Here is a 144,179-nt window from a genome sequence, read left to right as displayed (position 1 = left end):
AATCATGGACCCATTTTGATCTTATCTTGGTATACGGTGATAAGTGTGGGTCCATGCCTAATTTCTGCCATACTAATTTCCAGTTATCACAGCAGTTTTGGTCAAATAATGAATTCTTATCCCAAAAGTTAGGATCTTTGGGTTTGTCAAACACTAAATTGCTATAGTTGACTATTCTGTCTTGTAAACCTAACCTGTTCCACTGACCAACTAATCTATTTCTTAGCCAATGCCAAATGGTTTTGGTGACTGCTGCTTTATTTTGATATAGTTTTAGATCAGGTACAGCTAGGCCACCTTCATTTGATTTTTTTTCATCAATTCTTTTGAGATTCTTGACCTTTTATTATTCCATGTGAATTTTGTTGTTATTTTTTCTAGATCATTAAAATATTTTCTTGGAAGTCTGATTGGTATAGCACTAAATAAATAGATTAGTTTAGGAAGTAAAATGCAGATTAAGAATAGAGGATAAGCAATGTGACATTACAGTTCCATGAGTGAGGAGAGATCACATCTGCTTGGGACATTAGGAAAAGTAATATAATTAAATTTGATTTAGAATATTAAAAATGTATACAGGTTTAACACAAGATAAAGAAGTCAGGGGTGGACCTTTCAGACATTAGAAAGATAGATCAGAGGATTTTGGGACTTTGGAGGAGCAGGTCAGTAAATTCCAAGCTCTCCTAAGTTTCCCCTCAAGAAAGACAAAATTGAATCTCAGGGCAAACATAGAATGGTATGTGGTAGTTGGTGCAGAACAGTGGCCCTCCTCCCGGGGCAATTGGAGAAGATCTGAAGAAAGAACCGGGGAATGAGATTTGGCCCCTGTGAAAGTGTAAACACACAGCTAGTTCCATGGATGGTGAGCCCTAGGGCTAAGTGGGTTAAGAGGTTCCCCTAGTCCCTAGGCACAGGAACTTTCATCTCCCAGACAGTGTGGGGGGTGGTCTGAGTCAGAAAAGATTGAGGGGAGTTCTTGTGAAAAGACTTCCCAGCTGTGCTAGCAAGACATGGCACTAGGTGAGAAGGAACGACAGCGCTGCTGACACTGATAAGAAGGAGGAGTTCTTGGTTGAGGGTTCCAGGTCAAGAGAACTAAAGGAGGACATGAGGCTCCAGACACTATCAGCCATACCCCAGATATAGATTACACTAACAATCTGCTACAAAACGAATAGGCAAAAGAGAAGAAACCCAATCATAGAAAGTTACTATGGGAATAACAAAGACTGAAGATCATCTTCAGAGGACACTGAAATAAAAAAAAAAAATTAAAAAAAAAAAAACCTCTCTTATACCAAAGAGTAATGTCAAATGATCCCCTACCCAAAAAGAATTCATAGTACTCAAAAAAACATTTTAAAAATTAAATGAGAAAAATTGAGGAAAAACTTTTTTTAAAAGCCTAAAAAAATAAAAAGAACAATACAAGAAATTCTAGTTCTAAAGAAAGATTGGGGGAGAGCTGATGGGATTCTAAAAAGCAAAACCATGTGAGGATAAGATAAAAAGACTAGGCTATATAAATGAGGTGCAAGAGCAAGAAATGACATGGAAGAATTATTTGGGAGAAGAGGGCTGGTACTTCTGGAATCCTACTCACATTGGGAATGGGTTAAAGAAGAAACAATACATATATATATATATATATATATATATATATATATATATATAGAAGGATGTAGAAGTCTCCTATATTTTTAAGAAATAAGAGGAGGAATAGGATAAATGGAGAGAGTATAGAAGGTATGTAGATTATTGGGAATTAGATTAAGAAGAAGAGAAAGGATGAAGGGGAAGGAGAGGGGAGGGATTCTTGGGTGAGGGAGGGCAAAGTTAAGTAATAGCAAGGTAAGGTAGCATGAAGAAGTAAAGGAAAGGAATCAGCAGGGATATAAAACAAGAAATACACACAAGCATAACAATGATTTGGAGTAAAATTTATTAGAAAAATCATTATTCTCAAAGTCAAAGTTAAAACAATCATAAAAGAAAAAAGTGAGAAAATGTCAGTCATATTAATATTGCTTTAAACTATTTAAAAAAGCAAGATAGTATACAATGGGAATATTTCTATGGTGTAGGAAATGATTAATTGGTAGATTTAGAAAAAATATGAAAAGACTTGGATCTAAAAATGATGATGTTATTCACCTCTAAAAAAAGACAAAAATGTATATGATTATAAATATCTATATGTAAGTATATGCATGTGAATATATATAGATATGTGTGTATATCTATGTAGATGTGTGTGTGTGTGTGTAACTAAAACAGTGTTTAATTGTAGACTGCTTGGGGGAGGTATCAGAGGAGGAAAGGGAAAAAAGAAAGAATAAAGCAAGAAGTACACTGCAGAGTACAAAAGAAAACCTACAGGGAGACAAAGAAAACCTGGACATTCTAAATAAAATGTGTAGTGTTTATTATACACTTCCTTTTATTTATTTATTTTCATTTATTTAATATTTTCCACAATTGCATTTAAAATATTTTTTATATTTTTAAAAACTTTTAAGTTGCAGAATGTTTCCCTGAACACCATCCTCAGTCCCCATCAATATATAAATACATATATATAATATATACTTTCTTGAAATGAAAATTGATTAAATTTGAATCATCTTATGTTCTGCTGTACACATGACCATTTTTTATTTTTCTATTTTTTTCTCTTTTGTTTTAAAAAAATAAACACATTAAAATGAAGAAAGGTGTGGGGAAAATGTGGGGCATGTTAAGGTATAAAAACGGATATAGTTTAACTATAGTACAGAATAAATAAAGGAGAGTAGTATAAGCATGAATTTGTAAGTTACATGCTATTTTGCTTTCACAGTTAGAGTAAATCTGTTTTTTTATTTTAATTTTGTAAATACTTGAAAACACTTATGGTAGCAGGAAACTATTGACTGATATAATTTATGACATTTCTGAGCAAGAAAGTCATCAGACAAGCACAGTTCTTTTAGGGATTATAGTTTTTAATTGAATATAGTTCATTGAGGAAGTTGGAGTGATAAGAGCAAAAGTAAAAGTATATATGTTGAGCCCAGGGGTTAACCTGTCAGAAGCAAGGAGGAGGTAGAAGAGACAGGAAGAGTTTCTGGAGAGTCTGGAATGCTACTCTCAAAGGAGTCATGTGAACAAGTTTAGATTAAGCACCACAAACAGATACAAGGGAGATAGATTCTCTTATACTAGACATATGGCAAGGTTCATGGACCTGATTGAAGACACTTAGTATAAAGTAAACAAAAGTCATAATTTTGACAATAGGGTTTTCTTTGCTTGATCATGATTCATTACTCAGGTAGTCTTGGTGTGTTGTTTTTTGTTTGTTTTATTTGTTTATTTGTTTTTGTTTTGTTATGTTTTGTTTTGGCCACTTTTATTGGAGGTCAGATATCAGGGGAACAATGTATCTAGGTGGGACTAGGAAGGAGGCCTGAAAAACAACTCTCTAAGGGTTTCTTCTACCTTAAAGCAATAACTTTCTCCAATAAGGTACTAGTCTTATTGGTGAGTTGGTCCTGAATTTTGAAAAGACTGAGCCAAATGAACAGAGTTCTGCTAAAATAAAGAGTTATGGGATATAGTAATCAAGAAGTGAAGGTAAGAAGTACCTGAGTTTGAATTCTATCTTAAACAATTACTGTGTGTAATCTCTATGCAAGTCATTTGATCTTTATATATCTTGTAGAGGAGCTGAAACTCCAAATAGGTGTGCTTGAATCAGACAGACAACCAAGCACCTAAGGCTAATTGCATAATCAATATGAGACAATGACTCCATTAGCATATATTTGGATAAATGGATCTTCTCACCTTTGATGCTTGCTGAATGTTTGCTGTTAAGATAATCACAGACAAGCATTGGAGGGTGGAGGGAGAGAGGCCAGAGGCAGTTGGCCACTGGACTACTAGGAGAGAGGCTGGTGACTTTGGACTCCAGAATCCAGGATTTTGCTTGTCTGAGACCTAACTTTTCCCCTTAAAATGTCATATAATGGTTGCAATTGATAGGTAGTCAAGCCTAACACTGGACACATCCATTGGATATTTCCTATCATTTTCTGAAAGTCATTTAAGGTGTTTAGTTTCTTTGTTTTTAAGGAAAGTTTTTGTACTGTAAGTACCTTAGGGTAAACTTCATATCCTAAATATTGAAAAGGAGCATGTCTTTGCATTTTTTCTTGAGCTATGTGCAATTTGTAGTTCCTTAGTGTTTCTATGGTCTTTTGTAGACATGCTTCCAGCATTTGTTCCTCAGGTGCACACCCCAATATATTATCCATATAATGTAACAACATAGCTTTTGGAAATGCTTTTCTTACTGGAGTAAGAGCAGCAGCCACATACATTTGACACATAGTAAGGCTGTTTTTCATTCCTTGTGGCAAAATTGTCCATTCATATCTTTTATAAGGCTCAGCTAAATTAACGCTGGGTACTGAAAAGGCATTTGCCTCACTTTCTTCATTTTACAAATGTAAATGAGTTGAAGAAGTAAATGGCAAACTACTCTGTATCTTTGCCAAGAAAACTCTTTATGAGGTCACAAAGAGTCAGAAATAACTCAAGGAACAACTAAATATGCCCTCTGCTATGTACATTTAAAATTCAAAGTCAATTTCATACTATGATTAGGATTTTATTGAAAAATATTAGTTATACATTATAGAATTACTTTTCAAAATTAATTGTATAATATAATTTAATTTTATAAAACTTACATTACATTCAGTTATTTAATACCTACTCTGATAAAGCAGTCACTTTTATATTAAATGCCAGATTTCTGACCATGAAATTAATTTAAATTAATGAAGTAATAATTGTCAACCTTTGTTACACATATTTGCTGATTAAAGAATGAAGAAAATGTCATGTCAATGACAGTGACATTTATTAACAAGGAAAACATTAACGATTGGGCTGTTAATATTGACCTAAGGAAAGGTTATTCTGCTAAACATCTTGTGAAATCTGGAAAATTTGTCAGTTCTTTTTAGCCCCCATGCTTTCTGAAAAAAGTCACACTTCACACTCTGTTCTTCATGAGAAACTTAACTTTTTTCACTGTAAAAATAATTCTTGGTTATAAAGCAATTGGAAGATGTAAAGCCTGAAAAATATTGTATCTATTTCTACTCTACTTAAATATTAAGTGGTTAGTGTAAGTGGGTTTGTTTGTTTGTTTTTTTAGTTTTAATTATGCATTTTTTCATGTTTGTAAATGCATATGTGTATGTATGCAAATTCACATAGCATATTTTCTTTCAATTCTTTCTTCTGGTATAGACATGTGAATAAAAAATCATGGTGCCCATGAGTTTTCAAAAGCATAACCACCTGAATGTTACCTCTGGTAGTTTTGACTAATTTGAAAAAGCTACAAATATGAGTCTTCTGGCAAATTACTTTACAATGAAAAGCCTTTATAATTTGAGGAAGCTCATCACCAAAATGTTGGCCATTCAGACCATGGAAACTCTTGAAGAATCTTTACTAAGTTTAAAGGGAGAGAAAAGTTGCAAGACTGAAATTACACATCATTGAATGTCAATTCTATAACATACAGTATTTTGCTTTCATCATCCCGTTGGTCATTAAATATTGGAAATATTAACAGTTTCATTTTTTTCAAGTTTTATTAGGGCTATTCTTTTATTTGTGGTTCAAATAAGTAGTAGGAATAGATCTTAAATTCTATCAATTGCCTGATTGACATATTCCACAGAACTAGTTTTTCACAATCCCAAGGTAAGTGAAAAATTGAGAAGCACTCTAGAGATACAGCTTCCAATAAGATCAAAGATCTAATGGTTTTGATTTATGGATTAAATGTGTCAAATCAATATCTAAGTTTTGTGGTGAATTTACAAGAACTCTCTAGCTCTAGACCATTGATTCCATGCAACTCTAAGTCAGATAATAATGTTTACTATTTACAAAGCAATTGATATACATCTCCTGATTTTTATCTTCATCTGATGTATGGACTACAGGTATTATTATCCTTAATTGACAAATGTGAAAATTAGAATGTAGAGATATTATTTGTCTTGCCCATGATCATAGAACTAATAAGCACACAATATTAGCATTAAAAGCAGGTCTCTCTTTTCAAACCCAGAAATTTTCGACTGAATCTCAAAAATTTAAAAAGCATATTAACAAATTGAAAATGATGGAACTCAAGCTAGTCCAGATTGAAAATGATCTGTACATTTTAGTGGATCAAGAGCTACATATGAACCAACTATGAATTAAAAGATGCCATGCTATCCTGTATAAAGAATGTCAAGGACGAGGAAAATACAAGCTTCATTATATTCTACACTGATTAGGGCACCTCCAGAATACTTTTTCCAGTTCTGATCACCATATTTAAATAAAGACATTGACTAGATTGATCATATTCAGAGGACCAACAGGACGGGTTGAGAATATACAAGAGAACAAGAGGAGTACATTTCATATGAAAATTGACTTATGAAACTAGGAATGTTTAGGTAGTAGGAAAGACTAATTGAGGATAACAATCTTCAAGTAATTTAGTAATTATCATATGGAAGAGAGAGTAGATAATTTAGGTTTACTATCTGTGTCTACATTTTACATTTAGCCTTGTGCACAACACAAATAATTCAAATCTTAAAGAAGTTACTTTAAATTTCATGTCAGTAAAAACTTAATGTTGGAAGCTATTCCAAAAGTAGATTAAGTTGCCTTTAAGGGTAAGGTGGACCTTCATTCACTGGAAGTATTAAGATAAAAACTGGAACATCTTTTGTCAATTTTTTTTTTCCAGTTAAGCATTAGATTGGAAAAATGTTGACTCCTTCCACATCTAGGTTCTTTTTGAGCTCATGATAATTAGCCTGATGAAGAAATCAAGAACTAAGGAAGGAAGGCAGGTTGGAAAGAAGGAAGGAAAGAAGGAAAGAAAGAAGGAAGGAGGGGAAAAGAAAAGAAAAAAACATACACACAAGGAAGGGAAATAATAGCTGTCTTTAAGAATTTGAAAGTTTGCCATGTTGAAGAAATTTACAAGGTATTCTATTGAACCAGGGGGTAGAAAAACAATCAATAAAGAAAATTGTTAGTATGTACTAAATTTGTTAGTTTAGATGTGTTTTGAGGTGGATCAGATTCAAGCCAATCCTCTAGTAATTGCTGTTAAATATTATAACAAAACAAGACACTCATAGATCAATGGATAATTTTTAAAAGATTTATTTAGCCATATGAGGAGAAGGCTATTCAACAAGAATAGTCAATGAGAGCATCCTGACTCAGGTAAACAGTTTCCTTTCTTTTATTTTCCATGATGAGCCACCAGCAAAATTTCTTTTATATTAAAAAGTGCTTTGGTACTTCGGTGAAAGGGAAGTGATGTCAATAGTTTGACGCTTTAGTTCCCTGAGTAAACTCAATTTTGACCAAAGCTTTAATACCTTTTAAGGAAAAAAAATAACTAACAATGTGCATGAGGGGAAGGTAGATTAAGATATAATAAAATTGTGCAAATTTCCTAATAAACTCAGCTATCCAAAAGCAGAATGAATTTGTCTTCAGATGTGGTAGATTTCACTGTTGGGGTCAGGTAGGTATAAGAAATCATTAAGTACCTGACAGGTACCTGGTGCTGTATCAAGAGCTTTACAAATATCTCATTTGGACCTTAAAACAACTTAGCAGGAGGTCTTTAAGTAGAGGGTGTGTGACCACCTATTGGAGATGTTTTAGAGGGGATTATTGGCAAGAATAAATTGGAATAAATGACCTTTGAAGTCTTTCATCAAGTAGATTCTGTAATTAGGGGATTCATAAACATGGTATAGCACATTCCAACATCCATCCCATGTGCCAACCTTCCTCAGGGAGTAAATCATTTGGCAGCTGCCCCTTTGGCATACTTCTAAAAGTTATGCAGAAACATTGCCTTCTCTGTGCATAATGGCAACTCCATCAATAGAATATATTTACAAGACATCTGTTCAGTATTTGGATTACAACCTGTCAGATGAGAGCAAAGTGAATGATCATACATTTTAGAGCACTGCACAATTCCAAAATACTCTTCACTGTATTAGTTCAATTAGTCACTACAACAAATGTGGGATAGAGCAGACATTACTTAAAATGTGGACTATTATCTCTTTTTCTTTTGTTCTTCCTTGACTGCTCTGAAACTGTTGTCTTTTTTATTCTCTTTCTACTTGAATTATTTTTTTTCAAATTTTATTGGTTTATTTTTTTTAATACTACTGTTATTTCCAATACAGGACCATTGCCATCTTAACAGACTCTTCTAGTTTAAAAAAAAAAATAGTCTACTTAACCAAAATAAATAAACACATTGATGATGTTTGAAAGCACACAGCTCCCACATCATAGTAGTCTATCACCATTCTACCTAGAGGAGAAAATGCGATTTCAATATTAGACTTCAGTAGGCAGGAATGTCTGACTCATATTCTAAGTCTTTTTTGATAGCTCATCTTTTTTCTAAGCCTCAGTCCCCAAGCCTTCTCCCAGCCAGACTCTCTACTTTGACAATCCAACAAACTCTCATAGTTTTAATAATCACTTTTATGTGAAAAATCTTCAAATTTATATATATATATATATATATATATATATATATATATATATCCTCCTAACTTCTCCCTTAAGCTCAGTGTCTCCTACCATTTTCGACTTATTGGATATATTTTTACAAGGATATCCCACTGGCATGTCAAACAATGAACTCACAGCTAAAATCAACGTTGTCTCTTTAAGATCTATTAATCCTCTACATTTCCTCATTTCTATAAAAGGCTTCATACTTCTTCAATAAGCTCGATTCAAAATATTTATAGATATAGAGAGACAGAGATGGATAGATAGATGTATCTCTGATAATCCACTTTTCCTCAATTTCACCCCCATTATAACAATGAATTAATAGCTAAGCTTTGTCATTTGATCAATTCTATTTTCAGAAGATCTTTCAGTTTTCTCTTCCTTTTTCCTTTGCTTCCTTTTATTTCTGTAGTTCAAACTCTCATTATTTCTTTTCTGGATCATTGAAATGATCTCAAAATCAACCCATTTAATGTAGTCTCTGCATTTTCTAATCTTTCCTATACATTAATTCTAAAGTAATCATCCTAATGCAGAGGTGTGAACACCTCATTCCACTTTTGAAAATTTTAAATAGCTCATCTATAAATTCCTTAGTCAGACTTATTTTATATGTCTCTCCATTGCATGCATTACATTCTAGGTAAATTGGGATAAATATTCTCCAATCTTGTTTTGCCCTCTTGTTCCATACTCTATTATGCCTTGTCCTAAATTTAGAATAGGTTCCCTGGCATTATTGGACTTAAAATCCAGTTGAACTTAACATAACATTTCTGAAGCCTTCCTTCAAGACCTCATCTAGGAGATAATTGAATAATTTGTATTATAATTAATTATTTTAAAGATATTGTAGTTGTTCTATATGTATGATTATTATTATTAGAGAGAACAATGAATCTAATGAAATGAATATATTACTAGGATTTGCAGGGCACATTTTCATGCACCATGCATTATTTGAGTTGACTAGATTTCTAATTTTTCAAATAAAATAAAACTAGATCAGAAAAATGGAATCATTTATACAAGGTGAAATGGCATGAAGAACTAGGACTAGAACCCAGACTCTTTGGATTACAGTCACACTATTCTATCCTCAGTGGCACCGTATTCCAATGATATGGAATACTGAAAGGGCAATCTTAAATTATCTGGCCTGATTTCTTTTTTAATATATCATTTTAGTTATGTTAGTTGAGTTTTAAAATTGTCTTTAAATTGATTATTGATGGCAGAATATAGATTGATACACATATACTGATATACTGAAATACATAGCTACATATATACATGTAAATGTCAAGAGAGGGTGTTGGAGATAGGAATATCAAACCATCTTTGTAAGTTCTCTATATAAATGAATATGTACTTGGGAACTCTCGACAGACCTTATATATCATAAAGGCAGTTGCCTAGCAACCAGGGACCTTAAGAATGGTGAGTCAATACTCTCCCCCTTATTAGCTTTAGAATTAAATTTCTCTCTAAACACTTATAAAGAAAATTCAATCCAAAGTTAAAAGAAAAATTTTATTCCCTTGAAACAAGCACAATGGGACAAAATTTAAGGATTGTGAAAGAATAGTAGAACTATGGAATTTTTCATAGGGATGGTTGCTTAATTAAGCATGACAACAATGTTTGATTTACTTTTTTTTATAGAATGTGCCTTCTGTTCTGCACTCTAATTATTGGATAGTTTGTAAGTGAATAGTAGGGCTAGCTCCTGTTCTTCTGATTTCTTTAAAGGAAATATTTGTTTTGTTTTGTTTTTTTGCTAAGTAATTGTTCTAAGCTCTCAATATATGTAATGTCCAGACTAACCCTCTTGAGGATCACTGGACAGGTCTTGGTCTTAGCAGGAAAGTCACTATGAGGATGGTCAGGGATAAAGTCTGGAGTCTGGAGTCTCAGCTCCAGCACACTCTCACTGGAGCTTCCTTATTTCAAGTCCTCTCAGCCCATAAATACGTTAGTACATATAGCATACTGAGCATGTGCCAACTGTAGAACCATTACATCACTATATCACACTAAGTACTAGCTGTATAACCCTCTGTGAATCAAGTCATTTACCCTCTCTGTGCCTCAGTTTTCGCAATTGTAAAATTTAATAACAGCATCTATCTTTGAGATTTGCTGTGATAATCAGATGATATAACAGAATCTATTGCAAACTTTAAAGTTGGTCAAAGGGTATGCACAGTTTTATAACCCTTTGGGCATAGTCAGTTTGCTCTTCAGTTGTATCATTTAACAATTCCACCAACAATGCATTACTGTCTCAGTTTTTCCACATTCCCTCCAACACTTATTATGACTTTTTCCTGGCATTATAGCCAATCTGAGAGGTATGAAGTAATATATCAGAGTTGTTTTAATTTGCATTTCTCTAATCAATAGCGATTTAGAGCATTTTTTTTTTCCATAAACTATAAATTACTTTAATTTCATCATCTAAAAATTGTACATATTCTTTGATCATTTACCAATAGGAAATGACTTGTATTCTTATAAATTTGACACAGTTCTTTGTATATTTTAGAAATAAGATTTTTATCAGAAACATTGGGTGTAAACATTTTTCCAAGCTTTGTAGTTCCCTTTAATCTTGATTCTGTTGGTTTTGTTTGTGTAAAAACTTTTTAATTTAATGTAATTAAAGTTGTCCATTTTTGTCTTTCAAAATGTTTTCTAGTCATAAATTTGGTCATAAATTCTTCCCTTCTCCACACATCTAATAGGCAAATTATCCCTTGTTCTTTTAAATTGTTTATTGTATCCTGATTTATGCTCAAACCATATTATCCATTTTGACCTTATTTTGGTATGGTATGTGAGATATAAATATATGCCAATTTTCTGGCATATTATTTTCCAGCTTTCCAGCAATTTTGGTCAAATAATGAGTTCTTATTCCAGAAGCTAGAGTTTGGAGGTTTACCAAATTACTAGATTGGTAGAAGCCTTGATTATTTCGTTGTATGTATCTAATCTATTCCACTGATCCACCACTCTATTTTTAGCCATACCAAATAGTTTTAATTGCTGCGGTTTTATAATATAGTTTTAGGTTTAGTATTGCTAAGTTATCATCTTTGTATTTTTTCCATTAATTTCCTTGATATCTTGACTTTTTGTTCTTCCAGATGATTTTTGTTATTATTGTTTTCTAATTCTATAAAATAATATATTGGCAGGTTAAATGGTATGGAACTGAACAAGTAGACAAATTTAGGCAGAATTGTCATTTTTATTATATTACTTTGGCTTAGCCATGAACAATTGATATTTTTCCAAGTATTTAGATCTAATTTTATTATGTGAGAAGCGTTTTATAATTGTATTCATATAGTTCTTAGGTTTGTCTTGACAGGTAAAACCCCAAGTATTTTATTTTGTCTACAGTAATTTTAAGGGTATTTCTCTATCTCTTGCTGATGTGTTTTGTGAGTAATATATAGAAATGCCTATGATTTGGGTGGGTTTAGTTTATATTTTTGAAGCTTTGGTAAAGTTGTGAATTGTTTCCAATATATTTTTGGAAGACTTATTAGGATTCTCTAACATATTATCTTATCATCTGCAAAGAGTGATAGTTTTATTTCGTCTTTACCCATTCAAATTTCTTTAATTTCATTTTTTTTATTGATAAGCCAACATTTTTAGTACAATGTTAAATAATAGTGATGATAATGTGCATTCTTGTTTCATTGATAATCTTATTGTGCATGCATCCCAGATTATCTCCATTACAAATAATGCTTGCTGTAGGTTTTACATAGATTCTGCTTATTTACTTAAGGAAAGCTCCCTTTATCCTTATACTCTGTAGTATTTTTAATAGGAATAGGTACTGTATTTTGTCTAAATCTTTTTTCTGCATCAAGATTATCATATAATTTCTGTTGGTTTTGTTATTCAATATAATCAATTATGGCAATAGTTTTCCTGATACTGAACCAGCCTTGCATTCCTGGTGTAAATCCCACTTGGTTGTAGTGAATTACTTTGTTGATAGTTGCTATATCCTCTTTTCTAATTGTTTATTTAAAATTTTTGCGTAAATGTTCATTAGGGAGATTGGTCAGTGATTTTCTTTCTCTGTTTTGAACTTTTCTGGTTTAGGTATCAGTGCCATACTTGTCTCATAGAAGAATTTATCAGGACTCTTTCTTTATCTATTTTTACAAATAATTGACATAGTATTGGAATTAATTGATCTTTAAATATTTGGTAGAATTCACTGATGTATCCATCTGGTCCTGGAAATTTTTTCTTAAGGAGTTCATAAATGACTTGTTCAAATTCTTTTTTTCTAAAATGGGATATTTAAGTATTTTATTTCCTCTTCTGTTAACCTGGGCAATTTATTCGTCATTTCTCTAGATTGTCAGATTTGCTGCCATACAGTTGGGCAAAATATCTCCTAATTATTGCTTTACTTTCTTTTTCATTGGTGACAAGTTCACCCCTTTCATTTTTTATGATGGCTATTTGGTTTTATCTTTCCTTTTTCTGATCAAATTAATCAAAAAGTTTATCTATTTTGTTAATTTTTGCATAAAACCAACTCTTAGTTTTATTTATTAGTTTAATAGTTTTCTTAGTTTCTTTTTCATTAATCTCTCCCTTGAGTTTCAAAATTTCTAATTTGGTATTTAGTTTTTTTAGTTTGTACTTTTCTAGCATTGCATGCCTAATTCATTTCTTTTCTTTATTTTATTTATATAGATATATATATATAATTTCCCCTAAGAACTGCTTTGACTGCATCCCATAGATTTTGGTATGTTGTCATTTTTTTGGATGAAATTATGGATTGTCTTTGTATTTTTTGTTTGATGCACTCATAATTTAGAATTAGATTATTTAATTTCCAACTGGTTTTTAGTCTATCTTTCCCTGACCCTTTATTGAATATAATTTTATTGCATTGTTGTCGGAAAAGGAAGCATTTACTATTTCTGCCTTTTTGTGTTAGATTGTGGGGTATTTATGCTCTAATTCATGGTCACTTTTTATGTAGGTGCCAGGTACTTACAAGAAAACAGTATTTCTTTCTGTCTATTCAAATTCTCTAGAGGTCTATCATGCTTAGGTTTTCTAGGATTCTATTAACCTCTCTAGTTTCTTTCTTGTTTATGTTGTGGTTAGAGTTGTCTGATTCTGAGAGAAGGTTGAGGTTCCCACCAATATATTTTTGCTGTCTATTTCTTCTTGTAATTACCTTAAAATTTTCTGTAGAAATTTGGCTAATCTACCACTTGGTGCATGCACATTCAGTATTGTTACTATTTCATTATTTACAGTATTCTTTATCAAGATGTACTTTTCCTCCTTATCTCTTTTAATAAGACCTATTTTTGCTTTTGCTTTATCTAAGAATAGAACTGCTACCCCTCTTTTTTTTTTTACTTCAGTAGAAGCATAATAAATTCTGTTCCAGTCATTTACCTTTACTCTGTATAATATATACATATCTATGTGAAATATGTTTCTTGTAAACAATATATTGTAGAATTCTATTTTTTACTCCACTCTGCTTTTTGCTTCTTTTTTATGGGAGAGTTCATCCATTCACATTCACAGATATGATTACCAGATCCTATTTTTCCTCCATCCTATTTTTCCCTTGTATATACCTTTGGGGTTAAGCAACTTGCCCAGGGTCAAACAGCTAGGAAGTGTCCACCCTATTCTTAGTCCTGTTTTTTTTTAACCTACTTCATGCAGTATTTTATCTTCTATCAACACTTCCTCCCTTCTCTTAGCTTTTTCCTTAGTGTTTCTGCAGTCCCTTGTATCCTGTCCCTAACTTTGCTTTTTCTCTTTCTCCTACTTCTTTGTAGGTTTAGCTAAATTTCTATTCCAACTGAAAGATTAATCATTGCCTCTTAAAAGCCAAAACTGATTAGATCAAGTTTCAGACAATGCTCGTCCCCCTCCTTCTTTCCTTCCATTGTAACTTTCTAAGCTCTTCTCTTACCCTCTTTATCAATATTATATCGAGCCTCAAAAATAGTTTTGACTGCTACAATTTGTAAAGATAAGAAGTAGAACAACTCACCGGCCGAAGAAAATCTGCAGTCTCGCCAAAAAAAGGTTGGTTCCGGGGCCAGGGGGGAGATCAGCGCAGACGGGGAGAGAAATTAGGTTCTGAGGAGAGTCTCAAACCGAAAGTGAAAGCACAGATCTCAGCACAAGCCCGCAGCCCCAACCCGCAGTACGGGCTTTTCCTTGGGGCAGTTGGGATCCTGCACTGCAGGAAGACTCAGCCCGGGTTAGCCTCCAATCTGCGCAGTGGGGAGCTCGGCTTGGGGCCATAGAGCTTTTCCAGGGCCGATTTGCATCAGGCAGAGACGCTGGGCAGAGTTTGCAGCGGTCTGCGGTCTGCGGTCAGCTGCTAATACTCACAGTCCCACAAGAGGCTCCGGCCTGGGGCAGTGACACTTTCACCCCTTAGTCTCTAGCCGAGGGCAATCGCTAACCCACACAGCCCAACTGGGCACTTCGATAGCTCGGCCAGTGCTGAATCCACTTCCTGTTGGGGGAAGGGAAAACTCTCACTCAGAGCACTCCCATACCTCGGAGCCGGAAATCGGTTTACATCTCTCCCTGCTCTGCAGAGGAAGCTGGTAACCCCCTTGCCTAGGAGACATACCCTAAAGGCTTTAAAACATGAATAAAAAGATGAAAAGAACGATCGACAGCTTCTATGCAGAAAAAGAGCAGGTCAGCAAACCTGAAGAGACCTCAAACAGCAAAAATGCATCAGACTGTCCTCCTTTACATGATGCTCTCATAGAAGAGACCATTAAAAGTCTCAAAAGAGAGTTAGAAGATAAATGGGGAAAGGAAAGAGAAGCCTTACAAGAGAGCAACAACTTCCTGAAATACGAATTGGAAAAGTTAAAAAATTCCCAGGAAGTGCAGGGAAACAAAATTGGTGAATTGGAAAAAATAAAGAACTGGCAAGAAAGTAGGATTTGCGAATTGGAAAAGACAAAGAACTCGCAAGAAAGTAGGATCTGTGAATTGGAAAAAGAAAATAATTCACTAAAAAAAAAATTAGTGAAATGGAAAAAAATTCCACAGACCAAAACAATACATTTAAAAACTCAATTGGACATATACAGAAAGAAGTAAAAAAAGCTAATGAAGAAAATAATTCTTTAAAAATTAGAACTGAACAAATAGAAACTAATGATTCATTGAGACAGCAAGAATCAGTCAAGCAAAAACAAAAAAATGACAAACTGGAAAAAACCATGAATTATCTACTTGCAAAAACGACAGACTTGGAAAATAGATCTAGGAGAGATAATCTGAGGATTATTGGACTTTCCGAAAACTATGATGAAAAAAAGAGCCTAGATACTATTTTACAAGAAATCATCAAAGAGAATTGCCCAGATGTAATAGAATCAGAAGGTAAAATAGGCATTGAAAGAATTCATCGAACACCTTCTGAAAGAAACCCTAAAATAAAAACCCCAAGGAATATTGTGGCCAAATTTCAGAACTATTAGATTAAGGAAAAAATTTTACAAGCAGCAAAAAAAAAAAAAAAAATATTTAAATACTGAGGTGCCACAATAAGGATCACCCAAGATCTGGCTGCCTCTACATTAAAGGAAAGAAGGGCCTGGAATATGATATTCTGAAAGGCACAAGAACCTGGGATGCAGCCAAGAATAAACTACCCAGCTAAGCTGAGCATTTTCTTCCAGGGAAGAAGATGGACATTTAATGAAACAAATGAATTCCATTTGTTTCTGAAGAAAAAACCAGAACTAAACAAAAAATTTGATCTCCAACCATAGAACTCAAGAGATGCAGAAAAGGTAAAAATAACTCTTGAGAATTGTATTTCTGTTGTGGATATACAAAAACAATACATGTGTAATTTGATTGTATTGATATAACATAAAAAAGGGAAGTAGATATGGAAAAGGGATGATGGCAGAATAAGGTGGGAAGGTGCCTGGGAAACCACATCCCACAAAGAGGCAAAGGAAACTTATCATATCTGAGGGAATTTAGAGAGGGGGAGGAACATTGTGTGAATCTTACTCTCATCAGAGTTGGCTCAAAGAAAAAATAATTGACATTTATTTTAGAGAAAATTCTCTCTCGCCTCATTAAAAACGGGGAGAGGAAAAGGAAAAGAATAATAAGGAAGGAAGGGAAAAGACTCAAAGAGGGGGACGGAGGGATTATAAAGAGGGTAAGCATCGTGATACAAAAGGGGTACATAAGTTTAAAAGGGGGAAAGAGGGTTGGGGGAGGCAAGAATAAGTAAAGCATCATCTGGGTTATGGATGGCAGGAAATACAGATTTAGTAATTCTAACCGTAAATGTGAATGGGATGAACTCCCCATAAAGAGGAGGCAGATAGCAGACTGGATCAAAAGTCAGAACCCTACAATATGTTGTTTACAAGAAACACATGTAAAGCAGGGAGATACATATAGAGTAAAGGTAAAAGGCTGGAGCAAAATTTATTATGCTTCAGGTGAAGTCAAAAAAGCAGGGGTAGCCATCCTTATCTCAGATCAAGCAAAAGTAAAAATTGATCTAATTAAAAGAGATAAGGAAGGAAACTACATCCTGCTAAAAGGTAGCATAAACAACGAAGCAATATCAATATTAAACATATATGCACCAAGTGGTATGGCATCCAACTTCCTAAAGGAGAAGTTAAGAGAGTTGCAAGAAGATATAGACAACAAAACTGTAATAGTAGGAAATCTCAACCTTGCACTCTCAGAATTAGACAAATCAAACCTCAAAACAATAAGAAAGAAATTAAAGAAGTAAATAGAATATTAGAAAAATTAGGTATGTTGGATCTTTGGAGAAAACTGAATGGAGATAGAAAGGAATATACTTTCTTCTCAGCAGTTCATGGAACCTATTCAAAAATTGACCATATATTAGGACATAAAGACCTCAAAATTAAATGCAAGAAAGCAGAAATAGTAAATGCTTTCTTTTCAGATCATGATGCAATAAAAACTACATTCAACAAAAAGTTAGGGGGAAATAAACCAAAAAGTAATTGGAAACTAAACAATCTCATCTTAAAGAATGATTGGGTGAAGCAGCAAATTATAGATACAATTAATAATTTCACCCAAGATAATGACAATGATGAGACATCATACCAAAATTTGTGGGATGCAGCCAAAGCGGTAATAAGAGGGAATTTTATATCCTTAGAGGCTGACTTGAATGAGACAGAGAAAGAAAAGATTAATGAATTGGGCTTGCAACTAAAAAAAACTAAAAAAAGACCAAATTAAAAACCCCCAATCAAATACTAAATTGAAATTTAAAATTAAAAGGAGAAATTAAAAATATTGAAAGTAAAAAAACTATTGAACTAATTAATAAAACTAAGAGTTGGTTCTATGAAAAAGCCAATAAAATAGATAAGCCTTTGAGTAAATCTGATTAGAAAAGGAGAGAGGAAAATGAAATTAGTAGTCTTAAAAATGAAAAGGGAGAACTTTCCACCAATGAAGAGGAAATTAGAGAAATAATAAGGAGTTATTTTGCTCAACTTTATGCCAATAAATTTGATAACCTAAGTGAAATGGATGACTACCTCCAAAAATATAGACTTCCCAGACTAACAGAGGAGGAAATAAATTGCTTGAATAGTCCCATTTCAGAAAAAGAAATAGAACAGGCAATTAAACAACTCCCTAAGAAAAAATCCCCAGGACCAGATGGGTTTACATGTGAATTCTACCAAACATTTAAAGAACAATTGGCCCCAATGCTATATAAATTATTTGATAAAATAAGGGAATGAAGGAGTCCTACCAAATTCCTTCTATGACACAGACATGGTACTGATACCTAAACCAGGTAGGTTGAAACAGAAAGAAAATTATAGACCAATCTCCCTAATGAATATTGATGCTAAAATCTTAAATAAGATATTAGCAAAAAGACTACAGAAAATCATCTCCAAGATAATACACTATGAACAAGTAGGATTTATACCAGGAATGCAGGGCTGGTTCAATATTAGGAAAACTATCAATATAATTGACCATGTTAATAACCAAATTAACAAAAACCATATGATCATCTCAATAGATGCAGAAAAAGCATTTGATAAAATCCAACATCCATTCCTATAAAAAACACTTGAGAGTATAGGAATAAATGGACTTTTCCTTAAAATAATCAGCAGCATCTATTTAAAAACATCAGTAAGCATCATATGTAATGGAGACAAACTGCAACCATTCCCAATAAGATCTGGAGTGGAACAAGGTTGCCCACTATCACCGTTACTATTTAATATTGTATTAGAAATGCTAGCTTTAGCAATAAGAGCTGAGAAAGAGATTAAAGGAATAAGAATAGGCAATGAGGAAACCAAATTATCACTCTTTGCCGATGACATGATGGTATACTTAGAGAACCCCAGAGATTCTGCTAAAAAGTTATTAGAAATAATCCACAACTTTAGCAAAGTTGCTGGTTATAAAATAAACCCACATAAGTCATCAGCATTCTTATATATCACTAAAAAATCCAACAGTCAGAGTTACAAAGAGAAATTCCATTTAAAGTAACTACTGATAATATAAAATATTTAGGAATCTATCTGCCAAGGGAAAATCAGAAACTTTATGAGCAAAATTACAGACCACTTTTCACACAAATTAAGTTGGATCTAACCAATTGGAAAAATATTAAATCCTCTTGGATAGGGCAAGCAAATATAATAAAGATGACAATATTAACTAAACTAATCTATTTATTTAGCGCTATACCAATCAGAGTCCCAAAAAACTATTTTAATGACCTAGAAAAAATAACAACAAAGTTCATATGGAAAAACAAAAGGTCAAGAATTTCAAGGAATTAATGAAAAAAAAATCAAATGAAGGTGGCTTAGCTGTACCAGATCTAAAATTATATTATAGAGCAGCAATTACCAAAACTATTTGGTACTGGCTAAGGAATAGATTAGTTGATCAGTGGAATAGATTAGGTTCAAGGGATAAAACTGTCAACAAATATAGCAACCTAGTCTTTGACAAACCCAAAGATCCCAGCTTTTGGGATAAGAACTTACTGTTTGATAAAAATTGCTGGGAAAATTGGAAACTAATATGGCAGAAACTAGGCATTGATCCATACTTAACGCCGTACACCAAGATAAGGTCAAAATGGGTTCATGACCTAGGCATAAAGAATGAAATTATTAATAAATTAGAGGAACACAGGATAGTTTACCTCTCAGACCTGTGGAAGGGAAGGTCTTTATGACCAAAGCAGAACTAGGGATCATTACTGATCACAAAATAGAAAATTTCGATTATACCAAACTGAAAAGTTTTTGTACAAACAAAACTAATGCAGACAAGATTAGAAGGAAGCAATAAACTGGGAAAAATATTTTTACAGTCAAAGGTTCTGATAAAGGCCTCATTTCCAAAATATATAGAGAATTAACTCTAATTTATAAAAAATCAAGCCATTCTCCAATTGAAAAATGGTCAAGGATATGAACAGACAATTCTCAGATGAAGAAATTGAAACTATTTCTAGTCATATGAAAAGATGCTCCAAGTCATTATTAATCAGAGAAATGCAAATTAAGACAACTCTAAGATACCACTACACACCTGTCAGATTGGCTAAGATGACGGGAAAAAATAATAATGATTGTTGGAGGGGATGCGGGAAATCTGGGACATTGATGCATTGTTGGTGGGGTTGTGAAGGAATCCAACCATTTTGGAGAGTAGTTTGGAACTATGCTCAAAAAGTTATCAAACTGTGCATACCCTTTGATCCAGCAGTGTTACTACTGGGCTTATATCCCAAAGAGATTATAAAGAAGGGAAAGGGACCTGTATGTGCACGAATGTTTGTGGCAGCCCTTTTTGTAGTCGCTAAAAACTGGAAAATGAATGGATGTCCATCAGTTGGAGAATGGCTGAATAAATTGTGGTATATGAATATTATGGAATATTACTGTTCTGTAAGAAATGACCAACAGGGTGATTTCAGAAAGGCCTGGAGAGACTTACACGATCTGATGCTGAGTGAAATGAGCAGGACCAGGAGATCATTATATACTTCAACAACAATACTATATGATGACCAGCTCTCATGGACCAGGCTATCATCAGCAACGAGATCAACCAAATCATTTCCAATGGAGCAGTAATGAACTGAACCAGCTATGCCCAGAAAAAGAACTCTGGGAGATGACTAAAAACCATTACATTGAATTCCCAATCCCTATATTTATGCACACCTGCATTTTTGATTTCCTTCACAAGCTAATTGTACAATATTTCAGAGTCTGATTCTTTTTGTACAGCAAAATAACGTTTGGTCATGTATACTTATTGTGTATCTAATTTATATTTTAATATATTTAACATCTACTGGTCATCCTGCCATCTAGGGGAGGAGGTGGGGGGGGTAAGAGGTGAAAAATTGGAACAAGAGGTTTGGCAATTGTTAATGCTGTAAAGTTACCCATGCATATATCCTGTAAATAAAAGGCTATTAAATTTAAAAAAAAAATTGTAACAGGGTCTTGTCCCATTATATCTCCTCTTTCCTCTTTTTCCAGTACAGACCTTTTCCCACTCCTTAATGTCTTTTTCTTTGATGTCATCACATCAAGGATATTCACAGCCAAACCCTTAGTCCATGTAATACCCCCTCTGTCTACTTCAGTGATATACAGTTCTCAAGAGTTGCAGATATAGATTTAATTTTCTATTTGTTTCTTTTTTTTCAATAGAAATGATTGAAAGTTTTCATTGAAGATCCATTGCCTCCCCTGAAAAAAGATGCTGAGTCTTGCTAACTAGTTAATTCTTGGGTAATCCTGGCTGTTGCTTTTTAATACTTGAATTGTTTTTGTCTGTCAACTTGTAATATTTTCTTTTCCCTGGAGATTATAACTTTGGAATTTCACAACAATGTTCCTTTCCTTGTCGGATCTCTTTCCAGAAGGATCAATGGATTCTTTCAATGATTACTTCCCCCTCTGTTTCTAGAATATCAGAGCATTTTTCCTTAATGATCTCTTGACAATGTCAGGCTGTTTTTTTGGTTTTTTGTTTGTTTTCTGTCATGGCCTTCAGGTAGGACAATAATTTTTAAATTGTCTCTTCTGGACCTATTTTTAAATTCCATTTAAAATGACTGTAGACAAAACAAAATACCTGAGGCTTTATCTGTCAAGACAAACCCAAGAATTATATGTACACAATTACAAACACTTAAAAAAAAAAAAAACAAAGTATAGTAGCTTAGCACTATCAAACCTAAAACTATATTATAAAGCAACGCCAAGTCATCAATGCTATTTGGTACTGGCTAAGAAATAGAGTAGTGGATGGATTAGTGGAATAGATTAGATAGCCTCAATACAATAATCAGGGCCTATAGTAATCTTGTATTTGATAAATCCCCAAACTTCAGCTTCTGGAGTAAGAACTCACTATTTGAAAAAAAAATTACTGGAAAATAATATATTAGGAAATCAGTATAGATTTACATCTCACACCCCATACCAACATAAGGTGAAAATGGGCACATGATTTGGACATAAAGGAGGTTACCATAAACTAATTAGGAAACAAAAAGGTAATTTACCTTCCAGATCTCTGGAGAAGGGAGGAATTTATGACCAAAGAAGAACTAGAGAACCTTATGAAAGACAAAATGGCCACACACACACATACATACATACATATATATATATGTATATATATATATATTCATATATATATATGCATATACATTTTTATACATACTCACATATGTTCACATATAAGTATATATACATATATATACACCACTTATATTTTGTGTATACCTTTGTGTATAAACAAAAATGTGAAGATACATGTATATGCATGAAAATATGCACTTATGAACAATAAAATTATTATTAATCTTATTAAATGTATTATTCTATTAAGCCCTATTTTCCCTATTTCACTCTCTTCTAGGAATTATAAAAGACTTCAGTGTTTTTCTTTTATTCCCTCTTCTCTTTCTCTTCTACTTTCTACTTTTCTTTCTTTGTTTCTTTGTTTCTTCTTCTTCTTCTTCTTCTTCTTCTTCTTCTTCTTCTTCTTCTTCTTCTTCCCTCTTCTCTTTCTTCATCTTTTTCACAGTACTCTCTTTAGTTCTCCTCTCCATCCCCTTTAGCTTCCCCTTGGGAAAAAAAAGAAGAAAAACATAATTCTTGGAACAAATAAGTTTAGTCATGTAAAAAAAATTCCCATATTAAAAAAACTATAGTTGATTTGTCACTTTTAATTTATCATCCTTCTTTCAGAAGGTAAGGATTTGTTTTATCTTTGTTCTAGGTTTGTAGCTGGTCATTGTCACAAAGTTGTTTTTCTTTAGTATTATTATTGTTATTGTTGCTGCTGCTGCTGCTGAATAAATTGTCCAGATTTTTGTATGGTTCATTTTCATTTATTAATCCAAGTCTTCCTAAGGCTCTCTGAATTTACATATATATATATATATATATATATATATATATATATTATTTCATGGCACAAAATATTTCATTTCATTTGTATACCATAATTTTTTCAGCCATTCTCCAATTGATATTTACCCCTTTATTTGCAAGTATTTGTCATAAGAACTGCTATCTGTCTATCTCTCATTCATTCATTCATTCTTTCTTTCTATTTCTTTCTCTCTCTTTCTCTTCTTTCCCTTTCTCATTCTCCTTTCTTTTTTCTACCTTTCTCTTTTTTCTTTCCTTCTTTCTTTCTTTTTTCTTTCTTTCTTCCTACCTTCCTTCCTTCCTTCCTCTCTCCCTCCCCTCTCTCTCTCTTTCTTTCTTTCTTTCTTTCTTTCTTTCTTTCTTTCTTTCTTGTCTTCCTTCCTTCCTTCCTTTAAGGTAATCATTTAATATTGATTGATCAATCTATATGATTGATCTTTTGGGGCTCAACTTTTGTCTCTGGTCTACCATTTTAATGCCCACAAGTTTCAAGTTGTGCAGACCTGAACAGGAAAAAGACATATGCTCTAATTTCTCTTTTGATTTTTTTTATAATTACTACAATCAAAACTCTTTTGTTATTATTATGCTCCCTCTCATTCTGTCACCCTGAGGAGAGTCTTCCCCAATATACTTTTTAGGGCAATCTTGGCTACACAAATTCTTTTTTTTTCTACCTTTCTTTCTTTTTCTCTTTTCTTTCTTTCTCTTTTTTTTTCCTTCTTTCTCTTTTTTCTTCCTTCCTTCCTTCTTTTTTCCTTCCTTCCTTCCTTTCTTCCTTTCTTCCTTCCTTCCTTCTTTCCTTCCTTCCTTCCTTTCTTTTTATCTTTCTTTCTTTCTTGTCTTCTTTTCTTCCTTTAAGCTAATAATTTAATATTAATTGATCAATCAATATGATTGATTTTTTTGGGACTCAACTTTTGTCTCTGGTCTACCTTTTTAATGCCCACAAGTTTCAAGTTGTGCAGAGCTGAACAGGAAAAAGACATGTGCTCTAATTTCTCTTTTGATTTCTTTATAATTACTACAATCAAAACTCTTTTGTTGTTATTATGCTTCCTGTCATTCTGTCACCCTGAGGAGAGTCTTCCCCAATATACTTTTTAGAGTAATCTTGACTACACAAAATCTCTGACTCAGGCTCATATAAGTACATGTATTCTTACCTTATAAAATTTCTTAAGGTTAGATTTTTCAGTAACCAGAACTTTTATTTGTTTCTTTTCTATCAAAGAAGATTTAAGATGCTTTTCTTGTTATGCTTTTTTGTTTTAATCTAATGCTGAGGAAATTACTTGGAAACCAATTAGATCGCTTAAGACAATTAAGTTTTGCTTAAATCTACCCCCACCATAAGAGAAGCAATTGTGAGGGCTATGGAAAAAGAAATCATAAAGGTTGGCTTTCTTTAAGATATACTAATTTAACAAATGAATAAACATGTTTATGAAATAACAGAAGGGTATTTTTCTATCACTGAGTCAGGGGATGGACATAGGGGAGAGGGTTAAAAAAAGAGCCATTCTCATAAATTTTACAAGGGAACTTCTGAGTTATCTTTTATTTATTTGTTTTCTACAATACTGTTAAAAGACTCAAGCTAATCTTTGCTTCTTCCAATAATGGAATGAAATAAATTACAAGATATTTCTATCAAAGCTTTCTGGGCTCTGGATTTGATATGAGTTCTTTTTGTTTTGTTTTGTTTTTTTTTGAGTGTCTGACTATCCTGAAAACTTTAGACAGTACAGATGTTGATCTAGAAATGAAATCTTCACTCAGTAACTACATAAAGAGTGATTCAATTGCCAAGTGATGAAATGAAAAATGGTGATATATTGCTGTCACAGGAGACTTTTTCCCATTTATCTGAGAGTACTAAATTTAGATACTGAAATTACAAAAAGAGCAGTGAGAAAGAGGGGGAAAGCTTCTCTGTAACATTATTCCAGTGTGTTAAAAAAGACCATTCTAATTTCTTGGAAGAGATTTTTCAGTTCTAGACTACTAATAAAGATTTACCTAATTTACAACACATATTTCTTTCAGAAAATTCATATTGAGACTGGACAGTTAGTTGTCTGAAAATTGTGACTCTTCTAATACAGAAGTATATAAAAATAAAAAGTCAAATGAAAATTTACAATATTCAATAAAAGAGGAATCAACCTCTTCTGGAGCAACATATCCATGCATTCCTATTTTAATGTTTTTTCAATTATTTTTCAGTCATGTTTGACTTTGTGACCCCCATCTTCAGTTTTCCTGGCAAAGCTATTGGAAGGGTTTGCCATTTTATTCTCCAGCTTACTTTGTAAATAAGGAAAGTGAGGTACAAGGTTAAGTGACCTAATTAGTGTCACAGCTTTGAGGCTATATTTGAACTCAGGAAGACATATCTTCCTAACTATAAATACTGTACTCTATTCATTGTACTATCTAGATGTTCCCTTATTTTAATATCTGTTTCTTATTACCATGTAATATCTAACACTAATAAATTATTCCTGTTGGCTATTGGGGTTAGGGTAACATATCCAGCTTTCGGACTCATATAGGTGATCTAGATCAGGTTCATTTCTGGGGTTGTCTGACTTCTAATGAGAAAGGTACTAATATATATTTTTTTTCCTTTCATATCCAGAATAGCTAGGAACAGAATATTCAGAGTTGATGTTAAACTCCTATTTAAGTTTTCCCCAAAAGGGGTAATAGAAAAATATTGAATTTTGAATATATGAATTTTGCATAGCTAACCTACATATATATATATATATATATATATATATATATATATAATGATGACATAAAATTTTATAATTTTATACATATATAATTTATCATAATTTTATAATGGTAATACTAGTAATATGAGATCAATTATTGTCTTAGAAAAGAGATACTTGTGTTTCTACTGGACTTCTATCCCCAAGAGATCTTAAAGGAGGGAAAGGGACCCACATGTGCAAAAATGTTTGTGGCAGCTAGAAATTGGAAACTGAATGGATGCTCATAAATTGGAAAATGGATGAATAAATTATGGTATATGAATGTTATGGAATATTATTGTTCTATAAGAAATGACCAACAGGATGATTTCAGAGAGACACAGTGAGATGATCCAGGACAATTCCAATGATCTTGTGATGAAGAGAGCCATCTAGAGAGAAAGGACTGTGGGAACTGAGTGTGGATCATAAGATAGCATTTTCACACTTTTTCTTGTTGGCTTACATTTTATTTTATTTCTCAGTTTTTCTTTTTGAGTTGATTTTTTTGTGCAGCAAAGTAATTGTACAAATATGTATGCATATATTGGATTTAACATATATTTTACCATGTTTGACATATATTGGATTACTTGCCATCTAGGGGAGGAGCTGGGAGGAAGGGGGGAAATTGGAACACAGGTTTTACAAGATTTAACGTTGAAAAATTATCTATGCATATGTTTTGAAAATTAAAAAGCTTTAATAAAAATGTAAAGATAAAAAAGAGATGCTTACAAGCCCCATCTTAAATAAAGTAACTAAGTAAACATTTTAAATTTTATATTAACTCTGCCTTATCCAAACAATTTCCAAGACATGTATGATGTTAAATAGACAGACCTGGACTTTTGCTGAGGATCCTCTATAATGCATCTATAATGCCTTCAGTTAGGTCTACTGAATATAATACCTTCAGATATCAGACTCATGCTGTGGTCTATAAGATGAAATATGTTTAGTTTCGAAAAGGGGTTTGGCTATTTAATTAAAAAGAAACAAAGAGGAAAAAAACAGCCATAAGTTCTGGTATTAGTCCTCTAATAAAATTCCCACCTACTCTACTATGGCCACAGTGATGCTAAAATGGGGAAGATGAAGCCATTAGGAAGCTGTCTCTCTTTTTAATTAAAAACTAATATCCCCCTCTAACCTCCTCTTCCTCCCACCCCCACACAATTTTTATAAGACAGAGAAGAAAGAAAGCACTGCAGTTTTTTTTTTTTGTTTTTTGTTTTTTTTTTTTGTTGTTGTTGTTGTTGTTGTTTAAACATGTTCAATTCTTTATACCTGCACTTTGGAAATTTTTTTAGCAAAGATACTGGAATAGTTTGACTTTTCCTTCTCCAACTCATTTTATAGATAAAGAAAACTTAGGCAAACTGAGTGAAGTAACTTGCCAGGGTCAGACAGCTAATAAGAAATTATGGACAGATTTGAACTCATAAAGATGAATCTTGGTGATTTGAAATTCAGTATTCTATTCACTGGGTTACCTTATTGTCCTTTTTTATGTGATATCAAATAGGTGCTTTTAGCCCTGATTGACCAATTGGCTGGAAGCAGCCTGTAATTTCATTGTCAATACACTTGAATGCTGAGTTCTTATGTCTAGAGTTCCTGAAAATTTCCCAAGTTGATTTGGGCATATTATCCTGGAAAGCTCTTACAAAGCAAATCAAGCTCTACTACAAATGTACCAGGACATTTAAAGGAATCCTGTTTTTTTTTTTTTTCTTTTTTAGATATGTTTAATATTTGCATATATATCTATATCTATATATTTGTTATAGAACACTTAATGAGGGAACACTTACTACTCTATATCTTAATAAAACTGAAAAAGAAAGACTTTCATTTATACTAATATCCATGTTGATATTTAAATTCACTTCTTTAACTGTATATGCATATATACATGGTAATTGTTTTCAATCTTGATAAATCATTTTTCAGTCAGAGTTTAATTTACTTCAAATCACAATATTATCATCTAAGCCTATTATGTAAATTATTAACTACAAGATAAGATAGTTTATAAGTAATTATGCTTCTCATATTTTATTAAATATTAAATTTTAAATTCTTCTAAATATTATTATCACTCATAATAATAATTTGTGTACTTTTAGAAATGTAAATTGCATAAAACTCAAAATAAGTATTAAAATTGAATCTAAACACTTTGGAGCCAGTAGATATAAAAAGAAACAGAATGTTGTCAGCAGACAGAAGAATCTTCATATTCTTTAGGATGATCTTCTGTAAGGGCTACCTTTTAATTGATGTAAGTCACTGGAAATTAAACAACTCTAAAATAAAATTTAATTAGATGACATTAGGATTTCACAATTTTAAAAGTCCAAAGATGCTGAAAATATGCAAATTTGCATCCAGAAATTTAGTACGTATTGTATATGTTTTTATGAATGAACAGCTAGAGTGGTTTTTTTTTTCATTTTAGAGTATTTTTTCCAACTAAAAAAATAATAGCTTATTTAAATATTGTTCTTGTTTGCAAAAACAAACAAACAAACAAAAAAAAAAACACCAGATTTCCTCCACCAACAGAATGAATTTTTGTCTCAGGGGATATGGACAGGTTAAAAAAGAAAGAAGATATGGGGCAGAACAGGTGACCACCTGCTCAAGAAAATATGACTAAAGATCCCAAGCGAGGACTGACTAGTGTGTGGTGCAAACAGCTCCAGGCTAGCTCCACAAAGACATGAAGTGGGAACTCTGAGGCTAACTGGGTTTGGCTGGAGCCTCAGCAGGAACCACAGGAACTTTCACCTCCCAGACTGTGCAGTTAGGGGGTTTGAGTCTGGGAACACTGAGTAAATCTTGGTTGATTAGGAATGCCTGATTAGGAATCCAGCTATGCTGAAGAAATGTGGTCCTGGGTAAGAAAGAATCAGTACACCCATGAATGCAGAAGCAATGAGGCAGGGAAATTGCTGGCTGTGGGCAAATATAGGAAGGTGGAGCTCTTGGTTCAGGCTTCCAGGTCAGAGAGAAGAGCTAAAGTGAATTTACAGGCACCATCTCTCCATTCTACAATTTGAGGAGCTTATATTAATATTTCATTAAAAAAATGAATTGGCAAAGAAGAAAAAACTGAACCATAGAAAATCATTATGGGGATAAGGAAGATTGAGGTTCATCTTCAGAGAAGGAAACTGAAGTTTAAAAAGCTTCTTCTACCCCAAAGAGTAACATTAAGTGACTCCCTGCCCATAGAGAATTTATAGAACTCAAATAGTAATCTAAAAATTAAATAAAAAAATTGAACGAAAGCAAAAATAAATAAATGAATACCACCCAAGAAAAACAAGAAAACTGGGGGAGGGGTGAAAGGAGAGGGAAGAGAGATTCAACCAGAAAAGGTCATACAAAGCTTTAAAAAAGAAAATAACTCTTTCAAAATTAGAATTGGACAAGGAGAAGTTGGTGAAAATCAATACAACATGTAAAGAAAGAAAAAATAGAATAGAGTGTGAAACTTTTTAAAGAAAAACAACTGATCTGAAGAACAAATGAAGAAGAGAAAGCTGTGACAAAACAAAAACACAAAAATGCAAGAAATAATAGAAAAAACAAATTGTCCAAAAGTAATAGAACAGGAGGGGAAAGCAGAAATTGAAAAAATACACTGAGCACCATCTCAAAGACATCCTTTGTGCAAACCCATAGAAATATCATTGCCAAATTTTTGAAACCCCCAGATCAAAGAGAAAATTTGGCAAGAAACAGTCAAAAAAATTCGAATATACTGGAGTTACAATTGGAATTATACAGGAATTATCAACAATCACAATAAAAGATGGGAGTTCCTGGAATCATTTATACCATCAATCAAAAAAATTAGGCCTGCCACCAAAACTATCATATCTAGCAAAATGATCTATAACATTGAATGAGGGGAAATGGGCATTCAACAAACTTGATGTTTTCCAGGACTTTCAACCAAAGCTAAAGTCAGTATCATAGGAGAACCAATATCAAAGGTCAATTTCCAGGCATTCAACATGGACAAATTGTTTATATTTTTAATGGAAATATATAGCATATGTTTAAGATTAACAGCAGCAATGTTAGCTCAAAGGAAAATTGTGGTAGAGTTAAAGTAAAAATAGACATTATGTTACACAAATGAGATGCAGAGGAAGAATACACACAACGGCATTAGAGGGGGGACTTGTGGTTTTAAAAACCTATTTACATGGGAAATTGGTTAAATAGGAACTACTACATAAATACCATGAAGGGTATATCACTTTCCAAAATCTATAAAGAAATATGGGAGGGGGATCCATGGGTGGGAGGAAGTTATCAAGGCAAGTTAAGGAGTAGAATTAAAGCAAAGAGCTAGCAAGAATAGGAAAGATGTGTATGTATATCTTTATATGTACACTTAAATATATCCTTCCTTAACTATAGCCTGCTTGGAGGAGGTAGAGGAGAAAAAAGGGAAAAAAGACTAAAAAATTCATCAGAGAATAAAAAAAAAAACAACTTACAAGAAAATAAAGAATAGATGGACACTCTTGAATATAATTTCTTCTACTATTACATATCATTTCTTAAACTGATAATTTATTGTTATATATTTTGAATTTTTCTTGATGTTCTGCTGGGCACGTGATAGTGTTCCGTTCTGTTCTATTTTGTTTTCTTTTTCCATTTTCCTTTTGTTAATAAAATACATTTTAAAAATTTTTGAAAAAATATTCCTCTTTACAGAAGCTCTTTGTTTCTAAACTATGATATGGGTTAATATAAACAATACTTAGAACTTGAAGAGTTCTTGTGGCTATTACAGATATTTTATTGAAGGTTAGCTTATCATATTGTTTAAAGTACCATAATGTATAAAAGGAAATTTCATTAGAAACTTCTGCAGTTGGGATAGCTAAGTGGCACAGTGGATAGAGCACTAGCCCTGAAGTCAAGAGGACCTGAGTTCAAATCTGGCCTCAGACACTTAGTCACTTCCTATCTGTGTGATCCTGGGCAAGTCACTTAATCCCAGTTGTCCCAGGTAAAAAAAAAGAGAGAGAGAGAGAGAGAGAAGAAGAAAGAAAGAAAAGAAAGAAATTTCTGAAGTAAAATTAAAATGTTAAGTTCAAGGAAATCAAATAAATAAAAATTATAAACAACAAAAATGAACATCAAAAACAAAAAAATTACTTTATATATCATACAATCTTATATTGAAACCAAAAGTTATGTTTTTTATTTTAAATAACTGAAATACTTCTTAATATAGAACTTTTAAAATATATGATTTTTATGAACTCAACATTTGATGGAAAAACATTCAAATAAATAAAGAGCAAACTTATTGTTTACTACTTGTTACATGTATTTTTAAAGAGTGCATATCAAATTGAAGAAGTTAGTAATAAAATTGTTCAACTTTTTCCATATTATTTTCTAAAATTCTGTCTTTTGAAGATATTACATATAAATTAATTTTCTTTTTTTTAAATTTTTTTCCTTATATTTGATTTTTTTGGCTATCTCTTCCCTTTAGCTTCTCCTCCACACTTCTGCAAGAAGTCAAGAAAAATAGGTGAATACATTATCATCTCTGAAGAAATATTTCCTTCCATTCCTCTAGACCATTTTTAGATTTTTTTATCTTCCATATCTTTCTTCCAAGATTGAACAGAGTTTTTTTTTTTTATACTTCTGCCAAATTCAATAATTCCCCATCCAAACAGACTTGATTATAAGTCAAAGATTAAGATTATGAAGAGTACCAGTGAAGGATACAATGTCCTGTTACCCCCCTTTTTTTTTTTTTCAAAAATACCATTCCAAAAGAGAGAAATATTATTCAGGACGCTTCACTAGTTGTTAGTGAGTTATTTTGCCCCTGAAAAATTTGGTTAGTGACCCAGTCCTGTAAGTTTTACAAAACAAATTGATCCACAGAAATAATATTTGGGCAATATTTTTTACATACAGGTACCTTTATACAAGCTGCAGTGAATTAAACCAATTTTATCATTTTTGATCATATTGAATTTTACAGGAAACTATAAAAATAATCTAATAACTCTTCCCAACCCACAAAAACTTCAACAAGGGGCATTTGCTTTAATGTTTTTTAAAGGCTGGATAAATAAAAACTACAAATAAATCTAGAAAACTTAAAGACTCATAATTCTATAGGAGATCCTAAATTTCTCTTGTCAATCATAACATGGTGAGAAGATATTTAAAACTGAAACAATTTTGCATTTCTTTGATCATAACTTTACTCCCTTAATAAATTTTTGAAATATAATATATTTTATGTATAGTTTTCCCCCTTGACTTCACTACCAAACAAAGAATGTGATCTTGAAAAATTATGACAGATAAAACATGCTACTGTGGTTGGAATGGCTTTTGCATTGTAATATTTTCCTAAGAAATGGGTCCATGATGCAACCATCCATCAACTAAATCTTTTCTTTTGGCAGCAAATTGATTTGAGTCTGAATAAGTTTTCTATACAATGTTACCTCATAAAGCTGTCAACATGAATAAATAGGAAAGTTAACTACACACTACAACATGTTCAAATCAGAAATTTCTGCAATGTTTGCATGTTATATTTTAAATGAAACCTTAATGATATAACTTCTAAAATTCTCATTTAAGCTGCTTCAAAGAATCATATATTTAGAGCTCAAATCACCAGGCCAGTCAACAATTATTTACTACTATATGATAAGCATTGTGCTAACTGATGATAATGCAAAGAAGGAATTGAAAAAATACTTTATTTTTCTATCTACCTTGGAGTTCATCTACTTAAATCTCTCCTCATTTTATAAAGAGATCTATATAGCTTAAAAATACCTGTACAAGGTCACATAAGTGTTGGAACCCAAGTCCTTTGATTCCATGTTTAGTGACTTTTCTACATAAAAAATAAATAAAAATTATCAAAGATTTAATCATTGGTACATTTTTTTCAAAAAAATAAAAAATAAAACCAAGCTCAATCTGTCTCAAGAAAAAAAAAATCCAATATGAAAAAGAAATTACACTTATATGTTCAATTATTTGAGTGTTGTCATGGACAAAGAAGAATATGAAATACTTTGATTAAAAATGAAACAAGCTAGGTTTTTAGATCGTATATGAAAAATGATAATGGTACAACCAATAATTTGTTCCTCTAAGTTGAGACAGAATGAATGATGAAAGGAAAAGAAGTTAAATTTTTATATCATGGCATCGATTATTTCAAAATAATAGTATTAATAAATTAGTGAGAAGTAACAGAATGGTTACAATTTTAAAATTGCAAAATAACTCTGAAATGTTTTATTTCTTCTAATCAGAAGTTTGCTGTTCTCAGCCCATTCTATCTCCATGAAAAAGACCAATAATATGGTTAACTGCGTATGATCTTGCCCTTCAGCTTTGTTTTGTCCTATGGACCTTCCCTTTTCCCCATCCACATGAGACAGTAGAGGTTTGACAATTAAAAATGGGCTACACCTAAAATCAGATATTGTTGTTATATTTATATATATATATATATATATATATATATATGTTATATATAACATATATATATTCAAATTTGAATAGATTAACAAAATAAAGATTCTAGACTTCAGAAAGGAAAAGAAAGTGGCACAGAAAAGGACCAATTTAAGCTAAGATAAAGGAACCTAAGACTTAGGATCAGAGTATTTAGATGCTTTTTGTTCTAAGGAACTTGGTACTTAAAGTCAAGAAAATGTCAATGAAGATGAAAAATGTAGCAGTCAACATTGACTTATGAAAGGATTAAGATAGTCCATTTATAAAAGAAAATCAATCTGAGAAAGGATTTTGTTGTTGCTTCTATTACTATAATTTTGTTATATTTTATTCTCCCAAGATTAGATTGTTGCTGATCTATGTTTGGGGTAGCTGTTTTCTAAAAGAACAATTTCTTTTTTAAAAGCCTGTTTTTTTTTGTTGTTATTGTTGTTTTGTTTTGTTTTGTTTTGTTTTTTTAATTAAAGGAGCATGGAAGAGTCCACCTTTATCATGAGGATGAGACTGTCAAGAACTTGAGCTTCAAGTTGGAAACAGAAAACAGCTCCACAACTTTATTCCCAATAGGGCAATGCCTTGAAACATCCCATCTAAAAGGATAATGTCCTGTCCAGATTAAGTGTTTAACACAGCAAATTATTTTCCAGGATCAAGAAAAATATTTTCCAGAAGAATAACATCTACTACAATAATGTCCTGTGAAAACCAATAAGGAATTGATTGGTTCCAGGGGAAGAGTCAAATTATATCACAAGAATATTACCATAGGCTACAAAAATCAATAGTATTTCTGGATAATAATAAAAGAATATAAGAGGCAATAGTAGAAAAGCAAGTTCCATTCAAATAGCTACAAAGAATAAAATATTTCAATCTGTCAAAACATATTTAAGCCCTATGTAAATTTCATTATAAAATGCAATTAAAGAAATAATTTGAATAGGCAGTTTTCCAGAGAAGAAAAAGTAGGTTTTCTAAAACCATATTTTTTTTTTCAAAATACTCCAATTTTTAGGAGAGAAATGCAAATTAAAGTAATTCTGAGCTCTTGAGATTCTACTTCATACATATCACATTGGCAAAGATAAAATAATGGAAAATGATAAAAGTTAAGGGGATATGGGAAATCAGGCATATAGATGCACTGTTGCTAGATCTGTGACAACTATTCTGGAGAGAAATAACAGTTAAATATCGCATGCTCTTTGAATCAACCATGTCAAATCAAAGAACAAAGAAAATAATCTTTATGTACAAAAAAATCAGCTTTTGTGATGAAAAAAATAGTGGAAAACTAAAAGAACACCAATCAACTGAAAAATGATTCTAAATAAATTCTGGTATATGAATATAATGTTTACACTATAAGAAATGAGAAAATAAATGGTTAAATGAAATCAAATTTCAGTTGATATTTCACATCATGCCTCTTAATTGCAGATATGCTTAAGGCAAAGATCTGATTTTTTTTTCTTCTATCACTTGGTGACCTCATCAGGTACTAGAGGTTTAATTGTCATTTAGTTTACCTTATAATTATCAGTTGGAGTTACAGTTGCAGAATAACTCCAATTAATGCACAAATTGAAATAAGCAGAATTTACATAACAATGTACACAATATTCATAATACTAATCATTCTTCAAATGACAAATGGTTGAAGGTTAAAAACAGAGAATTTTCAAAAGAAGAAATTAAAACTATCAGTTCTCAAGGGAAAAGTGATCTAAATCACCAATAATTGGAGAAATGAAAATTAAACAACTCAGGTACCACATCTTATCCATCAGTGTAGCTAACATGACAGAAATCAGACAAGCAGGTTTGCATCCAAACCAGTTCTCTTAGCCATCAGCCAGGGAAGTAACTTCTGTGGAAGAGCCAGCCACCTTCCCAAACTACAAAGGACTGGTATCATTTCATCAGTGAAAATGACATTAATGAAGAGCATTAACACCTGTTTTGCTATTCACCTTAAGCATCATGCATATTTTCTATTTGAGCTGCAACTGAACCTTTCGTATGTATTATCTTCTCCATTAGAATGTGAGTTCCTTGAGAATGAGTACTGTCATATACTTTTATCTCCATCCTCAGTGTTCAGATTAGCACATAGCAAGTATTTAATGCTTACATTATTCTTTCCTTCATTCTTCATTCAAAAAGACTTAGAAAGACTCACATTAATTGATACAGAGTTAACTAGAAATTATTATATAACAAAACATTATATAATAAACAATTTGGAAGTCCATTAAAATTGATGAATAATGAAATAAGCAGAATCTACATAACAATGTATACAATATTCATAATAATAAAAGCAAACAACTTTCTAAATTGTATGAAATAAGTTCAACAAAAATGACAATTATAAGAAATAGAGATCCTGGGAAGTAAAATGGGTAATTTTGATTTCATGAAATTTTAAAAATTGGTTTTGCACAAATTAAATCAATGCAATCAAAATCAGAGGGAAATATAGATTTGAAAAAGTTATAACAATTTCTTTGATGAAGTCCTTCATCAAATTTTTCAAATATATACCGGAAAAGAGCTAAATTTATAATAAATAAGATTCATTCCTCAAATGACAAATGGTCAAAGGGTAAGAACAAAGAATTTTCAAGAGAAGAAATCAAAACTATCAGTTCTCAAGGGAAAAATCATCAAAATAATCAATAAATAGAGAAACTAAAATTAAACAACTCTCAGGTACCACCTTTTATTCATCAGTCTAGCTAACATGACAGAAAATAAAAAGGACAACTGATAGAAGGATTATAAAATATTATAAATTGATGCATTGTTGATACAGTTATGAAGGCCCAACTATTCTGAAGAATAACTTGTGACTATACCCAAAGGGTTATAAAACTGTATTGTAGGAAATGATAGGGTTGAGGGGGGGAAGACAGGTATATAGGGAGAATAGTATTTGCAGAACTTCAGTTATATTAAAACAATTTAATATTGGTTATTTTTAAGGTAGATCATTAGAATTGCACAGAAATGGTAGAATCAGAGGTAGGGAGGAAGGAATTTAATTTCCCAATGTTTGATATATCTAAAACAGAAATGATCTAGTAAAAATTTCCCTAGTGAGAAATAATGCTATAAAAACTAAGATAGCACTCTGGTCGTGATTACAGCATTATGTTATAACATATTCTGCAGTAAGTTAAAAGTATATGTGACCTGAATATTACAGATAATTATATGAAGAGACAATCATAACCCTCTCCCAGATATGGGTTGATTAATTGCTCATTTAAAAAGGAATGTAGTAAATTACAAAATATGAAATAAATTATTTTGAGTAACCAAATTGAAAACTGTTTCATGAATATAATTAATACACCTAGGAAAAAGAAGGAAAGTAGTTAATATGATTGAAAAAATTGAATTAACTATCTCTCATTGCTATTCCCAAGATAGATAGGAAAACAATTGAAAGAAGACTAAAATCCTTTCCCAAATAAGATCTCAAAAGCTATGAACAAATATTTATCAAAAGAATTGTCAACTGGTTTAAAAGGACATGTTTTATTTTGATTTTTATTATAATGTAATTTCCTTAAATATATATGCTTAAAACTTTATTTGCTACCTGACAATTAAACATAAATGTACAAGTGAGAAATCATGAATTATCCTTTTACTGGCTATACATTTAGAGTTCCATGAAACTGACACAATTTTTTGTGGAAGATCTTCCATATAAATCCAGTACTGACCCCCATCAAGATCTTGATCTTTCTAAAATTGTCAAATATATCTTTAATCTATTAAAGTACAGTTCTGTTGGGGGAGGGTAAATATTGTTATAATTTAGAAATATTAATAAATTAAATTTTTATTCAGTGACATGATCTACTACCTTTTTTTCCTCTTTAGAACTAGAAGCATTCTAAAACCATGTTAATTGAAGAGTCAATCAATTAGAAAAGATCATAGAAACCTATAGTAATAAAGGAGCTTGAGAATTTAAAAGACATTTAAATTGTTCTGAATGTGAGTTCTGAAGATGTCTTTCATTTTGCTCTTCTAATGTAGGAAGTAAATATAGGAATAAAAATGTATGCAGGAAGCAAATTTGGGTCAGCAAATCTATAGCCATCAGAGGAGGAATATGTAAAGAAGTATAAATGGTGCCATTATAGAAACTGATTATTTTTTATTATTAAACAATTCATAAATAAATGTCAAAAACAAACTTTAAATATCATAATACAATAAAATTACTTATACTAAACAATTTTTAAATGAAAAAATGGAGACTCAGCAATGCTATCCTACAAAATGAAAACACAATGAAAAGAACAAATAATATATCATTAAAACATAAAGCAAAGAAAATTAGAAGGAAACAGAACCTCCAAATTTTGGGAATAAAATATGTTGAGTAATTAAAAAATAAATTATAGATCTGGAAATGTACTTTATCTCCTTCTTCCCTCCTCATCTTGCCAACATGTCAAATTCAAAATACTTAACTTAAGAATCATCATTTTCCCACTGCACTCACCCTTTCTTATTGTCTTATTTCTGTTAGAGGCACACTATCCTCCAATTTTGATTCATTATCCTCCTCAAATAAATCTTATCTTTTCTAACTCAAGAGCATCTTAGCATCTGTTCTATCTCTCTATTCTCATGACCACCATCTTAAGGGAGTAACTCATTACTCTCCCTTAGACTCTAGCAATAACCTTTTAATTGGGTTTATTGATTCTATGTTGGAATTTCAATTTAATCTACCATATAATTATCAAAATACATACACATGTATCTGCATTTACATGTATGTATACATTTCCTATATAGCATTTTCTTCTACAATAAGCTACTGTGATGGCTTTCTATTTCCTGTAATATAAAATTCAGTCTTCTGTATCTTATTTAATGCCCTTAATACTATTTCTGTAACTTAATTTTCTAGATTCAGGTGATATAGTCTATGCCCTTTCCCCAATTTCCTTATTTACATACTTCTCCACAAGTACGTCATGTTGCAGCCAAACTGGTCTCCTGGTTAGTTCACATTTTCAATAGAAAAAAAGGAAGGGCCTCTATAAATTTTCTTGACATGAATGACTGTACTTCTTCTAGGCTGGGCTTCTCTCAGGCCAGTGGTCTTATAGTTTAGATTTAATACTTTGAAAAGGGACAATTAGAAATCACTTAACTATTAATAAAAAAGCAACATAATTCACTGTAACAGGAAAAGAATATTGAGCAAAAATAGGCATTTTTTTGATTCAGCTCAGCAAATCTCCCATTGCAATCATTACCCAAGCAAAGGAGATTGATCAATATTTTACCTGCTCCTCTACTCCACACAAACACACCAACACATACAAAGTTGAAAATGAAAAGGGAGGAAAACAAATACACTTAAAAATAAAAGATTAATTAGCTGACAAAACAATGAAATTTTTCTAACAGAATAAGTGAATCATTAATGCATTTTAAAAGAAATCAGAAAAAATGACAAAATGAACATTATAATAGTAAATTCATAGTAAATTCAAAATTAATGCATAGGATATAATGGGGGGGAAGGAAATTGTATAAGAAGAATCTGAAATTAAATGTCAGCAAAACATAAAATTAAATGAAAATGTATGAGTATCTGCAAAATATAAAAATACATCAATATACAAAACAGAATATGGAAATCTTCCTAAACATTTTTTTAAAGTGCATACGAATGATCAAAGTAAAATAAGAAAGCCATTTCTTTCTGAAATACAATTGAAGTATATTACACATGTAAAGATGATATAGAATATATATGATATAATACAGTCTCAAATATACAGAGAGAAGACACTATATAAACATTAGCCAGCAAGCTAAATGAAATCCTGATTAGAGGAAAAGAAAAATAAGAAAACAAGAACAAACCAACTAGAACAATGATGTAAAAATTTTAAGGAAAGGTGTTCTAAGAATTTTACAGTGATATATCCAAAAAAACATGGATCAAGTTGTATGTAAATCATATTGTAAGGATGTCAAAATTATATGAAACCCATTAATAAAATAAGTAACAGAAAAGAAAATACAATATTATTCAATAGATGAAGAGAGGGAGAAAAGCATTCTATAAAAATATAGCATTCTGTAAAGTTCAAAATTTCATAAAGTTATTACATAGAACAATCTTTCCTTAACATCACCAAAAATAAGTCAAGTTATTGAAAAATATTAGAACATATTTCAAATTATTTGAGATGAAGGAGGAATTCAGATAATAAGTTGAGTCCGGTAATTCACACTCTATACCGTAAATGATACCGTACATGATATAAAAAATTGCACACCATTATTAAAAATTAGAGAGTAATATAAAATTATATCTTTGATTACTCTGATATAATTCCCTTTTTATAAATAATCCACTTGAAAACATAAAATAACTTAAACTGTCAGTAATAATCATTCTATCAGGTAGTTTTTATTCAACTTTGTTTTATTTTAAAACAGGAAATACTATCAGGAGATATGTGTTACTTTTTTTTTTTTTAACGACTGATGGAGCAACATAAAATGAATCAATAAAAGAAAAATCATAAATATGTATATGAAGTAAGCCAGACTAGCAAATGTAAAAAAGTGTGATTTAGAGAGTTCCAACTGCCACAGCACTGACATTAAGAAAATATTTGAATAATTTATTATGCCAACTGCTATAATCAATAATATTTAATTATTTTAGACCTCATTTTTCTCTTATCTTGCATTCTGCTCTGTAAGATAAAAAGCAGTTATTTTCCAGACCACTGATCCTTTATTTATCACATTTGTTTTTGCTACCCTTAAATAACATAGCATAGCGCAAATACCTTCCATTATTAAAGTATTAAAAAATATTTGTCATAAAATTGTTGTTACCATTTGGTGATGGTATTTTAAAAATTGTATTAATGCTAATGAATTACTTGGGTGGTAAAGGTCATCAAAATCAAGTAACATTACTTTCACTTTGTTAATAAGATATTGGCCATAAAATTTTAAGGTACCAAGTTCTTTTCATATCAAGAGAATCCAGGAAGTTATCTAATTTAAAACTCCCCCCAATTTTGACTTTAAAAATATTTCATGGCCCTTTCCCAAAAGTCATATTCTTAAGAATGATTTTCTATTTAATAAAAATAACAACATTTTTGTCTATACAGGGGTTATCATGCATTGCCTGCCTGAAGCCTGTTTTTGTACAAGTCAATATTTTTCTTCATAATTTTAAATACAATTTAAACTAAAGTTTTATTACATTGAAAATTAAAAACCACAAAAAAATGTAAACTTCTGGTAAGGTCATATAGAAAAGGTGTAAAACTAGATTTGGATGTAGTTTATTGAACATTGCCTATATATATATGTTTTAATTATTTTAATTATTTTTATTTTTGCTCTGTAGAGCATATGCATGGGTAATTTTTCCAACACTGACCCTTGCAAAACCTTTTGTTCCAAATTTTCCCCTCGTTCCCCCCATCCTCTCCCCTAGCTGGCAGGTAGTCCAATACAGGTTAAATATGTTGAAATACATGTGAAATCCAATATATGTATACTTATTTATACAGTTATCTTGTTGCACAAGAAAAATCAGATCAAGAAAGAAGAAAAAGAAAAACTGAGAAAGAAAACAAAAATTGCAAGCAGACAACAACAGAGAGAGTGAGAATGCTATGTTGTGTTCAACACTCTGTTCCCATGGTTCTCTCTCTGGGTGTAGATAGCTCTCTTCATCACTGAACAAGTGGGACTGATTTGATTCTTCTCATTGTTGAAGAGAGCTATATCCATCACAATTGATCATCATATATTCTAGCTATTGCTATGTATAATGATCTCCTGATTCTGCTCATTTCACTTAGCATCAGTTCATGTAGGTCTTTCCAAGCTTCTCGGTATTCATTCTGCTGCTCATTTCTTACAGAACAATAGCATTCTATAGTATTCCTATACCATAATTTATTAAGCCACTCCCTAACTGATGGGCATCCATTCAGTTTCCAGTTTATTGCCACTACAAAAAAGGGGTACCACAAACATCTTTGCTAATGTGGGTCCCTTTTCCTCCTTTAAGATCTCTTTGGGATATAATCCCAGTAGAACACTGCTGGGTCAAAGTGTATGCACAGTTTGATAACTTTTTGAGCATAGTTCCAAATTGCTCTCCAGAATGGTTGAATTCATTCCCAGTTCCACCAACAATGTATCAGTGTCCCAGTTTTTCAACATTCCTTTCCAATATTCATCATTATCATTTCCTGTCATTTTAGCCGATCTGACAGGTGTGTAGTGATATCTCAGAGTTGTTTTAATTTGCATTTCTCTAATCAAAGGAGCCCCTTTTCATGTGACTACACATAGTTTCAATTTCTTCATCTGAAAATTGTTCATATTCTTTGACCATTTATCAATTGGAGAATGGCTTGAACTATTATAAATTTGAGTCAATTCTCTATACATATTAGAAATGAGGCCTTTATCAGATTCTTTGAATGCAAAAGTGTTTTCCCAATTTATTGCTTCCCTTCTAATCTTGTCTGCATTAGTTTTGTTTGTACAAAAACTTTTAAACTTAATATAATCAAAATTATCTATTTTATGATCATTAATGTTCTCTAGTTCTTTTTTGTTCACAAATCTTCCTCCACAAATCTGAGAGGTAAAATATCCTATGTTCTTCTAGTTTGTTTATAATACCATTCTTTATGTCTAAATAATGAATCCATTTCAACCTTATCTTGGTATATGATGTTAGGTATGGGTCTATGCCTACTTTCTGCCATATTTGTTTCCAATTTTCCCAGCAGTTTTTGTCAAATAGTGAATTTTTAATCCAAAAGGTGCGACCTTTGGGTTTGTCAAACATTAGATTACTATAATCATTGACTATTTTTTTTTTGTGAACCTAACCTATTCCACTGATCAACTTCTCTATTTCTTAACCAGTACCAAATGGTTTTGAGGACCGCTGCTTTATAATATAGTTTTAGATTTGATACAGATAGGGCACCTTCATTTGCTTTTCTCTTCATTAATTCCTTTGAAATTCTTGCCCTTGTTCTTCCAGATGAATTTTGTTGTTATTTTTTTCTAGATCAGTAAAATATTTACTTGGGTGTTTGATTGGTATAGTACTAAATAAATAGATTCATTTAGGTAGTATTGTCATCTTTATTATATTTGCTCGACCTATCTAAGAACACAATATTTTTCCAATTGCTTAGATATGACTTTATTTGTGTGGAAAGTGTTTTTTAGTTTTACTCATATACTTCCTGACTTTCCCTTAGCAGATATATTCCCAAATATTTTATACTATCAACAATTTTTTTAAATTGAATTTCTCTTTGTATCGCTTGCTGTTGGATTTTGTTAGTGATATATAAAAATGCTGATGATTTATGTGGATTTACTTTAAATCCTGCAACTTTGCTAAAGATGTAGATTGTTTCTAATAGATTTTTAGTTGATTCTCTAAGGTTCTCTAAATATACCATCATACCCTCTGCAAAAACCAAAGATAATTTGGTTTCCTCATTACCTACTCTAATTCCTTTAATCTCTTTTTCTTCTCTTATTGCCAAATCTAGCATTTCTAATACAATATTGAATAGTAATGGTAATAGTGAGCAACCTTGTCTCAAACCTGTTCTTATTGGGAATGGTTCCAGTTTATCCACATTACATATGATACTTCCTGATACTTTTAAATAGATGCAACTGACTGTTTTAAGGAAAAGTCCATTTATTTCTATATTCCCTAATGTTTTTATTAGGAATTTGTGTTGGATTTTATCAAATACTTTTTCTGCATCTATTGGGATAATCATATTATTTTTGTTAATTTGGCTATTGATATAGTCAATTATGCTAATAGTTTTCCTAATATTGAACCAACCCTGCATTCCTAGTAAATATCCTATTTGGTCATGATGTTTTATCCTGGGGATGATTTTCTGTAATTTCTTTGCTAATATCTTATTTAAGATTTTTTTCATCAATATACATTAGGGAGATTGGTCTATAATTTTCTTTCTGTTTTTGTCCTACCTGGATTAAGTATCAGTACCATGCCTGTGTCATAAAAGGAACTTTGTGGGAGTCCTTCATTCCCTAATTTTTTCAAATAGTTTATATAATATTGAAGTTAATTATTCTTTAAATGCTTGGTAGAATTCACATGTAAATCCATCTAGTGCTGGGAATTTTTTTTAGGGATTTGATTAATAGCTTGTTCTATTTTTTTTTTCTAAAATGGGACTATTTGAGTAATTTATTTCCTCTTCTGGGCAATCTATATTTTTGTAGGTATTTTTCCATTTCACTTAGGTTGTCATATTTATTGGCATAAAGTTTGGCAAAGGAACTCCTAATTATTGCTCTAATTTCCTCTTTATTGATGGGTAGTTCTCTCTTTTCATTTTTGAGACTAACAATTTGATTTTCCTCTATCCTTTTTCTAAACAAATTAACTAAAGGTTTATCTATTTTGTTGATTTTTTCAGAAACCAACTCTTACTTTAATTTACTAATTCAATAGTGTTTTTAGTTTCAATTTGATTAATCTCTTCTTTTATTTTTAGAATTTCAAATTTGGTATTTGATTGGAGGGTTTTAATTTGTTCTTTTTCTAGCCTTTTAGTTGCAAGCCCATTTCATTGATCTTCTCTTAATTTTATACAAGTACACATCTATAGATATAAAATTTCCCTGTATCACCACTTTAGGTGCATCTCACAAATTTTGGTATGTTGTTTCATTATTGTCATTCTCTTGGGTGAATTATTAATTTGGCCTATATTATGCATTTTACCCATTCATTTTTTAGGATAAAATTATTTAGTTTCCAATTACTTTTTGATCTATTTTCCCCTGGTCTTTAATTGAATGTAATTTTTATTGCATTATGATCTGAAAAAAAATGCATTTACTATTTCTGTCTTTTTACATTTGATTTTGAGGTCTTTAAGTCCTAAGATATAGTCAATTTTTGTATAAGTTCCATAAACTGTTGAGAAGAAAGTATATTCCTTTCTCTCTCCATTAAATCTTCTCCAAAAATCTATCATATCTAGCTTTTCTAGTATTCTATTTTCATCTTTAACTTCTTATTTATTTTGTGGTTTGATTTATCTAGTTCTGAGAGAGCAAGATTGAGATTTCCCACTATTTTAGTTTTGCTATCTATTTCTTCTTGCAACTCTCTTAACCTCTCCTTGAGGAATTTAGATACTATACCACTTGGTGCTTTTATGTTTAATATTGATATCGATTCATTATCTATGGTATCCTTTAGGAAGATATAATTTCCTTCCTTATCTCTTTTAATTAGATCAATTTTTGCTTTTGCTTCATCTGAGATCAGAATGGCTATCCTTGCTTTTTTTACTTTACCTGAAGCATAATAGATTGTGCTCCAACCTTTTACTTTACTTGGCATGTATTGTTCTGCTTTAACTGTTTTGTTGTAAGCAACATATTGTAAGATTCGGGCTTTTAATCCAGTCTACTATCTATTTATGTTTTATGGGAAAGAATTCATCCCATTCACATTTATAATTAAAACTACTAATTCTGTATTTCCTGACATCTTATTAACCCTAAATTATACTTTTCTCTTTCCTTTTCCCCTTTCTCTTCTTTTCTAGTATTTCACTTATGAGTACTACTTACCTCAAACAGTCCTCCCCCTTTAGAAAACCTCCCCTTTTCTTATACCTGTCCCCTACTATTTCTGTTTTCCCTTTTATTAGCCCATTCCTTTCCTTTTTGCCTTTCCCCTCCCACTTTTCTACGTGAGAGAAGTTTCTCTGTGAAACCAAATATATCTAATATTCTTTTTTTGAGTCAAATCTGATGAGAGTAAGATTCATACAATATTCATCACCTTCCCTCCTTTCCCTCAATTATAATAGGTTTTCTTTGCCTCTTTCTACAGTGTAATTCCCTTCATTTTACCTCCACTTTCCCCTTTTTTTCTATTACAATCCCCTTTCCACCTCTAATTTCTTTTTTATATTATAAAAGTAAAACCAGATTATACATGTATTCTCTATGTATACCTATAACAGAAAGTTTTTTTTTTCTTTTTACCTTTTTATGCTTCTCTTGAGTTCTACATTTGGAGGTCAAACTTTTTGTTTAGTTCTGGTCTTTTCATCAAAAATAAATGTAATTCACCAGTTTCATTGAATGACCATCTTCTTCCCTGAAAGAAAATGCTCAGTTTAATAGGATAATTTATTCCGGCTGCATTCCAAATTCCTTTGCTTTCAGAATATCAGATTCTAGACCCTGGGATTCTTTCAAGTGAAAGCTGCTAGGTCCTGAATAATGCTTATTGTGGTTCTTGGGTATTTGAATTGTTTCTTTCTGGCTGCTTGTAATATTTTTTCCTTGGTGTGATAGTTCTGAAATTTAGCCATAATATTCCTTGGGGGTTTTATTTTGAGGTCTTTTTCAGGAGATATTCAGTGAATTCTTTCAATGGTTATTTTATCTTCAGATCTGAATCTGGCCAGTTCTCTTTGATGATTTCCTGAAAAATAGGGTTTAGGCTCTTTTTTTTACCATGGATTTCAGGGAGTCCAATAATCCTTAGATTGTTTCTCCTAGGTCTATTTGCCAGGTTAGTTGTTTTCCCAATTAGGTATTTTACATTTTTTTAATTTCTTCACTTTTTTGGTTTTGCTTGACTGATTCTTGTTGTCTCATTGAATCATTCATTTCCATTTGTTTAGTTCTTAATTTTAGTGAATTATGTTATTTGTGTACTTTTTAAACTTTTTTTTTGTATTTGTCCAGTTGAATTTGTAAATGAGTTTTTTGTTCTATGGAATTTTTTTCCATTTCACAAATTCTGTTTTTAAGAAGTTATTTTCTTTTTCTGTTTCACAAATTCTGTTTTTCTGGAAGTATTTTTTTTTTCATTTTATCAGATCTATCTTTTAATATGCCTTTTCCAAACCCTCTTGCAAAGTTTTCATTTCCTTTCCCCATTTTTCTTCTAGCTCTCTTTTAAGTTCCTTTTTAATTTCTTTTAGGAGAGCCTTGTGTGATAGGGACCAGGTATATCACCTTTTGAGCCTTCATCTGGAGACAATGTGCCTTTAGTCTCTTTGGAGTCTGATATCTGTTCTGCTCTTTCACCATAGAAGCTATCTATTGTCAGAATTCTCTTTACATTTTTACTCATTTAAAAAAAAAGTGAAGGTCTACTTTTAGGGGAGGGGAGGTTTTCCAAGCTTCCTCTACAAGCAGCAGTTTCCTCTGTAAGGGACTGTTCTGAGTCAGTTCGGACTCACTCCCAGTGCTTTCAGGGTTCACTATTGACCTTTTGTGTTTATGTTGGATGTTTTCTAACTTCTCTGCTGATCTACTGACTTTCAGCCAGGGCAGAGTAGCCAACACTGGTGTAGATTCCTCCATGAAGATTCTTCACTATGTGGAGTTTGTACTTTCCCAGGATTCTGCACTATCTGTGCTGGCATTTGTGCATAGCTGCCTCCCTCTCATTTTTAATTGAAACAGACTTTTCTGGTGATTTTCAAAATTATCTTTTGCTGGTAATTTGTTGCACTGCTAATATTTATGGGTTCTGCAAGTCCAGAGCTAATTCGGAGGCTGGATTTGCTAATTAGTCTGAGGGTTGTAGGAGGTCAGAAAAAAATGTGTGTCATCTGCTCCATTTTGGCTCCACCCACAAAAGTCCACCTTGCCCATATATTAAATTATGTTTATATTATTTATATTATATGATATTTATATATCATATGTGATAACCACCTCTTGCTATTCTTTCTAGATTGACTGCCATATCAAAGGTTTAATATGATCTTTTTTGTGCACATCATTTCTAGAATAAGACAAGGCCCACATGAAAACAAGGGGAGAAACAGTGGCACGCTTGACAATTTTCTGCCCAAACTCAATAAAATGAGTTATAGAAAGTGAACCTGGAAGCAAGGGGAAAAGAACAACAGATTACTCTAGGTAAGAAATAGCATCATGAACTTCACAATATTAAAATGGCTTGATTATCATAGGCTAGCACTTATTATAGCACAAACCTATCATAGATCTCAACTTAGCAATAAACAAAGTCCTTAAAATTCATTTCCAAAGAATTTCTTTGAAGTGTAGCCCCAGATATGCTTCTTTATCTCTTTCACATCCTGTCTGTCAATTTCCAGTTACTATGATACATTGTTTCATTGTTTTATTGACTATAACTGCAAAGAAAAAAATTACAGTTAATACGAAATCATTAAATCAGACATAAATTGAGCAATCAAATATTGTTAAAATAACAAATAAAATGATCACATAAAAATGTATTCAGTAAAGTTTTTAGTACTATTCAATCAACCTAAACTTACTTCTGTCAGACTTTTTCTACAGATTTTCTTTAAATATCTAAAGATAGGATATTGTTTTGTAACCCTTGGGTCAACCAAAATAAGAGCTGATTCAGTAGAGAGAGAAAGCAATCTAATCCAAAGAATAGCAGGAAAGTTGGTTAATGGCTAATCAATTCAGTTATAATAAAATAACACATAATGACTTACAGACACAAATGGTCCAAATGCAATGAATTCATGATGCTATGATGCAGATGGTCTTAGTTATCTTCATAGTCTTTTCTATAAGGTTTCCACTAGATTAAAATGTTCGCACTATCAAAAAAAGAAGCATAAAATACCATTATTTAGATTTTTTTTTAAAGAAAAATATTGCTATGGGAAAATTTAAAGTGGTTTTGCTAAGGGTATAAAGTAGAAAAAATTAAATCTTGCAAATAATTACATGGTTTTCATTTTATATACATTTTGAATTCATCTGTTGCTATTCAGTTATTTGTCAGTCATAACATAACTATCCATGATTTCATTTGGGGATTACTTGGCAAAGATACCAAAGTGGTTTGCTATTTGCTTTTCCAGCTCAGTTTATAGTACAGGAAATTGAGACAAATTGAGTTAGATGATTTGCCCAAGGTCACACAGCTAATTTGAACTCAGAAAAATGAGATTTCCCAACTCCAGGCCCAGCATTCTATCTACTTTAACATCTAGCCCTTAAATTCATATAAATATAATCTGACAATTCTTACTCTGAAATAATGTATTTTTTTATCCTATTATGTTTTTATTTCACCATAAATGAAAAAGAGTTCACCCACCCCATTAGAAGAGGTATTGTTCCTCATGAGCCTTAGAAATTGCCCATTTTATTGCTTTCTCCTTCCTTCTTTTTCATAAACATCTTCAGCACAGTGAAGGTACGTTTTAGTTTTATTATATCATAAAACTTGCTTCAAAACATTTCATCCTTTTACAAATTGTCTTGAGAACATTTTAATTGCATTTTGTTGTGCCTCAGTGTCAAATATGTTCTTTTATGACCTACTCCTCAAACTTCATTCATTACGTTTCTCAGAGTTTCTGTACTAATGAGCCATATTGTGTTTCTTAAAATCTTTTGTCATTTCCTAAGTTATAAACTTGGTAATTTTTTTCCTTCCTACTTCAATATGTCTTTTCTTACTCTATTTTCCCAAGTAATTCTCTCAGCATTTTGATAGTTTTTTAAAATCCTTTTGCTAATATGGTATTTCTTGGGCAATTCATTTATATTTATAGTAGAGGTAACTGCAACAAAGTCAACCACTGTGAAAAATCTGGGCTTTCATGGAAAATACACATTTAATGTGGTGTGAATCACTTGGGACAAACAATAAGATTTTTTGTTTCAATTTTTGCTCAACATTATTTTGTTTGTGACAACAATACTCATATAAGTGTGCTCCTACTGACACTAGACTCATTCAGAGCATCTAACTTTGACCAGATGAAAGAAAATTGATTTGATTTCTCCACCTCTGGTTAGCTTTCTGTCAACTGAGTGCAGGATTTCTTATCATATAAACATTTCACTCTCTTTTGTATGTTTTCAATGATCCTTTTTAGAAATGGATATCTCTCCAAGGAAACATGCAGAAATTGTACTTTTTAAAGAGCACAATTAATAACAATTATAGATATTTCAGTGACTACTGGTTTGAAGAAGTTAATCATTTTAAGAATCAGACAAATAAACAATGACAGGCTCACTAAAGTACAAAAGGAAATTTGGCTGAAAATGAAAAAAAATATTGTTGAGAAATTGCAAATTGTTGCTATAAAACCACCTAATTATGATTAACAAACAAAAACCTTTAGAGCCTTCTAGTGGCATAAGGGTTTCTTATTAATAACTCTGCAGTATGGCATGAGTTGCAAGAAATGAGTAGAGGAGTGAAAAGACCAATAAATAAAAAAATTCACAATTGTAGTTATGAAGATATGAAGAAAAAGAAAAACTCCTGAAATGAGCAAGACAATATAAATATAGGACAACCTAGAATGGGAAGGAAGTAATTTTTACTGATGAAATTCATTTGTTTATTCAGGCAAAACTTTTATCAGAGGAAGGAAGTGAGTCTTTAAAATTTGGGCATTTCTAACAGACTATAGAACATCCACCTCAATAAAATAAAATAAAAAGGCTTTAAAGATTTTCTCTCTCCAGGAATCCTGAAAACCTTGTTTAGTTTGGTAGAAAATTATATGTTCTATGGAAAATTGAGAAGCAGTGAAAAAGGAAGTGAACAAGCATTTATTAAGAGCCTATTCTCATTTCTAAAATATGTAGGAAATTGACTCAAATTTATAAGAATACAAACAATTATCTAACTGATAAATGGTCAAAAGATATATACAGACAATTTACAGATGAATAAGTTAAAGTTATTTCTAGTCATATGAAAAAATGCTTTAATCACTATTGATCAGAGAAATGCAAATTAAAACAATCCTGAGGCACACTACACACCTCTCAGATTGGTTGTGACAGGAAAAGATAATGATAAATGGGGAAATTGGGGCACTAATACATTGTTGGTGGAGTTGTGAAATGAAGCAACTACTCTGAAGAACAATTTGGAACTATACCCAAAGCACTATGAAACTGTGCTTACTCTTTGCTCCAGCGGTGCCTCTATTGGGTCTTTATCCCAAAGAAATCAAAAAAAAGGGAAAAGGACCCTCATGTGCAAAACTGTTTGTAGCAGCCCTTTTGGTAGTGGCAAAGAACTGGAAACTGAGTGGGTGCCCATCAGTTGAGGAATGGCCGAATAAGTTATGGTATATGAAGACAGAAAATTATTGTTTTTGAAAAAAAAATTATCAGCAGGGTGATTTCATAAAGACCTAGAAAGATTTACATGAATTGATGCTAAGTGAAGTGGGTAGAACCAAGAGGACACTGTACACAGCAATAACAAGATTATACGATGAGTAACTCTGATGAACTTGGCGAGGTGATACAAGCCAATTCTCATAGACTTGTGATGGAGAGCCATCTGCATCCAGAGAGAAGACTGGGTACTGAATGTGGATTTGCAACATAGAATTTTCATCTCTTTTGTTGTGTTTGCTTGCTTTTTGCTTTCTTTCTGATTTTTTTCCCTTTTTGATCTGATTTTTTGTCTTCATCAAGATAAATGTGAAAAGATGTGCAAAAGAATTGCACATGTTTAACTTATATTGGAATTCTTGCTGTCTAGGGAAAGGGGTGGGGGGAAAAAGGGAGAAAAAAATTTGAAACACAAGATTTTGCAAGGATGAATGTTGAAAACTATCTTTGCATATATTTTGAAAATAAAAAGCTATTATTTTTAAAATTATAAAATAAAACACATCAGATATTTGCATTTTTAAAAGGCTATATGTGCCAGGTACTATACTAACCACTTTATAAAATTATCTCATTTGATCCTCATAACAACTTTAGAAAGTAGGTTTTATTATTATTCCCATTTTACAGTTTAGACAACTAAGACTCTGTCAAATAGTTATTAAGTGGCTGAGAGTAGATTTAAACTGAAATCTTTCTGATTCAAGTCCCAGAGCTCTATTCACTTTATCATCTAGATTCTTATAAATCCTCAGTGATTTTGTAATTACATGAATTCCCAAAAGGAGATAAGAAATGTACTGCTGCACCATATTGCTATATACCAAACAACAATAGTTAAGAAATGTATTCAAGAAATATAGTTAAATGGATGAACAACATGTCTAATTTGAAGCTAAAAGAAAGACCAGTGGATTAAACTTAGAAAAATGTATTGTTTATCAAAGGAACATTCAACATAATATATGGTTTCATAATGACAAATTTTAAAATATCATTCAAAATCCTGTAAATTTAGTGACTAAGCAGCTAACTAATGAACTCCATAAGATGCTGTTACATATTAAACTTTTAAAAGATATAGGAATGTATGTTGTTTAAGTAAAATTTTATTTTTACTTTTTTTCTAATTTTAACCCCATTAATTCTCATTCTACTATGTAAGTTCACTCAAATGATGATTCATTAAATTATTTTTATATTTTAGTTATTTACAGTAGCATGATTTTGTTTGCATGAGTAGTTGCACAACATAAGGAAATGATTAAGCTTTTTTCAGAAATGCTAACAAGACAGTCCCAGGAAACTGACCTTTATATATTTTATATACTATGATGGTTAATGATGGGAACAGGAAGGACTTTTTTCGGCATTTACATTATTCATGATAATGAAAACAGAATCACACACACACACACACACACAAATATAATAATAAATGCTGGGAGAAATAAATATTTCTGTCTTGTATTTAATGACTAATTTTATTTGGACAAAGTTTGTTCCTCCTTTCCACTTCCTCAACCAGAAACTAACCCGTGTAGGAAATCTCAAAGATTTACCTAGGACAAATCTATTTTTTTTTATTTTTATTTAATAGCCTTTTATTTACAGGATATATACATGGGTAACTTTACAGCATTAACAATTGCCAAACCTCTTGTTCCAATTTTTCACCTCTTATCCCCCCACTCCCTCCCCTAGATGGCAGGATGACCAGTAGATGTTAAATATATTAAAATATAAATTAGATACACAATAAGTATACATGACCAAAACGTTATTTTGCTGTACAAAAAGAATCAGACTCTGAAATATTGTACAATTAGCTTGTGAAGGAAATCAAAAATGCAGGTGTGCATAAATATAGGGATTGGGAATTCAATGTAATGGTTTTTAGTCATCTCCCAGAGTTCCTTTTTCTGGGCATAGCTAGTTCAGTTCATTACTGCTCCATTAGAAATGATTTGGTTGATCTCGTTGCTGAGGATGGCCTGATCCATCAGAACTGGTCATCATCTAGTATTGTTGTTGAAGTATATAATGATCTCCTGGTCCTGCTCATTTCACTCAGCATCAGTTCGTGTAAGTCTCTCCAGGCCTTTCTGAAATCATCCTGTTGGTCATTTCTTACAGAACAGTAATATTCCATAATTTTCATATACCACAATTTATTCAGCCATTCTCCAACTGATGGACATCCATTCAGTTTCCAGTTTCTAGCCACTACAAAAAGGGCTGCCACAAACATTCGTGCACATACAGGTCCCTTTCCCTTCTTTATAATCTCTTTGGGATATAATCCCAGTAGTAACACTGCTGGATCAAAGGGTATGCACAGTTTGATAACTTTTTGAGCATAGTTCCAAACTACTCTCCAAAATTTGGATTCGTTCACAACTCCACCAACAATGCATCAATGTCCCAGTTTTCCCGCATCCCCTCCAACAATCATCATTATTTTTCCCTGTCATCTTAGCCAATCTGACAGGTGTTTAGTGGTATCTTAGAGTTTTCTTAATTTGCATTTTTCTGATTAATAATGACTTGGAGCATCTATTCATATGACTAGAAATAGTTTCAATTTCTTCATCTGAGAATTGTCTGTTCATATCCTTTGACCATTTTTCAATTGGAGAATGGCTTGATTTTTTATAAATTAGAGTTAATTCTCTATATATTTTGGAAATGAGGCCTTTATCAGAACCTTTGACTGTAAAAATCTTTTCCCAGTTTATTGCTTCCCTTCTAATCTTGTCTGCATTAGTTTTGTTTGTACAAAAACTTTTCAGTTTGGTATAATCGAAATTTTCTATTTTGTGATCAGTAATGATCTCTAGTTCTGCTTTGGTCATAAAGACCTTCCCCTTCCACAGGTCTGAGATGTAAACTATCCTGTGTTCCTCTAATTTATTAATAATTTCATTCTTTATGCCTAGGTCATGAACCCATTTTGACCTTATCTTGGTGTACGGTGTTAAGTATGGATCAATGCCTTACCTAGGACAAATCTAATCAGATTGTAAAAGAAATTCTTAATTTAGACTAATGAGTGTATTCCTGCCTATTGTGTTTACTCAAAAGGGTCTGGGGAAATGTTTATTTCTCCCATTTGTGGAAACAAGTAATTTGATTAAGATTTATGTTAGCCATTCATATTTGATTGATAATACTCCAGAGCACCTAATCCTAAAAAGGCCTATAAACTGAGTGTATAGTTAGGCCTCCATTTGTCCCCTTTGGTACAAGAGATACAGTTAAGTAACTATCCTTTTATTAACAACATCTGGATTTATAAAATAAAATGTTTAAATTACCTATTATGCCTGTCAGGATTTTTTAATCATCACAATGCATATAGCTAGATTGTACCTTTCTACTTTGTATTATAGAATCACATAGCTAAAATGAATGTGTATGAGTATATATATATACATGTGTGTACCTGTACATATAGCACACACAGCTTTATCATGCAGTATGTAAAAGTCTGGACCTGAAGTCAGGAAGACCTTAATTCAAATCCAAACTGAAATACTTACTAGTTATGTGATCCTGGGCTCATCACATGTCTTTGTTTGACCCATTTTCTTCATCTCTATAAAAGGAATAAGGGCACGTACCATTCAGATTTGTCATGAAGATCAAATGAAATAATTGTAAAGTACTTGTCACAATTCCTGTCATATAATAAGTGTTAAATTTTAATATTATTGTTCTAACATATATGTATTTCACACATGTTATCTGTGTGACAACATCTCCTTGCCCACGGGCAACTATAATACTAACAGACAAAATACTAAAATGTCTAGTGATCAGTGTATCTACATATAGAGTTCTCAACCTCCTTGAAAGCTTGGGACCAGACTAACAATCAACATTGAAGGGAAAACAAAGAGAAGACACTGTGCCTTTAAGTTTTGTCTTAATTGGGAAATGAAATTTATACATAGAAAGTTCAAGACAATGTAGTGAGTATAAATGAAATAAGAAAGGCACACAATTTTATATGAATTCAGAGAAAAATAAAATAATCTATGATTATTAGCTATATAATCAGTAAAGAACGCAAAGGAACAAGAAGTAGAATGGAGTAGAGGTGACAGACATGGATAGTTAGATGATTAAGATGTACAAGTAAGGAAGAAGTGGTTCTGGGAAGGGTGAAATATAATTAGAGATTGAAGGTTAGGATGTTTTATTCTGAAAAAGGAATTTCACTATCTTCCCTATATTCTCCACCTGTACTAGTTTAACAATTTTGTCAGAAGTGAAATAGAGACCTTTGCCATTTTCCAAATCTTTTATTTCTCCCTTTTCCAATGATTTTTCTTATATCACTGACAATAAATAAGCTTAACAATCACATCAATATCTTCCTCAATATCTGAGAATGTGATTCATCTAGGCCGAGAGACTTAAATCCTTTGAAGGCAAGTAGTTGCTCTCATATTACCTCTTTATTTATTTTGGATATCAACTCGGTGTTACCTGTTTTTGTTCTATGATTTCCTGTGCAAAGGTCATTTTCCTTGGCAGAAATACAAGAAAAAGAAATTAGATTTCAGCAGCCCTGTCTTCTCTCTGTTGTCAGTGACACCATGCAAAGATCTTACTATTTTCTTAGTTTTCTTTTTTCTCTAAATTTAACTAAAATAGCCTCATATACATCAACTATATAAAAATATGAACAATTAGCTTTCCTTACCAAACTTAGTTTATTTTGACTTTAGCCACTTTGGCATTATTTTTACAGAATAATACCATACACATACATTATTATTCTATTAGCTGATCATATCTTCATTTCCTTCCTTGTGCTTTTAAAATTTAAAATTCCACTAAGGAATTAGTGAATTCCTTATTATTCAAACACATCTTTTCAAAAATACCACACTTTCTTCTTTGGAATTGTTTCTCCCTGTGTTTTTAGAATTTTATAATAAACTTCTCCTACCCCTCGTAGACTGACATTTTTCTGTAGCATTTTAGTTCATGGGGACCTAATATTTTCTCTGAAGCCATTGATTTCAGCTTTTTCTACATCTAGTGTTTATGATTTTCTCTCCATTTTCACAGATTCTAGACAGGCCTGGCTATCTGTTTCCAGAACTCTCATCATTTTCACCCTAGCAAAGTGAGAAGTAAGTACAGAATGGAGTTTTTCCTTACTTATCATTTTTACACAAGGTGGCAGGTTTATTTTCTTTAACATTCATGTATTAGTTTATGTGTTTGTAAAGTGAACACTTTTTGAAAGATTAAATCATTTTTAGACAAATCAGGAAATCATTAGATACTTTGATTTGATAGAAAACCTCCAACATGAGGCTAGATAATTAATATCCTTCATTGTGAATATAAAAGAATTATTTGTCAGGTTTGTGATGCATTTCCTAAACATCTTATGTTTTTTTTCCTATTCAGGTAATTTGTAGTATACTCTAATGGAGAAATTATTTCTGCTCTATTGATACCCTTTATTGATCTTTGCCCAAATTCTTTGTTATTTTTTCCATCTTCTAGATCCTAGATTTCTTTCAGTTAACTTTCTTAAATATAAAATTACCCTTACTCTACTCCTTCATAAATTTTTCCCCTATCCTATTTCTTTTGAATACATTATGTGAATCACATCAAAGTCCAGTTGTAGTTTTTAGGTCATCAAATTTCATTCATCAAATGTCATCAAATTACTTCCTTGAATTAGAACCTCTGGTTCTTTTTGCTATTGTCCAAATTCTAACCTGCTGAACATAGAAATGTTTTTCTATTGACTCCTTTTATTATACACAAACTGAAATTCATTTCTGAAGCCAAAACTTTTTGTCCTCTTACTACCTTAGACCCAGATCTCTTAAACCTATTCTTTAACTCATCTTCTGCCTCTCTAGAGCTCCTGGTGCTCTCATTATCTTAACATCCTGTGATTTCTTTTCCATCTCTTTGCATTCTTAATCCAACATTGACAAGTGAACATATGCCTTATCCTCTACCAGTGAATCCCTTGCTCCAAGTATCTTATTATGGATTTCATCTTGCCAAATTCTAAATCTGGTTTACCTTCTTCACATATTGTTTGTTTTTGTTTTTCATTCCTAGTCATATGCTGTTAAATATTCCTAGATAAAGTCACACAATATTTGCTAATTGAGTTCCATGAAATTTATATTATCTAAATAACTAGACTTTCCCTGTTACATGACAATATTTTATTCTTCCCCGAATGAAAACCATATTTTTTAAACAAAAAGATGCTATTGATATGTTTTTTTATTATATCTCAGGTTTCCCCTTAAATTTGAAATTTTAATGAATCTGTCATTATTACACAAAGTAGCATGTTTATCTTCTCTTACATTCATATATTAGTTTATGTGTTTGTACAGTGAACCCCTTAATTGATTTTTCCTCATACTTTCTACAAGATTTATTGAAAACTCTTCTTCAGATATATCAGCAACTCTTCATTTTCCTTCCAGTCTTGTAGGAAACCATTTCATACTTTACAAGGAAATAGAAGCTATCCATTCTGAGCTAATTCTTCTCCTTGACTTTATACTTTCATATTCTGTTTCATCATTCTCCATGATCTCTTTTTTTGTTATTCCAAATTTTAATAAATATGAAGGCATTTTTCTTGCTCTGACTAATTCTTCCACTTTGGCTCTTTGTTCTATATTCTTCTGTTTCTTGCCTCAAGAATAATTTTTCTCTTTCACCCCTTTCCACAGGCTCCTTTCTTGATATCTGCAAACACATTTTACTAATACTCTCTCAAGCTATTACCTGTACTTATTTTCCCTCTCGTGACCAAATTTTAGTAAAATTATTGTTCAGTCACTGTCTTCATTTCGTCAACTTATACTTCTCAATTTCTTACAACCTACTTTTCAAGAGCATTGCTTATCTCTTCAAAGTTGACATTAGTCACTTCTCAATCCAAGAGCCTTTTCTTAGCTGTAATACTTTTTGACCTCTTCAGCATTCATCATTATCAATCATGACCTCTTGCTAGATACTCTTTCTTTCTTGGGTTTCATAATACTGATCTTGTTTCTCTGCAGTCTTATTTTGCTGGATCATTATTCTCCATCCGTGTATTAAGCATAGATATTTGCCAAGATAAATAGCCCCAAGTCCCTCATTTGCCAAATTTTTATTTAGTAATCTCACCAGTTTTTATGAGGTCAATTGCCACTTCCATGCAAGTCTGTAATGCAACCTTAATTTCTTTTTAATTCCAATTCATATTATCAACTCCAAAAATTCCATAACAATTTTAAAATGTAATGTTTCATTTATTAGATTAAATCTTTTCCAACTATATAGAAATAGTCTTCACTCTATAAAATATATATATATATATTTTTTAATTTTTGGTTATATATCACCTCTTACCCTACCTCTTACCCTTCCTACTTCTCTTAAAAATAATTTATTTATTATGTATTTGAAGTCATGCAATACATATTTCCATATTAATCAGGTTGCAAAAGAAACCACCCTCATAAAACTAGAAAAATAAAATTTTAAAAAAGTATATTTCAAAATACACTTAGAATTTATCATTCTTTCTCTAGAGACGTATACCATCCTTCATCATGGGTTCTTGAAAATTGTTTTGAATCATTATCTTTTACATAGATCTTTTACATTTGACCATCCTTTAAAAATTGCTATTACTATATACAATAATCTGCTTGGTTTCTTTACTTTACTTTGCATCAGTTCATGCAAGACTTTCCAGATTTTTAGAACACTCTGCTCATCATTTCTTATAGCACAATAGTATTCAATCACAATCATATTTAACTCTTTGTTCAACTATTCCTGTTTGTTGGACATTGTCTCAGATTCTAATTTTGCCATCACAAAAAGAGCTATAATAAAAAGTTATAATAAAAAGTTTTATATAAATAAGTCCTTATTTCTTTTCTTTAATCTCTTTGCATTATAGAATTAGTTGTACTATTATTTGGTTTAATTGTATACACAGTTTCATAGTCCTTTGAACATAATTCTTACCTATTCTCCAGAATGATTACACTAGTTCATAATTACAGCAACAGTGCCTAAGTGCCCCAATTTTTCAACATGGTCTCCAGAAGTTGCCATTTTCTTTTTACATCATATTAGCCAATCTGATAAGTGTGAGGTGGTATCTCCCAATTGTTTTAATTTTCATTTTTCTACTTGACAGTGATTAATTTTTTTCATGTGAGTACTGCTATTTTGATCTCTTCTGAAAACTGTCTATTTATATCTTTTGCCCATTTAACTTAGGAATAATTCATATTTTTAAAAAATGAATTTGGCTCAGTTCCCTATGAATATGAGAAACGTGGCCTTTAGTCATTTGAAACTTGCTATAATCATCCAAGGTTCGTTGCATTAGTTTTATTTGTGCAAAATTTTTTTGATTTTGTGTAATCATAATTATCCATTTTGCTTCTAGTTAATCCTCTTTATCTTTTATTTAGTCACAATTTCTTCCCAGATTCAAAGATCTGACAAATATATTTTTATATGCTTCTCTAATTTATTTATAATATGACCCATTATAAATAAATCATTTATAGTTCTAACCACAATTTGGTGGAAAAGTTGGTCTATGCAGTTTCTTCCAAAATGTCTTCCATTTTCCCCAGAAATTTTTGTCAAGTTGTGAGTGCTTATTCTAGCAGCCTGGATCTTTAGATTTATCTAACACTAAATGACTACAATCATTTACTACTGCATATTGCATACCTAATCTATTCCACTGATCCACTACTCTATTTCATTGCCAGAGTATTTTGATTATCACTCTTTAATATAGTTTGAGATGTGATTCTGCTAAATAAATTCCTTATAATTTATAATTTTTTTGATCTATTCACTCTTTAGGTTTAGGTTATTTAACTTCCAATGAATTTTTAATGTATGTTTCCCATAGCCTTTTATTGTATTTAATTTGCATTACTTTATGGGCTGAAAAAGATACATTTAACATTTCTGGATTTTTATGCATTTGGTTGTAAAGTTTTTATTTTCTGATACAAAGACAATTGTTGTGGAAGTGCCATGTACAGTGAGAAAAAGATATCCTTATAAACTATTTGAAAAAATAGCGAATGAAGGACTCCTACTAAATTCCTTTTATGACACAAACATGGTACTGATACCTAATCCAGGTAGGACAAAAACAGAGAAAAAAAATTATAGACAAATCTCCCTAATGAATATTGATGCAAAAATCTTAAATGAAATATTAGCAAAAAGATTACAGAAAATCACCCCCAAGATAATACACCATGACCAAGTAGGATTTATCCCAGGAATGCAAGGCTGGTTGGATATCAGGAAAACTATTAGCAAAATTGACTATATCAATAACCAAATTAACAAAAACCATATGATTATCTCAATAGATACAAAAAAGGTATTTGATAAAATCCAATATCCGTTCCCATTAAAAACACTGGAGATTATAGGAGTAAATGGACTTTTCCTTACCATAGTCAGTAGCACCTATTTAAAACCATCAACAAGCACCATATGTAGTGGGGATAAACTAGAACCAATCCCAATGAGATCAGAAGTGAAACAAGGTTGCCCACTATCACCATTACTATTGAATATTTTATTAGAAATGCTAGCTTTGGCAATTAGAGAAGAAAAAGCAATTAAAGGAATTAGATTAGGTAATGAGGAAACCAAACTCTTTGCAGATGATATGATGGTATACTTAAAGAACTCCAGAGAATCAACTAAAAAATTATTAGAATTAACCTACAACTTTAGCAGATTTGCAGAATAGACAATAAATCCACATAAATTATCAGCATTTTTATACATCATTAATGAAATTCAATAGCAAGAGATACAAAGAGAAATTTCACTTAAAATAACTGTTGATAGTGTAAAATATTTGGTTTCCTTGTCTAAATCACTAAATGTGCATCACTATTGATCATAGAAATGCAAATTAAGACAACTCTGAGATACCATTACACACCTCTCAGATTGACTAAGATGAGAGAAAAAGATAATGCTGAATGTTGTAGGGGATGTGGAAAAACTGGGACACGGATACATTGTTGGTGGAACTATGAATGGATCCAACCATTCTGGAGAGCAGTTTGGAAATATGCTCAAAAAGGTATCAAACTGTGCATACCTTTTGCTCCAGCAATATTTCTACTGGAATTATATCCCAAAGATATCTTAAAGGAGGGAAAGGGACCCACATGTGCAAAAATGTTTGTGGCAGCCCTTTTTGTTGTGGCAAGAAACTGAAAACTGAATTGATGCCCATCAATTGGAGAATGGCTGATAAATTATAGTATATGAATATTATGGAATATTATTGGTCTGTAAGAAATGACCAACAGGATGATTTCAAAGAGGCCTGGAGAGACTTACATGAAGTGATGCTAAGTGAAATGAGCACAGCAAAACTATACGATAATCAAATCTGATGGATATGTCTCTCTTCAACAATGAGATGATTCAAACCAGTTCCAATTGTTCAGTGATGAAGAAAGTAATATTCTCCCTGAGAGAGGATTGTGGGAACTGAGTGTGGACCACAACATAGAATTTTGACTCTTTTGTTGAAATTTGCTTTCATTTTATTTTCTTTTTCAGTTTTTTTTCCTTCTTGATCCGATTTTTCTTGTCCAGCAAGAAAACTGTATAAATATGTATACATATATTGGATTTAATATATATTTTAACATATTTAACATGTATTAGACTACCTGCCATCTAGGGGAGGGGTGAGAGGAAGGAAGGGAAAATTTGGAACATAAAGTTTTGCAAGAATCAATGTTGAAAAATTATTCATGTATATGTTTTGTTAAAAAGCTTTAATAAAAAAAAAAGAAAATTCTTTTTTCCCATTCAATTTTCTCTAAATGTCTATCATATCTACTTTTCTAAGAAAGATTCTATTTGTCTCTTTAACTTCTTTATTATTTATATTTTAGTTAGGTTTATTTAATTCTGATAAAGGAAAGTTGAGGTATTTTACTCTCTACTTCTTGTCATTTAACTTTTCCTTTAGGATGCTGTGCCACTTGATGCATGCATCTTTAGTACTGATATTTCTTCATTATCTACAATGTCTTTTAGTAAGATAGTTTCCCTGATTACCTCTTTTACTAAATTCTCTTTTTGTTTTTGCTTTGTCTGATATCATGATTGCTATGCTAACTTTTTTTTTTTAACTTCAGTTGAAACATAATAGATTCTTCCTTTAGGTCCATTCTGTGTATGTCTGTTTCAAGTCTGTCTCTCATAAACAATATATTGAATTCTGGCTTCAATTCTGTTTTGCTATCCACTTCCATTTCTGGGGTGAGTTCTTCCCATTCATATTCACAGTTATGATTACTAATTGTGCATTCTTCCTGTTTTCTTATTTTTAGCCAATAGTTATTGCTAACTCAATATGTCTGGAATAGGATTAATAATTTTGCTCCACAACCCATCAATTAATCTTTTTGTATTGACAAGACCATCATCTCTTTAATGCAAGGTTCACTACCTTGGTGTAAGCCTTGATTTTTTTCCTCTTCTTCATTCTCTCTATATAATTTGTTTCAATATATAGTTGATTATACCTCCTTTTCCACTTTCTGCCCAGTTTCAAAGTTCATCACCTCTCACCTGAACTATTTCAATAATCACAAAAATAGCAAATGGATAATGTTAAAATATGGATATTATGTGTAAATCTACAATTCAAAAAGTTTTGGAGGTTTTCTTTGGCCTCTATGGGAAAAAGAGAAAATAAGAAAAATTTCATCATCTGGTTGACATTTGCTTATTCTCTATGTCAGTCATATAAAATGTTAGATGATCCCTATACTTTATTTTACCTTTGGGTGATGCTAGCTCTCTATGTCTGATAAAGAGTGTGAGAGAAATTGTGAAGGAAAAAAAGAACAGAGACAAAAAAAAAGAAAAACTAATGAATATCAGGGGATGAAATAAGAACAACAACAACAACAACAAAACCCAAGAAAAGAGACAAAAATAAACAGAAAGACAAAAGAAACTCTCCCTTATCTGTACAGATAGTACATTGAACTTTGCATATTAATTCATTCTAATATACATTATTATTTATATAGATCATCATTCTACTATAATAAAAGTTTTTGAGGACAAGAATCATATCATTGTCTTTCTAGCTCCTTTAATACATGTGATAATGAACTGAATGTAATACATGCTGAATTTTAATGAATGAAAAAAAATGACTTTCTATATATCAAATATTATATGTTCCAGTAATACAAGTAAAAAAACAAAAAAATCCTTGTTCTCAAGGAACTTAATTCTAATAGGAAGAATGTGAAACCTGTTCTATTCATAGGCCTTAGGTAACAGAAGTTTTTTTTCCTAGGGTTTATCACAGATTCATTCATATAGAAAGCCAAAAAATTACTTTGGCTAAACTTAAGGCATAAAGTTAGTCAATTCTTCATTTATTTCAGTTATATTAATTTTGACAAACATAACTAATTATAATGTCCTTGCAATTTAAAACAGGATGGCTCTATTAAAGTCCAGACTACTAGCTGATCAGTTATTCTTAAAACCCCCTCTCACTGAGTTGCTATGAATCTTCACAGCAACAACTATTAGATATAAAAACAGGGACCCAGGGAATCTATGCTCTTAAATTGGATTTTGAAAACTGGATACAAAACCTGTTGTAATCCAAGTCAGTATCATTATAATGTGTTGGTGGAATTGTTGGGAAAGGGAACCACATACATGCTGCATTCTCTTGAGTAATAAGTTGTTTAATTTCAAATCCTTTGAATGCTTAAGTTCTTTCTCAGTATTATACACAAATGAGAATAGTGGCCAACCAGGAAAATTTTAGTGTGCAAACTTGTAGGAATTATAAATGGAGCCATGTGGAAATTGTTTGATCACTTTTTCCAAGTGGTTATCAGAGTTGATTTGATTCTGGTTTCCAGAATTCAAAAGTAGAGAAGAGACAGAAAGAAAAAGAGACAGACAGATATACACACAGATATACACACACAGAAAGAGGAACAGAAAGACAGATGTCTAAAATTATAGATTTCTCTTTTACTTAATTGTCCTGTCTATCTAGCTAGCTAGCTAGCTAGCTAGCTGTCTGTCTGTCTGTCTGTCTATATATCTATCTCTTTCTCTTTCTGTATTTGTGTCTGTCTAAGTGTGAGATGTTATATTTTTTGTTCCTTAATTTTCATTTCTCTAAATAATAGAGTTTGCCAGCAGAGGGACTGACACATAATAGTTGCTTAATAAAAGCTCGATTGAGTGTATGATTGTGGAGAATTCCTGGTATGGAAACTTATTTTTGTTAATGCAGAATGATAATCTCTCTATAATTTATAAATTTAGAGGTCCTTTGAAGTTAATCACTTTATCCATGTGTAGCCAGTGAAAGGCAGGGGTTGAGCGTGGATTTTATTGTCTCTAAGGTCACCTCATGTTATTATTATTTTTTTAATCCTTTAGTTTTAGCTCTAAATAACCAAAATGTCATTCATGGCTTGTTTGGCATTCCCGCTTACCCCCCCCCACACACACACATTAAATAGTTCTATAACTACATAAGCTTTATAAGCATACAAGTAAATTTGTAGGAATAGTTTATTTAGCCTTTCATTCTGGTTATATAAATTTTCCTGAGATATCTTATAATTATTCTCATGAACTTTATTTTTTCCTAGATGAAGAGAAAGTTATCAGCCTCTTCAAAAGAATAACTAATTCTTTCTATACTTCTTTTGGAATCTGCCAGTTATAGAAATTAAATCACTCAATCATTATATGCATCCCTTAGATAAGAGACAACACATGATTATGTTTATAGAATGATACATCTGGTCTGATTCGAATTAACTACCCATCAGCGACTATAAATTGTTATGTAATTTTATGTGATTGGCAAAAGCATTTACAGCAGCTTAAGCAATATTGCTGCGAATGTGCCTAGATTCACAAAACATTTTTTATTGCAACATAAGTGAAAGGAATCTGAAGTCTTATTATTCTAATCACATTGGCATGTCCTTTGAAGAGTCAGATTATGAATTTTTACCACAATTTAAAATAATAGTTTTCTAAATCTGACATTTAGAAAATTTGATAAGTTTGAAAGACAGTTTGATATATGTCAACCTTTGATGGAAAAGGGCATGGGAACCATGCTCTAATTGTCTCTACTATAAATTCATGCTTTTTAATTTCAAGTGGGACCTTAATACTGTTTGTCAGCACCTTTCTTTAACTCTAGCTGATTCTTAATCACATTCCCCAGAATAGCTATTCTCTGCTTTTCATGCTCTCACCAAGGCTAGAATCTTATCTATACCACTCAAACTCTTAGTTGATTAACTTTTTTCTCTATTTATCTGAAATAATAATAACTGACAGTTATATATATATATATATATATATATATATATATATATATATATCACTTGCACCACATTCAGGTACTGTGCTAAGTGCTTTACCATTGTCATCTGAATAGATTCTCACAAAAAACCCAATTGTCCCTATTTTACAGAACAGAAAACAAGACAAACAGAGATAAAATGACTTACTCAGGATCACACAACTACACCATATGGGATTAGATTCTAACTCAGATCTTTCTGACACAGTGGGTACAGTGCTGGGCCTGAAGACAGGAAGACTCTTCTTATGTGGTATCAATCCAGTCTAAGAACTTTTCTATGTGACCCTGGGCAGTTCACAAATCCTTTTGCCCCCATCTATGAAAGGGGCTGGAGAAGAAAATGACAAACCACCCTACTATCTTACCCAAGAAAATCCCAGATGGGTTCAGTGCTCTACCCTCTGTATTACCTAGCTGTCTTAAAAATGTCTCTATACCTTATCACCTTATCTCTCCATACTTCATCAGGCCCCTGCACTGACTGTATCCCCAACCTAAAATGACCTTCCTCCCCACCTCTGACTTCTGGAATCCCTGCCTTCCTTCACTTCTCAGCTCAAGTGTCTTTTGCAGGAGGCCTTTTCAGGTAAGCTAAGCTGCCTACTACATGATTACCCTCTCTGCTCTCTATACATTTTGCATACCTCTGTTATGTTCATGCCTTCTCTGTTAAAATCCTCAAGGACAAGGATCATTTGTTTCTCTTTCGCCTTTGTATCCCAGTAAAGTACCAAACACGCAGCAAATACTTAATAAATGCTCTCATGCAAATTTGGATATGGATAATTAACAGCTCACATGAAAAAAAAAGACATTAGATTCCTCATCTGTAAAAAGAGGGGATGCCCCTTTCCTTCTATAAATTTTTATTGAGAGGTTTTAGTGGACCATTAGCTCAACATGAGTTAACTCCTGTGACATGGCAACTAAAGAAACATATTTTAGAGAAGGAAGAAATTATAATATTGTTCTGCTCCGACTTTGGAGGTAGATAGAATTTGGGGGGAAATTGTTTGCAAAATAAGAAAGTGGAAATATACAAATTTGACAATAAGATTTGTAAGGTGAATGAGTAAAAATAGACTTTTTTATAGAAAATCTTAAAGTGATTAAATTCCACCTGGGAAATGTCAAGAAACTTCATGAGAAGATTTAGAGTCCTGTTGATTTACTCCCCCTTATAAATTACTTATTTCTTTTTGGATGAGTTTGGTGATGGTTGGAAGCTTTCTAATTCCAGCATAACATAATTAAATCCTTAGGCTCTGGAGTTTCCATATCGGAGATGAGATATTCTTGACAGCATGAAGTTCAAACTGTGTTGCAAAGGGGAGATAAGAGAAACTAAGCTTTACTAGAAGGATCATCATGGGAACTTAGAAAGTACAATTATTTTCATAAATGTAAATGATGACTCCTTGGAGAAGAAGTTGTCATTTACCTTCACATTTCGTTTTGCAAGAACTAATTTGATGATAAATCTTAATTACCCTTTAACATTGCACAGAACCATCTGTTATCAAATGTACCAGTTTTAAAATACTTCTTAGTTCAAAACAATTGATAAAATAATCATCATAAAGCTTATATTACTTATAGAATTAGGAGTTCAAGCATTGAATCGACACATATACAACGGAAAAGAGGAAAACTAATAAAGAGATCTGGGGAAATGACACCAATTTTCTCTATTTCTTTAAAATAACTGCTATATTTGTAGCAATGCTACATATACAAGGACATTGGAATGATGATAGATATAAAGAGGAATAAGTAGTATTGCAGGAGGGAAATGTTGTAGATTAGGGGAAAGGTAAGTATAATAATAGATAGTAGGAGTGAAGAATTTAATAAATAATTAATTACTTTTATTTGGAATTGCACCAAAATTTTTGGTTCCTTAGACCAATGGATGACTATTATCCTTTAAAAGTGAGAAAGTCATGAGTTTTAAGCATGGGGTCAAGAATTAGCAGTTCTTATAACTTTCTCAGGCATACAAGGAGATTTAAACTCCTAAATTTAGATTCACAATCTAAGATTTTTGTTAAACTATATTTGCAGTATGTAGGGCCAAGAATGAATTTGGGGCTGATGGAAATAATTAGTAGGGGGAGGAGGTGTAATGCTATTAGCATGTTTTCTCAGGTAAATGTTGGTTTGATAGGGTATATATGGTGGGTAAATTTACCTCATTGGGAAGTAATTAGTATGTGGTGTGAGTAGAGGGCATTAATCACTGTGTTGATACCTAAGAGGATGAATGATAAATTAGATCAGGAAAATGACTGAATAATTAATAATGTAATCAGATAACTGAAACTTTGAAAATTAGTAAACTATAAATTTTAACTTCCTCTTTAACATTTCCAGTTTATTTACTATTTACTTTTCTAATAAGAAAGTCATTAGAAATATCCTAGAAACATATAGTGAGAATATTGGAAAAGATCTATTATCATGATTGGCTAAATTACTTCCTGACTTCTGAAATTTCCTTATTATTACTATGAAAGATAAATTACTCAAAAACTGCATCCAGTAAGTTTAAACATTGATTTACTTATTGAGTTACAAATTCTTAATATTTACTATCACCAATACTTTTTTCTCATATTAGGGTATTTCTTCCTTCTTATACTTTAAACACATTATTATGTCTTCAATTGCAAATTTTCCTATTTCATGGCAACACCATTCAATTGGCTCTATTTTTCATTGCCCCTTTCTATCCTCAAGTTTCATGTGCTCCCTTTTGTTACCCTTTTCCCAGATTTTTTATTTCTACATATTAGATCATTTTTTTTGCTTGCTTTTATCTAATTATTTAAGTGCCTCTTTAGGTGAAATTCACCTGTTCTCCTCCCTTTCAACTTGTCATCTTGATTAGTTTTTTTTTTTTTTCATGTCTTATTTTTCTAAAAAGTTTATCTTGTTCCCATTCTCCTCATTACTTGGTTTCTTTTTCTGTAGGCTCTAGACTTTTATTTTTTAATTCATAGAACTTATGATTACTAAGTACTTGTATTCCTTGTGGAAATAACACTTCTATGATACTGATTTTGCATTCCCAATTAATCTCTCTCTCTCTCTCTCTCTCTCTCTCTCTCTCTCTCTCTCCTTGCTGTTGTTTATTCAAGGTTTTTCCATTCTGACATATTTCTTTGAATGCATGAACATTTACTTTCACAATGTTTGTTTCTCTTTTAAACCACTCAGGAATATTCTTTTATGATTTCATGCCCTTTTGGGGATTCCATGGTTTTCTTCCTCATCAGGCATTGGTTCAGTTTCCTCTGCCATGTAATACTTATTCATAGATACCTGGACTCATTTAGTTGGCCTGGAGGCCATATACACACCTTGCCATTTATAATTATCTGTTTTTGCTCAAGACCTTTAACTGAGTTTTCATCTTGAATCATTGGTAATTTCAGTCTCTGCCCCCCTTATTTTTTCCTTAGTTAATCACTTTCTGACTCCCTCTATTTTGATAGTAGTTTCTGAAGGTTGGGTCTGAAAGACTTCTTTCCTTTCTTCCATCATTATCCTTTATCTCAGCCCCAAATGACATTTTTGTGGAGAGAATTGGGAGCAGATAAATGCTGGGATCCTTTCCTCAGACACAGGGGAGTCCCTCACAGCCATACATAGCCCTGTGCCAATTCTCTCTCTTCTCAGTTCTTCAGTGGATTTTATTGTGGTACAGAATGCCAAAATTCTATTCCCTCAGTCTGAACAAGCTTTTACTTCAAGAGAAGAGGAATGTAGCACTGAATTATGTGGCAAGCCTGTGTATGAGCATGTATAACCCTGCTAGTTGAACCCAATGAGAGTTGGGGAAGAGGGTAAGGAATGAACAGGTTACTGGTAGGGCATTCTTAGGTTTCTCTTTAATTAGTTCAACTGGTTTTCACCTTGTTTGGTTCTTTGGCTTACTAAACAATGGAAATACTGAATTTCTTTATCCCTTGCAAATATTGTTTTTGCTTAATTTCCTTTTTTATTTATTCTGAGTTGGATCAGACTTGCAAAATACATGCCATATTTTGTTGTAATGTTCCGGTTAGCTTTCTGGAGGATCTTCGCATCAGCCTTGGTCTCAGCAGTATAATCACCAGGAATAGTCAGGGATAAAGTCCAAAGTCTTTATTATCTCCTTCACACTCTGTCTCATTCACTTGAGGGTAGGCTTGAGGCTAGGCTAGCTTTCTGGAGGCCCTCCAGAATGGGTCTTGGTTTCAGTGGAATAATTGTTGTAGGACTTCAAAATCTGCAGTAATTATTGGATTCCCTAATACATGAAGTAATGGACAATAGATTGGTTTTTGGACTATATCTTGGCTGCTATGTGTGTGTTTGTTTATTTATGTGTGATTGTTATTTATGTACTCTCCTTCTAGGATTTATGGACATGTATAATCCTTGTTGTTTGTTGTTTGTTGATGTTGTTTGTTATATCACTACTAGCCTGTGCTATATTATTATGTGCTTGTATAATACCTCCCATGCTGATGGATTTATGTATACCTTTTTCAATTTGAGCCCAGAAGAAACCCACTAGCAAAATCTGGTTTAACTCCCCATTTCCCTTTTGTGCTTTCACCCCCCTTTTCTGAAAAGTCAGGGAGGTCATGACCACGTATGTTCTAAAACAAAAGAAAGCAGGAGATGTAATGGGCCAGAACTCTGGAGAAAGGTGGTGACTCAGTGGAATTGATAACATAATGGTTATCTAGTTTAGCATAGTGATTAATAGTTCTCTAGTTCATTATGATTGATTTAATCTTAGAACAAATAATGGTTCCCTAGTGATATAATGATTGGTTTATACTCAGTATACTGTAATGATGTAATTGTAATAGAGTATATAAACTGGGGACAAACTCAGCCTGAGGGAGAGAAGACTTGACCATCATCCTGGTGGCTCTCCTGCCTCCTGCATTCCTCCACTGAAATCAGAGCCCATTCAGAGGATCTCCAGAGAACAAACCAGAACATTACATTTTGTCTACTTGAAGGTAATATATTTTTTCTTTAAAATAAAATTTCAATATAGCTTCATTTTTCTTTTTTGTAATAATAGCTTTTTCTTTTTCAAAATACAAGCAAAGGCAGTTTTCAACATTTACTTCTGCAAACCTTACAATATTTTTCCCACTCCTCTTCCTTAAACAGCAGTCAATCCAATATAGGTGAAACACATCTTGCACATAATTTTTGAAGTATGAATGATGATAAGAATCAGAAAAAATTTTTTTTTCTTTCTTGTTGGTCACCTGACCCAGAAGTTAATTCAAAAAAAATTTTCAAATGTTTAGATAATACTTATCTTTATACTGTTGCTGTGATGAAAAGGGTGTTGTCCTGGTGCTATTCACTTTACTCTTCATTCTTTTTTTTAACTTGTAAAAAAAAATTAATATAGAATCGTCCATGATAAGTAAAAACCTAAGAGAAATACAAATCAGCTTCTGTTCAAGAACATTAAATGCATTTTACTCTTCATTCACAAGCCATCTGAAAGTGTCTTCTTCATCATTTCTTATATTACAATTGCATTTCATATCCATGTACAACGATTTCATCATTCTCCAAAAACTTTATATATCTTTACTTCTCAATTTTATGTCATCAAAACAAAAGCTGTTATAAGAAATTTCATCCCTGAGTCCATTTTATCTATATTTGATCTTATAAGCCTACTACTATTATTAAACGATATGTCGAGTTTAATAATTTTGGAGGCACAGTTCTAGACTGCTTTTCAAAACACAAAAATACTTTGCCTTCCACTGTGGATGATTATTTCATAAAACAAATCAATTTTTTCAATTTCTTTAGAATTTCTTCCCTTAATACAATACAATGTGTGTGACATGTGCTAAAGAAATAATAGGCTAATTAATTCAACAAGTATATGCACATATACATGTGTACACATACATACACACACAACTAAATTACAAATTGCTCTAAACTGACAATATATTGTAATTATCTCATTCTTTTTTTGAAAAAATTTCTCAAGTAATCATGGCTTTTTTGTAAATTTTACCAAAATGCATTCATCTAAAAATAATCTTAGTTTGGAATAATCTTAGTTAGTAAGGATAATCCATATCCTTAGTTCAGAACACTGAAAGAATATTACTTTTATTTTTAATAAAATCATATTTATTCAGTTACATTATAGGTTCCATGGTCTCAACAATTGTAAGTTTCATCTATTCAAATTCAACGTGGGCTGGTGCCAAAGAAAATACTTCAGCTGGATAGATCTGTATAGTAGGAACTTACTGCATATGTTGGATTATAAATTGAATGCTGGTGGGCTGATGATAAAATATCTCTGCTGTCATGTGTTCTTGAGACAAAATTCTTAGGATAAAAATCTATGTCTCCTATCATCAGTAAGAATGAATACAAAGGATACTACATTTATTTTCCAGAAGCTTCCACATAACACCATAATTGTCATTTTCTTTTATTCCCATGGAGATTTCAACATATAAGCAAGAAATGTGAATCTTTAGACTAAAATAAAAAACCTTTCCACAGCTAAGAATTCCTATAATTTCATTCATATTGTTTAAGCCATAACTGCCTTCTAAAATTACCCAGGTAGCACCAAAAAACACAAGTACACTTGCACATACATTTATATACATATATTAGTTGATATACTTCACTCTTTTATTTTTGAATTTAATTCTCTTTAAAAAAAGAGAAATCAAAAGCAAATGGCATGTGTATTAATTATTGAAATTTTATCCACATAATTATATGTAAAGGACTAAGAAAAGATAGCATATTAATACTATGTGTAATAATACTAATTGGATGATCGATTTTAGAAACCAGTTCAAAGACATGATTAGGGAGGAATCTGAGGAGGTATATATTGGTGGTGAGGAAAGGAGGAAGTAAAGAGAGGCAAGTTTTTTTTTATTTAACAATGTTAAAATGAAACAAGTTAAAAGATTAATTCTCCTAAGACCTTTCAATCCAATCCAACCAATATTTGTTTTAGTATCATGAGCAAAGACCTGAGATTTGGGAACAGAGCAGATGCACAGTAAAAAGCCTTTATTATACTGAATAAACTAATGTTACATAGAATAGAGGATGATATGTTGGTTCTACAATCAAGGAGAACTGAGTTCAAATCTGATATGGACATTTACTGTGTGAAACTTCACAAGTCACTTTAACTCTATCTGCTTCAGTTTCCTCAAATGTAAAATAAAAATCACAATAGCACCTTTTCTACAATGTTGTCATGAGAATAGAATCAAATAAATGCTCAGCAGAGGTCCTGAAACAAAGTAGGAGCTTAATAATTGCTCATTCTCCTCCTGTTCATTGTGCTTTTTATATGGATATTTCTGGTTGAGAAAGTCATATGGAATTATGGGGGGGGGGGTGGAGGTGAAATTAGAGAGGCAAGAAAAATATATTGTTTGAATGTTTATATTTCCCATATGACTGTTGGAAGTCAGATAAATCTGCACACAGACTTAACAGTATTTTTCAGTTATAATAGAGAAAAAGGAGACTAGAGTGTCTGAATTTTTAAAATCTTTCTCCTTTCCTCTTTCCTTTCCTTTCTTTTCCTTCTCTTCCCTTCCCTTCCCTTTCCTTTCCTTCCCTTTCCTTTCCTTCCTTTCCTTCCTTTCCTTCCTTCCTTCCTTCCTTCCTTCCTTTCTTCCTTCCTTCCTTCCTTCCTTCCTTCCTTCCTTCCTTCCTTCCTTCCTTCCTTCTTCTTTCCTTCCTTTTCCTTCCTTCTTTCCTTCCTTCCTTTCCTTCCTTTCCTTCCTTCCTTCCTTCATTCCTTCTTTCCTTCCTTCCTTCCTTCCTTCCTTCCTTCCTTCCTTCCTTCCTTCCTTCCTTCCTTCTTTTCCTTCCTTTCCTTCCTTCCTTCCTTCCTTCTTTCTGTCTTTCCTTTTTTTTCCATTCTTTCCTTCTTTCTTTCAGGCTAATCCTTCAAATATCTTTATGATCTCTTAATTTTCTCACTGAAAATAAACAAATCTAAGAAGTAGCACAATTAAACACAAATTGTACTGGATTGTGTAAAGAAATTATAATTATATTTAGAGACAGAACTCTGGCTTTGCGCCCAACCACAGTTACTTCTCAGCAATAACTCCCACTACCTTTGTGTGCTTCAGTTTCCTTATATATAAAAATGATAGGTTGGAAACAGCTTGGCACAGTAGAATAACCTCTGCTGCTGGAGTCAAATGAAATGGTTCCATATCCTTTTTCAGACATACTATGTCTGGCATACTGGCAGGTGCACAGTAAATGTCATTGGCTTTTAACAAATAGTAGCAAAGGTTCAAAATTAGAAAGCAAAAGTGGTTGTAATAATTTGGAGAGAATCATTAAAGAATTTTTATAAATGTGACTCTTAGGATTTTTTGTTGTTGAGAATTTTACATTCCAACCATTGCTGTAACTAATGAACTTAACTGTTCTCTTTTGGATCTTATTTCCCTATTCCCATTTCTAAATCATGCAAACACAGCTAGCCAAAAAATTATTGTTCTCAGGAAAAGGACATTATTTTGGAGACATATATTATATGAATACATAAATATACACACATAATAGTTTTTACCTGAATTATCTCTATTTGTGCCTACTTGAACCTAGATCAGAAAAAAAGATAAAAATGTATTTATTTAGCAATTATACAAAAATGGGGGATCTGTGCTTGGATAAGTAGAGCCTTTTTATGGGCAGGATAGATAGTAATATAAATAAACATCCTGAGGAGGAAATACCTAAATAATTATTTGGATTTTTTTTTCCCTTAGTATAGACAAGACAATGATGAATATCTTTTAAATTACTCTTTGAAATGTAAAATACATTTTAATATTAATTTTATGAGTAAAATATGCTACTGAAAGCTCCTATTTATTTAATTATGAAATATATAGTCTACTCCATTGTGGTGATTGTTGTTTTTAGAGAGTGTATGACTGTAATTGATATCCATATCTGAAGTACCTTCTGAATCCTCAAAGTAAGATTATATTATGTTTTGTTATTGTTTGTTGTATTTATTGTTGTTTAGTCCAGCTCTTTGTGATCCCATGAACCATCATGGAATGGTCATCACAAAGACCCTGGAGTAGTTTGCCATTTTCTTCTCCAAAACTTTAAGGAAAACCAGAGTTGAAATGATTTGCCCAGAATCTCATTGCTAGTAAGTATCTAAGGCAGGATTTGAACTCAGGTCTTTCTTTGACTCCAGGCCTAGTACTCTATCCACTGAACTTCGATTGATTATATATATAGTTAAATATAAATGATGCTTTTTCATAAGAGGACATATTTTACCAAGGAAAGGATAGTAAAGGGACATCCCCAACATACATATACATATATATATATATATATATATATGTGTGTGTGTGTGTGTATGTATATGTATGATATACACACACATCTATATATGAAGACACTAATATAGGAAGTTAAATTGCTTACCCTGTAGCATAGATAGTAGATGGCAGAAACAGGTTTCAAATCTAGGTCCTTGGACTCCAAATTTGATAATGTTCACTTCACTAAACTGACTCTGATATGCTAATCTAATGAAAATCATTAACCCTTGTCTGGGAGCCAGGAAGTTCTGGATCTGGTCCTCATCTATCTTTAATAAATATTTTCTGTGTGAGTCCAGAAAACCTGTTTAATCCCTCAGTGACCTAAGCAACAATTTAAAATGCAGAACAGCTGATGATCTGCATTTGTATACTTCTTCAATAATTTCTTATGCCGAGAAGTTGCAGATGCACTCTTCCTCCAAACAACAACTGCCACAAAAGGATATCATGTGCAGTAATTCCCATTCAACCAGAATATTCAGGCAAATGGCATACATTACTGTCATACTATTCTGGGTTTACAAGAAATCACTAAGTAATAACTAGTAGTAAATGAGTCTTGGATTTGAATTTAGAATAACTAAATTTAAGGGACTTTGAAAACTATAAAATGCATTATCCATATAAAGTGTTTTGCTATATTGTATGCTATTTATAATACCTACTAATATATCTTTTCATAGCAAAGGACACTTAAGTAAAGTAGTAAATGTTCTTCTCCAAGTGAAAAAATAAAAGAGCCACTCAGTTCATATCCCTCTGTGCACTCAAATGAAAAATTGCCTTTTTAGGATAAATTTGCATAATCTTATTCAAGGTCACATTGATTTTTTTTTCAAAATCTTTTTAATCTATATATCTTCAATAGTCTTCTTTTGGAAATAGGCATATGGGAGCTTAATGTGCGGGCACAGTAGTACTTGCCCTGAATTAGATCTCCTGTACTCCCCCTTCCATCATAGTGATAGGTTATAGATAGCTTGGTGTCCTTGAAGCTTATACAAGCTTATACAAGAGCAAATCACAAAAAAGAAAAACTTTACACGACACGTCAAGTCCTAAAAAGTAAGTCCCAAACCTTCCTGCAAGGGATGACCTTTGCTATTTTATCCTTAACTTTATGTTTGATTTGTTGGGGGAGGGGGAAGAAGAGCATGAGAATAATTATTCATTCTCACCCTTTAGTTCATTATGTGTCTACATTTTCAAGGAATAACAATGATTTAGGGTCATGGGAGAACAACAATTATTTTAAATACAAGGTACCATGTCTTAGTTTCAGAATCATACCCTGTAGTTTTCCCATTAAATCTGCCAGTGAATTTTTAGTGGTAATGAGCCCTCAGGAGTTGGAGGTCAGAATAATATTAGACTGTGGTGCTGACTAAGCTATATAGAATTACTGAACTATAAAGAGTCCCTATTTTATTAAAAAAAAGAGTCCCTACTTTATTAAAAACAAGTGATAATGATAATGATAAAGATGATTTTGTTCATAGAGATATGATTAGAAAGGCCCTCATATGTGATCCTCTTCACCCTTTACATATGAGGAAACTGAGGTATAGTGACCTGTTCAAGGTAAGGGTAACACCACCAGTCTTCCAGGGCAGGTATCTGTCCACTTTAGTTGTGTAGATACTTAAGTAGTGTTCTCCAAATGCAGAGATGTTACCCTGGCTAAATCATTTAAACTCTGAGTACTATAGGCAATTTGCCTAAGATTGCTAATTGAAGAAGTGCCAATCCATTACAGAAGAAAGAATTTACTGTTCTGGGAATTATCAATAAAAATCATTAGTAGTACCTATATATCTCTCCTAAATATCTGTATTTTAATCTAAAATATGAAGAAGTCAGTTAATATTTCAGAGTGCATAATACATTATATACACACACATAAATTCGTGTGTATGTGGGTAGATGTCAGTGTTTAAAAAACACAACCTGTATTTCTCCTACCCTAGGCATCAACATTGGAACATATGGTCAGGAAAATAATATTTGGGAAATTTTTTTTTCTATTTGTTTCCCAGACGATCAAAATAAATGAGCTGTTAGAATGGAATCCCTAAAACATATTAGCCTCTATAGGCTATAGAAAAAAATTAGCATTTTAAAATTACTATCAGTTGTTTCTTGTATTTAGTAAAAACCATCAACATCAGTACAAAGCTGTTGAAAGCAACTGATGTGTATCTGTATTGACAAAACCTCCTCTTTCCCCTCTGGCTTTCCTTTTCATTGTTTTCCTGGCATTCCTGCTGGTTTTGCATGAGAGATTCCTGAAATATTGACTCAATTTATGTCAATCTGCATTTTCACACCTCCTTAAACAGCATGTACATTTTCCCCCCAGTCCATTGTACAAGTTGTCATATTCATCTATTCTATGTGCTGAGAGCATGGCCTACATATAGTAAACTTCACATGACACATGTCAAGTCCTAAAAAGTAAGTCCCAATCCTTCCTGCAAGGGATGACCTTTGCCATTTTATCCTTAACTTTATGGGATGGGGGTGGGAGGAAACATATAGTAAACTTCACACCTTAATAATAAAGAAATATACTTTACATGTTTGTGAGAATCACCCTCCCTGTCCCCAAAAAATGATTTTGGTATAATCCTGACTAGTTAATTTTGTAAGCAATTATGGGGGATGATTTTTTTTAATATCTAAATAATCAAGGATAGATATTCCATACCTCAAGACAAATTACAATAATTCAAGTAGAAATATATATTCCTTTATTACCTTCAAAAGTCTCACATATCTGTTCAGATACTGACCCGTGCTTATGCAAAGTTATTTATATTCTATAAAATTGAGATATACATTTATTTTATTAAAATGTAATAAAATACGAATGGTAACTCAGCATGGGTACTATAGAAAGAACTGGCCTTGCATTCAGGAAAACCTGAGATCAAGTAATGCCTCCAATGAAATGTAAAAATCATTGAGGCCAAAGACTCTTTCTTCATAAACACACACACACACACACACACACACACACACACACACACACACACATATAATTTATTTAAAATTTTGTTTTCTTTTTAAATTTTGTATTACATATTCTTTTCCTCCTTTCCAGTCCTTCCCAATCCATTGAGAAGGGATATCAATTATATATATGAAATCTTGCAAAAACACATTTTCACAATAGTCCTATCACAATAAAGGCAACAAATATTGAAGGAGAAAATTTCACTCAATTTGCACTCAGAGTTTATTAATTATATCTTTGGAGATGAACAGTATATTTTCAACATGAATCCTTTGGAATTATATTGGATCATTTTATCAATCAGAGTAGCCAAAGTCTTTTAAATAGTTGATTATCATTACAGCATTGCTATTACTGTACACAGTGATCTCCCAGGTCTTACTTAATTTTCCATTTCATTTCACCACTCCTCCCCTTGTCATTTCTTAGAGCAAATTGTATTCTAATCACAATCATATGTCACATTTTGTTAAGCCATTTCCCAATTGACAGGCTACTCTCTCAATTTCCATTTCTTTGACATCATAAAAAGAGCTGCTACAAATATTTTTGTACATATAGGTCCTTTTCCTTTTCTTCCTATCTCTTTGGAATACAGATAGTACTAATAGCAGTATTGCTAGAAAAAAGTATATACAGAGTTTTATATTCTGTTGAGCATCATTCCACATTATTTTCTATCAACAGTTAATTAATATGTTTATTTTTTCTCATCCTTTCCAGAATTTGTGATTTCTGGTAGTTATGAAATAATACTCAGAGTTATTCAAATTTGTGTTTTTCTAATAAATAATTATTTAAAACATTTTTCAAAGTATGATTACAAACAACTCTGGTTTCTTCATCTAAAAATTCCTTGTTTATATCCCCTGAACATTTATCAAGTGGAGAACAGCTTTCATATTTTATATAAATTCTGCTCACTTCCCTACATATTTGAGAAATAACACTTTTTATCAGAGAAATGTCATAAAAATGTTACATTAGTCATTGTCTAGAGTACTTTTTAGCAAAATGTAATTTCCTTTAGTCTACATGTAAGTAATTCTATTTTTCTTTTTTGCTTTGTCTGAGATCATGACGGCTACTCCTGTCTTTTTTCTTCTAAGACAATTGGGATTAAGTGACTTGCTCAGGGTCACACAGCTAGAAAATGTTAAGCATCTGAAACCAGATTTGAACTCAGGTCATCCTGACTTCAGGGCTGGTGTTCTATCCACCTAGATGCCCCTACTCCTGCTTTTTTTTTTAATTTAGCTGAAGTGAAATACATTCTGTTCCAGACCTTGATTTTAATGCTATGCATGTCATTTGGTTTAATTTGTGTTTCTTGTACACAACATATTTTTGAATCACAGTTTCTAATCCATTCCGCTATCCACTTCCATTTTATGGATGGCCTCATTACATTCATAGTTATGATTACTAAAAATATATTTCCTTCCATCCTATTTTCTTTTATTTATTCTTCTCTTTCTTTCTATCCTGTACTTCCTCAATAAAGTGTTTTGCTTCTGACCACTTTCTCCTCTAAATTTCCTTCCCTTTAATTTTCCCTCTGGCATAACTTCTAAACCCTTGCTCTCCTCTTCCCCTTTTTGGTAAGATAGATTTCTATGCACACCTGAATACACACACACACACACACACACACACACACACACATATATATACACATTCTTTTTTCTCTGAACTAATTCCAACAAAAGTGAGATTGAAGATAATCTAACACTACTCCCATGTTATCCTACATTATGAAAGCTCTTCCTTGCATGCCTCTATTATGTGAGAATTTTTTTCCCCATTTTGGCTCTCCTTTTCCTTGTCTCCCTGTGTGTCCTTCTTTCTCGTCCTTACACCTTTTTGTGGGGAGGTGCGTGGGGAATGATCCCAACATAATTGATTCACAACCACACTATCTTTTTGCAAAATTCTTCTAGTTGCCTAAAAATGATAAAGCTCTTAGGAGTTACATGTGTCATTTTTATATATGAAATTTACAGAGTTTAGCTTTATTGTATTCTTTCATATTTACCTTTAAAAGCTTCTCTTGAGTCTTATACTTGAAAGTCAAATTTTCTACTCAGTTCTGGTCTTTTCATTACAAATTCTTGGAAGTCCTCTATTTCCCCACCTCCCAAGAGGGGGATTTTGGCTAATTCCTTTTGCTTCTGGAATATCATATTCCAAGCCCATCATTCTTTTAATGTGGAAGCTATTAAATTTATAAAATCCTGTCTGAGTCTCTACAATATGAGAATTATTTCTGGCTGCTTTCAATATTTTATCCTTGATGTAGGTGCTCTAGAATTTGTCTACAGTATTTCAAGGAGTTTTCATTTTGGGAACTCTTTCAGAAGGTGATTGGTGGAATCTTACAATTTTTATTTTATTATCTAGATCTAAGATATTAGGAGAAGTTTCTAAATAACTTCTTGCAATGTGGTGTCTGGTTCTTTTTTTAAAAAGTGCAATAGTATTTTATTTTCCAAATGCATGTAGAAATAGTTTTCAACATTCATTTTTGTAAGATTTTGTGTTCCAAATTTTTCTTCCTCCTTTCCCTATCTCACCCTCCCCTCAAGACAATGAGTAATCTGATGCAGGTTAAATATGCACAATTATTTTAAACATTTTCATATTTTTCATGTTGTGCAAGAATAAAATTAGACCAAAAGGAGAAAGTGAGTTCTTTTTGATCATGACAATCAGGTAGTTTAATAATTCTTTAATTATCTCTCCTTAACCTATTCTTCATATCAGTTGTTTTCTCAATAAAATTTCACATTTTCTACTTTTTTTCATTTTTTGATTTTGTTTTATTTTTTTCTTGAAATCTCATGGAGTCATTAACTTCCACTTGCCCAATTCTAATGCTGAAGAAATTACTTTCTTTAATGAGGTTTTATACCTCCTCTCCCATTTGGCTTATTTCGCTTTTAAAGTTTTTTTTTTTTCCCCAGTAAATATTTTGCCTTTTATTTTATTTTGTTTTTAAAATGTTATTTTTTTCATTTTTTGAAATTTGTGTCTTTTACCCCAAGCTTAATTCTCTTTTCTTAATTTTCTTGCACCATTCTCATTTCTTTTCTCTTTTTTTCCTTTATCACTCTTATGCCCTTTCTTAATTCTTCTAGAAATTCTTGTTGGATTTAAGTTCAATTAGCATTTTCCCTTGCAGCCCTGCTTGCAGCTACTTTAACATTCTTGTTTTCTAAATTTGTGTCTTGATTTTCCTTGCCATCATAGTAGCTTATATAAGCTATGGTCAATTTGTTTTATTGTTTTTGTTTTCCCATTTTCCACACTATTTCTTTATTTTAACATTCATATTAAACTTGGGGTATCCTAACATAAAGATGTGGGTTTACTGTACCAGACTTCAGGGTTTCTCATGCCACTGTTTTCAAATCTAGTCTGTGAATCTACAATTTTGCCATGCTTCCAAAGTATTGTTATCTTGGGTTCACTGCTCTCCTGCTCAGTGCTTTGGTCTTTATCCTGAAATTGCTCATGACTCTCCTGGAACTGAAAGTAATTGTGCTCCTCTTGGCCCTGAAGTTGTAATCAGAGCCCTGGTTCCCTTGTGATTGATCCCAAGTGATCTCTAGCATAGAACTGTGAACCAAAACTGCTAATGAGCAACAGAATTGCAACTCAGTGCCAGCTGCAACCAGTTCCACAAAGGGTTCCCTTTAATCTTTTTCTGACCAGTTGTCTGACTCCCTTACAATCTCTGGGTTGAAAGCTCTCAGCTATTGCTGCTGCTATCTCAAGAGCCTCCAAGGTTCACCACTGATGGTCTTGTCCCCCACCCCAGTGTCACAGACCTCTCATTTGAACCTCCTAAATTGTATTAGACTGGAAAAAAAATGTCTTTTCACTTTTTATTGTCTTTGCTATATTAAAATTGGATTTGAGGCATTATTTTAAAGTTGTTTGGAGGGAAATTTTAGGAGATTTTCAGATTTGGACTTCTCTATCTTAGCTCTCCCCTTCACACTTTCCCCATGTATACTCCAAGGCTGTTTTATATTCTTTGTATTCCTAGCAGCTGGAGTATTACTTACCAAATAGTATTTTTATCATAAATTTTGTTGCTTAATGCCTCTGACACATATGAATAAAACCATAGGCAAGTCATTCAAACTATCAGTGGTCCTAAAAAAACTCTAGGATTTCAGTTATGAGTGATTTGCTGATCTAAATTAGTCAAAAAAATTTCTACCTTGCAATCTCTCCACAACAATTATAGGGTTGGGAGACAAAGAAGGAGATGATTTTTTTTTTAAATTCTAACAAAGGTAAAAAAAAATGTAACCTCTCCAAGTCTAGATATTTATCAAAGCTTTTTTCTGATGCCTGAACTCCATTTTGTCTTTTCCATTATATGTCAGGTGGAAATGAGGGTCCAAGGAATAGAATTTAAATATTATTTATCTGATCTCTGAGTTACTGCTTATTATCATGTTTTCCTTTTTTGCCAAATCAGGTATAGGCAACATCTTCCCACTTAATAATTGCTCCTTCTATACAATCTGTAGCACTCCACTTGGAAAACAGCAAGAATTCTACTGCCTGTATTCTAGTAAATTAATAACAGCATGGGTATGCTTACTCAGATTTTCACTTTAAATTGTATACCTTGTATTCACATTTAATGTTTTGTTTTGTTTTTTACTGCAAAAAGAAGAGAATTTGTATAAAAATCTATAGAATTGAAGAGATTCATTATTTTCTCATGTAGTTTAAGACTTTTTATCTCTTTTTTGGAGGGCAGAGGTTAACAGCAGTTTTTCTCTTTTAATGGTCTTTGTCCTAGTTTTTCCATTCCCCCAATTTTTAACATACTATAAGAACTGTGAAATATTTGACAGGATTTTTTTAAGGAAAAGTTCAAAATTAATCACAATTTAAAACTTTAAAACCCTTTAGTTAATTCTGGTTTTTAAAAGTTTCCAATATATTTTAATTGATTTAATTTAAAAGGGCATTTTTTACATATATTTAAACAAATTAATGCAGTTTTTCTCTATTGTGTTTGCAAGAAAAATCCCAGGTTAGTTAATAATTGAACAAGAATTCAAGAATAGAAAGGGAAAAGAAAACATGTTGCTTTTTAAGATAGTACTTTTTGAGACACTACTTGCCTCCAAATCCTTTTATGAAAATCATTCTATCAACCTGTGCTACTCTCTGGCCTACATTTTCTAACAATCAAGGAAAATGTATTCTTTCTGATTGTTCATCTGTTGCAGAATATCTCTTATCTCCTTTCTGTAGACAAATAAACTAGTTTTGATACATTTTGTCATCTTAAAAAATTATTTATAAGTTTCAATAAATTGTGGTGATTTTATGTTTGAAAAATTTTACATGTTTAAAAAGTGAGTATTTACATGTATGAGCAAGAAGCTCACAGTTTAACAGCTAAGTGCTATCCTGTTTCTTCAATTGTAATGTAGTGCTATTATCTTATTAACTTATGGATTTGCTGAAGCACAATCTGCAACTCATATATATCTTTTTACCTAGTGTGACTTTTTTTTTCCCATATCATTTTAGAAATTCTTCTAAGCATTCAGCCAAGATACTTGGATTTTTTTCCTTAGGTTTCTTAACATTAATTGATACAAACTATAGTTATGTAACTGAATTCATATCTGCTCCAGACATCACTGGCTGTGTGAGTTTGGCCAAGTAATTTAGCCTCTTTGTATTTCAGTTTTATCATCTATAAAAATTAAGGGAATTCATTTCAGTGACCTCTAAGGTTCTCTTCACTTTCATATCTCTGATGTTAAGATCTCTTTTTTACTATTCTACACTCATTAGTTTTCCAATTCTTTTTTTTCAGGCTTGCATTATTTTCATTTAAAATTTTTTTTCTTGTAGTCAGTCAGCCAACAGGTACCTACTAGGTGCCAGGCACTATGTTAGGTTGAGTGCTAAGGATTAAAAAAAAAAATAAAGATGGTTCCTGCCCTCAAGGACTTCATAATCTAATGAGGTAGAGAATAGGAAAAAATGTACAAATAAATTTCATACAAGAAAAATAAGAAATAATTAACAGAAGGAATGCATTAGAATTAAGTGGAGATAGGGAAATCTTGTACAAGATGAAATTTTAGTTGGAATTTACAGTAACTCAGGGAAGGACATAGGTAGCACTGAGGAGCAAGAACATTTCAGACGTGATGAACAACTACACAAATTCCCTGGAGTCCAAAAATGGAGATGCATGAAACACATTTTTTTCAATTCTATTCAGCACTTATTTAAAAATATTGGGAATCTATCAAGAAATATTGTATTTTTACTTTCCATTATGCTTTGAATGATCTACAATTTTAAATTTTAGAATATAATTATTCATAATTTTGTAGAATCACTCAAAGAATTTTGGTGTTTAAAAAACATCAGGTTTTTTTTTTGAGGGAGAGAGGATAAAATGATTGTTGGAATTTTGGTGGGAAGTTTATAGAAAAAGAAATGTTCAGAAATGTGCAATCATGTCTGAATTTTCATGACCCCATTTGAAATTTTCTTGACAAAGATTCTGAAGTGGCTTGTCATGTCTTTCTTCAGCTTACTTAACAGATAGGGAAACTGAGGCTAAGTGACTTGCCCAGCATCACACAGTTATGAAGTATCTGAGAGCAGAGTTGGATTTAGGAAAGCATTACTTCAGGGCCAGCATTCTATTCACTGAGTCATGTAGCTGCCCAAAAATAAACTACTATACCATGAAACAAGAAGATATAGATGAAAATTAGGGAGCACAGTTTGTTTCAACTTTTTCTTCTTATCTCCATGGTCTAGCACAAGGCCTGGCACATAACAGTTGCTAGAAATGTCTATTGGTTTTTGAATGACTGTTATTTTCAACAGAAGGATGATTCACTTCTGAGATGATAGAATAAGCAAAGTAATAAAGAAAGACAAAAGAATAGAAAAAGATTTACCTGAAGATTAAATGTCTAGTTAATTGCCAATTTTAAATGGCTTTCTAAGAGTTTAGAGAAACAAACAAACAAAAAAATGAAATGTAATTCTATTGGGGTAGATCAGCTAAATGAATGGGAAGCATTTAAGAAGTAAATTGGGATACATTAGTCACATAAGGAAGCATATTTGTTATTGTAACATCTGTGACACTGCAAACAGTCCAGATCAGCTCAGACACGGCTTTATTGAAGCCTATAGATATATAGTATATCATTGAACAATATCAATTATGCAGGGACACAATGGCATATTTTACTTGTCTACAGGGGGAGTTTTACTTGTACCTACATTATAATAAATTATCAGTCTCTTTTGTGAATGAGTTGCAAAGCTTTCCAAAATACTGTTGAGGTATCTCCACTAACCTTCAGTAGATGCTTAGTCAGTAAATGCATAGACTGTTCCCCTTATATAGCCTTATTCCGATGTCCATGATTTTAAATGGTGATTTTGGCATGTTGCAGAATTAAGCTAGAGAGTGAAATGTAGTATTTCTTGAAATATTAAAACAAAAAGTCTGTTCTCTATAAGAGACTCTGGAACATTCACCTCACATTGAGAATTTCCTTTCTCTGGTGACAATTCTCACACCCAGTTTCCAGGATTCAAATACTTAACATACTGTAATCATATAGGTTAATGAATGCTGCAAAAACAGAATAAAATAGGTTATGTGCCCTTATATAGATCCTTCCATGTCCAGTCACCTCTTAAGCCTATTGTTCTATGGTTTTCCAGGTCTTAAGGGAGCATAAGAAAAATATCTTTACCATCTACATCCATAGCTTATGGACAGGAGTAAGGAATGATGTGTGTGTGTGTGTGTGTGTGTGTGTGTGTGTGTGTTTAGAATAAAGGAAAATCAGTGTTGTGATTCCTAATCTTCTAGTCTTTGTTCCTGTCTTGTACCTGAAACATGATCAGAATTTCTTCCATAATATTTGTCTCTGATAGTCATAGTCATTGGATACATACACAAATGTGTGTATACACATGTGTATATAGATAGATAGATATAGATATAATATATAATATCCATCATATACTCTCATATGTTCACATATACAAAGGTGATAGGAAAATAGATTTAAGGATAATATTAAGAAGAATATTTTATCAAATTTAGCCTTCCAAAAATGGAATTCAGTGCCTCATTAGATAATGAGTACCCTATTGCTTCCATGTGCTAATATTTTTCTAATTGGTATTCCTTGTAATTAACAGCTAAACTCTTAATTTTTTTCATTTATTCATTCAAGCAGAGTGTAACTGATCACTTGCACAGGATACTGTTCAGGAATGAACTGGTGTTGGTAATTTATTAGTTTGCTTATTATTGAATTTCTAAGAATAAGGAGATGCAAGAATTTAACCAGTTATAATTGACCTTTAAGAACATTTCGGCATTACCTAAGGAAATAAGTTATTATGTTTAAAATACCACTAAATTATCTTTATACACTTTCTACCCTAATATTTCATTTTAAGGTACAAATCATCAATTTATAAAAATAAGGTTAACTCTCCCTGATAATCATTTCTTATAATTATATCTTTAGAACTAATCAAAACAACACAACTTTGATAAATGTTTCCAGGTAAGTATTGCTTTTAATTGATTTTAATTATTTATTTCCTTCACTAATATATGAAGAGAATTCACTAGGCATAACAATATTATGTGCTAAAAAGGTTTTCAAAAATTTAACATACTTAAGATTGAGACCTAATTGAATTTTAGAAGATAAAAACATATGGTTTCTTTGTTTTTTGTTTTTTTTTAACATTTCATGCTGGGATTTAGAGGTTACCTGATTTATACAAAGGATGATTCTATTTTCCTTATTTTATTTTGGCATTTCAAAATCTTCCTCTAACTATACTCACCATAGATACAGATCATGTCTTTTTAAAACCTTGACCTGAACCAATTGTATATTCTATTAATGTAAATACAATCCTTTTGCAACTTATAGTCATAGAGTGTTTCTTTAAGAAATGAGATTTTGGATGAATTCTGTAGTCATTTATATGATAGGCATAAAAATAGTACTTAAATCCAGACTTTTCTGACTCAGACTCTAGCTATTTATGTACTACAACATGCTGACCTGTACAACTTTACCCAAACCGTATGGTTATCTCAATAGATGCAGAAAAAGGATTTGGTAAAATCCAACATCAATTTGTATTTTTAAAAATAGAATATAGGAATAAGTGGACTTTTCTTTAAAATAGTCAGTAACATCTATTTAAAACCATCAGTAAGTGTCATATGTAATGGGGATAAAGTGGAAACATTCCCAGTAGGATCAGGGGTGAAACAAAGTTGCCCACTCTCAACATTACTATTCAATATTGTATTAGAAATGCTAGCTTTGGCAATAAGCAAAAAAAAGAGAGATTAAAGGAATTAGAGTAGATAATGAGGAAACCAAATTATCACTCTTTGCAAATGATATGATGGTATACCTAGAGAAAGCTAGAAAATTAACTAAAAACTATTAGAAATAATCCACAACTTTAGCAAAATTGCAGGATACAAAATAATTCCACATCACTAACAACATCCAACAGCAAGAGCTACAAAGAAAATTCCGTTAAAAATAACTATTGAAAGGATAAAATATTTAGAAATCTGTCTGCCAAGGGAGGGTCAAGAACTATATGAGCAAAACTACAAAACACTTTCCACACAGATAAAGTCAGATATAAGCAACTGGAAAAATATCAAGTGCTCTTGCATAGGTTGAGCAAATATAATAAAGATGACAATACTACCTAAACTAATCTATTTATTTAGTACTATACCAATCAAACTCCCAAAAAACTATTTTACTGACCTAGAAAAAATAACAATAAAATTCATCTGGAAGAACAAAAGGTCAAGAATTTCAAAGGAATTAATGAAGAGTAAATCAAATGAAGGTGGACTAGCTGTACCAGATCTAAAACTATATTATAAGCAATGGTCATCAAACCATTTGCTACTGGCTAAAAAATAGAGCAATAATCAGTGAAATAGGTTAGATTCACAGAACAAAATAGTCAATGACTATAGCAATCTATTATTTGACAAACCCAAAGACCCCAGCTTTTGGGATAAGAATTCACTATTAGACAAAAATTTCTGGGAAAATAGGAAACTAGTACAGCAGAAATTAGGCATGTGGGTCTATGCCATATACTAAGATAAGGTTGAAATGGACTCATGATCTAGACATAAAGAATGGTATTAGAAAATTATTACCCATTAGAAAAAAGTATATGATAGTTTACCTCTCAGATCTATGGAGGAGGAAGGAATTTGTGACCAAAGAAGAACAAGAGATCATTATTGATCACAAAATACATAATTTTGATTATATTAAGTTAAAAAGATTTTGTGCAAACAAAAGTAATGCAGACAAGATTAGAAGGGAAGCAATAAAATGGGAAAACATTTTTACAGTCAAAGATTCTGATAAAGACCTCATTTCTAAAATATATATAGAATTAAGTCAAATTTATAATAAATCAAGCCATTCTCCAATTGATAAATGGTTAAAGGATATGAACAGATAATTTTCAGTTGAAGAAATTGAAACTATTTGTAGTCACATGAAAAGGCCTCCAAATTACTATTGATCAGAGAAATGCAAATTAAGACAACGCTAAGATATCACAACACACCAGTCAGATTGGCTAATATAACAGGAAATTATAATGACCAATGCTGGAGGAGATGTGGGAAAACTGGGACACTGATACATTGTTGGTGGAATTATGAATGGATCCAACAATTTCGGAGAACAAATTGGAACTCTGCTCAAAAAGGTATCAAACTGTGCATACCTTTTGCTCCAGCCATATTTCTACTGGAATTATATCCCAAAGAGATCTTAAAGGAGGGAAAGGGACCCGTATGTGCAAAAATGTTTTTGGCAGCCCTCTTTGTTGTGACAAGAAACTGGAAACTAAGTAGATGCTTATATATTAGAAAATGTTTGAATAAATTATAGTATATGAATGTTATGGAATATTATTGTTCTGTAAGGAACAACCAGCCAGATGATTTCAGAGAGGTTTGGAGAGGCCTACATGAACTGATGCTAAGTGAAATGGGCAGGAGATCATTACATATGGCAACAAGATTATACAATGATCAATTCTGATGGATGTGAAATTCTTCAACAATGAGATGACTCAAACCAGTTCCACTTGTTCAGTGATGAAGAGTGTCATTACCCCCAGAGAGAGAATTGTGGGAACAGAGTGTAGACCACAACATAGCATTCTCACTCTCTGTTGTTATTTGCTTGCATTTTGTTTTCTTTCTTAGTTTTTCTTTTTCTTACTTCTTGATCTGATTTTTCTTGTGCAGCAAGATAAATGTATAAATATAGATACATATATTAAATTTAACATGTATTTTAACATATTTAACATATATTGAACTACATGCCAGCTAGGAGAAGGGGTGGTAGAAAGGAGGGAGAATTTGTTTTTATTATAGCTTTTTATTTACAAGACATATGCATGGGCAATTTTTCAGCATTGACTCTTGCAAAACCTTCTGTTCCAACTTTTCCCCTCCTTCCCTTCGCCCCTTCCCCCTAGATGGCAAGTAGATAAATGCATGTTAAATATGTTAAAGTTTATATTAAATATAATATATGTATACATATTTATACAGTTATCTTGCTGTACAAGAAAAATCACATTTAGAAATAAGGTAAAAACAAACTGAGAAGGAAAACAAAAATGCAAAAGGACAATAATAGAAGAAGTAGAAATGCTATGTTATGGCCCACTCTCATTTCCCGTAGTTCTTTCACTGAGTGTAGCTGGTTCTCTTCATTACTGAACAGTTGGAACTGATTTGGTTCATCTCATTGTTGAAGAGAGCCACATCCATCAGAATTGATCATCATGTAGTATTGTTGGTGAATCTCCTAGTTCTGCCCATTTCACTTGGCATCAGTTCATGTAAGTCTCTCTAGGCCTTTCTGATATCATCCTGCTGGTCATTTCTTACAGAACAATAATATTTCATAGCATTCATATACCACAATTTATTCAGCCATTCTCCAATTGATGGGTATCCACTCAGTTTCCAGTTTCTTGTCACAACAAAGAGGGCTGCCACAAACATTTTTGCACATACAGATCCCTTTTCCTTCTTTAAGATCTCTTTGGGATATAAGCCCAGTAGTAACACTGATGAATCAAAGGGTATGAACAGTTTGATAACATTTTGAGCATAGTTCCAAATTTCTCTTCAGAATGGTTGTATGCATTCACAATTCCATCAACAATGTATCAGTATCCAAGTTTTCCCACATCCCCTCCAACATTCATCATTATCTTTTCCTGTCACCTAGCCAAACTGAGAGGTGTGTAGTGGCATCTCAGAGTTGTCTTAATTAGCATTTCTCTGATCAATAATGATTTGGAGCATCTTTTCATATGGCTAAAAATAATTTTTGTTTCTTCATACAAAAATTGTCTCTTCATATCCTTTGACCATTTTTCAATTGGAGAATGGCTTGATTTCTTATAAATTAGAGTGAATTCTCTATATATCTTGGAATTGAGGCCTTTATCAGAACCTTTGACTATAAAAAGGTTTTCCCAGCTTATTGCTTCCCTTCTAACCTTGTCTGTGTTAGTTTCATTTGTATAAAAACTTTTTAACTTAATATAATCAAAATTTCCTATTTTGTAATCAGTAATGATCTCTAGCTCTTCTTTGGTCACAAATTCCTTCCTCCTCCACAGGTCTGAGAGGTAAATTATCCTATGTTCTTCTAATTTATTTATAATCTCATTCTTTATGCCTAGATCATGAACCCATTTTGACCTCATCTTGGTGTATGGTATTAAGTGTGGTTCAGTCATACTAATTTCCAATTTTTCCAGCAGTTTTTGTGAAACAATGAATTCTTATCCCAAAATCTAGGGTCTTTGGGTTTGTCAAACACTAAATTATTATAGTTACTGACTATTTTGTCCTGTGAACCTAACTTATTCCACTGATCAACTAATCTATTTCTTAGCCAAATACTAACTATTTTTGATGACCATTCCTTTATAATATAGTTTTAGATCTAGTATAGCTAGGTCACCTTCATTTGATTTTTTTTCATTAGTTCCCATGAAAGTCTTGACCTTTTGTTTTTCCACATGAACTTTGTTGTTATTTTTTCTAGGTCATTAAAATAGTTTTTTGGAAGTCTGATTGTTATAGCGCTAAATAAATAGATTATTTTAGGTAGTATTGTCATTTTTTATATTTGCTTGACCTATCCAAGAGCACTTAATATTTTTTTCCAATTGGTTATTTCTGTCTTTATTTGTGTGGAAAGTGTTTTGTAGTTTTGCTCATATAGCTCCTGACTTTCACTTGGCAAATAGATTTTATTTTATTCTATTTACAGTTATTTTAAATAGAATTTCTCTTTGCTCTAGCTGTTGGATTTTGTTAGTGTTATATATTAATGTTGATGATTTATGTGGAATTATTATATATCCTGTAACTTTGCTAAAGTTGCGGATTATTTCTAATAGCTTTTTAGTAGAATCTCTGGGGTTCTCTAAATATACCATCATATCATCTGCAAAGAGTGATAATGTGATTTCTTCATTACCTACTCTAATTTCTTTAATCTCTTTCTCATATCTTATTGCCAAAGCTAGCATTTCTAATACAATATTGAATAGAAATGATGATAGTCAGTAACCTTGTTTCACTCCTGATATAATTAGGAATGGTTCCAGTTTATCCACATTACATATGATACTTACTGATAGTTTTAAATAGATGCTACTGACTATTTTAAGGAAAAGTTCATTTATTCCTATACTCTCTAGTGTTTTTAATAGGAATGGATGTTGGATTTTATCAAATGCTTTTTCTGCATCTGTTGAGATGATCATATACTTTTTGTTAATTTAGTTAGTGATATAGTCAATTATACTAATAGTTTTCCTAATATTGAACAAGCCCTGCATTCCTAGTTTAAATACTACTTGGTCATGTTGTCTTATCCTGGGGATGATTTTCTGTAATATTTTTGCTAATATTTTATTTAAGATTTTTGCAACAATGTTCATTACGGATATTAGCCTATAATTTTCTTTCTCTGTTTTCATCCTGTCTGGTTTAAGTATTAGTACCATGTCTGTGTCATAAAAGGAATTTGGTAGAACTCCTTCATTCCTTATTTTTTCAAGTAATTTGTATAATATTAGAGTTAATTGTTCTTTAAATATTTGGTAGAATTCACATAAATCCATCTGGTCCTGGAGATTTTTCTTAGGGAGATGATTAATAGCTTGTTCTATTTCTTTTTCTAAAAATGGGACTATTTAATCAATTTACTTCCACTTCTGTTATTCTGGGCAGCCTATATTTTTGGAGATAGTCATTCATTTCACTTATATTATCAAATTTATTACATAAAGTTGGGCAAAGTAACTCCTAATTATGACTCTAATTTCCTCTTCATTAGTGGAGAGTTCTCTTTTTCATTTTAAAGACTAACAATTTGATTTTCCTCTTTTATTTTTCTAATCAAATTTACCAAAGCATTATTATCTATTTTGTTGGTTTTTTTCATAAAACCAACTCTTAGTTTTACTTATTAATTTAAAAGTTTTTTTACTTTTAATTTTATTAATTTCTCCTTTTAATTTTAGAATTTCAAGTTTAGTATTTGATTGGGGGGTTTACTTATTCTTTTCTATTTTTTTAAGTTGCAAGCCCAATTTATTGATCTTCTCTTTCTCTATTTTATTCAAGTAAGCTTCTAGAGATATACAATTTCCCCTTATTAACATTTGTCTGCATCCCAGAAATTTTGGTGTGTTGTCTCATTGTTGTCATTCTCTTGGGTGAAATTATTCATTGTGCCTATGATTTGCTGTGTCACCTATTCATTCTTTAAAATGAGATTATTTGGTTTCCAATTACTTTTTGGTCTATTTTCCCCTAGCTTTTTGTTCAATATAGTGATCTGAAAAGAATGCATTTACAATTTCTGCTTTCTGCATTTAATTTTGAGGTATTTATGTCCTAATAAATGGTCAATTTTTTTTAAGTTCCATGAACTAGCTGAGAAGAAAGTGTACTCCTTTCTGTCTCCATTCAGTTTTCTCCAAAGATTTATCATTCCTCATTTTTCTAATATTCTATTTATCTCTTTAACTTTTTTCTTATTTGTTTTGTAGTTTGATTTATTTAATTCTGAGGGTGCAAGGTTAAGATCTCCCATTATTATAGTTTTGCTGTCTATTTTTTCTTGCAACTTCTCCTTTAGGTATTTAGATGCTATACTACTTGGTGCATATATATTTTGTTTTGATATTGTTTCATTACCTATGCTACTCTTTAGCAAGATATAATTTCCTTCCTTACCTCTTTTAATTAGATCAATTTTTGCTTTTGCTTGATCTGAGTTCAGGATGGCTGCCCCTGTTTCTTTGACATCACCTGAGGCATAATAGATTCTGCTCTAGCCTTTTACCTTTACTCTGTATGGATCACCCTGTTTTAAATGTGTTTCCTGTAAACAACATATTGTAGGATTCTGGCTTTTGATCGAGTCTGCTATCCATGGGAGAGTTCATTTCATTCACATTTATGGTTAAAACTACTAATACTGTATTTCCTGCCATCTTATTACACCCAGCTTATGCTTTTCTCTTTCCTTTCTCCCTTACCTCCCTCCCCAGTGTTAAACTTATGAGCACCCCTTGACTCATGCAGCTCTCCCTCTTTAGAATTCCTCCCTCCCCCTAAGAGTTCCTCCCCCTTTCTTATAACTTTCCCTCACTATTTCTGTATTCCCTTCTATTTAAATTACTTCTTTCCTTTTCCCTTTTCCTCTTCCAGTTTTCAATGAGTTGAGAGAAGTTTCTCTGTAAGCCAAATATATCTAATATTTTCTCTTTGAGCTATATCTGATGTGTGCAGACCGCGTATTTTAAAATCAGCCAGAGTCAGGAATTCAGGTTAGGGGAAAATTGTTAATCTTTATTCTTAGCAGAGATGAAGAAAGATCAGAGGTAGAAGGGAATCAGCAATAGCAATGTCAGCAGCTTAGTCAAGAAGCTAGCCAGACCAGAAGCCATGAGACCAGCAGCCACCAGAACTGAACCCAGCCCCAAATCTCTCTCCAGCTCTCTTCCTGTCTCTCTGCCTCCACCCACTAAAATTATTTCCTATACAATATATCAGGACTTCCATAGAGAGTGGGTGGGAGCCATTCTTTATCCAAGCATGTATATTAATAGAGTATAGTCCAATTACTATTTAGCCTCATGTGCTTGGGACCTCAGTGGATCAACTTAAGCCTCAGCCCATTATACTGATGAGTAAGATTCACACAATATTGCTACCCTTCCCTTAATTCCCTCAGATATGATAGGTTTCCTTTGCCTCTTCATGAGATGTAATTTCCTCTTTTTACCTCCACTTTTCCCTTTCTTTGATGCAATCCCCTTTCCACTTCTAATTCCCTTTTTTATATTATAATAGTAAAATTAAATTATATACATGCTCTTTATGCATGTATATACAAAGAGTTCTTTTTATCTTTTTATGCTTCTCTTGAGTCTTATATTGGAGGTCAACTTTTTTGTTTAGCTCTGGTTTTTTCATTAGAAATAAATGGAATTCACCTGTTTCATTGAATGTCCATCTTCTTCCCTGGAAGAAAATACTCAGCTTAGCTAAGTAATTTATTCTTGACACTATTCCAAGTTCCTTTTCCTTTTGGAATGTCAGATTCTAGGCCTTTTGATCCTTTAATGTAGAAGCTGCTAGATTCTGAATCATCGTTATTGTGGCTCCTTGGCATTTGAATTGATTTTTTTCTGGCTGCTTTTAATATTTTTTCCTTAGTCTGATAGTTCTGAAATTTAGCCACAACATTCCTTGGAGGTTTTGAGGGGAAGGTCTCTTTCAGAAGGTATTTGATGAATTCTTTCAAAGACTATTTTACCTTCTGATTCTATGATATCTAGGCAGTTTGCTCTGATGATTTCCTGAAAAATAGTGTCGAGGCTCTTTTTTTTTTAATCATGATTTTCAGGAAGCCCAATAATCCTTAGATTATCTCTCCTAGATGTATTTTCCAGGTCTGTTGGTTTTCCATGTAGATATTTTACTTTTTTTTTCTTTTTTTTTTTTGGTTTTGCTTAACTGATTCTTGATGTCTCATTGAATCATTCATTTCCATTTGTTCAGTTCTGATTTTTAATGAGTTATTTTCTTTATTTACATTTTTACTTCTTTTTGCATATGTCCAGTTGAATTTTAAATGAGTTGTTTGGCTCTATGGAATTTTTTTCCATTTCACATTTTTTAATGAGTTATTTTCTTTTTCTAATTCACAAATCCTACTTTCCTGGGAGTTTTTATCTTTTCCAATTCACAAATTCTGTTTCCCTGGGAGTTCTTTACCTTTTTCATTTCACATTTCAGGCAATTGTTTTCTTTTAAAATCTTTTTAAATGAGTTATATGCCTTTTCCTCTGCTCTCTTACAGAGCTTCCCTTTCCTTTCCCTATTTTTCTTCTAGCTCTCTTTTACAATCTTTTATAATTTCTTCTAGGAGAGCCTTATATGGTGGGGATCAGGTTATATCCCCCTTTGGGGTTTTTGTCTGGAGACTGTCTGCTATTAGTCTCCTCAGGGTTGGAGATCTATTCTCTTTCAGTATAGAACCTATAGTTAGAGCTCGCTTTGCTTTTTTGCTCATTTTTTTTTAAACCCTTGGGGTCTGCCTTAGGGGAAGGAAGTTCCCAGCTTCCTCTACAGAATAGAGACAGATGGATAGTGGCTGTCCTGTGAATAGGATGTGGAAAAGTGGTTGCACTGTGGAAGTTCCACTGCCCTGAAAAGAGCCTGCTGTATTAGAGTGTGATTGAGTTGGGCAGAATCTCATGCTTTGTAATGTGGCTGTGCAGGTGCACTGTGATTGTGCTGAATCACTTCTGGTGCTGGGTGGGTGTGTCCAGGTCCTGTTAAACTCTGGTATTTTTCGGTACACTCTATCTTCGGTGTTGCGTAACTCCTCTGCTGATCTATTGCTTTGCAACCAAAGCAGAGCAGCCAACCTGTGGTAGAGTTGTCCCTGTAAATTCTCCCCCCACCTCTGGTCCCCTCAGCATTTGATATCTTCTGTGTTCTGCTTCCCTGCCTGCACTGGCATCTACACCCTGATCAAGACAGACCTTTTCTGGCAATCTTCCAGATTATCTTCTGCTGATAATTTGTTGTACTACCAATATTTCTGGATTCTACCAGTCAAGCACTATTTCAGAGGCTGAATTTGGTAATCAGTTGTAAGGGTAGAAGGGAACTCAGAATGAAGTGTGTGTCTTCTCAGCCATCTTGGTTCCACCTCGCAGGAGGGGGAAATTTGGAACAAAAGATTTTGCAAGGGTCAGTGTTGAAAAAAAATTACCCATGAATGTGTTTTATAAATAAAAAAAAAATTAAAAATGTGTTTCTTTAATTAAAAAAAAAGAAAGAAACATTGTATAATCTGAGGATACTACAGTTTACACCATTCCCACCTAGATAGGTCATATGTTCTTTGGTTCACATATATCAAGGTGGTACAAGAAGAAAAGACATTGCTGAATAATTGTTTAGCTTTGAAAGATGTTAGTGGCAGAAAATTAAAAGGAAAAAATATCAAATGATTTTAAATTTCAGGGTTTTGACCTATTTTCTGCTCCATATGTCCTCTAAATTAGACTTTGAAAATAGGATTTGCATTAATTTTAAATAAATTATTTAATTGTGAAAACAAATATAAGAATTAATTTAAAAGGATGACAGAAATCCATGATAATACGAAAAAAAAAGTTTCATAAAATTGGTGAAATTGAATCCTGGAGAAGGAATATTGGTTGTTTATGTAGTAACATGCATTTGATTGGAAACCTATAATGCTTTTCTGTTTTGATATCTGTGATGGACAAAACCAATAGTACAATTAGACCAGAATTAATTAAGAGGAAGAAACTAAGTTATATTCCTATTAGGAAATAGAAAAGTTCCTTTATTAGTCTGAAGAGTCCCTTAAAAAACACTCCCACTCTTCAAGTGTAGTTTCTTAGTTGTGGGTGGGGATAAGGGAGAAAACCTAAAATTAAAAAATCTTAAAAACAAATTTAAAAAAATTGTTCTGAATGTTAACTGGGGAAAATATTAAATAAATTAAAATAAAAACAGATCCATGACTGCAAAATGTCAAACATGATCCATAGAAATGAAATTTAATATAGCACAGAGGACAGCAAGGAGATACAGGATAGATGTGCAAAGGGGACTATACAAAATGAATGAGTAACTTTGAAGATGTACAAGAGTAAAAGACATCACTTTGAAGTAGATAACAAGAAAAGAAGATGTGCTGGCCATACATAAAGAAGATTCAAGTGTTCCACTGGGAACTTTGTGATATCAAGAAAAAATGAGCAAAGGTTCCAATACGTTATTCAGTTCTCATCCCATTAATTTTTGAGAAGACATTGTCTCGGGTCCCACAGAACAGATTGACAATGATGGGTTGTGATAAATCAAGATCTGTAAAATTAGATTACTTTGTGTATTGAAATAAGTATTGCTCTCCTTTCAGTATCATTTAAATGTGTTTTAACAGCATTTTTATGTTTTTGTTCATTTTATTATTTCTTCTGGTAATAGTAATAATTATTGCTCTAAGAAATTTTTTGTTTTATGATAACCCAAATTATTTCAAGAATCACTACTACATCTATAATAATGTTTTCTTTTTATTTCTATTTAATCTTTACATATGTCTATATGTATATATACATATATACACATTTATTTTGTGTATATACACAATATGCCTATTGACACACATCTTTATATGTTTATATGTATATGTATGTTATATGTATATATCTATATCTATATCTATATCCATACATTTTTAACATTTATTTAAAAATTGAGTCTCAAATTCTATGCTTCCCTCTCACCCTTGCCCCATTGTTATAAAGGCAAGAAATGCAATATTAATTGTACATGTAGACACCAGCCGTAGAAATGAGTTGGGAAATTAGGAACCAGCACTCTGGTGAAGACAGAACCCAAAACTGTACAGAATTTGACATTGTGGTTCAGTAACTTCTCCAGCAGATTCAGTACAGTTTTCAGACTATGTCAGACCAGATAAACACTTGTATTGATGACATGTGCAGTCACATAGATGATCAGAAGAAAAATATTTCTGACAAAATGATCCAAGAAGAAATGAAAACAAAATAGAGAGAGGGAGAGCAAAATATCAGCTACATGTAATAATTAAAATATTTTGTAAATCATTTAGAATGAATTCTGGAAAAAATTGTATGAGGCAAGAGGTGCCTCATACTTTAATAGCTTTTCACAACTAACTACTGTGTATAAACTGTTTTATTATTATGATTATAAAACTTGAATTCCTAGAATACATAGTTTACTTAGGTTTCAAAGTGATTAATAAAATAAATTTCTCAGACATGTTAGCTTCAACTGTATAACATAAAATGAGTAAACATTAGGTAAAAATTTTCATAAATTTTAGTGCATTTTTCTCATTATTTGCCATTCCATTTGTAGTAGTTTTGGTTTAATAATAAATTACTATATTTTAAGATATAATTGTCTTTATTTTTTGAAAAATGTTTATATGTAAATTTCATTTTTGCAAAATTATGCGATCCAAAAATTTTCCCTCCCTCCTGCTGCTTCTTTGTCCTTGAGAAAGTAAGCAATTTGATATAGTCTAAACGTGTGCAGGCATGCAAAATACATGAATTTTTTTTACAATTGTTAGACTCTAAGCACAGAGTCTATAGTTTGTAATTCTCAGCACAAAATTACAATTTCACTAATAACAAATAAATGGTATGTTGGCCACATTCTAAAGCAAACACAAAAATGAGCAGTTTGTGTTTAGATGGCTGTCACTGCTGTTTCCAATCCATGAGAATTATATCTAAAAAGCTACTGAAAAAAAAAAAACCGTGAAAAGAATTGAAATTGATTGACAATAACTACTGCCACTTTTAAATATACCAAAGGATTTGGATAGTGACAATGGTATCTCAATCCCTCTCAAATACTTAGGATAGAAAATAACCTTCTATAAAACTGCTTTATATTCACTGGTTAGAAGTTGATGTGACAGGGCAGCTAGGTGGTGCAGTGGATAGAGCACTAAAGTCAAGAGGATCTGAGTTGAAATCTGGTCTCAGACCACTTAACACTTCCTAGCTGTGTGTCTTAACCCCAATTGCCTTAGCTGGGGGTGGAGGGGGAGAGGAAGAAGAAGAAGAAGAAGTTCATGTGACATAGCATTTCAATGATTTGTTTTAATCTCAAGATAGCTAGGTGGCAAGGTGGATATAATGTTGGTTGGATCTGGAGTTCATCTGACCTCAGAAAATTACTAGTTGTGTGACCCTGAGCAAGTCACTTAACCTTGTTTGCCTCATTTTCCTCATCTGTAAAATTATCTGTAGAAGCAAGCAACAAATAACTCCAATATTTTTGCAAGAAAATAACATTACAAAACAATAAATGGAATCATAAAACCACAAAAGCATCAGCAGCAACAAAAACAACAGTTTGGTGTTGTTACTGTTGTTTTTTCCAAAGGAGTTTTAAAACGGACTTATCCCCACTGCTTTTATTAAAAAAAAAAAAAAAAAAAAAAAAAAAAAGCATTTGTCGTTTAGAAGAGAAAGTAAGTGGCCTTTGTGAATCTTAACTTATTGAGCTTTGACTGATGAATGTCCTTAGGGTAAACTTGATTTTTTAAAGAAAAATAGTGGATTTAGGTTTGGGTTTTTTTGTGTGGGGATGTGGGTGGTTCACCTTTTATTTTCTTACCTAAATGTTTTCAGAGTAACACTTTCATAATTGATTATAAGAAGACATGAAAATTTTCATCTTGACATTTTCTCTATCTTTTAATAAAAAGGTGAGGGACTCAGATTGTATAACCTGATGACTGACTCATCAAATTACTAATTTATTTAAAAATTATAGTCAAGATAAAGCTGAAGTATAATATATATAGAAAGAGCCTTTTTTTTTTTCAGGTAGAGGCACTTTTAAATGAATATTTTGTGATTGTAGGAGAAATTTTCTGTACCACCAGATAGTTTATTATATTGTTATGAAAATTAAATAAAGCCATGAAATATAGTTAAATTGTACAAATAATGTAAAATTTACTTTCATATTAATGCTATTGCCAAAAAAGCAAGAAAAATTAAGTGGGGAAATATGATGTTATAATCTATATTCAGATTCCATCAGTTCTTTCTTATGAAATAGCATTTTTTTCATAAGTCCTTTACTTGAATAATTGTAATTTTGAAGATTGCTAAATCATGCACAGTTGATCACTGTGCAATATTTCTATTACTTTGTATAATGGTCTTCCAGTTCTGATCACTTCACTTTACATGAGTTCAGGTAAGTATTCCATGTTTTTTTCTGAAACTGTAGTACAGTAGTATTCTCTCACAATCATATACCTCAATTTCTTCCATTATTTTCCAATATATACGCATCCCATCAATTTCCAATTCTTTGACACCACTAAAATAGTTGCTATAAATATTTTGTACATATTAGAACATTTCTTTTATCTTTGATTTCTTTGGCATACAAACCTATAGTGCTATTATTGGGACAAAAGATATTCACAGTATTATAGCACTTTGGGAATGGTTCCAAATTACTCTCAAGAATGGTTGGATTAGTTCATGAATCCAACAATACATCAGTCCCAATTTTTCCACATTCCCTTCAATAATATTAGCCAATCTGATGGATGTGAGATGGCCCTAAGAATCATTTTAAATTTTGTTTCTTAATCTAAAATGATTAGAGCATTTTTCATACGATTATAGTTTTGAATTCTTCTTCTGAAAACTATCTATTGATATTCTAAGACCTGTTTCCTTTCTTTTGAAATACAATCAATTTCACAATTTGTGATGCTATTTAGTTTAATGATTCCCAACCCTTCCTATTTCTTATCTTGGAAAGGAAAAAAAAAAGTATCTAAGATACATAGACTAAGATTTCTGTATAGTCTACATGTATTTAACATATCTCATTCCTTTCTTATGAACCATATTTTCAATATATTTATTTTCCTTTCTATTTTATTCCTACTATAGCACTGAAGTACCTGACAATTGAAGTCTATCATTTTCATCATAACTTTCTTGAAAATACTTGTGATATGAACTTCAATAAAATATGAACAATTATCAATGGAATAATATTTCTTGTTTCCTTGGATACAAAATGAAGTAAAGTTCTATATTTTCTCTCCTAGGAGAATTTGGGATTATTCTTCCATTTAGCTTCAACTTCTTTTGCTTTACTGCTTTTGTTATAACGAGAAAGTTGATTGACATGACTTAATTCTTCTATTATTAAGGACATTCATTGGTTTTAGGACTATTCTTTTTATTTCACTCTGTCACAATTGATGTAGAAGTTAAAGGAGATCCCCATTGTACTAAGGGCCATTTTACATTTTTCTTTTTTTCCTGGGTTATCATGGCCAAAGAATGCATCTCCAAATTGAAAACCAACCGGTTATGAAATTTTCTATTCTTGTCTCAATTTGTTCTTTTAAAATGGTTGATCTAGTAAGGGCAATGTTTTAAGAAATTAGCATATGAACCAGGTAAATTGATGGAAGACCTCAACTTTGTCCTATTTCTTGTTTGAAATTACTTCAGCTTAGAAGTATTTTTTTCAAAATTTCATTGGAGCAAAAAATTTCCCTGAAGCTTCTCCTCATAACATTCCTTCTGCTCTTCTCTGTTCTGTATCAATTCAAAATGTTAATGTTATGCATTAGATTGTATCATCCCCATAACATTATTTCCCGCTTTTCTAGGATGCATATTTTTCAAAATTAATTGTAATTTACTGTTAATATAATTTACTTCTCAATTAGAAATTCAGTCACTATATTTCATTTATGTGTCCAGAAATATCTTTGCCTTCAGGGAAATCAGAGGACTATATTAAGTATATTTCTAAGTCAGAGGTATTGATAGAATTAACCCACAGCATCTCTCAGTTCTGAACCATTGTAGTCCCATAAAAGATAATTGATGTAGTCAATATAAATGCATCATTAGATTTCCCAAAAGTTGCAGGGAAATATCACTACAGAGGTGAAATTCTGGGTCCCCTTTTCTGATGTAAAGACACACTTTCTCTGTCAACTTGGATTACAGATCATGAATCAGTGACACACCTTCATGCAGTGACACAACTGCATTCAGAGTTTTATGTAACTAAACTTTCCACTTACCAAGTGGATCTACTTCTTCAGAGGAGCATGTGCTGATATAGATAATAAAATATCTATTTACTCAGATTTTTGAAAATTAAACTATTATAAACTGCTTCCCACTTTTTCTAAAAGCAAAATATAGTAAAAATTATCTCTTCAATATTTTGTGTTCTTAGGAGAAATTAAATTATATGTAAAACAACATCAAAGTAATATAGATAGCTTATTTATATTAATATCAAAGTAGCCTCATGCTGTAAGATTAAGGCTTTAAGTTATGATGTTAGAGAGTGAGGCCTCATTAGTAGAAATTAAGTCTCTTCATAATCTAAGTTCTATCTACAGGGAGCTTTCTATAAATGGTCTCAAATGTAAAAAGAAAAAAAAAACAGTGAAGTATGAGGCTAAGTTCTCAGCTGAGAGGAAAAGGGGAAGGAGATGCTATGGGAAGTTTGAAGAGAGATGAAAAGGTTTAGAAAATCAACAGTGGTTAATGAGATAGTGAATTAATTAGGGAGCTATAAAAGGATTGTTTTACCACAGTGAAAACCCTGTTGAGATTATGTATCAAGTTTCATGATTTTTTTCCAGCTTCATTCAGCATCATTGAATTGTAATAATAGTAGGAATAATCAAAGAACTGGGATTAGAAGAGTAATGTCTGCTACATAAAGAGTCAATGAGCTCAAGAAAAGAGAACAGGATTGAATTGAGTTGATTTATTAGGGGGTTAAGACATTAAAGGAAAGAGAATATAACTACTATAGAGGATGATTATGAGAGAAAAATACTGAAAGATTAAGGAACTAGAGCTCATACTGGGAATGAAAAATGGATTTTAGAATGGCATAACAAAGGGAAAAATGGAATGACAACAGGTTAGACTCAGAGAAAGGAATTCCAGAGTTTATGAATATATAAATGGGGCACATTTATAAATGGGGAAAAATCAAGAATATGCATTATTGTGTATGGAACTAAGATGAGATGAAAGAGTAAATCACAAAATTTATTTAAGTTGAGAACTAGTTTCTTGCACTTCTTTGTACCTTTTATACATAACACAGTGTTTGGATCATAATTAGCATTTAACAAATGCTAAATTACTGACGATCATATGAAGGAAGTTCACAATGATACAAGTGTCTAAGAATCAATAAAACAGTTTATTTCAACTAATGTTAGGTAACACAAAGGATAAAAAAAACAACAAACAAAGCATATATTAATACTTTAAGGTTTAAAAAGTGTTTTACAGATGTGAAACCATTTCATCCTTCCAGCACCATGAGGAAGATGCTATCAGCTTTTCATAACAACATGTTTTAGGAGTAAGAAGTCCAATATTCTTTTAATTTGGAGATAGGGGCTGAGTAGTCACTAGACAGAACAAAAAGAAGAAAGAATACCAGAAGTACCAATATCCTATAAATGACTCATGGTAAGGGACTGATAATATAAGGCTGACAGCACTAGAATCTTTAGGTGAATAATGAAAAGAAAGTTAAGAAGTTGTTTATTGTTGTTGTTGTTGTTGAAACGCTTCATGAAAGAAAAAAGAAGGAGAAGGTGAAGGAGGAGGAGGAGGAGGAAAAAGAGGAGGAAGAGGAGGAGAAAGCAGCAGGGGCAGGGACAGGGGCAGAGGCAGAGGCAGGGGCAGGGTCAGGGGAAGGGAAAGGGAAGAAGAGAAAGGGGAAGGAGTAGGGGAAGGAGTAGAAATTAATCATTAAACAAACTGGAGTGTTGTGAAGAGCACTGATCTCTCAAATCTTATTTTCTGTGTGTGCGTGTTTGTGTGTATGTAGCTGTGCTTAATTAACTAGTATAGAAAGCTATTACACTATACTACTAGTCCTACATGCAAATGAGCAACTCATTTAGAACTTAGAATATTGGACCATCATGTGGGTCATAGTTACTGGCACAGAGTTTCACATCTCATATATCAGAGGAAAATCTTACATCCAGATTCTCCTGATGAGATCTGTTCTATGAGCCTTTATTACCTCTCACTTTTAAATATCCTGTTTCTTTTTTTACCCCATATTCAAAGAGCTAGTAAACATGCCCAGTTATGAAGATTGGGGGGAAGGCTATATTCAGGGCCAACACTAGAAGATTTAAAACTTAAGTAGCATCAAACACATTTCATTTTAATTATTGGTTTAGCATTCATAATTAAATATTTCAACAAAGTTTGAACAAAAATAAAAACCAGCAATAACAGCAAACAATAAAAATAATACCAATAGTAGATAGAGATTTAAGTACTCTGTGACTTAAGATAATTTACATATGTGAAAACTAATGTAAACAGATTAAGTTACTCATCTAAGGTCATATAGGTAGTATGGGTTCTGAGGTCAGATTTATGATCAGGTCTTCCTGATTAGGAAAGGGACAGTCAGGTACAGTTTAAGAGCACTAAGACTGAAGTCACAAAGATCAGATTTCATTTGACCAATTGTATTTCTTTTCTAGTAAATTTGTTTATTTTTGATACTCAATATTTTCTAAATTATCCTGGGAGAGAAAAAATCAAAGCAAAAGAGAAAAACCATGAGAGAAATTAAGGGGAAATAAAGGAAAAAAGAAGTGAAAAAACATGTATTGATTTATATTCAGTCTTCTTAGTTCTTTTACTGCATGCAGATTGCATTTTCTGCCCAAGGTCTATTGGGATTGTTTGGATCACTGAACCACAGAGAAGAACCAAGTTTTTCATAGGTGATCATCACACATTTTGCTGTTATTGTGTACAAAGTATAAGTAGTTCGGCATCAGTTCAGTAAATCTTTCCAGGCCCTTCTAAAATCAGCTTTGTTCATCATTTTTATAGAACAATAACATGCCATTATCTTCATATACCACAATTTGTTTAAGTATTCCCCCACTGATGGGCATCTATTCATTTTTCAATTCTTTGCTACCACAAAAAGATCTGCTACAAACATTTTTGCACAATTGGGTCCTTTTCCTTCCTTTATGGTTACCTTGAGGTACAGACCCAGAAATGGAACTGCTGGATCAAAGGATATGCACAGTTTTATAGCTCTTTAAGTGATACTTCCAAATTTCTCTACCTACAATGCATTAGTGTCCCAGTTATCCCATGTCCCCTCCAAAATTTATCATTATCTTTCTCTGTCATTTTAGCCAGTCTGAGAGGTATGAGATATCTCAGAGGTGTTTTAATTTGCATTTCTCTAATCATTAGTGATTTAGAGGATTTTTTCATATAACTATAAATGGCTTTAATTCATTATCTGAAAAGTGTTTGTTCACATCCTTTGACCACTTATCATTTGGGGAACGACTTGCATTGTTATAAATTTGACACAGTTCTTTATATATTTTAGAAAGAGAGCTTTATCAGAAATATTGACTGTAAAGATTTTTTCCAAAATTTGTACTTCTCTTTTTATCTTGTTTCTTTTGGTTTTCATTGTACAAAAATTTTTTAATTTAATGTAAGCAAAGTTGTTCATTTTGTCTTTCATAATGGTTTTCTTTTTAATTTAATGTAATCAAGGTTGTCTATTTTGTCTTTCATAATGTTCTCTTGTTCTTCTTTGATCATAAATTTCTCCCTTCTCCAAAGATCTAATAGATAAATTATCCTTTGCTCTCCTAGTTTGTTTATTGTGTCATTCTTTATGCTCAAATCTTGTTCTCATGTTGACCTTATTTGTGTATGGAGTGTGAGATGTAGGTCTACATCAAGTTTTGAACATATTATTTTCTAATTTTTCCAGCAGTTTTGTCAAGGAGTGAGTTCTTATTTCAGAAGGTAGAGTTTGGGGAATTTATCAAATGCTAATTTTCTATACACATTGATCATTATGTTCTGTGTATCTATTGTAGTAATCTACCACTCTATTTCTTAGTCATTGCCACATGATTTTGATGACTTCTGCTTTTTAATATAGTTTTAAGTTTGGTAGTTAAGCCACCATCCTTTGTATTTTTTTTTTCATTAATTCGCTTGATATTTTTGACCTTTTGTTCTTCTAGATTAATTTTTTATTATTTTTTCCAGTTCAGTAAATATCATGTTTAGGCAGATTGATTGGCATGGCACTGAACAAGTAGATCAATTTATGCAGAATTGTCATTTTTTATTATATTAATGAGAGAACCAACACTGCTGCATTTTGGCTGAGTGCCTCCTGCTAGATTCCCCAGACCAGGCTTCCCCTCACAGGACTTCCCTGTACACACCTCCTTGCCCAATTGAGACAAACCTTTTCTGAAATCCTTGTAAGATATCTTAAGCTGGAAAATTATTACACTTATACTATGACAGGCACTGTGTGTACTAAGCACTTTACTTATATCACATTTCATCTCTAAATAATCCTGTGGGATAGGTGCTATTATTAATCTCATTTCACAGTTGAGGAAACTAAGGAAAATAAAGATTAAATAACTTGTCACAAGTTCATACAGCTAGTAAGAGTCTTAGATTTAAACTCAGGTCTTTATAACTTCATGCCTAATATTCTATATACTGTATCAACTAGTCACTTCTAGGTTGGGACTTTCTGAAGGGAGCTTTATGAAAGGCTGTGAAATAGCTTAGAAGCAGCAAGAGAGATGGTTTTATGAAAACAAATGATATTAAAAAAAAAAAAAACATAAACCATTGGGGCAACTAGATAGTGCAATGGATAAAGCATCAGTGCTGAATTCAGGAAGACTTGAGTATAATATATCTGATTTAATACATATCTTGTCTCAGATATGTAACATTTACTTAATTGTGTGACCCTGGGTAAGTCACTTAACCCCAATTGACACGTGCCCCCCCAAAAAGGAATGCAAATTATCTGCTTTATTGGTGTTCTAGTGTATCACTGTTTTTTTTAATCTGACCTGTAATCTGATCTATATGTGTGTGTGCGCACACACACACACATACATCTGTACATACACACACACATAGATTGCCTACATGTACACAGAAAATGGCATGTATTGCATTTACTGTGCATGTAGGTGGACACATAGTATGAACACAAATGCATGTGGTCACATGTACATAGTGTATGTACTATGTAGTATTAATGGTTATGTGTATGCACTCTGCTTTATGCATGTATGCTACATTTATGTGTATTCATGTGCAAATATATGTGATTATATATGAATATGTATTTCTTCCGATTTGAATATTGGTGTGATAGAGGGATATCATAGTGTTTTTAAAACATCTGAAAAGTTGTCATTCAGAAAAAAGTTGGATGCTGAGAACAGAAACAGGATAACCACAGTGTTAAAGTTGCAGGGACATATTTGAGCTCCAAATTATACAGTAAAATATTCCAACTATTTAGAAATTAAAAGATTAAAAATTATTTTTAATTTGAATAACAAGAATGGAGAATTCCAGAAGCTTCTGCATATATGTTACTAAACATCTTCAGTTTGATATATACCAAATCCTCAAAAGAATATTGTGTACTTGGGAGACACATTTAGACTTATAAACCAATATATTTTTTTTAAATTAGTATTGCTTTTTATTTTAATATCCATTGTTTCCTTTAGTCTTCAGATCAAATCTTAGCAGTAAATACATCAGTTTCTCTTATCCTCATTTTATTGATGAGGAAAGGAAATTAAAGTTGAGGAAAGTCATGAGTTGTCCAAGGTCATACCAATAAATGCTACAGACAGAATTTGAGTACAAACCTCCCTAACTCCAATTCAAGTCTCTATTTGCTTTTCCATGCTTCTTCCCCTCCACAAAATTCAGTCAGTGACAGTTATTCATAACTTGTATTTTTTTTAAAATATGAGCATCATGCTGTTATTTTTATTCTAAGTAAAAACAGCAGATGCTGACCTGGTTAAAGATCTTTTTTAAGTGCTGGCTGATGTAGGCTCTAGGAGTCAATATGAGGTCTATACAATTTGTTATTTCCTTAATTTTAGCAATTTATCTTTTCCTTTCATTCTGTTTTATTATTACTCTCCTTATCAGCATAAACCATGAAAATTCATAAGTGGATTGGAAAAGAAAAAAATGCATTTTTTTATTTTGTTACCTCATTAAGTCAGATGTCCCAAAAGTCCCAGTTCAATTTAAAGCTTAACTGCACTAATAATTTTGGGACAACCTATAGATCTACTCCATTCATATCTTCGATTTTAAAAAGCAAAAATGTAAATGAAATATAGGTTACATATCACATCATATTACAATCACATGAGAATCATTTCTTTAGAAAAATATTTCTATAAATAAAAAGATCAATTACAGATTATCTCATAAATACCTATATATTTAATTTATGCTTATCTGTATATTTCTGTCTATAATAAACTTTTTCAAAATTTAACATGCTACTAGAAAGATAAAAATGATTTATTTCATATTCTATTGGAAAGAAAATTTTAGAAAAACTTATGAACTTTCATTAAGAATTGACATTGAATTAATCAGATTTCATATGTATTTCCAGAAAAACATATGAAGAACATAAATAAAATCATAATATTTTTCCTCAGGATATTATTTTTCCTAAATTTGCTCTAACTTCCACCCTCAAGCCTATTTTTCGTATTTACTCTGCTACTGACAAAAGAAGAAAAAAAATGTGGTTCTATTGGTGCTGGCTAATAAATTTGATTAACTACTCAGGTCTCCGCCAAAGATGAGAAAAGTATAAATGTTACCTCTCCCCAAAATCGAAAGTGAAGTAATTCAGCTTTCTAATTGCTTGGCCAGAATCAAAGCAACATTGTGTGCGTGTGTGTGTGTGTGTGTGTGTGCGTGTGTGTGGTGTGTGTGTGTGTGTGTGTACACACACAGACATGCACACACACACACACAGGCACACACACGCACACACACACACGCACACACGCACACACACACACACACATTCCCTTCCTCCTATTTATTGAAGGATCCTGATCTCCCTCAGAATAATAGGAGACTAGTAATACAATTATCCAGTTCACATCAAGGTATGAATAATCTTGCCAAACCCCCCTTATATAACTTAAGAGTAGTTGCATTATAAATTGCTGTGATTATCAGAATAGGAGAAACAGCAAAGATCTCTGAATTTGGAATGAGGAAGATTAAAGTTAATCACTTAAATAGTTAACAAAGACTATTAACTAATGTGGTTGTAGGGAAGGACAGGGGGAGCTTAAGTAGATATTTTGCATTAAACATCCTTGCTAGAGTTTTATTTTAAATAATATTTAAAATAAATACAATTCATATATGCATTCTGATATATTATTTTTCATTAACAAATTTAATATAGATATATTATGATTATTATCAAAAAAAGATAAACAATTTGTCTTTAAGACTGAGTAAATGTTTCTGAATCTGAAACCTGAATACATTTAGCCTGAAGAGAAATGTCAATGAATTCTGATTAAAATGACAAATGAATTCTGAGACTCAAATGCTCAAATCCTGGGTAAAGCAGTTACCTAAACATAGAAAATACCAGCTGATTCTCCCTAAGTCTAAGAAGCAAAATTTTCCAAATACCAAGGGTACTGAAGTTTAACAGTTCAACAATTCTCCTTACCAGAGTTCTACCTCACCTGCCTAGTATCTGATCTACAGTCATCCTTGCTGCCCATCTGAGACCTAATTCTCAAACAGTTGTGCTTGATCAGTCATCATTGTAACTGTTTCTTCTAAACTCTGTTTTGCTATCTTACTCAATAAAATGAACAAAAATTTTAGATTTATCAAAGGAAAAAATTGTCCAGGTAACATTTAAAATCTTGATGTCATTTTAGTGTTCAAACGTTTTCCAAATTTGCCACATCATTTTTGTGAGTGTTGTTATTATTTACTTTTTATTGCAGCACAGCATGATAGAGAATGATCCAGAGCTGAAGAGAGAAAATTTGGCTGTTTGATCTCTAGTTATTTTTGTTCTCTCTGGGGTTCAGTTTTTTTCAAATGAAATTTTAAAAGAAGAAGAAAAAGGAATTTAACTTGTTATAGTAAAGAAAATACTGAACTTTGAGTCAGGATGACCTGAAATCAAATCAAATCATACCTCAGATATTTACTAGTGTGTGTGACACTGGATATATCATGTTTGTGCTTTCAGTTTTGGTTTTCTCACTGTAGGAAGAGACAATAGACATCCCCACTATAGCTTGTTGGTTTATTGTCAGAGTGTTGTGTGTTTTATTCAAGTTATGGTCCAACAAAATATAATTGTCTGATTTAATTATAAATATAAGATTTACATTTTTATAGGAGGACAATGGTGGAGTGATGCTATCTGGATCCATGACTTCATTGATCTAAGAAAGCCTGGGGAGGATATTCCATCTGCCAATGTAGATCAACACTTGTCCTCAAGTGAGAATATTAGAAAGACACCTGAATGATAAATATGGAAATATGTATAGAAGAATTAACATATATTGGATTATTTGATGTCTAGGAGAGGGGAGGCAGGGAAGGGAGAGAGAAAAATTTGGAACGCAAGGTTTTGCGAGGTAAATGTTGAAAACTGTCTTTGCAAGTATTTTTAAAATTAAAAGCTATAATTTTTTTTAAAGATGCCTGAAGCACATTAAAAGAATAGTAGGGGTGAAGTAGGATAGGAAGATAGAAAGATAGATAGACAGACAGATGGATAGATAGATTAGATAGAGAAATAGAGAAATAATGGAGAAAAACAGGAAAAATTTTATTAACTACCTCCCAAGTGCCAGGTACTATTCCTAACATTTTACAAATATTATCTCTTTAATAATTAATAATTCTGAGAGTTTTAAAGTTTATATTACTTAGGCTAACACTAAAATAAATTGTTACATAGAAAGTACCAAATTTCAGTGTTAGTTTATTGTGATATGTATAAAAGATAAGAAATATGTGAATACTTTAGAGATATTTTGGTGTTACGCATTCATTATACTGAAATGAGATTTATTGGAGCATCATGTAGAAATAGTTTAAATTTATAACTATTCTAATTACAGGTTTTTATTTGTATTTTTCTTATGTAAAATATAATTTCAGTTACCATAAAGATTATATTCTTTATATAAAAAGTCTGGGAATATTGAAGGGACTACAAGAATTTTTCAGTGTTATTTTCTCTGAGTTATCTACCCAGGAGTTTCATGTCCACTTTTATTCTCCCTGAAAAAACCACTCAATCATTTTAATCCTTTTCTCACCATGAAATTATAAATGCAAATTGAAATTTGCCAGTTCAAATGTTTCATTAATTTTGCAATACTGTATACTCAATAAGGATTAAGAAATATAACACCTTCCCAATCACTAATATTATGACATTTTAATCATGTTAAGTCAGCCACATTCAATTTACTATAATGTTTGCTGCATTTGAAGGATAGTTAAAATGGAAAAGCAGTTTGCATTGGAAATCCTTATATCTATCTTATCTTTGCAACCTCTCAAAGGAACCTTTGACTCCTTTCTTCATTGGCTATAAACAAATTTCAAAAAATCAAAATGGTTTGTTTTGTCTCAAATAACTAAAGAAATGAATGAATGGATGAAATCAGTGAAATATATTATTTTTATCTAATAATAAATTTTTATTTCTTAATATTCAAATGAAATCTTACCAAAATAGAATTTAGAAATAAATGGCAATCCAAAGAACCAACTCCCACATTTTATAGATGATACAATTGAGGTACTTAGATAGATATTAAGTAATTTACCTAAAGTCACTTTGATTGACAGAGGCTAACAATACAGTATAAGAGACTCTCGATTTGAAGCCTTGTTTTATTACACAAATTATATAGTCTCTGATTCTGCGTAGTGTTCTTTCAATTATAGCAAATAACTGTGTGTGTGTGTGTGTGTGTGTGTGTGTGTATACTTAAAACAAATATCCCTTTTGCAATGGGGAAAAATGAAAATAAAAAGTCTATCTTTTCCCACTAAAGAGCACTATAGTCAAATTTAAATGAAAGTGACAAGGGAAAAAAGAACACTTTCAATATCAAAGTGCAAGGTAATTTTAGCTGTGATTCTAACTTAAAATTTCCATTTAAATATCATTTTCATTGTTAATTTTGGAACAATCTAGTATCCTTTAATAAGTAGCCATTTTAATGTTATTTCCTGGGTTTTCAATTCTGCAAGATGCATTTAATAATTTAAAAGTCATGTTTGAAGTGAAAATGTATATGTAGAAAATAGTAATGCTTTCCTGTCTCTCCTCACCCTTCATTATTGGTGAAAATGCCTTTCTAATTAACTAACTTGAAAGAGTTTCATAGGAAAAATTCAAAAGTGTATTTAAAAGTTTGAAGAAACTTACCTATTCAAATCTAGACCATTGGGTAACTTTTGTGCTTTTAAAATTCCTTAAATTTGCTCTTTTACATGTTTGAGAAGATATAAAAGGCAAATATGTGGTTCAGAGGACAGAGCTCTGGACCTGAGAGACAATTTCAAATCTATGAACCTGGGCAAGTCATTTTATTAAGTCACAGTTTCCTTTAATTGTTCTGCTTCAGTTTCCCTGAATTGTTCTGCCTCAGTTTTCATAGATTGTTCTTCCTCAGTTCCTTGAATTGTTCTGCCTCAATCCCCTTTGTGGCAACCTCTGTTCTTGACCATTAGGATGAAGGTAATTAGAACTGGCTACTAGCATTCCACAGAGCCATAAAATGCAGATGGTTAATATCAGATCTGGGGGCATATCTCCTATCTCAGACTCAGTGGTTGTTAACCTCTCCAACTTTTCAGAATTTATGATCCTTCCTTACCCTCAACCTGTCTGAACCTAATTTATAGTTCATTCCTGAAAGTTCCTGCTCAACAGTACTCACCCTGACCTTGCTTTGTTGCCCTAATTGCTGGAGCCCCATAAGACTCCCTGAAATCCATCACTTGCTGCTAGATGCTTTGAGATATAAGTCTAATTCAGCCGCTGGGAGTAACATGGATCCTGTTTTGCCTCCAGCCCAATCTCTCCCTCTAAATAAAATATTAAAAACTCTCTAATATCTATCTTGCCTCAGTTTCTCTGGCATTGTAATGTAACCTGGGTTAAATTTTCACATTTCTTCACAGTTTCTTAAACTGTAAAGTAAAGATAATAATGACACCTACCTCAACAAATTGTTTTGAGAATCAAATTAAATATTTCTTATTTTAAATTAAATATACACTGTGGCACATAATAGGCAATTGATAAATGATTGTTTTCTTTCTTCTTCCTTTCAAATAAGGTTGAAATGAAAAAAAAATCTTCTAGATATGTTCTTTCTCTTTTTATCCATATCCATTCTTTAAAAATCTGAAATCTTTTACTGACATGGAAAATTTTCATTAATCAATACCTACACATAGATTTGTGTCTGTTTGTGGGGTAACACATTCCATGAATAAGGCTTTGTATTCTCATGACACTTTGGAATTTCAAAATGATAAAAGAAAAGTAATATGTTCAATTTTGAGTCCATAAGTAAATATAAATCTTTTAATAATAAGCTTGTTAAATCACTAGCTAGTCTTATATTCAAGTAGTTATATATGTTCTCTTCCTTCTAAGGCATACTTAATGGGAAATAAATGACAATTATTCATTTTTAGGCACTAGTTTATGTGTTTGAGGTTCAGCACACCATTAATGTAGGTAGCAAATGTTGGGGTTTGGTCAGGTGAATAATTCACAAAGGTCATTCTCTTTATCAAAAGAGATATTTATTTAGGAGAATAGATTACAGACAAAATAAAGAAATACAGTAGACATTAGAAATGATAAATATGAACCCCCTGTGTCTGAGCCACATGTATATACGTCATTGAGAACTCACATTGTTTACTGGATACTTGGAGACAAGTCTGATCCAGTCAATTGATTTACTCTCCAATAAATTAAATTATAACTCTTTAACCTCTATCTTGTCTCAGTTTCTCCAGCATCACATTTTGGAGTCTTCCCACCAAGATGTTAGAAAATGAGGGCTGGATTAGAGAATAGAGACATACAGGTCTCTGCCTTGGGTCTTAGGGTGGCTGAGGATCTGGGTTCTTTGCTTGGAGAGGGTGGCCCTCTGGATTTTTTCCCAGAGAACTCCAGGAAAAAGCAGTTTTCAGCCACAATTGTGCCTGATGGTGGACACCTCCATTTGGCCAAGAGAGAATCTGATATCAAACCCCTGCAGGGTAAGTTTTCTGTCTAGTCTGATTACTAGCAAATCTGATCCTCAGAAAAAGTTGGGCTGACAAGCCATACAACTCTGGGAAATGCCAGTAGGACACTATGTGGCATTATCTGGTTCTGAGTATCTTTTGGGTACCTGAGTACCTTTTGGTACTATCTGGTTCTTGAGTACCTTTTGGATACTTGAGTACTTTTTGGTACCACCTGGTTTTAATCTGGGCATTCTCTGTGAAGGCAGAGAAATGCAACAAATGGGGCTTTAAAAAAAAATGGCTCCGTTTGGATTCTGGGAGGAAAGATTCTAAAGCTCACAACTTCCCTCAGGGCTATTCTAAAGTTTCCAAATAGCCCCTGGTCTGTGTGTTAAATGTTTTGACTGCGCAATCTATGTCTGTGTGTTCTGTGTGACTTGTTTTTTCTGTCCTGTTGGTTAAGAGCGCTACTAAATTAAGAAATTTGGGAATTGGTTATTTCAATATTGCAAATGTACTTAGGATAAAATTTTTTTGTGATAATTTGTAAGTATTTTAAATCTAGCAATCAGGTTTTTCCTTAAAGTAATTTAAAATTCAGGCTTGGCTAGGGATGAGCTAGCTTAGGTAAGGTCTCTGGAGAACAAAAGGAGTTTATGCTAATTGCTTTGAAACTCAAGCTGGAGAAAGCTTTTGATTGGGAATTTTAGGATGATTCTGAAATTGTGGGAAATAATTTTACTATTGCCTTTGCATGCCAGATTTGTTCTGAGTATTCTTTTTGGCAGCTTTAAAATTGTGGGAAATAATTTTACTGTTGCCTATGAAGGACAGATTTAGTTATCTTTGAGTGTAAGATCTTAAGAATTTGTTGAAGTGAAGTTCTGCTGACTTGCCTGAAACGTGTCACATACCTCTTATTAGGTAAAGAAGGGCCTGACTTTTCTAAAGGCTCCAACTCTGTCTAAAGCTGGCACTTAGGAAAAGTCCATTGGGAATAATGGTGATGTGGGGCCAGGGAGAGAGAAAGAGAAAAAAAAAAACTATGATTTTTAGTGAAATTCATTACTTGAAATATGATAACAAAAGCAGTTTTATATTATTGGGAATTTAAAGTTGTATTTGATTGGATTTTAAGTTAAAATATAAGTTATTAAAACAAAATGCCAGTAGCTTACTTTGGGAGGTCGTGTTTGTATCTCCCTACTTAGATGGAATGTTGCTTTCTAGAACTATTGGGTAATTTGTAATTTATGAGTTATGCCTTAAAAAATTGTCAGCTCTATTGGATATATGTATTATAAGTTTTATGAAATTTGTTAGTGGGACAATTAATTAGAGTAAAAATGAATTAAAGCTATTTTACCATGTTTTGCTGAAAGTTAAGTTTAAACTGCTTATGTTATATTACAGTGTCCCTGCATTTTTTTTCCTCCTGTGACTGATTTCTATGATCAGAGCAATGTCAATAGAAACTGTTAATGCAATTCAATTATGTCATACCTTACTATTTCCAATCTGGTTAAATGTCATACCTGGTTATATGTAATCATTATATCCTAAATACGTGGGCAAATAAATGTTTAGTCTGATCATCTATCTGTTACTGGATATTGTGTCTGGATTTTCAAGTTTTTTTTTTAAGGTTTCTAACTCATGAAAGGACAAAAGGCTGACTGCTGTTTTATCTGCTGTACTATAGCTGACAGCCGTTTTCCTGCCTGTAAAGAAAACCTAGTAAGCTACTGGCCAATTCACACTGGCCTCTTCACATTTTGTATCAGTCAGTTCTAAACTTAATTTGTTAGATTTGTATTTTTTGTTCTGGATTTTGGTCAAATTACAGGTATTGACTTGCTTCTGGGACCCTAGATCAGCTTTGATTGCTAGCACACCAGGCCACACTACATGTAATCTTTGCATGAATGAGAGTCTCCTGCCAGTGCCCAGTTTTGAATGATGCTTCGTCCTTTAACCCAGATGGACTGATAGGGAAATTTAGGAACCCTGATTAGGTCATCTATTACTGTGTGTTTAAAATTTGGGAGGGATTTGTTAAAAACTGTGTAATTATTGCTGTATGATTGAAGGATTTTTAGGAAACTTACTAGTCTGTTATGTATAGGAATTTTGACTCACTCTTGGGATTTATATATGAAATGGTTATTTGATAATTCCTTTCTCTGAGAAAAAAAAGGAGGAAGAAACTTGTGAAAAAATTAGGAAAACTGATATATTTTTCTTAGGTGCTTCTGCCCCTCCCCCCATCTCACTAGTTCACATTGAATTGGAAATTATTTAAATAGTCCTTTTAGTTTTTACTCCTTGCTTAAAATTTACTGGACTATGATTTGCTGGTTATGTTTTAACTTTGAAATCCCTTATTATGCTGGAATTGCCCTGGCATGTGATGACTGAGTATTTTAAAATCAGCCGGAGTCAGGAATTCAGGTTAAGGGAAAATCTTCAATCTTTATTCTCAGTAGAGGTGAAGAAGGATCGGAGGTGAAGGGGGAATCAGAGGTGAAGGGGGGGGGGGGCTCATGATCTCAACATGTGCAGCTGAGTCAAGAAACCAGCCAGACCAGAAGCCAGCCAGCAGTCTCTCTCTGCCCCTCTGCCTCCACCCACCAAAATCATCATTTCCTATACAACACATCAGGACTTGCACAAAGAGTGGGCAGGGGCCATTCTTTCTCCAAGTATATATATTAATAGAGTATGGTCCAATTACTATTTAGCCTCATGTGCTTGGGACCTCAGTGCATCAACTCAAGCTTCAGCCCATTACACGGGCAGACCTAGTTTTTGGGATTATTTTTTAGAAAGAACCAGAAATCAGACAACTTTCTGGGGACTGAAAGTCTCTCTGATCTGTTTCTACACTCCTATTATTCCAGCTCCTTAATTAGTATTTCAGCATTCTCAAAAGATCTTGCAGTTTTGTATCAGGCCTCTAAAAGTTTGGTATTTGCCTGCTTTGATCTAACTATGTGTATACTCTGACACTTTGCTCAGAAATCTGTTTCCTAGTAGCAGCTCCTGTTCTATTGAGAGGGGACAGGTAGAGCTACTCCAGGCCCTACTTTTCCCCCCTTTTGGAGTCCCTGACAGACTTGGGGTGCCCCTCTTAGGATGGGTAGCAGGACTGTCTTGAGTACTGCTACTCCCTGTATAAGTAGAGGCTGAGTTAAATGCACAAATGACCACAGATCTAACTCACAGTGAACTGTCCATTTCAAACTGGATTCTCCAGCTGAGATGCTTTCCAACTGCAGATGATCTGCTATTTCTGCAACAGGAAGGCCTGTGTACCTCCCTAAATGAGGAATGCTGTTTTTATGCTAATAGCACTGGGGTTATCAGGGAGCCAAAGCCATAAGGCTTTGCATTTTTCTAGTTTTATTTTGGGTTATTTGCTTTACATAGGGTTGGTCAAAATTATGGTGCTAAGACCCTCTAGAGGAAGGTAATTCAATGATTTGAATATTCAGAAGAGAGAAAGTATGGAATGTTATGCCACAGTTCTCTTTTATTGTCCTGACTCAGTTTCCCGAATTATTCTGACTCAGTTTCCCTAAATTGTTCTGCCTTAGTTTATAATTCTTCTGCTCAGTCCTATGAAACTACCCCTCTCTCTTAATCAGAATATTTGACAAGGATAAAAGATCTTATATTTTAGAATATCAGAATGCCTCTCCCCACCCCAACCTATTAGAATATCAGATACTGTCTTATCAAGATGCCTCTCCTCATCTCTGGTGGCTCACCCCATCCTGTCAGAGTCCCATTCCCTCTCTCAGCACCCTGACTCCACCTCTGCCTCAATCTACCCCCTGTGTCTGAGCAACGTGTATATATGTCATTGGGAACTTTCATTGTTTGCTGGATTCTTGGAGAGAATAGTCTCATTCAGCCTTGGGACCATGGATCCATTTGGTCCTAGTAAATCTCTCCCTTTCATATAAAATATAAAATACTCTCTAAGCTCTATCTTGCCTCAATTTCTCCAGCATTATACTCTCTCTGAGTGTAAATGGCTTTTATCATCACAAGATCATTGTAACAGGCCTCAATCATCTCATTGTTGAGAAGAGTCATGTCCATCATAATTCATTATCATATAATCTTCTTGTTGCCATGTACAATGATCTCCTGGTTCTGCTCATTTCATTTAGCATCAGCTCATGTAAGTCTTTCCAGGCCTCTTTGAAATCATCTTACTAATATTCCATAACATTCATATACCCTAACTTAATTCAATCATTCTCAAACAGATGGGCTTCCACTCAGTTTCCAGTTTCTTGCCACTACAAAAAGGGCTGCCACAAACATTTTTGCATTTGTCAGCCTTTCCCTCCTTTAGGATCTCTTTGGGATATGAGCTCAGTAAAAACACTGCTGGGTCAAAGGTTATGCACATTTTGATAGCCCTTTGGGCAGAGTTCCAAATTGCTCTCCAGAATGGTTGGCTCAGTTCACAACTCCACCAACTATGTATTAGTGTTCCAGTTTTCTCACATCCCCTCCAACATACATCATTATCTTTTCTTGTCATGTTAGTCAATCTAGGAGAGCTATGTAGTGGTACCTCAGAATTGTCTTAATTTCCATTTCTCTGAACAGTAGTGATTTAGAGCAGCTTTTCATATGACTAGAAATGGTTTCAATTTCTTCATCTGAAAATTGTCTGTTCATATTCTTTGACCATTTATCAATGGGAGAATAGCTTGAATTCTTATAAATTTGAGTCAATTCTTTATATATTTTTAAAATGAGGCCTTTATCTGAACCCTTAAATGTAAAAATGTATTCCCACTTTATTGCTTCCCTTCTAATCTTGTCTGCAATAGTTTTGTTTGTACAAAAACCTTTTAACTTAATGTAATCAAAATTATCTATTTTGTATTCCTTAATGAACTCTAGTTCTTCTTTGGTCACAAATTCCTTCCTTCTCCACAGATCTGAGAAGTAAACTATCTTATCTTCTAATTTGTTTATAATATCACTCTTTATGTCTAAATCATGAATCCATTTAGATCTTATCTTGGTATATGGGATTTTTTTCTTTTAATAATTGTTTACATCCTTAGAAATGGTGATAAAATTTTATTTTAAAATGTATTGAGTGTATTAAAATGTATAAAATGTATTAGGCACAAATGTAAACTGCTAAAGTCCATTTCCTGGTAGATTTTTTTTTAATTTAGTTGGAAAAACTTTGAATATTAGACTTTTAGCAGACAATACAAAATTTAGAAAGTTCCTGGCCCCAGAAATTTTCCAGTTTCAAAATATAATTATAAAAATGATAATTGATTTGTAGATTTCTACTAATGGCATATCCTTGTACATGGTGGAAGTTGGAGAAAGTGCTGATTTTTTTTAAAAAGATAATGAAAAAATCAAAGGCAGGGAAAAAAAAACAGGAATCAATCAGGTTTATATACCCCTCCCCAATAAAATAAATTATTTTTTTTTTCAGAGCCAAAACTAGAAGAGGGAAAACAAGTCTTTGCACTATAAACTAACATTTAGTGGGACATCATTTCCTTCCCCCCCAGACAAATTGTGTGTGAGGGTGTGCCTTGGTGTATGTGGAAAAGAGAGAGAGAAAAAGAAAGACAGACACACAGATACAAAGACAGACAGACAGACAGACAGACACAGAGATGCAGAGGGATAGACAGAAAAAGAGAAAGAAACAGACAGAGAAGCAGAGATGCATTTTCAGGTGTTTGCCTGTATATACAAAAAAATAAACAGGATATTATCTCTGCCTTCAAGGATTTAAAAAGCTATGGAAAGTATCAAGAACTGTACACATAAAAATGTGTGCTATAAAGAGAATACAGAATTCTAAGACACCAGGAGAGAGAAAAATACTTTGTGTCTAAAGGGATCAGTTAAGCCTTAACAATCAAGGTAGCAATTGAGTTGGCTCCTCCTAAAGAACGGATAAAATTTGAACATTAAAGAATTCCACATTCATTCACTTATTCACAATTAAAATTCGATATGGTCATCCTTGAAAAAACTGTGGCCCCCCTATGATGTAGGTCATCTGTCTTTCTGTCTCCTTCTTTCCTTTGACCCTGGAACAGTTCTTTCTGGACAGGATCTTTAGAGACTATGCCCTATGGAAGCTAATAAATTGAGCTTAAGAACTATACCCTTGGGCTGCACTATTCCAATTAGTGAGTAAACTAAACTCATACTATTATCTAGCTAGTCCCAAGCCTTGCTAAAAGTTTCATCTTGTCATCTACCAGGAAATAGCCATATCCAGCTATCTTTTCATTTGCTCTGCTACCTCTTTTTCCTCTACTTAGCACCTTTCTGCTTCCCAGTTTTTCACTTCCTCCTTTGAAAAGCCAATTCATTTCAATACCAATAAAAAGGAGACAACAATGAATTGACCTGTGCAATCTGACTCCCTTATCCTGCTATTACTCTATTAAAATATATTGTCTTCCCTTATCAGAACATAAGTGCAGTAGAGTGCCTAGAGCAGAGTAATACTTAAATACTTTGTCATTCATTCACTTATTCATTCATTCTATTCTTTTTACTCAGATTTTATCACCCATTCTAATTGGGGGTCCTGTCACCTTTCATTTATATTATTGCAAGTTTCTTTATATTGTCTCCATGACTTAAATTTCACCATTTCCAAAACAGTTTCTACATAATCTTCTAAAAAAAATATTCTCAAAAATAATGATAAATGTTGGAGGGGATATGGGAAAACTGGGACACTAATACATTATTGGTGGCATTTTGAATTTATCTAATCATTCTGGAGAATTATTTGGAAACTTCTTGTTGAGAAACTTTGGGCAAATCATTTTATCTTTCCTGACATGCATCTGTTCATCCATAAAATAAGAAGTTTAGATTCAATTTCAAAATTTTCCTTCAGGCATAATATTCTGAATGAACCAAGGTGGGGGGACGGGGGACGCAGCTAGGGCAGAGAAATGCTTCTTACTGACCTTTGCCCTCCTTTTGAACTCAGGCTTTCTTCAAACATTTGTCCTTTTAATTTTTCTGAATGGCTCCTCCTCTCTGTTTGCCTCCTATCTCCCTTTTTAATACTATTTTTCCTCCACTAAAATTTGAAAACTTTTTAAATAATTTATAATAACAGTGGATACATTAGGGAAATTAGCAAGCAGATCATGGTACAAAGGTGGTGACCCAACTCAAACATAGCAAGATTGCCAATCCAATAAGGAAAATGTAAGTATGATTCTCAGGATAATGATATTTCATTATAATTTAGAAGATAGATTTGAAGTGTACACTGATCTGATTTATTATATAAATCTAATTCCTTTTCTATTCTCTCCTCTCCACAAAACTCCTCCATAGCAGAAATGATGATTCTAAAGTAATTCAAACAAAGATTAAATTGAAATTCTTGCCAGCATAAGCAATGTGCACAAACTGGCTTCTTCCCACATTGGCTTAATATATTTGAGCTGCCTTATAAATCACTTCAAGAAACTTATGTCAAATATAAATGAACTGTACTACCCAAAGAAGGATTATTGTGTTTAAACAAGAAGGCTTCCTTTTGATCAAGAAGGTCGAATGCAAAAGTAGAAAACATTCAATCAAGGCTTGAATTAAAATCTAAGATCAAAAAAGTGATGCTCACATGAAAAATATAAATAAAAATGTTATTTTCTTAGCAAGGGTAAAAAGAACCTGGGCAATAGAATTCTTCTATTTTGACTCTCCTTGTGGTAACCCATAGAGGTAACACTTTATATAAAAATCTATACTCCCTTTTTTTCTCAAATAAGCATCCTTTATACAAAGAATTACATATTTTACATATATTTCATTTGCATTTCTTTTGCCTAAATATTAGGTTGAAAAGTTTCTTCAGTGAAAAGAGTTGCGAACTTAAGAATCACAGTACTCAATTCAAAATACTGGTTCTTCCACTTTCTAATTTTTTGATTTGAGATAAATCACAATCTGTCTAAATAGTAGTTTCCTCAGTGGTAAAATGAAGAGTTAATCTCTTAGAGTTGACCTCAATGATCCCTCCTAGCTCTAGATCTAATATCCTATTATGCAACAGTTGTTTTTCCCTCTCTTTTGTAACTGGAATTCTTCAATTTGTCCTTCAGATGTAAACTAAAGATAAGTAATGAAATTGCATTACACTGATATGTCCAGGAAAATTTGTAATGCACAATTTATCATACAGTGAAAAGTTACAAAAGATCATTTGACAAATTGTATTGACAAAAGGTATATGAAAAGAGAGAGCTCATTTGAAACAATGTTGTCTTATAAAGTCAACAATACTTCCTAAACCATAGTAGCAACGTTAGACAGTTGTTTCCATTTATAAGCATCTCATTAAATGTCATTTGGCATCTGATATATTTTAATATATAATCACAATTTGTTCTGTTCATTAAAAGGGCAGATATGGATTCATATAATTATTAACTTGTATTTTTTTTCTAATTGTGATTATAGAGAGGCATTGGGCTACACCATTTTCCACCTTCATTCCTAATTTAAAAAAAAATTGCAGGAAAACTAATATGATACCTGTTTACAAGATATCGTTACACTAACAATGTATTAATTTATTTTTAAGAATCATGTTTCTAAAAGTAGCCATTTTCATTAAGAATAATAGGTATTGTATTAAATATCAAATAATCAAATAATATTGAGCACCTTACTCCTCGATACCCACAGTATAGGGTGCTCTCCAAACATTATTATTGGGGTGTATAAGTCTGACATCTAATTCAAAACAAGCAATAACGTTAAAAAAAATCTTTGATTTAGAAAACAAAATCTTATTTTTGTCAAGTATTTTTGAAAATAACTTTAAAATGTAAGGAATCTATGAAATATATGATTAGCTATAAAGTACTTCAACAAATTACTACTATAAATATTTTTCTTTAATTTAGAAATTGAAAGGATACATTTGAATAAAGATCACTAGTAAGCAATAATGTATGATGTATAGTATATTTCTCTCTACAGTCTCAACTTTTTCCAGTCCCCAACACCAAATAAATCACAATTTAATTTACTGTGAAGCAGAGGCTAAAATTGAACTGTAATGTTTGAAATAAAATTAGCTTCTCTATTTGCCCAGCTATGATCATTAAACAAGTAATCGTCATTGGCAGGGAAGGAGATTAGATAGTTTGGGAAGAAACATTTTCACCAAATGGGCCATCAGTCCAATTCCAATCCAGACTGATATTGGAAAAGAAATAATGACTGATAACTGTTCAACTGCCCATTGGCTGAGACAAGCTCAGATAGATGATTCACAAATCTTCTTCTAGTTTTTTTTTTTTTTCTGGAATATGAATGATAATTATATCACACACACATTCAGGAAATAAGGTGATTTAGGACAGAGATATAATAAAAGAGGAAAGATCAAATAATGAATGAAATTATGTGGGTAATCATTTATTCATTTAATAGTATATTTTATTTTACTAATTATTGAATTTATATAATAATTTAATAATAAGGATAAACCAAAGGTATATATGAAGTACTTAGTTACATACACAGTATTATCACTGATCATGACCCATTCATTCTTGCCCATCCTTTCTAACACTTGTCCATGTGTACCTAAAAGTATAACAAGATAGAGAAGAAGCATCTACCATACTATGAACTTCCTTTACTTTCTCTTGATGCCATAAGGATATCAGTGGAACACAGTGAGTGTGTGTGTGTGTGTGTGTGAATGAATAGAGCAACTTCTTTATCACTCATAATTTTTTTCTTCATCCCACCTTTTTCTATGATTCTAAGCATTTCCATTTGTAATGTGCTGTATTCTTGTAGCAAATGCATGATTGAATAATTTATCAAAGATCATGGGAAAAAGACAACTTTGGCATTCTGCTATTCTATCAGGCATCCCTTTTTTTGCATGTAAAAGCTATCCTTCTGATCATTGCAAAGGAATATCAAGCCTCATTTGTAATAAGTTTATTGTGTGCCTTATAAATCTGGCCTTTGTAGTTTTACTCATGTGAAAATCAAAAACCAATGTCACACAATCCAGTAAAAGAATGATTCATGCCGTTAAATTTGACACCTGGAGCAGAATTTTCATTTGTAAAAACAGTTAATTAACAAGGTATAAATCACTGTATTGTTCTGTACTGTTCTAATAGGAAACAATGATATTTTCCATATTAAAATGTTGCATTATGTGTCCTGAATTATAGTCATTACATTAATTTTCTAAATGAATATTACATAATTTAATTAGTTGTCTTTCAAATTTTATTTTTCAGATAAGTACAGTTATATGGATATTCTAGACTAGCTTTAAATCATCACTCATAACTAAATATTTGGATGCAGCAACCTTAAAAAGTTACAGAAATTAACCTAGAATTCTGGATAATTATCTTCATCTCCTAACTTCTACTGTGCTTATTTATGTCAAGTTAAGGTGCTCATGATTGCAAAATGCACATTCTAAATTATATATATGTTTTTAAATTATATACATGTCCTAATAACATCTAAGGTCATTGAAGAAGTAATTATTTCCTTTTTGTACTTATAACCTCAATAATTAAAGATAACAAATACTCATTAAATTAAAATATAGTATATTTCTAATTGCATGCCCCTTTCAAGCATGGAAAGTTTTGCTGATAGAAAAGAATAGGAAAAAGGGAATTAGGGAAGAAATATTAAAAAAAAAAAAGCAACTCCCCAGTGAAAAGATATAGTCCCCAAATTGTTACAATGTAATGTTTCCTCATATCTATGCATATTACTGATGAGAAAATTTGAAGTCAATGGCTAGGAAATGATAATCTCTAAAATTGTTGAAACTAGGACAAATATTTATGATTTAGTGAAGGTGGCAAAAATGTGGATTTTCCTTAGTCATGAAATGTTCATCTCAATTAATTCTCAGCACTTTGAACCAGAAAAGTAGTTTTGGTTTTACATAATGTTTAAGCTGAGAAGAACAAAATTCAAAGCAGAGCTGAACTCAGAACATAATTGAACTTAGGTGAAAACTGGGAATATCTGAGAAGAGACCTTAAAGCTTTCACTGACACTGTTACTTGAAAAAAGTAATTGGAGGAAAAGGCCTAAACTTTATTGCTTGGGAAATCCAACTAGAGAAGGAATGTTTGTTTGACTTGCATAAATACAGACCCCCTGATATACTGAAATATGTTAGAGCTCAGGTGAGGGAGCAATCCTACAATGCATTTGAAGTTACCAATCTCTGATTTTTGCTTCTGCCAAAAGAACATAAGATGAACAGGGAAGTTCTGCAAATACCAGATTTAGTTTTGGCTTTAGCTTGATGAGTAAAGAACTGCCTTTTGACAGCACAAAAGATGAGCATCTTGAATGGGGTAGAAGTAGCCTTATCTATTAGTCAGACTTTGTGATCTTGGTTCCTGGGTATTTGGTGCCAATCATAGATCCTTGATGGTTCGTGGCCATCTTGGGGCCTATATTCTTGGCAGTAGTCCTGGAGATATTGGGTCCAAGGAGCTTGACCATGAAAATCTTGGTATCTTCTACTTGGGCTTTGATGGCTTTGGTATTTTTTTTTTTATTTATTTAATAGCCTTTTATTTACAGGTTATATGCATGGATAACTTTACAGCGTTAACAATTGCCAAACCTCTTGTTCCAGTTTTTCACCTCTTACCCCCCACCCCCTCCCCTAGATGGCAGGATGACCAGTAGATGTTAAATACATTAAAATATAAATTAGATACACAATAAGTATACATGACCAAAACATTATTTTGCTGTATAAAAAGAATCAGACTCTGAAATATTGTACAATTAGCTTGTGAAGGAAATAAAAAATGCAGGTGGGTATAAATATAGGGATTGGGAATTCAATGTAATGTATTTTAGTTATCTCCCAAAGTTCTTTCTCTGGGCATAATTGGTTCAGTTCATTACTGCTCCATTGGAAATGATTTGGTTGATCTCGTTGCTGAGGATGGCCAGGTCCATCAGAACTGGTCCCCATATAGTATTGTTGTTGAAGTATATAATGATCTCCTGGTCCTGCTCATTTCACTCAGCATCAGTTCATGTAAGTCTCTCCAGGCCTTTCTGAAATCATCCTGTTGGTCATTTCTTACAGAACAGTAATATTCCATAATATTCATATACCACAATTTATTCAGCCATTCTCCAATTGATGGACATCCATTCAGTTTCCAGTTTCTAGCCACTACAAAAAGGGCTGGATGGCTTTGGTATTGATGGCCTAAAGCTTCTTATATCTCTTCTTATATTTCTTAGCAAAGGCATATTGACCCCTCTTCCTCGGGTTTCTTGATGCTGTTACTGTGCCATGTTTGTAATTGATTTGAGGGTGTATGGTTCTTAGATTTAGCCATATTTACTCTATCACCTGCACTTATAGGTACTCCACAGATCAGAAGAGCTCAAGAGAAAGAAATATCTTAGCAGACAGTTTTTTACATATCTACTGTGTACCAATCACTGTGTTCAGTGCAAGAAATGCAAAAATAAATATAAAATGGTTATCTTTAAGTAGCTTATATTTTAATAAAGAAAAAATAAACACATATGAATATATTATGAAAATAAAAGCCTTTAAGGTTGTACTTTGTTCAACTTATTCAGGAAACTTTTTCAAAATCTACAAATCAAAACTATGACTTCTTAAGTTTATTGAGCAATGGTCAGGGCAAATTGGTTGTCATCCTTTTTATTTTTATATTATTATTATTAGGGAGGGAATTGGGATTAAGTGACTTGCACAGGATCACACAGATAGAAAGTATTAAATGTCTGAGGTCAGATTTAAACTCATGTCTCTTGATTCAAAGGCTGGTACTCTATCCACTATGCAGACTTGTCACTCCTTTACTCCACTCAGGTAACTGAATTTATATTGCATTAGAACAGGACAGAGAACATGCAAAGTAAAAGAAGAAATGAGAAGGTTATAGAACATTTCCTTAACTTCCACCCATATATATAATTCACAAGCCAGAAATATATTAAAGTATTCTGATGATAGATTGCATGGTTATGTGGAGTGTATTAGTAGCTCAGATTTAAATTTCTAATAATAAAAGAGTGGGCTTCTGGCCAATTTTACCTAAGCAATCTGAAAAATTCACATTTCTTTAGTAAAAGTTGATTATATATTGTAGTTTTATTGTTTTCCTTACCTGATATTCTTGTGTTGCCTCTGGGTTCATTTTTCAGCTACACTCACTGTTGAAGACTAGAATAAAAATGGGGTACTTTGATGATTCATGTCATTCTAGGAATATAGCATAAGTTATGGACAGAGATGATAAAGCAATGAAGTAATGTTTGCTTTGTATCACTGAACTTCCAGGAAAATGAATTTCATCATTCAACTATTATTGTGTATGGGCCAATGTTATTTACTTCTGCATTTAGGGTCATTTTCAGAGTTCAGGCTTCTGGCAAAACAACATAAATTGAAACTTGCTCTGAGCTTATCTCTGGGTTAGCTCTTCAAAGGACTACAGGATAATGGTAGCTATTTCAAGTTGGTTCCACTGAAAGTGAATCAGTGAAATGGTGCTTATCTCTTAGGTGAAATAACACTCAAGGTCCATTTATTTTTTGAACAGGAATTGAACGAGTAAAATTTAGAATTCCACAGAGTGATCATATACTAGACTTGATATTTTAGAAGGAGGCCCTGCTATTCTTGGGATGACAGAAATTTGATGGCATTATTGGTTCACTCAGGAAAAAAAGCTAATTCATCTTAAATAATATGAACATGGAAGAGCTGACACAAAAAATTGATAAAATGTTGATTATAAACATAAAACAACTAAATTATACTTCTGAGAACAATTTAGAACTGAATTTAAATTTAAGTGAATATTGCCTTTAATGACCTCCTAGAATATTTCATGAATTTTTACATGTGTTGTGGCCTCTATAATTAGAATTTAATCTCTTTGAGTACAGGGACTGTATTTTGTTATTGTTGTTGTTGTTGTTGTTGTTTTAATTTGTTCTTGGTTTCCATAGTACTTAGCCCAATGAATGGCACATACTCTTAATTAAATGATGGCATTACTGATGCTGGTTCAAAATAGGTTTTTTTTTTCTTTTTCTATTTATTTTTAATACACATTGTTTTGTGAATTATATTAGGAGAGAAAAATCAGAGCAAAAAGAAAAAAAAACAGGAAAAAAGAAGTGAACATAGGATGTGTTGACTTACATTCAAGTTCCTTATTTTTTTTCTGGATGAAGATGAATTTTCTGTTCAAAGTCTATTGAGATTACTTTGGATAACTGAACCAACCACTGAGAAGAACCAGCATTCTTGCTGTTATTGTTTATGATGTCCTCCTGATTCTGCTTGTTTCACTCAGTATCAGTTCATGTAAACTTTTCCAGGAATTTCTAAAATCAACTTATTCATCATTTTTATAGAAAAATAACATTCCATTACCTTCATATACCACAACTCATTCAGCCATTCCCCAATTGATGGGCATCTAGTCCTTTTCCAATTCTTTGCTACCACAAAAAGAGGTGCTACAAACATTACTGTATGTGTGGGCCCTTTCCTCTCCTTTATGCTTTCCTTGGAATAAAATCCAGTAATAACACTGCTGGGTCAAGGATTATATATGCACAATTGTATAGTTCCAGATTACTCTCTAAAATGGTTGGATCATTTTACAAGTCCAATAACAATGCATTAGTGTCCCAGTTTTCCCATATCCCCTCCAACATTTCTCATTATCTTTTCCTGTCATCTTAGTCAATGTGAGAGATTTGAGGTAGTAGTTCAGAGTAGTTTTAATTTGCATTTCTCTAATCAATAGTGATTTGGGGCATTTTTTCATATAACTATAAATGACTTTAATTTCATTATCTGAAAATTGTCTGTTCATATCCTTTGGCCATTTATCAATTGGGGATTGCCTTGTAGTCTTATAAATTCAACACAGTTCTTTATATATTTTAGAAATGAGACCTTTATCAGAAATACAGGCAGTAAAGATATTTTCCTATCTTTGCATTTCCTTTTTTTAAATGTTGATTTTTAAAAATTTTGTCTCTGTTGGTTTTATTTGTGTAAAAACTTTTTTAATATAATATAATCAAAGTTGTCCATATTGTCTTTCATAACATTATTTATTTCTTCTTTGGTCATAATTCCTCCTTCTCCAAAGATATGACATACAAATTATTCCTTGCTCTTCTAATTAGTTCATTGTATCATCCTTTATACCAAAATCACTTTTATACCTAAATCACGTACACATTTTGAACTTATTTTGATATGGGATATGAGATGTAGGTCTAGTCCAAGTTTCTTACATATTATTTCCGAGTTTTCACAGCAGTTTTGGTTAAATAGTGAGTTCTTATTACAGAAGCTGGAGTTTGGGGATTTAATCAAATACTAGATTATTATAGGCCTTGATTATTGTGTCATGTGTATCTATTCCACTGATTCACCACTTTATTTTCAGCCAGTACCCAATGGTTTTGATGAGTCTTGCTTTATAATATATTTTTAGGTTTGGTATTGCTAAGCCATTATTCTTTGTATTTTTTTCATTAATTCCCTTAATATTCTTAACCTTTTGCTCTTTGAGATGAATTTTTTATTATTCTTTCTAATTTTATAAAATAAATTTTTGGTAGTTTGATTGGTATGATACTGAATAAATAGAACAATTTAGAAAGAATTGTTGTTTTTATTATACTAGCTCAGCCTACACATGAGCAATTGATAGTTTTCCAATTGTTTAGATCTGACTTTATTTGTGTGAAAAGCATTTTGTAATGGTGTTCATATACTTCTTGAATTTGTCTTGACAGGTAGACACCCAAATATTTTATTTCGTCTACAGTAATTTTAAATAGAATTTCTCTATTTTCTACTGGTGGGCTTGTCAGTAATATATAGAAATGCTAATGATTGTGTGGGTTTATTTTACATCCTACAACTTTTCTAAAATAGGAATTGTTTTCTAGGAATCTCTAAGTTTATCATCATATCATCTGCAAAGAGGAATAGTTTTATTTCCTTATTGATTATTCTAATTCCTTTAATTTATTTTTCTTTTCTTAAAGGTAACACTAGCATTTCTAGAACAATGTTGAAAAATAGTGGTGATAATAGGTATCCTTGTTTCATCCCTGATCTTATTGGTAATGCATCCAGCTTTTCTCCATTACAAATAAGGCTTGCTGATGGTTTTAGATAAATATTGCTCTTTATTTTAAGAAAAGCTTCCTTTATCCCTATGCTCCCTGGTGTTTTTAATAGGAATGGGTCCTTTATTTTGTCCAAAGCTTTTTCTGCATCTATTAAGATTATCATAGGATTTCTGTTGTTTTTTTCATTGATATGGTCAATTATGATAATAGTTTTCCTGATATTGAATAAGCCCTGCATTTCTGGTATAAATTGTACTTGGTCATAGTGTATCCTCCTGCTGATAAAGTGCTATAATCTCTTTGCTAATGTTTTATTTAATTTTTTGCATCAATATTCATTAAGGAGGTTGGTTGGTAATTTTCCTTCTCTTTTGGCTGTCTCTGGTTATTTATCAGTACCATATTTGTTTCATAGAAAGAATTTAGTAGTATATCTCATTACCTTTTTTCCAGATAGTATGCATAGAGAAAGAATTAATTGCTCTTTAAATGTTTGGTAAAATTCATTTATGAATCCATCTGGCAATTTTCTTAGGGAATTCATTAATGGCTTATTCAATTTCTTTTTCTAAAATGGGGCTATATACTTCAACAACGATACTGTATGAAGATGTATTCTGATGGAAGTGGATTTCCTTGACGAAGAGACCTAATTCAGTTTCAATTGATCAATGATGGACAGAAACAGTTACACCCAAAGAAAGAACACTGGGAAATGAATGTAAACTGTTTGCATTTTTGTTTTTTTTCCCGGGTTATTTTTACCTTCTGAATCCAATTCTCCCTGTGCAACAAGAGAACTGTTTGGTTCTGCACACATATATTGCATCTAGGATATACTGTGACATATTTAACATATATAGGACTTCTTGCCATCTAGGGGAGGGGATGGAGGGAAAGAGGGGAAAAATCGGAACAGAAGTGAGTGCAAGGGAAAATGTTGCAAAAAATTACCCTGGCATGGGTTCTGTCAATAAAAAGTTATAATAAAAAATTTTTTTTAAAAATAAAATGGGGTTATTTAAGTAAGGTCTTTCCATTTCTGTTAATCTGGGCAATTTATATATTTTTAAAAATATTCATCCATTTCAATTAGAATGTCAGACATATGCCATATAGTTGGACAAAAAAGCTCCTAATTATTGCTTTAATTTCTTTGTCACTGGTGTTAAGTTCACACTTTTCATTTTAGATGCTGGAGATTTGGGCTATTTATTTACTTTTTCTAATCAAATTAACCAAAGTTTTATTTATTTTGTTGCTTTTTCACAAAACTAACTCTTAATTTTATTAGTTTGAGAGTTTTCTTAGCTTCAATTTTATTACTCTCTCTTTTGAGAGATTTTGTAGTTAATCGGGGGTTTTTAATTTGTTCTTTTTCTAGCTTTTTTAGTTGTATGCCAAGTTAATTGGTCTCTTCTTTATTTCATTCCTGTGGCTATTTAGAGATATTAATTTTCCCCTAACAACTGCTTTGACAGCATTCCATAGATTTTGGTATATTCTCTCATTATTGTCATTTTTCTTGGATGAAATTATATATTGTTAGTATGATTTGTTATTTGACACAGTTGGGTTTTTTTAGAATTAGATTATTTAATTTTCAGTTGCTTTTAGTCTATCTTTCCCTTCCCCTTTATTGAATATAATTTTTTTTGCATTGTGTTCTGAAAAGGAAGCAATTAGTATTTCTACCTTTCTGCATTTGATTATGAGATTTTTATGTCCTAATACATAACCAATTTTTGTGTAGATGCCAAGTACTGCTGAGAAAAAGTTGCATACCTTTCTGTCCCTATTCAATTTTCTCCAGAGGTCTATCATATCTAGTTTTTCTAGGATCCTATTAAGTTCCCTAGTTTCTTTCTTTTTTATCTTGTGGCTAGATTTGTCTGATTCAGAGAAGGGAAGATTGAGAACCCCCATTTATATAGTTTTGCTGTCTATTTCTTTCTGTAAACTGTCTTCAAATCCATAGGAATTTGATTGCTTTACCACTTGTTGCATACACATTTAAAATCATTACTACTTCAGTATATATGGTGTCCTTTTAAAAATGTAGTTTTATTCCTTATCTTTTTAAATGAGATATACTTTTATTTTTACTTTATCTAACATCAGAATTGCTACCCCTGCTTTTTTTTTTTTTTTTTTTTTTTTTTGCTGAAGCATAATAAATTCTATTCCAGCCTCCAGGGGAGTGGGGTGTGATCTCAGTCGTCTCTGGGGGGAGAGCTTTGCTACAGGATTGGATAATTTGCCCTGGCAGCAAGTCAATAGCCCAGCAGAGAAGCTAAACACACAAGGGGTGAAGAATACAACCCCAAACAGCTGGAGTTACTCGGTACCTGGCCACCCCTCCTCCACAGTGTCTCAGCACGCTCTCAAAGTCTCAGAGTGCAGATGCAGCACAGTCCTGCTAGTGCCTCGCTACTGCTGCTGCCGCAGTCTGTAAAGGAAGGTCTGTAACACCACCCAGCTACTCCCCCCAAAAAAGCAGATTCCATTTGTTTTTTTTTTCTTTTTTTTCTTTGCTAGTTTGTCTATGATTCGTCTCTGACAAAATGAGCAAAAAATTAAAAAGGATCTTAACGATTGACAGCTTTTATATTGACAGAGAGCAGACTCTAAACACTGAGGAGACTAAAAACAGACTGTCTCCAGGTGAATCCCAAAAGGAGGATATTATCTGTTCCTCAACACAGATGAATCTCATAGAAGAAATTAAAAAGGCTCTCACAAGAGAGTTAGAAGAAAAATGGGAAAAGGAGAGGGAGACTTGGAAAGAGAATCTGGAGAAGTCATCCCACTCACTTAAAGACAGAATGGATAAAGAAATCAAATCCTTGAAAAATAGGATTAGTGTACTGGAAACAGAAAATAGCTCTCTAAAAAATAAAATTGGTGAAATGGAAAAAAATTTCATAGAACAAAACAACACAATTGGACAATGAGAAAAAGATATAAAAAAGTGAGTGAAGAAAACACTTCATTGAAACTCAGAATAGAAGAAATGGAATTGAATGACTTGAGGAGACAAGAAGAATCAGTCAAGCAAAACCAAAAAAATCAAACAATGGAGAAAAAGGTGAAATGACTTCTTGGGAAAACAACAGACCTGGAAAATAGGTCTAGGAGAGACAATCTGAGAATTATTGGACTCCCAGAAAAATATGATGAAAAAAAGAGCCTGGACATTATTTTCCAGGAAATTATCAAAGAGAACTGCCCAGAAGTCATAGAAACAGAGGGTAAAATAGATATTGAAAGAATTCATCGATCACTTACTGAAAGGGATCCTAAAATCAAAACACCAAGAAATATAGTGGCCAAATGCCAGAACCCTCAAACAAAGGAAAAAATACTCCAAGCGGCTAGAAACATATATGCACCAAGTGGTGCAGCATCTAAATTCTTAAAAGAGAAATTAAGAGAGCTGCAAGAAGAAACAGACAGCAAAACTATAATAGTGGGAGATCTCAACCTTGCACTCTCAGAATTAGATAAATCAAACCACAAAATAAATAAAAAAGAAGTCAAAGAGGTAAATAGAATACTAGAAAAGTTAGATATGATAGATCTCTGGAGAAAACGAAATGGAAAAAGAAAGGAGTACACTTACTTTTTCAGCAGTTCATGGAACCTATACAGAAATAGACCATATATTAGGACACAAAAATCTCAAACTCAAATTTGACAGAGAGAGACACAAACTCAAATGCAGTAAGGCAGAAATAGTAAATGCATCCTTTTTAGACCACGATGCAATAAATATTACATTCAACAAAAATCCAGAGGAAAGTAGACCAAAAAATAATTAGAAACTAAATAATCTCATAATAAAGAATGATTAGGTGAAACAGCAAATCATAGACATAATTAATAACTTCACCTAAGAAAACGACAATAATGAGACATCATACCAACATATGTGGGATGCAGTGAAAGCGGTAATAAGGGGAAATTTCATGTCTCTAGAGGCCTACTTGCATAAAATAGAGAAAGAGAAGGTCAACAAATTGGGCTTGCAATTTGTTGCAAGCTAGAAATGCTTGCTAAAAAAAGAACAAATTAAAAACCCCTAGTCAAAAGACGAACTAGAGACCATTATTGATCACAAAATAGAAAATTTTTATTACATCAAATTAAAAAAGCTTCTGTACAAACAAAACTAATGTAAACAAGATTAGAAGGGAAGCAACAAACTGGGAAAACATCTTCACAGTTAAAGGTTCTGATAAAGGCCTCATTTCCAAAATATATAGAGAGCTGACTCTAATTTATAAGAAACCAAGCCATTCTCCAATTGATAAATGGTCAAAGGATATGAACAATTTTCAGATGATGAAATTGAAATCATTACCACTCATATGAAAGAGTGTTCCAAATCATTATTAATCAGAGAAATGCAAATTAAGACAACTCTGAGATACCACTACACACCTGTCAGATTGGCTAAGATGACAGAAAAAAATAATGATGAGTGTTGGAGGGGATGCGAGAAAACTGGGACACTGATACATTGTTGGTGGAGCTGTGAACGAATCCAACCATTCTGGAGAGCAATCTAGAATTATGCCCAAAAAGTTATAAACTGTGCATACCCTTTGATCCAGCAGTGTTTCTACTGGGCTTATACCTCAAGGAGATACTAAAGAAGGGAAAGGGACCAGTCTGTGCCAAAATATTTGTGGCAGTCCTGTTTGTAGTGGCTAGAAGCTGGAAACTGAGTGGATGCCTATCAATTGGAGAATGGTTGGGTAAATTGTGGTATATGAATGTTATGGAATATTATTGTTTTGTAAGAAATGACCAGCAAGATGAATACAGAGAAGCCTGGAGAGAATTACATGAACTGATGCTAAGTGAAATGAGCAGAACCAAGAGATCATTATATACGTCAACAACGATACTATATGAAGATGTAATCTGATGGAAGTGGATTTCTTTGACAAATAGACCTAACTCAGTTTCAATTGATCAATGATGGACAGAAGCAGCTACACCCAAAGAAAAAACACTGGGAAATGAATGTAAACTGTTTGCATTTTTGTTTTTCTTCCCCGGGTTATTTCTACCTTCTGAATCCAATTCTCCCTGTGCAACAAGAAAACTGTTTGGATCTGCACACATACATTGTATCTAGGATATACTAGGACATATTCAACATATATAGGACTGCTTGCCATCTAGGGGAAGGGATGGAGGGTGGGAGGGAAAAATCGGAACAGAAGTGAGTGCAAGGGATAACGTTGTAAAAAAAAATTACCCTGGCATGGATTCTGTCAATAAAAAGTTACTATAATAAAATAAAAAATATATATATTAAAAAAATAAAAATAAAAAAATAAAACAAACAACAACAACAAAAAAAAAACTCTAGTCAAACACTAAACTTGAAATTCTAAAAATAAAAGGAGAGATCAATAAAATTGAAAGTAAAAAAACTATTGAATTAATTAATAAAACTAGGAGTTGGTTCTATGAAAAAACCGACAAAATAGACAAACACTTAGTAAATCTGATTAAAAAAAGGAAAGAGGAAAATCAAATTATTAGTCTTAAAAATGAAAAGGGAGAACTCGCCACTAACAAAGACGAAATTAGAGCAATAATTAGGAATTACTTTGCCCAACTTTACGGCAATAAATTTGACAACTTAAATGAAATGGAAGAATACCTTCAAAAATATAGTTTGCCCAGATTAACAGAGGAAGAAGTATTGGACTCCTAGTCCCATTTTAGAAAAAGAAATAGAAGAAGCTATTAACCAACTACCTAAGAAAAAATTACCAGGACTAGATGGATTTACATTTGAATTCTATCAAACATTTAAATAACAATTAACTCCAATGCTATATAAATTATTTGAAAAAATAGGGATTGAAGGAGTCCTACCAAATTTCTTTTATGACACAGACATGTTACTGATAACCTAAACCAGGTAGGCTGAAAACAGAGAAAGAAAATTATAGACCTATCTCCCTAATGAACATTGATGCTAAAATCTTAAATAAAATATTATTAAAAAAAAATTACAGAAAATCATCCCCAGGATAGTACACTATGACCAAGTAGGTTTTATACCAGGAATGCAGGGTTGGGTCAATATTAGGAAAACTATTAGCATAATTGACTATATCAATAACCAAACTAACAAAAAACATAGGATCATCTCAATAGATGCAGAAAAAGCATTTGACAAAATCCAACATCCATTCCTAATAAAAACACTTGAGAGTATAGGAATAAATGGACTTTTTCTTAAAATAGTCAGAAGCATATATTTAAAACTGTCAGTAAGCATCATATGCATTGGGGAAAAATTGGAACCTTTCCCAGTAAGATCTGGAGTGAAGCAAGGTTGCCCACTATCACCATTATTATTCAATATTGTACTAGAAACACTAGCCTAGGCAACAAGAGTCGAGAAAGAGATTAAAGGAATTAAAGTAGGAAATGAGGAAATCAAACTATCACTCTTTGCACATGATATGATGGTATACTTACAGAACCCCAGAGATTTTACTAAAAAGCTATTAGAAATAATTAGCAAAATTTCAGGGTATAAAATAAACCTCCATAAATCCTCAGCATTTTTATACATCACCAACAAAATCAAACAGCAAGAGATAAAAAGAGAAATTCCATTCAAAATAACTGTCAACAGCATAAAATATTTGGCAATCTATCTACCAAAGGAAAGTCAGGAATTATATGAGCAAAATTACAAAAAAACTTTCCACACAAATAAAGTCAGACTTAAATAATTGGAAAAATATTAAGTGCTCTTGGATAGGCCAAGCGAATATAATAAAGATGACAATACTCCTTAAACTAATCTATTTATTTAGTGCTATCCCAATCAGACTTCCAAGAAAATATTTTAATGAGCTAGAAAAAATAACAACAAAATTCATATGGAATAATAAAAGGTGGAGAATCTCAAAAGAATTAATGAAAAAAAAATCAAATAAAAGTGGCCTAGCTGTACCTGATCTAAAACTATATTATAAAGCAGCAGTCACCAAATCCATTTGGTATTGGCTAAGAAATAGATTAGTTGATCAGTGGAACAGGTTAGGTTCACAAGACAGAATGGTCAACTATAGCAATCTAGTGTTTCACAAATCCAAAGATCCTAACTTTTGGGATAAGAATTCATTATTTGACAAAAACTGCATGGATAACTGGAAACTACTATGGCAGAAATAAGACATGGACCCACACTTAACATCGTATACCAAGATAAGATCAAAATGGGTCCATGATTTAGGCATAAAGAATGAGATTATAAATAAATTTGAGGAACAATAGGATAGTTTATCTCTCAGACCTGTGGAGGAGGCAGAAATTTGTTACCAAAGATGAACTAGAGACCATTATTGATCAAAAAATAGAAAATTTTGATTACATCAAATAAAAAGCTTTTGTACAAACAAAATTAATGCAAACAAGATTAGAAGGGAAGCAACAAACTGGGAAAACATCTTCACAGTTAAAAGTTCTCATAAAGGCCTCATTTCCAAAATATATAGAGAATTGACTCTAATTTATAAGAAACCAAGTCATTCTCCAATTGACAAATGGTCAAAGGATATGAACAGACAATTTTCAGATGATGAAATTGAAACTATTACCACTCATATGAAAGAGTGCTACAAATCACTATTAATCAGAGAAATGAAAATTAAGACAACTCTGAGATACCACTACACACTTGTCAGATTGGCTAAGATGACAGGAAAAAATAACGACGAATGTTGGAGGGGATGCGGGAAAACTGGGACACTGATGCATTGTTGGTGGAGTTGTGAACGAATCCAACCATTCTGGAGAGGAATTATGCCCAAAAAGTTATAAACTGTGCATACCCTTTGACCCAGCAGTGCTACTACTGGGCTTATACCCCAAAGAGATACCAAAAAAGGGAAAGGGACCTGTGTGTGCCAAAATGTTTGTGGCAGCCCTGTTTGTAGTGGCTAGAAACTGGAAAATGAATGGATCCCCATCAATTGGAGAATGGTTGGGTAAATTGTGGTATATGAATGTTATGGAATATTATTGTTCTGTTAGAAATGACCAGTAGGATGAATTCAGAGAGGCTTGGAGAGGCTTACATGAACTGATGCTAAGTGAAATGAGCAGAACCAGAAGATCATTATGTACTTCAATAACGATACTGTATGAAGATGTATTCTGGTGGAAGTGGATTTCTTTGACAAAGAGACCTAATTCAGTTTCAGTGGGTCAATGATGGACAGAAACAGCTACACCCAAAGAAAGAACACTGGGAAATGAATGTAAACTGTTTGCATTTTTGTTTTTCTTCCATATTTTTACCTTCTGAATCCAATTCTCCCTGTGCAACAAGAGAACTGTTTGGCTCTGCACACATATATTGTATCTAGGATATACTGCGACATATTCAACATATATAGGACTGCTTGCCATCTAGGGGAGGGGGTGGAGGGAGCAAGGGGAAAAATTGGGACAGAAGTGAGTGCAAGGGATAATGTTGTAAAAAATTATCCTGGAATGGGTTCTGTCAATAAAAAGTTATTATAATAAAAAATAAAATAAAATTCCCTTATTTTTAATTTAAAACTTAAGAATTGTTCTTATCTTGCAGGAGAGAAAAAATACAGGCACCAACCCAGATTCAGCCCACATTACCCAACTTACCAAACACAACTTTGGAATATGCTCAAATTGTTCCTTCAAATTCAGAGTCAAATAGACTGAAATTTGATGATAAATTTAAAAAGAAATTTACCTGGAGTAAAGTAAATAGAACCAGTAGAATAATATGTACTGTAAAAGTAATATTTTAAGGAAGATCAATTTTGAAAGACTTTGTTACTCTGATCAATATTATGATCCAAGAGAGTTTCAAGATCTCCATGATGAATAATGCTGTTTACCACCAGAAAAGGAACTGAAAAATTTTGAGTGCAGACTGAAGCATACTTTTTCACTTTATTTTTATTTTTCTCATGTGTGTATAAGTATGTGTATAAGTGTATATTTTCCTTCACAACATAAATAATATGGAAGTATGTTTTGAATGATTTCACACATATAAGCAATATCATATTGCTTATCTTCTCAAGAAGTATGGCAAGAGGAAGAGCAAGAATTCGAATTTTAGAATATATATATCTATATCTATTCACACATATACATATACTTATATTGGCCTAGAACTAATAAATTTGAGATTTCATAAAAACCTCTGATAAAAATGCACCTTTCTCTCTTTTCTCAAGTTCTTGAAACACATGATTAAATAAATTTTGTCATTTTTCACTGATACAATATGTAATTCTATAGCCCCACAGACCCACTCACCATTTCTTTCATTTTCAAGATCTAAGTACCCATTACTAGTCACCACACTTTTATGTATGATTTGTGATGATTTCTCTACCTTTTGCTCACTATCTTTACTTGTTATATATTTACCTGATGATTTCTTTTATATCACTCAATTGTGTCTTTGTGATATGCTGTTGTTGAAATTTACTATACATCTTCTTGTCGTCCTTTGAATTATCTTGAATTTTTTTCCTTGTAAAATAATATTCCACATTTCACAAGCCATGTTATTGCTGGCATAATACTAGAGTGAAAATATGGGCTGCCCATCTTTAAAGGATATTAAGTATTTTGAGGTTATTGAAAATACTAAGTTTCATAGTTACGATCCCACTTATATTCCTCTTTCTGTCTCTTGATTTCCTTAAGGAGACTATCCAAAATAGATATTCTGCATGGATTCATTCCTTACTGGTGAGTATACTACTACTCTGTCATATTCTCTCTCTCTTAGAGTTTCTGAAACCTCAAATGCCATGGTACAAGCACCATTCCTACTCTTCATTTCTAATGTATCTTCAATCCCACCCCTAATGTCCCACTACAGACAGAAGAAACCTGGAAATATGAATCATAAATAAATTGTCAATGGTTTTTAACACTGAAGAAACCTGGAAATATGAATCATAAATAAATTGTCAATGGTTTTTAACACCAAACAAAGGATTTTGTATTTGATTCTTGAGAGAATAGCCACTAGAATTTATTGCATAGAGGCATGACATAATTGGACTTGTATTTAGGAAAATCACTTTGAAAGTTGAATGGAACATAAATTGAAAAGGGGTAAACTTGAGGCAGGGTATTTCAATATTATATGTGTGTGATAATAAGAATCTGCAATAGATTGATGGCAGTGTCAGAGGAGAGAAGGGAGCATATTCAAAAGATATTACATTGGTGAAATCCACAGGCTTTAATTACAGATTATACATGACAGGCAAAGACTAGGAAAGATAAGAAATAATGAGCAATTCAGGATAATTCCTAAATTGTAAGTTTGAGTAACTGAGAATATGGAACAATTTTTAGAATGAAAAATCTCCAATTTAATCTGATGCATTTTGAATTTATTTTCTGGATATCCAGAAGAGAAGAAGGCTCAGGACAGAGCCCTGGAGACAATTTTGGTAAAGGGACAGGATCTAGAAAAAAATATACATCAAAGGAGAAAAAAAAGTGGAAGTCAGATTGGTAAAACAAGAACAAGACAGCTATAGAAAAGAGAATCATGTAAGACAATGTAATCAATTTTGTTAGGGACTTCAGAAAGGACAAAGAGAATGAGGATAGAATAAAGATACATTGTATTGGGCAACTAAGATATTAATAGCTTCAGAGAAAGTAATTTGATAGATATTTGTAGATGTGAAAGGGATAGAGTAGGAGACCTAAGGCTGAGTTTTATCAGACAACTTTTCTCAAGAATAGAGTTGAACTGATTGACCAAGCCGTCATATAATAAAAAGTAGAGAATGTCTTGTGCAGGAATATCAGCTTAGGAGAGAACCAAAGTGTGAAGGGATAAGAGGTTAGATAGACAAAAGAGTAGGGTTTGTTAAGGAAAAGCAGAGAGATGGGAAGCCAATAGTTTCTGGTTAGATAAGATAGTAACTTTAGAATACTGAGATGGTACATTTGTGGATTATACTGAGATAGCATAATTAAAATTGGCTCCATGTTTGGCTAAAGTTAATCTAGCCAATATTAGTGATAGTTGTCATCAGAAAGGATAATATAAAAGCAAAACCCTTTAAACATATTATATTATATTGTCTACACAGAGAAATGCTATTAATGGCTGCTGCATCCAATTCCAGTTAGTACATTTCAAATTAATGAAACTAGGGAAGGTCAAGATGAGAATATTTGAAGAAACTGGAGATAGTAGTTTTACAGCCAACTTAGAAAACAGAAATTATTTTAGCTGAAGAGGTGAAAGATTAAAAAAAAAAAAAAGATGAGGTTGAAATCTCCCAAATAAATGATGACATAGATAAAAAGTCAGTGAGACTTGATTCAGCAAATTCTGTAGTGTGCTACAGGAGTGTTTTTTAAGCGTGAGCATGGTACCATTAGAACAGATAAACTTAAAAACATTTGGCACAGTGCACAGTAGTATTTTAGAACTGATAAGCTGAAAAAAGAGTAGTAAAAGCTTAAAGAAGGAATTTTTTCAAAGACAGGATAAATTAATATTTGTTTTGGCCATATCAATTTCTCAGGGAAATCAAAATGTAAATATTATGTCAAAGGACATTATATCAATTTACTTGGCATCTGTCAGAAACAGAATACATATCTTGAAGAACTAAGGATTTGACTAGAAACTGACACTTTAAAAATTCTTCAGATCTTTTAACTCAAAATCTATTCATATGCTAAGTGATACTATACATTTTAAATCAATTTTGGAAAGTCTTCATAATATTAGCAACTTTTTCTTAGGGGAAAGAGGCATGAGGAAAAGGTAAAAAGGAAAGCCTGGAACTAATTTCATTGGGGAAAGAAAAACTCATTGATAACATTCTGTCTACTAGGAAAGATCAGCAATCCTTCTGCAACTGATCAGTTTAAAGAGATGTATCTTTAGATATAAATATAAATTGACAAAAAACATGAATTATTTCCATTATTATGTAATAATGAAAATAGTAAGGGCCAAGAAAAATAAAGACATTGAATTAAAGTTTTAAAAAAACTAAGCTTTCCCCCAATATATGAGTAATTTAATATTATGAAATAATGTGTTTGGTAAATAGAATACTTTCTATTCTTATAACTACTATTAAAATAATATTTTTCTTGAATTTTTTATATTTTAAAATATTTCTATTGTTAGGAAAATCCACATATTTGAGTACCATTTTTCTACATTCATATTCAAAGGTTATTGTAAAAATATTGTTAATGTGTTCACTTCTCATTACTTTAAAGCATATTCTAAATATATGCCTCAAATTCTGAGTTTCACATAAGAAAAACTTAAATTGATATCTTTTTACCTTAAAAGGTTAAAAGAACAGGGGTGCTTTTTGTTTATATAATTTCTATTTATAGGATTTGCACTGTTGTTTTTGATTTATAAAACATTGCAGCAGGTTGTAATCAGAAAAGTGTTAGCAAAATACACTATGGTTTGCTATAAAGACAACCACAAAAGGCAGTTTTCTGTTTCTAATAGAAACACAACTAGAGGTTCTGATTTAAAATGCATTAAAAGCATGGCTTATTGTGAAAGAATCTATGTAATCAGGTCTGTGAACCTTATATTACTGTCCTCAGAGAATATTATAAAACATTGATTATAGGAGCAATCCAAAATATTTTACAAGACAATCTATCATGTAATTGAGCCTGCGCTGATATAAAATTATACCAAGGGTAGAAGATTCATTATTAAACTTCTGAATTATTATTTTCCCAACTACAATATGTGCTGCAAACACAAATAATTCAATATATATTACTGTCTCAGAATGTAATTTTATTCTGTTGTTCATAAATAATATCTGTTGTTATAAGATGTTAAACATTTCCTCCTGAGATATGTTTTCCTCTCTTCTTCTTCAATTTTGTTTCACATGACAGACAGTTACAGAAAAACATGTATTTTAATGAAGTCATACAATATTATTATTTGAATTTTACTGAAATACAGTAAATCATAATTAATCTGTAAGACAATTTTGAGTCACCTTAGGGGAATGAAGAAAAAAATGATTTGAAGTGGGAAATAGTCAACCATGAAAAAAACATTAAAATTGCTCAGTAGCTTTGTTAAACTAGTATACCAAACTCTGGTCAAAATATTACTAAAGCTCTGCTTAATTCTAGGGTATAAAGTTGAAGAAGAATGCTAGGAATTGCAGTGGTTTCAGAAGAGAATAACATGAATGATTATAGGTTATAAAGTAAGACATATTAAGAAAAATGCTAGGTAGGATCATTTAGTCTGAAAAAGTGTTAGGCCTTTTCAAATAAAAGATGCTTCTTAGGTGAAGTTAATAAGCTTGAGGGAATGCTCTTAAACTATTATATATAGGTTTTAGATTTGATAAAGATGAACTATCTCACTGAAAAGTTTGAAAATAAGCAATAATATAGAATATCTCAAATCATGAGATTTTAGTCCTGGAAAGAATCTGAGAGAATGTTGATCCAAACTCTTTATTATACTGTTGAGAAAAGTGACCAATCTATGTAGCAGCATGATCAGGACCAGAACCTAGTATTCTGGTGCAAAATTCAGCTTTTTATGCAGAAGACCATAAAAACAAACAAACTGATGATCATGTCTAAAACAATATAAGGGAGGATACTTTTTTATTGAAGAGGGAAAGAATGACTGCTGATTTTTGATGATCCTAGTATTTTTGAAATTTAATATTCCTTAATCCGCAAAGCTATTTCTGAAAGCTGGAAAAACATGCTAGCCAAAAAAAC

This window comes from Sarcophilus harrisii, chromosome 1 (assembly GCF_902635505.1).
Source record: "Sarcophilus harrisii chromosome 1, mSarHar1.11, whole genome shotgun sequence".
NCBI lineage: Eukaryota > Metazoa > Chordata > Mammalia > Dasyuromorphia > Dasyuridae > Sarcophilus > Sarcophilus harrisii.
The sequence above is the reverse complement of the archived record's forward strand: the minus strand, read 5'-3'. Positions refer to the sequence as shown.